Source organism: Engystomops pustulosus, chromosome 4 (genome assembly GCF_040894005.1).
Source record: "Engystomops pustulosus chromosome 4, aEngPut4.maternal, whole genome shotgun sequence".
Lineage (NCBI taxonomy): Eukaryota > Metazoa > Chordata > Amphibia > Anura > Leptodactylidae > Engystomops > Engystomops pustulosus.
The window spans coordinates 121,214,040-121,358,218 of NC_092414.1; the positions used below are offsets into that span (position 1 = coordinate 121,214,040).

Consider the following 144,179-nt stretch of genomic DNA (forward strand, 5'->3'; position numbering starts at 1 on the left):
GCAGCTGAATTTATTGATGTTTTCTCTTTCTCTCTCTAATCTATATTCATGCATCTATAAATCTATCTTTCATCTACCATATTTAATATTTATCTTTTATCATCGATTTACCTATCATCTTTCTATCTACTATAGAATTCTCCTACAGTCCCATATTACAGACTGCCTTACCATACTACTGGGTGTAACTGACATTCATCAATCTTACTGAATGTGCCTGTTTATAAAATGTTTTATTATGGGAACCCACTTTCAATTCAGTAAGTGAAAAGTGAAACATTCTTTCTACACATGTCTGTCACATGTGAGTTAGAACACATCTTAATTTATTGCTAAGGAATGGATAGTGTATATGTAAAGCCTTATTGCCACCTGCTGGTCAAATACTATATTTCAAGGAATTAAATTCTGCTCATGACAATCTTTTGAAATCTGTATAAATTTAGTTTAGATTTTTATTTAGTACAACAATTGGGGGAGAAATTTTATAAATACCAATCTTGACAATGTGTATAAAATCATAGCATGAATAATTAGGCAAAGTATGAGCACCAGAAGTTGTCCAAGCTGTGCAATCCCCAAAAAAGTTGAACAGTCCGACGAAAGTATGATCTGCGACTCTTAGCAAATGAGCCTCACTTGACACAGTGGGGCTCATTTGCTATGGGTAGAAAGGTGCACCTCCATGTGACCCTCTGCCTCGCTAACCTCTCCACGTTCCAGCAGCGTCTTGTCACAATGAAAGTTTGGCAGCTCGTAGGGATGACTGTCACAGTCACAGTGGGTACTAAGGAGTACCAGGAGGAAGAGTCTGTGGACCTCTGGACCACCGTGTGAGCTGATGGTACTAGCCTGCTCCCGGGACCAGAGTCTAAGTGGCACCTGGTCTTCACCAGAGCCTGTCGCAGGGCGGGATGGTCTTGCTGCAGTGAGGTGCCACTAGGTCATTCCACAGCCCGCAGTGGCAGCCAAGGTAGCAGGGATAGGAGGAAGTGCAGGACAAATATATATTTGAACTTATGCAGACATTAGAGCATGAGATTACTGGCAGATTCCTCTTCTCCTATAGCATGAGTTTAAGGCCATGCTCATGCTCCAATTGTGCTAGGTAAAAAAGATGATGGAACTCTATTTTTCTGTCTATCGGAAGTAAACAGAAGCTTTCTACAGCAGGACTGCAAGCTAAAATAATCATGAGGAATTGATACAGAAAATATATCGGAAAATGGCAAATTTTTCTTCGTACAAACGATAACATTAATTTGCAGAAACAGGAATACCCCTTTAAATTGGAGATGTCAAAGGAGATCAATGTAGGTACAGAGGCTTGTGGCTTGTGGCTCATGTGTCTATAGGCACCTGTAATCTCTGCAGCATCTGTAGTTACACCACTGCCTCTCTCACTTCTCACTTTTTTCCACTTTCATTAAAGGGGTTTGCTCATGGAAGAAATTTCTCAAATTCTTCTCAAATTACACACTAAAGATCATTTTAATCCCTCACTTTATGTCACAAGGGTGCTGGCACAGTTCATAGGGACAACTGTCACAGTCATGGAGGGTACTAGGGAGTACCAGGAGGAAGTCTGTGGACCCTCTGGACCACCGCAGGAGATGCTTATAAACATTCTTCTAGTATCTGACATATAGAAAAAGAGAGATGAGACAGATCAGATATGAGAGATGATTAGATCCATAAGATGGATATAACACACAATGACACACTCAGCTCTTCTAACTCACCTATAACACACACTCTCAGCTCTGCTATAAAGATCATATCTGTCTGTAGCTAGTAGAGTAAATCTCTGCATGTTACTTACTGGCAAGAAGTGCCTGTGTCTGAGCTGATCTTGTAATGCAGGGGGAAGATTTGCGGTCATATCCAGGGACAACCAAAATTGTGTACACCAGGACTGATATGAGACATGTTGTAATAATATATGTGAAATGCTGTATTTTTGTTAATAACAGTGAATTAGAGAATGTGTTATTTTGTTATCCTGAGTATATTTAACAATCTTGGATTTTTGGGAATATCCATTTAACTCACACAGGTTCTCATAAAAACATGTGCCATACCCATACCCAAAACTCTTATTTAACCATTATAGGTACTCTCGCACAACAAACTCTCTTCATCAATAACCCATTCCCAATGCGTGCTGTAATAATACGGCACAGCGGGAAGTGACTTACTAACTTGCACCATATTATTATGGCACAAGGTACGACACAGGTTCACAAGCATATTTGCTATCATTATGTCTGTAACAATCAGTACAATAAATCTGAAACATCCTTGGACTTACTTGGTGAATGCTACAAAAAAAAAAAAAAGATTTGCCAAAATGTTTTTCATCAAATCCCTGAACAAGAATTATTCTAAAAATTTATTAAAAAAATGATGTGCCTCAAAGAACTAAAAAGAACAACTCTTCATGCACAAAATAAGCTCTCAACCAATTCTGCCAACAAAAAAATACAGAAATAATACCTACCATACTAATTAAACCAAGGAAATCTAGAAAAAAAAAATTGTATATGAGGTAGCTGCATAACTGTAGTGACCCACTGGACAAAGATAGCATATTATTTTAACAGTAGGAAACCAAAAAAAGCTAGCTAAAAATCCAGAACAAGAATTGATTATTGTCTTTTCCTCCACCTGGGAAGAGTTAAGAAAATCTCATAAATCAAGCTAAAGATGCCCCAACAATGAAGTATCTATAAAATGCATCTCATGCCGCAAAACATAAGCCTCGTATGTACAAAGTGACAATACAAATCTGCTCTGATGGTGCTCCTACCTGATGTGTACCCATACAGCAGTTCACCACCATATATGGGGTATTGGCGTAGTCTGTACAGTTGGGTATACAACTTTCTAGTGAATTTGCCATTGTATCCATTGAATGTGTCATTTTATTAAAAAAATAAATTAATTTAGCCAAAAAATTAATTGCACCTCCATTTTGTTTAAACTCCTGTGAAACACTTAAAATGTTAACAGTAATACCTTTAAGTGTTAGTATTAAATGAAAACGTTTCAAAGTTCTGTTCTGTTCAGTTTTTAGAAATGGATTATGTGAATGCATCTACCATTTACAAAAAAGGAATCAATAATAAATAAGTGGGCAAATATTTGCAGTATAAGCTTTTTCAGACCTTGCTGTGTATTCAAAGTTACTAGGAGCAGCAAGCATTACAGTACTGTGTTTATTTCAATGTATTACTCACAGTTTGTGTGGCCTTTATAATGATTGCAACAGGGACGTAACTACAGTGGTAGCAGCCATAGCAGCTGCTATGGGGGGCGCTATCGTCCAACCTAACACTAAAGTATGGAGGATGTGCACCATTTTATATATGGATTTATATTCTGGATTTATATAGCATCCACTGACAGGCCCTATCCTGAGAAAGTCTGACTAGTAATGGGCCCTGCAGTAGGTCCTTTCTGGGTAGACCCTTCTAGTTCTCACTTGTAGGCCCTCCTACCCCCAACTGATGAAAGTAGAAGAAACCCCCACGTCTTCTGCCAGTTCCCACGGATCTGTCTCCTGGCCTCCCTCTGACCTGGCACCCACTTGATCAGAAGGGAGGAAGTTGGCGAGCCACTGAGGGGCTACAACACTCTGACTGCGTGTCCCAATGGTGATGGTTGCTGTGACCGCAGGTAGCGTCCACTTCCTTTCCACCTCTGACCCAGTCAACTAGGCAGATGGACAATCCCTGTCCTGAGACAGTCTGGCTGATGGTAAGCTCTACACGGAGTCCTTACCTGAATGCTTCCCTAGTCCAGGTATTTTCCTGTCCTCCCCTGCAAACCCATCCCCCGCAGTTGGTAGGCCCCTGCCTCTCGCTTCCCTCAGAGTCTCAGAGGACAACAGCGACAGACTGACTATTGCTGGCTGAGGGATCATTCCCACATAATTATGGGGTCACATACTGTGACACTAGTCGACCCAAGTCCATTCCTAGCAGGACACTCACAGGAATGTCAGATGACATGCCCACCTCCCTCACACCCCTCCCCATACCAAGGTCCAAATACACCTTGGCACTGGGTAGTGCCAATTCAGTCCCTCCAATTCCGGAAAAAGTGAGGGTTTTCCTGGGTATCATATCCTGTGGGGACACTAGTTCAGGCCATACAAGGAACAACCCAGCCCCCAGTGTCTTTCAGTTCCATGGACATGGCCTTTCCTTTGGTGACGGTTGCAAGTTATCATGGGACCTCCCACCACTTCCACCTGCAAAGAAAATAGGAGATGGTGTCGGGTCCTGGGCCTTTCTGGCGCTGTGGACACACTGGGGCAAATTTACTAACCCGGTCATGTCGCGATCCCCGATCTGGACGGTCCGATGAAGATGATGTCCGGCATGATTCACGTAGCTCATGCGCCCAATTTCGTGCATCCGTCGCTTCTACACCGAGGTCCGCCGGAGTTCACCTTCTTCTTCCCGGTGCTTGTAAGTGTGTGTCTTGCGACACAATTTCCGATGTTAAATCCTGCACGTTGTCCGAATCCGTCGGATCGTCCGGCGGCCCGCCCCCCGATTTGTGTTGCGTGAATGCCGGCGCAACTTGGAAATCGTCGGGAAACCGAGCGAAAATGCACTACGCAGACCCTTACTAAATGAGTCCCATTGACTTGACGTATCAAGGCTGTCTGCAAAGATGACACAAATGGGGTTCACCCACTGCTGTGGAGAGGGAGCATGGGCAGGTGTCCCCTTGGATGCCAGGGCAGGGGTAACAGTGATTGTGTTTGTCTTACTCCCCTCTCCAACCAGCACGTCTCCTGGCCTCCAGAGTCCAGTTGTTTCTGTACTCATCTGCCAGGCCAGCTGTTTCCAAAGCTCCATTTGGCTTCTGGTCACGAATGTGCCGTAATTCCTCCTGGCAATTCCACAAAAACTGCTTGATGACGATTTGTTCTTTTAGCTGCTGGAAGGTGGTCATTTCCAGTCCTGAGGTCCACTGGTCCACTGCTCTGAGTAGGGCCCTCATGTGGTCATCCAGCTGTCATCAGACACTTGCTGAAAACTCAGGAGCTTCTTCCGGTCGGGGTCAGGGGTCAAGTTGTACAGACGCACCAGAGCCTGCTTGATATCCTCAAGATGGTCTTGCTTGACAAATAGCTATTTCCAGGGCCTTCACTCTAAAAAGCGGGGTAAGGTACCGAACCCATTGTTCTGCAGGTACATGGTAATGTTGCCAAGTTTTTTCAAAAGCCAGCAAAAAAGTGGCTTTATCCAGCAGGGGAAATTCCTTAGTCCGCAGATTTGGGACATGGTTCTCTGGTAACACTGGACTAGCTCCCTCTGTTCTGTAGCCTCTGCTTCTGCTCACTCCCTCCTTTCCACAGCCCTGTCTTGGTCTCGCCACTCTGCAGCTGACATAAGGCTCTCGTATGCAGCATGGTAAACTGGTCAAGGCAGCTTGCAAGATGGCTGCCGAACCCATCAGATCATGTGCGTGGGTGGGCAGTGGGCAGTCCAATGTGGGATTGACCACTGGCAATTGGCTCCTTGGGGAGTCTGGGCAGAGCTTTCCCTCGCCTTGAACAATAGTGCTTCCCACCACCTTGTGGTTCAGCTGCAGTACTGCATCATCCTCTGTAATGCAGTAATGTCCACAACTGTGGCAATATGCTTTGTGCCTTTGTTTCTACCGGCCAATCTTACAGCTGTTGGTAAATAACAAAGAACTACAACTTGATATATCTCACACCTTTACTAGCCTCAGTGAAACAGACCCTTATCAACCCAATTTAAGCTGCCACCAGTTCTCCTTTAATATAAGCCCGGTCTGTAACAGGATTATATAGGGTGAGGAACCAACCGGGTAGCTTGTATATAACCTGGAAACATGGACGTGGGATTTGTGGATCAAGATAAAAGAGCAACACAGGTTAAATTTTAATTGGAATGCCTTAAAGGCACACTAGATAAAACAATATATACATATATATATATATATATATATATATATATATATATATATATATATATATACAGTTAAACAGAGTACGAAATACAAAGGTATCAAGTATCAGCAAATAGACATTCCAAATAGACATTTCGATATGATACTCTGGGAATACAGGATGCAAAAATGGATGAGATGGACCATAACTCCATAACTTTCCCTAATCAACGTATTGGTCTAAGAGTCTTTTGACTCTTTGTCTCCTGTTTCAAAATGGGGGGAAAATCCAAGGAGATGCTGTGGCTATGGAGATCTTTTGAAGCTCAGCCACCTGCCGTGTTAGGTAACACTCTAGCTAGCTCCATTAGGCTAATTACACTGAGGCTGGGGGAAGTGGGGGATTTGAGTAGTATAGGGACCCTTCCCCATTGCCCTATTTATCGCACAACCCCTCAGTAATTAATATATACAGCCCCCCAATAATTAATATATACAGCTCCCCAATAATAAATAACTATGCAGCACCCAATGTACAATATACCAGCCCCTCAGTAACTAATTTACTGTATACTAGGGGGCTGTATATTGTACACTGGGGGTTGTATACAGTATATAACCCCCAGTGTACAATATTTCAGCCCCCAGTAATGTATATACTGTATACTAGTTGCTAGGGGACTGTATATGGTACACTGGTGGTTGTATACTGTATACAACCCCATTGTACAATATAAAACCCCCTAGTAACTAATATAAAGCCCATGGTGTAAAATATAGAGCCCCCAGTAAAATAATGAATCTGCTCTCACCTTCCCCCAATGCGCGGCAACCTCTCCTCGTATTTCGGGATGTTAGCGTCCTGGTGCAGGCAGTACAGGGTATGACATCACCGCGCTGCCGTTGCCAGGATGCTGTCATCTGCTCTGTGCTCTTTGGCTATGCAATAAGCTCAAGTATACTGGATATTGCCCAGTTCGGAGGAGCGTTGCTCTTCTACATATTCGGCCAGTAGCATTTGGTAAGACCCCACATGCCATATGTTGCCTCTTTTGGTACACTGTATTTTACAAAGACTACTGACTACTACGTACTTTACATAGACTACTGATTTTAAAAATACTATACTTTTAAATTTAACAGAGTCTCCATATAGGCTTCTGTGTAATCCCTATCCTGGCATAGACAAGAAATCAGGCCGATTTAGGGAAGCTTTATATTGTTGGAAGAATTAGATTTTGTGTATGGAAAAAGCTAATACATAGCCCTACAAAGTTCTTACTGGTAGAATATGAAAACAGGTAGATATAGTTAGATAAGACATTCTTATACTGCTCTAGATATATCACATTGTCTGATTCTAATGATATATTGGTCCCACTATTAGTGAGTCTAGTCTAACTTTACACCTAAGATTTTGTTCCAAATTTGTCACACAACATTACAATTTAGGCCCTCTTTAACATTTTACCACCAATCCCTATCCCCTTTTTTTCAAAACTCCCATAAAACTGACTAAATTATTTTAAAAGACTTCACATAAAGCATGTTAGACGGTTAAGTAAAACCATCCTGGAATAGATGGGATTCAGGTCCGGGGACATCAACTCTATTGAATACAGTTGAATGCAGCGATAATGCAGAAAGATCACTGTGTTGCTGCTGTGTGTAACAGAGACAGCAAGTTGGATGATATGACATAATTCTGCCTGCTGGCGTCAGAGCGACACAGCAAAAGAAGAGAAAGAGAACTTCTGCGCAGAATGGGGAAAGGTAGACACCTGCAGTTTATACATTTTTATTAAACAACAACAATGGGGAACTGGAGGGTAAATATGAGGGGGCCATGTACGGTAGAGTTAGGGATCACAATTTGTGGGGGAGTTATTTTATTTATTATTTTCTCAATATAAATCATTTAACAAATACACATAAACAAATACAAGAAAAAAGTGCAACATAAAAATGGCTGTATAGTGTAACACAGATGGTGGTCTTTTACAGCCTGCCCTTAATATATACAAAAATGACAATATAGTAAAGCATGATCAGGAGTTGCAATAAATGACATTATGCAGATGAATCTCTGGATAGTCAGTATTTCCAAACGTCAGTTAACCCATTGTGTTTCTCCTGTGATACTGTTGAACAGGAAATGGTTTCCAGAAACTACACATAAAAAAGAAAAATTAGAAAATACTTTACATGATAAAGGGGTTGTAACATGAAAGAAAATTTTCCCCTGTCCACAAATTAGCAAACAAGTTTCTACTTTGTGGGGGATGTTCATGAAAAGAAGAGTCGAGAATAGTGATTGGCTACCTCCATCAGTGTTGTAAAGTTTACATGTGACCAGGGGCGTAACTCAAAGCATAGCAGCCATAGCAGCTTCCATGGGGCCCAGGGAGTCAGGGGCCTCAGCCAGCCGACCTGCCGCAGTAAAGAATGGACGATGTGCAACATCATGTACATATTATGCTGCAAGTTATACACCATAGTACGCAGCATAATAGTGCACATCTTTCACAGTGCACAGTTGAGCTGGCCACTCAGTTAAGAAATGCTGGTGGAGGAAACAGCAGACGGCAGATTTAGGAATCTCTTATAGATAGGTTCCATAGGTTTGTTCTTAAGCTGAATTTGTATGTAAGTCGAAACTATATACTTTATAATTGTAGATCCAGACAAAAAAAATGTTTGCCCCAGTGATAATTGGAGTTTCAAAATTTTTTGCTGTAATGGGACCAAGGATTATCAATAAATCTTCATTACCGACACCTTACAGCTGATCTTTGCAGCCTGGGACTAAAGTAAAACAACCAGAGAACTTCACCAGTGGTCACACGGGGCAAAGAGGTCCGTCTTTAAATAAGGGTCGTCTGTATGTCGGGTGTCCTTAAGTAGGGGACCACCTGTATATATTAGTGTGTATGAGTGTACAAATGTATTGATGTGTGTATGTGCTGTATGTGTGTGTATATGGTATATTGTGTGTACATACTGTGTTTTTTTATATGCTGTATGTCTGTATATGGTACTGTATGTACAGTATGTGTGCATATGATGTATGTATGAGTACCGTATATGCTGTATGTCTTTATATGGTACTCTATGTATATATATATGGTGTGTGTATATGCTGTATGTGTGTACAAATGGTGTAAGGTGTCTATATGATGCATGTGTATGTGTTTATATACTGTATGTTTATAGCATTCTATGTATGTATGTGTATGATATTGTGTGTATGTGTATATATGCTGTACGTAAGTATGTATGGCGAGTACATAAAATATGTATGTGTATTTATGCTGTCTGTGTGTATAAGGTGTGTTAATATTGTATATGTGTGTTAACATGTGTATATACTTTATGTATAATAATATTATGTATATATACTATATGTGTGTATTTGATGTGTATGTACTGTATGTATAAGTATACAAATGTATATATGATTGCATAAATGTGTGCACATGAGTGTATAAGTGTATGTATTTATGTAAGATTGTATAAATGTTTGTGTAGAACTTTATGTGGGTATGTAAGTATATTAATGTGTGTATATGAGTATATTTTGTGCGTTTGTATAAACATGTGTGTACAGATATGCATATTTTTTAAGGGCAAGGGGGACCCCATTCAGATCACTGCTATGGGACTCAACCTCTCCTAGTTACGCCACTGCATGTGACCATCTCCCTTTTAGTCAGAGGAAATTGGTACTCTATTTTCAACTATTATCTGAATTCATCATACAACCTTTTTAAGTACTGCATATTAAAGACCATAAGCTTATATAATTTTCCCCCGTCGAAGCTCAGGTGAACTCTGAGGTGTCAGAGTTTTATACCCCTTTCCTGGTGGGTAGTCATATTAATGCTCTATATCTCCCTGTTGTATTTTACTTTTTGGTGTGGCTTTTTTTCATAACTCTTCTACTGTTATAGCTACTATCTTAGTATATGATTAATGTGTGATAGTATTATATTGCTATTGGGTAGGTAGCAAGGATGGTGGGTGTTTTGATTTGGTTTTGCTGTTGTTCCATATGATTTATTGCATTATTATATTCATGAATTTAAAAAATGTATTACAAATTTTTTTAATTTTGTGGCACCCTATCTTTAAATTTTTGATCTGGATATAAGATTTTGGGGGATCTGAATTTGGTGATGCCCACCCCTACTTACATTTTTTGTGTTTCTAGAAACATACGATGCAAAGACTGTTACTTTATTTTTTTGACATATTGCAATGCTATGCTGTACCACCAGATGGCTGATTTTAAACCAAAATAAGTTTATTAGAAGTTCAGTAGTGTATACATTATACGTTGTCCAAATCAATGATAAGATTTGACCATTGAGTAAAGAGGAATATGTCATTGTAATGGATTGAAACAAATTGGCGGTCTGACTGGACCATACTGATTTATTGACAAATGGTTAAGTTAAAATATGCTGTCAGAACAAGATACTGAAAGAGAATTGAATATGGCTTAACCCATTTCTGACATAAATACAGAAAATCTGGACCTTCTGTCTAATTTATTATTACCGTGTGCCAAAAATATTTTTATTATTTTTGGTGCACATACAGTACTGCTGTGCATCAAATTATTTATGCTTGTACACCCCATTAATCTATTAGTGTAGAAGCAGACAACTAGTCAGAAACACCACTGTAATATCCTACAACACAGGTAATAGATCCTGATTTTCTTGCACTAGAAAAACTCGGGAAAACCTCAAAAATGTAAAAAGATGCAATATAAAAATCTATTGACAGTAAGACAGTAGTACAAACTCAAGGCTTCAAAAATAGGGCTCTGAATAGAGTCACCCTATATTAACAACAATACTACAAAGGTCATAGGACCACAATAGGAACATATTGGGGGTCATTTACTAAGGGCCCGATTCGCGTTTTCCCGACGTGTTACCCAAATATTTCCGATTTGCGCCGATTTTCCCTGAATTGCCCTGAGTTTTTGGCGCACGCGATCGGTTTGTGGCGCATCGGCGCTGGCATGCACGCGATGGAAGACGATGAACTCCGGGGCACCTTGGCGGACTTCGGCGCAGCAGCGCCACCTGGTGGACATCGGGCTCAGGACCTTCATGAATCGCCGGAAGACTCGAACGCTCGTCAAAGAAGTCGCCACTGGAACGCGAATGGACCGGGTAAGTAAATGTGCCCCATTGTGACTTCTGGTATCTAAACAATAGTGAGAAGATGGAGAACCCCTTACCGCTGAAGTCACTTTTCACCTTCCTGACACGGCCCATTTTTCAAATCTGCCCCGTGTCACTACAAGTGGTTATAACTTCGGAACGCTTTAACATATCCAAGTGATTTTGAAATAGTTTTCTCATGACACTTTGTACTTCATATTAGTTTAAACATTTTGGTGGTATGTTTTGCATCTATTTATGAAAGGAAACAGATATTTGGTGAACATTTGGTAAAATTCTAGATTTTCAAAATTCAAAATGTTTTACTTTTTCCACACAGTCATAATAGCAAAAAAAAAAAAATTGATTACTAACATTAACCAAATGTCTGCTTTATGTGGACATGGTTTTTATGCATCATCTCATTTTTGTAGGATGTTATGAGGCTTTGAACTTCAGGTGCGATTTTTCACATTTTCATAAAAAATGCAAAATCCTACTTTTGAGGGAACTGCTCAGATTCCAAATCTCTTTAAGTGCCCTAAATAAAAGTAAAACCTCATAAATTACCCCTTTATAGAAACTACACCCTTCAAAACAACGTTTGTGTAGTTTGTTTACCCTTTAATTGTTTGAACAAATTCAGATCCAATTATGAAATTTTAATTGTTTTGGCTAAATGAAGGTATTTTTCAAAAAAATTACATTCTCAGTGGATAAAATACCAAAATGCTCCACAAAGTTTAATATCCAATCCCTCCCACGTATAACAATACCCCATATGTGGTGGTAAACTGCTGTATGGGCACACTACAGAGCATCGAAGAGAAGCTGCACTATTCACTTTTTAATAGCTATATAATCTTTATTTTTTTGTCAATTTGGACATATAAGGGATTATTTTCTGTGAGATTAAATGCACCTTACAAATACTTTATTTTATACTTTATTGATGAGATCTTATTAACTTAAATGAATGGAGGAAAAGAAAATCGTCAATTTTGGTTTAATTTATTTAGTATTTTTTGGAAGCCGTATACCATACCATAAAAATAATATAATACCTATTATTACGGTGATACCTCATTTATATAGTTTTTATATATTTTTTAAAATTTACTGAAGAAAAACTAATATAGAGAAAATCTAATTTATTTTCGTATCGCCATCTTTTCAGAGACATAACTTTAATATTTCTTGGTTGACAGAGCTGGTTTAAGGCTTACTTTTTATGTGTTGAGTTTCAGTATGCCATTTTGGAATACATAACTTTTTTTGATCACTTTTTGAACCATTTTTGTAAAGGGATTTTATGAAAAATTTACATTTTTCTCAAAATTTTTGGGTTTTGTTTTTATGGCGTTCAACAAGTGGGTTCAATAATGTTTACAGATTGTTACAGATAAGGTGATTCTAAAGTGTTTAAAATTTTTTTTTTACAGGTTGGCTTGAACAAGCGATGCTCTGATCGCTTGTTCAAGGTGTTCTTCACCTAATATAATGTTATACAGATGTGTTACAGTGTGTTACAGCCGGGTCCTGCTAGAATGCAGCTCCTGGAAGAAGACCATGCAGCCCCGAGGCTGCCATCAAAGATATGGACCCCCTCCTTAAGTGCTGCAGGCAGGTCCGATCAAGCGCAGAAGCCCCTTACATGCAGCGGTCATGTGTGATAGGAGGAATCTACGATCGCGATGTGTTAGAGGTAGGTGTCTGCTGTAAAATACAGCTGACACATGCAGCTTCTGGCACTGGCTCCATTGGGTAGGCGGTGCCAGAAGCGTGATATACTACTATGTCAAACGTTGGGTAGGGGTTAATAGTTCATACCCTGACAAATGTGGTTGTTACTCACGTTTCTTGTTAAACCTCTATCGAGACACATTCATAATGACACTTAAGGACACATCAGAAATGCAAAAGGTCTCAAATTCATAGGGATTGATCTTGTTGATTCCCCCACTACAGGTGGTGATTGAGACTGTATTCTACTTCAAAAAGCGTCCCAGTGGATCTACCGTCTCGAAACGGTGGCTCCTCAGGGCCTCAATGAACAATTTAGTTTTGTCTGTTTTATGTAATCATCTAATTACATCACTCCTGTAATTGTCAGTGTTTCATTGTACATTCTTATTTTCTTCTGCTGTATGTATATTCTTTTCTTCTTTCTCAACTATCTGTGTTGTGCTTTAGTAATGTGTTATGGATTGTACAGACTTTATTGTAAATCCTTTATTTCTTTCCCCATTTGGGACTATACATTATCATATATTTATAATTTTCTTCCCTGTCAGACATATAGGCACATTATAGGGGTGGTACTCTAGGGCATAATATCCTCCCCCACTCCACCTCTAGGCAACCCACTCCCCTGACTGGTGAAGTATCCATCTTCCTTCCCCCAGCAGAAGTTGTGCGACCATGCCCCTTGATGGGTTACTGATGAGAAGTATTCACAATTGCGCTTATTGCGCATGCTCTATCTGCCTTCATCTTCCTTTGGGCTGAGTTGTTTAGCACAGCTTTCTATCACGCCACCATTTTCTTGGAGTCTGCATCGGCTCCTATTGCAGACACACCCCTGGGAGTGGTTTCTTTTGGATAGTGACTTGCTGCCACCCTTTGGAGATTTATTTCCGGTTTGGCACAGGTGCCATGTGTCCATTGACCCGGCGTATACCATGTGCCATTTCAGAAGTCTTTCTCAAGTCTGCAGTATCTGCTATCCTGTCAGCTCACATAACGCGTGAATGAGTTTCCTAAGTTGCTTGTGAGACCACTGCCTCCTGCAGCTCTTTAGGTAAGACATTGTTTTGCCCCATGCGGTGCTGCAGCAGTGCTAAATTGCACCTGTTTGATTTATATTTGGAAGATTTTCTTGTAAGTATTTTTTTGGAATGTTCAGGTTTTCTTTGAACTATCATTTTGCTATATTTTTAAGCAGCCATTTTAAGGCACATGGCGAACACCCATGCGAGCTGGAGTCACAAAGTCTGTGTCAATTAACATTTCTATTCATGGGGCAGGGAAAACACTTTAACTTATAAGCCAAAGGTGATTTCCTCTGGAAAAGAGAGTGCAGCATAACCCATAATTTATTACAGACCAAATTTTTGAATTAAATAGTAATGAGCCCATCAGAAAGGCTGCATGTGTCTGTCCGTGAATTATCCCTCAAGTAGACTGTCACAAATGTATAATGTTAATAATCCTAGAACACTTTCTCCTCACCAAATTTGGAAACTTCTAAATTGAAACAAATTTAATACATTGTTTAATTAAATAAAAATATCAGTTATGTACTCACCAGGGTCAACAGCACGCCCATCAAAAACATTTGGTGCCTACACAAAGTGAAAAAAATTAATCAGATTACCATTAAAGGTAGGTTCATCTAACTTTCACTTCACTTAAAGTACATCTACCAATACGAAGAAGGATTGTAAACCAACACACTTACATGCTGGTGTATGCCACTTCTGGTAGGATCTGATATTCTTTTAGCTTTTTATGCCCTATTTTTCTTTTAAAAAAAGGCTCCTAAAGTAATGCAAATGAGCCTGGAGGGCTCCGGGCTCTATAGATGATAATTGAGCCAGGAGCCTCTCAGGCTCATAAGCCTAATTTTTAGAGCCTTATTTTCTTAAAAAATGGTCATAAGAAGCTTAAAGAAGAGTAGATGCTGCCATAGGGGGCGCACACCAGTATGTAAGTGTGCTTGATTTACAATCCTTCATCCTGGTGGTAGATGTCCTTTAATGATTATAATTTAGTTATTTATCATATGCTTTACAATCTTCTAATCTTCTGTTATTTAATCACTCTCGTATTTTTGGATATGGACTGTACATGTCATATTATAAGTGAAATGGTTTAAATAATGGTAAAATGTTAACCTGAAAAAAATCTGTTTTAATAAAACTGATGCATTAACTATCTGCATGAGTTCATACACTGCTGCTTACAATTCTCACGTGGAGAAGCAAAGAGAGCTGTTCCAAAATAAGTCAGCTTAGTACATGTCAGATAATTTCTTCCCCCTTGTTTGATCAATTTCGGATCTCAGCACTCAGATATCACAGAACGCTGTAAGGATCAGTGGATCCTCTGGACCACCACGGAGATGGAACTAGCCGACACCTGGGACCGGAGCCCAAACGGCACCTGGTTTTCACCAAGCCCGCCGCAAAGTGGGTTGGACTTGCTGCGGCAGGATACCACCCGGTCGTTCCACAGGTGCGACCAGCCCGCGGTGGCAGCAGATGAAAATCTTGTAGTCAGGTCCAGGCACAGGGTCAGGGCAGGCGGCAGAGATGCAACGTCAAGTCCAAGTCCGGGGTCAGCAACGGGAGGTCCAGGCAGGTGGGAACGGGAACACAGGCACACGGAACACAGCAACACGGAGGAACTCGGGTAACACGGCAACACAGGACTCAGGAGCAAGAACACACAGGAATACACGGGAACACAGGAACGCAGGAATACACAGGAATACACAGCAACGCAGGAATACTCGCTTGGAAGATTTCTCTTAGGCTATGAGGCACAAAGATCCGGCAAGGCTTACAGGAAGAGGCAGGCTTATGTAGAATTGGGCAATACGGCCAGCGCCAATTAATGGCGCGCTGGGCCTTTAAATTTGGAGAAGGTGCTGCGCGCGTGCCCTAGCGGTCGGGGACGCGCACGCACAGCGGAGGGGAGCGAGCCAGGAGCCGGGATGGGTGAGATGCGCTGGCAGCATGGGACCACCCGTGACAAACGTCTTATGTGATTCAAACTTCTTAAATCAGGGCTGGGACAGCGCTTGCGCAAGAGTATGCAAAAATGAAACCGCAACTCTAAGAAATAATAGAAATAATCTGTTTCTGGATACATCCTAAAGCCTTAAAGTTATACTATGAAACTTGGCAACTTTACCATTTATTAAAGCTTTGCAGGAATGCATATTAAATAGCGTTCAATTCAATAACATATAGGGGCTTATTTACTAAGGGTCTGTGGACGCACTTTCATTTGACTTTCCGATGTTTTGCGAGGCTGTGAAAGATATTTAGCAGGGGATTATGGTGCACACGATCGGTTTTTGGTGCAGTTGGGGGCGTGCCATTGGACGATCCGACTGATTTGGACTGAGCGCGGGATTTAACTTTCAAATTGTGTCACACGATCAAGCGCTTACACGCACCAAGGCGAAGAAGGTGAACTCTGTTGGACCTGATCAGGGAAGCGACACATGCAGGATATAGGTGCACGATCTTAGTGAATTGCATGATCGTCCACTTTCTGTGAACTCCTCCGGACAGGTGAGTAAATGTGCCCCATATTGTAGTATAGTAGATACAGTACTTGTTATAGTACTTAGCAATCATTTAGTTAATGGTCATTGACTTATAAGTTCTAAATATTTTCCAATACACAATACTTAAATCTACAGTTTTACTCACAGTGGGATATTGTGGCAGAAAGTTTTGATTTTCATTTGACTGTGAATTGTTGTTACTTGAACTTTGATTGTTTGTGCTAGAGAAATAAATAGTTATGTTAATATCAGATAAAACCTGGTGTTCAAGGAGAGAAGGAGGACAGGAGCCACATTATTCAAAGGGGGTGGAGGAGGAGAAGAGGAAAATTATGCAAAAATGGAGAAGGAGAATAGGGATTACATTTTGTGAAGGGGAAGAAAGAGGCCACAATGTGAAGGGGAGGACCGTAGCTACAATGTGAGTGGTATTAGGGGAAATTATATTTATGGGTCCATAGGGAGCTGATCACAGAAAGGGAGCCTATACTGTGTCAGGCGCCATAAAGGTTGATTTTATCCTATGATAAGAAAGTGGGATCATGGGTGGGACTACGAGTGTGGCTTAGAGCTCACATTTTTTGTCCCTCTTTGCCTATTTCAAAAGTTGGGAGTTATGGCTAAATTTAACCAGTTGAACACTAGTCCATGATACTGGAACAGAGGACAACTATCTGCTGTAAAGTTACTCAACTGATTTCTCACATATCCACATCCATGTTCAGCTCATCAAAGTATGCATGTAATCTCAGTAGGACAAGGTGAGGAAGCTATAAAAGTCTTTCAAAAGACAAAAGAATTTAAAGCACTGCATATGGCTGGTATGTCTGAAATCAGCAATTTCAATACACTAAAAAATGAAATGCATCTGTCATACAATTATATTTTTCCATAGTTTTCATTAAATCCTGGGTTTGGCTGAAAAATTTAAAAATGCAGTAATTGTGTACTTACTTATAATTGAAACTTTTGTTAGGAAGGTTGGGAGGTTTAGGTTGTTGCTTTTGACATGTGGGAAAGAATCTTGAGTATTTAGGAACACTGTAAATATATTAAGAGAAATAAAGAGAAAAGTTCAGGTGAATTTTATTGAGTTTATCTTAAACCTTCTATATGATTATTTTATAAGTCAACACACAATAAAGTAACTCAGACAGGGAGTATGTCGTAATGTCTTGTTTTCCCCAAAGCCAAAACCCTATTTGGAAGCTCTTTTGTTTAACTAGTTGTACAAGTGTCTAAAACTGTCTAAAATACTAAAATATGGGCTTCAAGGCCTTTCTGTGCCCTTACCTACTAGCGATGGCTGTGATTGGCCAGGGATGTCTAGCCTGGCCAATCACAGCCATGAGTAGTAGGTAGGGGGTGTCATTTTGCTGCACAGCCGCCAATCAGGCAATATGATCTCACGGGACACACAAACCCAAACCTAAAAAACACTCTAGTTCATCTCTAGATGCAATACATTAACCCCTGCATTACTGCCATGTGGCTATAAGTGTCCTATTAGCACATGGCCCATGCAGAAACAATGTACAGCATATTGACGTAATGACAGTGGCCTTTTTCAAATGGTTATAATTTTCAGAACCATGGCAACTGAAAACATAGAGAATCTCCCCTTGAATATGGATATCTGCTTTTTGTTTCTAGCTGCTGCAGAACCAAAGATATCCACTGTTAAATTTGCTAAAAAAATTTATTTTATAAACAGCTTGTCATTCCCGACTTTAACTTAAACAATGGATATCTCTGCTTCTGTGACACCTAGAAACAAAATGCATATATCCATATTCCATAAGTATTTTACGGACATTATCACCAGGATGAAGGATTGTAAACCAAGTACACTTAAATGCTGGTGCTTGCCCCCCCTGGCAGGATCTGCTCTTTAGCTTCTTATGCTCTGTTTTTTTTTTAAAAAAAAGGCTTTTAAAATTATTCAAATGAGCCTGAGGGGCTCCAAGCTCCATTAACAACTATGTGGGCACACACCAGTATGTCAGTGTGCTTGGTTTACAATGCTTGATCCTGGTTGGAGATGTCCTTTAAAGTGTGCCCCCTCCAGCCTGTCAGCTGAAGGCAGAACAGAGAAGGAGTTGCGAGAGAGAGAGCTTATATCTTGAAACATGCACTCACTAAATGTTTTAACTTGGGGAAGGGCCAGGGTCGGACTGGGGTGTCAAGGGCCCACCAGAGAAATTATTTCTGGGGGCCCACCAGCTGCTTCATGGATACATGCGAGCCACCCCCTTGTATATTTTCATTGCGTTTCTGAACGTTCTGTAAATTCAAGGTGTGAATGCCGCCTGTGGCCATGTTCACACATTGCATTTTTTGTTGCATATTCAACGCTTTGGAAAGACGATCTGTTCATCTTCCATTTGAATGCATGTCTTTTTGCCATTCAGCAGACAAACTTTAAGTTTCTGCAACAAAAAAAACGTAATGTGTGAACGCAGCCTCAGGCTTTCTGCACACTACACTTGTGCAGTTCTTGGGATACAAACAATGGTCCCATGAAATGTTGTTTGAGGGTTGCTTGTCATCGGGATGTAAGTACATAATAATAGCCTGAACCACAAACATGGTTAGGACCTGCTCTGTCATTTGCAGCTCAGGCAGTCAGCTCATAAACAAGGCTGTATAATTCACAGCCCTGTGCAGGAGCCAATAGAAGTGAATAAGGACGTGTACAACAATCCTGCAGAAAACAAGCCTCACGCCGTGGTCACACATACTGCTAGGCGTCCGTTCATAACGCAATGCTAGCGCAGAGGGGGCGGTCTTCAGCCCGAACGCACATGCGTTTTGCAGAGAAACGCATGCAATCGGCTTATCAATCGCATGCATTTCCCTGGAAAAGCACATGCTTTTGGGCCTAGGACCTCCCCCTGTGCGCTAGCGTTGCGTTATGAACGGACGCCTAGCAGTACGTGTGACCACGGCCTCAGGCCCCATGCACACTTTTTGTTTTTTGATGAGTTTTAACTGCATTGGAAACCACAAAAGGCAGGGGCTTTGCCAGAACACATATGTCTTTCTACTGAAACACTTTTGTTCTGGAATGAGCCCCTCCCTGTTGCATTTTTAATTAAAACAGATCAAGAACTGCAACGTGTGAATGGGGCCTGAGGCTTGTTATCTGCCTGTGGATAGGGCCTAACTTGTCTTCGTGGGAAAACCCCTTTAAGACAATTTTTTTTGTACCAAAGATTTTCATTTTTTATATAAAAACTGAATAAAAGCTTTATGAATTTGGTGTCCTCGTGATCACACTTACCCAAGGAATTATTGGGATTTTTTTTTCCGCTTTCCAGTACACGATATAGAATATATATCCAAAATGTGGTATAAATGACAAAAAAAGTTACATTATTTTTATTACAGGCTCGGTTTTACAACTTTCACACACCTCTTACTTTTTGAAACTTTGATGTACGGAGCTGGAGAAGCTGACGTTTTTAGTGATATCAGTTTGTGAACTGAAGAAGCTTTTTCATCACTTTTTATTCAAATGTTTGTGCATTGAAATGGTGATGAATCTGCAATTTGGACACCATGACGGGTGGGGGGGTAATACTGAGGTTGCGGTCACACGTAACGCGGACTATGCTGGTAATACTGAGGCTGCGGTCACATGTAATGCGGGGTATGCTGGTAATACTGGGGCTGGGGTCACATGTAACGCGGGGTATGCTGGTAATACTGAGGCTACGGTCACACATAACGCAGGGTATGCTGGTAATACTGAGGCTGCGGTCACATGTAACGCGGGGTATGCTGGTAATACTGAGGCTGTGGTCACACATAACGCGGGGTATGCTGGTAATACTGAGGCTACGGTCACACATAACGCAGGGTATGGTGGTCATACTGAGGCTGCAGTCACACGTAACGCGGGGTATACTGGTAATACTGAGGCTGCGGTCACATGTAACTCGGGGTATGCTGGTAATACTGAGGCTGCAGTCACATGTAACGCGGGGTATGCTGGTAATACTGAGGCTACGGTCACACATAACGCAGGGTATGCTGGTAATACTGAGGCTGCGGTCACATGTAATGTGGGGTATGCTGGTAATACTGAGGCTGCAGTCACACGTAACGCGGGGTATGCTGGTAATACTGAGGCTACGGTCACACATAACGCGGGGTATGCTGGTAATACTGAGGCTGTGGTCACTCGTAACACAGGGTATGCTGGTAATACTGAGGCTGCAGTCACACGTAACGCGGGGTATGCTGGTAATACTGAGGCTACGGTCACACGTAACGCGGGGTATGCTGGTAATACTGAGGCTGCGGTCACACGTAACGCGGGGTATACTGGTAATACTGAGGCTGCGGTCACATGTAACGCGGGGTATGCTGGTAATACTGAGGCTACGGTCACACATAACGCAGGGTATGCTGGTAATACTGAGGCTGCGGTCACATGTAATGTGGGGTATGCTGGTAATACTGAGGCTGCAGTCACACGTAACGCGGGGTATGCTGGTAATACTGAGGCTGTGGTCACTCGTAACACAGGGTATGCTGGTAATACTGAGGCTGCAGTCACACGTAACGCGGGGTATGCTGGTAATACTGAGGCTGCAGTCACACGTAACACTTCCTCTAGCCCTGGCATTTGGACAATACAAGACACTGGGTGCGGGTGATCCATCACATGCGTTTACATAGAAGCCCACCCCCGTGCGCTTTGATTCCAATTCTAAACAGAGTCAGTGCGTTACGTGTGACATCCTTATTCTACAGCAACACTTAATACAGTCAATCAAAGTACTACAACTTTCAGCACCTCATTCAACTGCTGGGAGTTGTAGTTCTTGACTCCACTGTTATTCTATATGTATATACACATTGCAGGGATGTAATGAGGTGCACTGTGTGTGTGTAAATGTGATGCACTTTTATTTTGTACCTTTTTCTTGTGCTGGAAGCCATCAGCAGCTCCTCATCCATCCTGAGCTCCTGCACATGAGTGCAGCCTGTGCTGTGCCAGGGGGAGAACACTCCAGCAGCAGCTGCTAGCTGATTGGTGGCCCCTGATGTCTGTCATAACCAGGAGGAAGGGGGCCCACTGTGACAACTAGGGGGCCCACGTCCTCTGGTCGGTAATTAGTGACAGCTCACTGTCTGCTCCTCCAGTGAATCAGGGGCCATGTTCTCCTGCAGTGAGGCAGGGGCTGAGGTGCTCAGTGCAGGGAGGAGGAAATGTCTTACTCACTGCCCCAGCGCTGCTATGGGAAGAGCAGAGAACCTGTCTCTCCCTCCTGCAGGACGTCATAGTCCCCCCTGCTGCCCCCCTCCTCTAGCCTCAGCTGAATGTGTCTGCTCACAGACACAGATAAGAGATGTTGACTTATGATAAGGGCCCACCGGGGTTTTGACCAGTATCCCAGCAGGCCAGTCCGAGCCTGGGAAGGGCAACAGATTGATACTATATATATGTTTAACATTGTTTAACATTTTTTTAACATTGTTTGACAATGACATTTACTTTGAAAAACATTGATGGTAAAAATTACAAAAAATCCTTATTTCACATTTTTTCACATCAAACGTTAATTCCATGACAAAAAAAAATAATAAATCATCTATCCTATCAAATTAAAGCCACTCAAGCCATGTCAAGAACAAAACAAAGTAAAAAGAGTTCTGATATGTAAAGTTGTTCAAAAGATATTATTTAGAGAAAAGCAGAAAAGAACCACAGAAAGTTTGACCTGAACATTTAGGCACCGTTGACGAAAGGGTTAAATATTATAGGTGAAGAAAACAGTTATGAGAAGACATACTAATTAGTTCTTACTCTTTCAGAATACCCCATGCCACTGCATAAAGACACAACAGAAAGAGAGTGGCAGTAATTGTGATGACAGCTGGAAACCAGTTATCAGGATGCCAAAAATATGAAGTTCGGACAAGGACAGCTGTAGTCACCTAGAAGTAGAAAAATACATTTTATTATTTAATATGTTTTATATCTACTAGTCTATAGAGCATAAACAAATCCATTTAAAGTCTGTTCAGGGTGAGAAACATATAAGAGCTTTTTCTGCCCCTGCCAGTCACGATGGTGTTAAGTATTACAGTACATTTATTCAATTCAATGAAGCCGAGCTGCAACACAATTAGAAGCCTGAAACCTCAGGCAATACTTTTTTTTTAAGGCTAACAGAGTATAGTTGATAGTGGGCTTCCAACAATAGTAGTTCTCATCATCAGACATGATATAATTCATGAAACAGAAAATCTACAGAAGAGATTTACTCCTGACTATGGATTCAGCAGTGCTCATCAAGATATTTTTCCAATATATTTTCAGTTGCTTTAAGGGAAAGCACCGTAATGGATATTGTAATATTTTGTTGTATTTAAAGGACATCTACCACGAGGATTAAGGATTGTAAACCAAGCACACTTACATACATGTGTGGCGGTATCTGCTTTTCTTTTAGTTTTCTATGCCCTTGTTTAAAAAAAAAAGCTTAAAAAATTACAGAAATGAGCCTCAGGGGTTCCAGACTCCATAGCTGTTAATGGTGGCCGAAGCCCCTCAGGCTCATTTCCATAATGTTTTAAACTTAAAATCGTAAAAACAATGTCATAATAAGTTAAAAGAAGAGAGGATCTTGCTAGAGGAAGGATACACCAACATCTAACTGTGCTTGGTTTACAATCCCTGATCCTGGCGGTAAATTACTTTAAAACAGATACAATTATGAATGTAGCAGTTAGCATATTTCCCTAGGGATACCTAGACACTTTGTCCTAAAAATTTCTTGTTGGCTGTACCATACCTGCTATGAGCACTAGGTGGGGCTGCTGCACTGATTTAAGCAAGTTTTTCACTAGTTTTTAGCTGGCGTAGATCAGAATAGCACAAACGTTTAGTATTTTCTATTTATTGTTCAAAATGTACTTTAGAAATTAAATATGGCAAAAGCGCACAACATTCTAATTAAAATACAAACATATTTTTCACTGCACTGGCTTTTTGGGGAAAGCTTTTTTTTTGTCATACTAATCTTAGAGGTGTCTAAAAACTATCTAAAAACCTCAATAAATGTGGCGCAGACAGTTTTTTGGTTCAAATTCTGTTGTAAACAGATTGCAAGATTGCATAAGAAATAAACATCTTCTGAAATACAAGGAATATGTGCAAATAGATCAGAAATGCAGTAAAGAAGGGCAACCAATAAAAAAGAAAATTCAAAGCATAAATGTACATCATAACTGTGCCACTAGTAATAAATACTAAATTAAAATAAATCCCAAGTTAGCTTGGCCTGTGGGCTTGATTTCGAATTTTTTTTTCAAGTAATACATTAAACAGATATCTTATGCTATAAGCCAGGGAATCATTTTTAGAATTATTGAAATAAAAATGGCTTTGTAGATAAATAATAGTAAAGGATAATAGTTTTATTGTGCTTTACTGAAAACAAACCATAAATTGAAATATAAAAAGAGGTATACAATGGTAGGGATGCATCAAGTGTGGGCACCTGATGTGTCAGTGCATGATGTAAGCCTGGCCTCTTTCTTTTCACTGAATATATCTAGAGACTCTTATTCCTGATATATCTGACAGCTGTCTTGTGGCCAGTCATATCTACGCCAGGTATTGCCTGGTGCAGAATTGCACTATAACCTGCACCAGTTCCTGGTACAGGAGTGCCACATGCCGGCCCGATCCACGGCCGGGGGGAAGCCCCCTTCATACCCCTTCAAGTCCACTTGGAGTGTACAAGGAATTGTGACTATTTTAGGGCTTGTCCGACAGAAAAATAGTATACAAGCTTTGATAAATCCCACACAAAGATCATAAGTCATGTAAAACATACATTGTATAGTACAATGTATAGTATAGTATAGTACTTGACTCTTCTTGGCATTACAAGTAACTTGCAATGATATACGGTTCCAGCTGTTCCCTATAGAAACAAAGCACTCTTACTAAATGAATGCATGAGAATAAATACAAAATCTTACTTGCACTGTTGTGGGTTGCAGAGTTGTAGTTGGAATGGTAGTAGTCCATGGGACCACATGTATTATAACAGTGGCTGTTGTAGACAGCTGAAGAGCTTTGTTTCCTCCACGTTCATCAGTTACTTCAATCAGCATTTGGAAAACTGTTGGATCCTGTATACCCTCAAAAACATTATATTGAAAGTTTTGAGTTGGTATGACAAATGGAGGACCCTCATCATCCCTCTGAAGAGTGAAACGGTTAGCTTTGTTCTCTGGAAGTAGAAACAAGCAACAATCATTAGGGTATTGGGACAGAATTTCTTTATTAAAGAAGTTTGTTCCTGTGTCCTCCTTTTTTCCCTTGCAGTTTGTGTAAATCAGTGTTCTGTCTGGTAAACCACTGACAGCTAAGAGATAAATAAGCCTAATAAAGTGTCTAATGACTTATCTTTTTACAGACAGTCTCTATATAGTCTAATCTCCTAATCACCAATCATAGTCAATCTAATCATCAAGGGAAATATTCTGCAGATATGGAAAGAGTTAATCATTAGTCTTTGTATGAGTTGGAGAGAGCTCTCAATGCTTTCAGATCCACTGTCCACTACAGGAGAAACAGAAAAAATACACAAAGAAGCAGATTTCCTTAATAAGGTATACTATTATCACCTGTTGTATTCATTCTGAAATAAAAATCAATTTGCTTCAAAGATTTATTTACTCTTTGTTATTGCTACAATTCATGTAAATGCGTTTGTATACAAATGTATACATCAATATGTCAACTGATGGTTTACATCATTTTTTATTTATTTTAAAATCCCAAAGATGATGTGAACCTTACTTCACTTCTCTCAACTGTGCTTTGATAATTTTTAAATAGTCTACTGGGTAAAATATTTTAATGACCTATAAATGATAGTGGTACCTACAGTGACCTCCCTGATCACCTTACAGGATTTGTAAGCTTCTTGTTCAACTTGTTGGTCAGTGGGGGTACACAGTATTATGCGATGACTAATCTTCACCATATAGGTATATAATTAACACTTACATGCTGTGCCCCCTCTGTCAGGATCTTCCCTTCTTTTACCTTCTTAGGACCTTGTTTTCACAAAAATAAATGTTAAAACTTTTGCAAATGAGCCTGAGGGGCCCTGTGTTTAACATATGTTATGGGATTCCCCTTAAACAACCTTAAAACTTTTTTTCATAAAAACAAGGGTTTAAGAAGCTAAACAAAGAGCAGATCCCGCCAGAGGGAGCACACACGAATATGCCAGCGTGCTTGGCTTACAAACCTTCATCCTGGTGGTAGATGTCCTTTAATATATTTATGTGGAAAACTCTTTTAAACTAAACCGTGTATCAAAATTAACATATGAACATAAACAGGTCTGCAATTGATGATTGTGGAAGTTGAAACTTGAAACAGTGATCAATTGGTTAATTAGCAAGTGATTTAGATAGTATTCCAAAGCATTGCTGCACATTATCGCTACACTCCTGATAAGATGTTTGTAATTACTTAATAATATGTAACTAACAGCACCACCACTCATAACACTTAAAAATATTACAACATTTGTCATACCTGAAACTACAGCATAGTTAAGTTGATGATCAGGCGAGTCCATATCTGAACATTGTAGTTTCAGTACAGGCGTCTTCTGTGTAGAGTAAATTATTTTCTCATAATAAGCAGGAGAGCAAACAGGAGGTTCATCATTCACGTTCTGCAGAACAATTACCAAGATCATTTTTCAGAGTAAACAATTCTTAAAAACCATATTATTTTACCTGGCACCATCTGTGAAAATCCTCATGTAAACACAAACCACTTTACTTGAGTTTACATTGATAACTGATACAAGATGAATTATGTATCATATGTTGTTTTTAATGTTGTGAAAAAACACTATACGCTCAGCTAAGGATGGGCATGTTTACATTGTGAAATGGATTAATTTTTATTTACTATTTTTGTGACATTGGCAGCCTCAACCTGCCTCTTTAACAGATAACAAACACTTCAACACTTGTCAGTTTAAAAACAGTAAACCTGATTGTATATATGTATATTAATTCTGGAAAGATTGAATCATTTACACCATTACTATTTGGACTACAATATGTGTCATCAAGGTGTGTAAGTGAAATTAATTTTTCCCATCAATTAAGCATTAAAGGACAATTGATGGCATATTGTTTCTTTTTGGCTTTCCACAGTAAAGAAAGTCAGCAATTTCCCTGTCTATGAGCACTTGCATAACAACTTGAGGTCTGAAAGTCTGAAAGTGTTTCTTGAAAATATAAGACTTGTTAGTAGCCAGGCTTTGAGTTTCTATTCACTTCACAGAAGCAGACATCCGATTTTATCACCTTTTCTTTTCCATGCTGCTGTATGTACTGTGTATCCTTACATACACTCACAATATCTAAATCAGATATCTATATCTGTAAATTCTTATTGAAATTAGTAGTCGTGGTATAATGGCATCAAGTTCTAAGAATGTTTCATACTGACAAAAGAGAGTCCTTGTAACTAAAGGAATGTTGGTTACGATGTATGGGGGATAAAAGGTTAGTAATGAACGAAAAGCTGAAAAGTACCATTTTTGAACAGTGACAAATGGAAGCTATTAAAGTGTTGGTTACTGCAGCTACAAAACATTGTTTGTAACCTGGCTTCAATTTAAAAGAAAGTACTCACGTAAGTGGCCAATTTGTCTCTTGTCATAATTACATGTACAATGGCAATGTTGACTACTTAGTTTTGTTATATGATAATTAGACAGTTGCTGGGAAATATATTAATACATTGCATTGTGAGTGAGAATCAAGCATTCTGGAATCTATAATTACAAGACTATTAGGAATGATTGCTAAACATAATCACAATAAATATTGGCAGTTAATGGGACAACTCAACTTAGGTCAAACTAATATTTATGGATTGTCTTCAAGCCTGTTAATGACCAAGTCTATTTGGTTGTTAATAATAAACCCTTTGTCTGTTCCTTCATTTTTGCTTCTCTCCATTTCAACGGCAACTTTTTAATTTTTTTTATTGTATTATGACTCTAGTAGACCTTGTTTAAAGGGAACCTATCACCAGGAGACCCATTTTTAGCACTCCCCCAGTCCCCACAGAGCAGTCCCCACAGAGCATAGTACATACACTGCCAAAGTGTTTTTGTATAAAAATAGGTTTTACAGAAAAAAAGATATGTTATATTGTACCTTTCATTAGCATCTGCTGTGTGACTAGGCAGTTGCCTTTTGGGAGGGGCTGGAAAGGAGCAGTTACCCCCCACCCTTGGGAAACATGTTTTCAAATATATGAATAACTCCCCTCACTCAGGATTGGCTGTAGAGGAGCAGGGGGCGTCGCTAAGCCCAGTGATGGGTGTTTTCATATATTTGAAAAGGTCACATGGAGAAGCTGTTCCCCAAGGGGGGGGGGGACTGCTCCTTTCCAGCTCCTCCCAAAAGACAACTGCCTAGTCACACAGCAGGTGCTAATGAAAGGTACAATATAACATCTTTTTTTCTGTAAAACCTATTTTTAATAAAAAACCACTTTGGCAGTGTATGTACTATGCTCTGTGGGGACTGGGGGAGTGCTAAAAATGGGTCTCCCGGTGACAGGTTCCCTTTAATGGTGGCATAAGTGAATTGCACATTGTCATTTTTTACATATTTTTTAAAAGACTAAATAAAGACAAAGCACTTCCATTAATTTCTCACACACAAAAATGTTCTTCAAGCTGATACAAGCAATTTAATAAGAAATAGATGTTTATTTCACAATCTCAATTCTATCCCAACAGACTGATGTACATTGGCAGTTGGCCCCTCTCTACAAATAGTGAGTTCCTTTTATGTTATAATGGTCACACTCAGCGCCATGTCCATTAGACGCCATAGATGCCATAATCAAAGATAATTGTACCACTTAAAAGACTGGTGTACTGGCCCCGATCAACGATCACCACTACCTTAGATATCTTGATCTGATAAAATTTACAAGAATTCATCTCGACAAAGACTAGCTCAAAATATCACAAATACCATATTTTTGACAGAAACTCCCATTGATGAATGATCATTTTCTGCTACAACTTTTCTTAGTCAAGAAAGTTTGTTTGGGATAAAAGATCTGCCCAGACCTGCCCAGCAGATGCAGACCTGGATTAATACTTCACATTTTTCATAGTCCTGCTGCACACATTTTTTGGAAGAATGTCAAGTGTTACAAGTGGGTATTTAAAAATGTAAAGATATTGTAAAAATACAGTTTGGTATGCTATGTGAATTACATCTATGAAAGGCATTTTGGTACTCAAGGGAGGCAAGGTAAATTGCAACCTCTCCTAAACCCGACACACACTCTACAAAACAATTCCTAATAATCTTGGTAATTTAGAAGAGGTTTAATGAATAAACGTTCGATGGTGCTACGAGCATGTGTACAGTGAAATAAAAATGAGCTACTCATTATAACTATACATAATTCTGAGATGTTGCCCTGTATCAAAGTAAAAATAGATTTTCAACAGCTGGACAAATACAGAAGAGGCTCCCTCCCGGGACCAGCACCATTGAAAGTTGTCTTATTATACACAAATAGGTTAATGGGTTTTATCATTGATCCAGTACCTGGTCTCTCGTGGTTACTCACCTTTTCAGCATTCAGCGTTATCAAGACAAACAGGTCCACAAGTAGCTAGCAGGAGTCAAGGTAGGAGAACCTCTTTATAAACAGTAAGAGCTGTCAGTAATTCTCTATATTTACGGTTACAGATGTGGGCCTTCAGCACCTGACTCCCTTTTTATCATACCAAATGTACCTCCATATCCTTCTCACATATTTCTCCTAAAGCCTGCACCCCCATGACCGATTATACACATTATTATAATATCCTTTTTACAGTAAGCAACCCAAGTATACCTCTTTGTATAGACTTCATCCATATAACCCTTCTTTCTCACAGCCTGCAACCAGATTCTCCCTTCTTTCTCATGCTCCAACTCTTCTCAAGGATCCTCCACCTCATTATCTAACCTGCACCTAGATATATTCTTTTTAACCAGTCTGCACCACTGTCTTTAGCTTTCACCTCTACCTCCCCTCTTTCTCCAGCCTGCATCCCCATATCCTGCTGTATAACCAAAACACATCTCTATTTCCCCCTCTAGCTCCATCCTACACGTCTAAACCGTCTTCCTTTTTCATTATGTATACCATATTTTCTATTATAACCAGCCTGCACTTCTATATTCCCCTATATCTCCAGCCTACAACTCTATACTGCCTCTTAATACAGCCTGCACCCCAAAATGATCCTCAATAACTCGTCTGCATCTCTAATATCCCCACTCTAGTTTGCACTCTCAGATCCTCCTTTGTATCCAGCCTGCACCTCTATTGCCTTCTTTACCCCATGTCTTTCATCAGACAGTCTACTACATGTAAATGTCATTTTCTAAAAGACCTGTTATGATGTGGTCCTGACATCATGCCAGGTTCTCAAGCCAATAAATTGCATATATGTCTTTCCTCCTAGGCTAAATGGCTTTAATAAGAATGTAATGTCAGGTCCTTCTACCAGGAATAAAAAAGAATTATACTGTTTTTGCTGTGAATCACTAAAAATGTTTTGATATTGCAACTTCCCAGCTTGGTCATGGAACATGGATGTTCAAGAAGCTCATGAGCGATGATGTCTGAGCCAAGATTTCTCTAAAGAGATTTCTTTTTCTCTTACTTCATTGTGCGGACCGAATTATCATTAGTAGTGTATATGTTGTCTAGAGTTGTCTAGCCAGTATCTGTGTTTTTGTATGTTTGTATTTGAGTCAATTGACCATGTTTTCTTATTATAGATCATAGTATCATAGTATATAAGGCCGGAAAAAGACGCAAGTCCAACCTTTAAGAATTAAATAAATGTTTTATCCCCATAACCTGTGATATTTTTTCTCTCCAGAAAGGTATCCAGGCCTCTCTTGAACATGTACATAGAGTCCGCCATAACAACCTCCTGTGGCAGAGAGTTCCATAGTCTCACTGCTCTTACAGTAAAGAACCTTTGTCTATGGTGATGGTTAAACCGCCTCTCCTCTAGGCGTAGAGGATGCCCCCTTGTCCTGGTGACAGGCCTAGGTATAAAAAGATCTTTGGAGAGATCCTTGTACTGTCCGTTCAGGTATTTGTACATTGTAATGAGGTTTCCCGTCAGTCATCTTTTTTCTAAATTTAATAATGCCAAATTTTGTAATCTGTCATTGTATTCTATTCCCCCCCATTTCCCTAATAATCTTGGTTGCTCTCCTCTGCACCCGTTCCAGTTCTACTATGTCTTTTTTATACACCGTTGCCCAAAACTGTACACAATATTCCATGTCTGGTCTGACCAGTGATTTGTATAAGGGCAAAACTATGTCTTTATCATGAGAATCAATTCCTCCCTTGATATATCCCATGATTTTATTTGCTTTAGAAGCAGCCGCCTGGCTCTGGTCACTAAAATTAAGTTTACCATACACCAATACCCCCAAGTCCTTTTCAGCTCCATTTTTACCAAGTAATTAACTGTTTAGGATATAATTATACTTTTTGTTTTCATGGCCCGAGTGCATATCTTTACATTTGTCTACATTAAACCTCATTAAGCTTTTCTCTGCCCACTCCTCAATCTTCCACAAATCCCTGCTAAACTATCGACCTCAGTATTAATCACTTTACACAGCTTAGTATCATCTGCAAATATTGAAACTTGACTGGGTAAACCCACAACAAGGTCATTAATAAAAATGTTAAAAAGAAGTGGCCCCAATACTGACCCCTGTGGCACTCCACTGGTAACATCAACCCAATCTGAGAATGTGCCATTAATGACCACCCTCTGTTTTCTATCATAAAACCAATTACTTACCTGAATACACAGATTTTCACCTAGTCCCAGCAGTCTCATTTTATGTACCAACCTTTTATGCGGCATGGTGTCAAACGCCTTTGAAAAGTCCAAATATACAACATTCACAGTGTCCCTTTCATTAAGTTTTTTTTAAAGTTTTACTACATTAAGATAATTTTAATGGCGATTACTGCAGAATCAGCCGAACTGATGCATTGAGAAGTAGGACACGTTGAACTAGAAATGGATCACAGACATGCAGATGTTTTACAGAATTCAACACAGCTAAACTCAACTTTAGGTTAAGCAATTAAATTATGTAAATAAAATAGAAACACATTCATATATGGTGTATATCATATTTACACTTGGTTTCTTTAGAATACTTACAATGATATTAATGATGACAGTGTCCAAACTACTCCTCTGTCGCAGGGGATCCGCTTCTACATCATTGTTTAGGTCTGTGGCCTGTACTGTTATTGAATATTTATTTTTCTTCTCAAAATCTAGTGTATCTCGGACTTTGATAATACCTGTTGCAAAAAATTTAATGTATAAGTCTATCTTCACATAACGGTGATAACCCTCATACCAAAATATTTTGGTATGGTATCGATACTGCATCCTTTACATCCTTTTAATCCTTCTTAATCTCTCCAGTGTTTTATAAGAAGGGTATGTTGGCTTTCTACATCTTGTAATATCATACTAAAAACTAATACCCCTGGCATTTGAATTTTATCAGATAGGTCAACTTTAGGTTCGCTTCTTGAACATGATGCCATGTATAAATAATTGAAATGTGTTGTTGAAACTAAAAAAATGAAAACGTAAGTCTATATGACATAGACCTCATATACTAGTGATATACCAGCTAAAAGTTGCATTGAAAAGTTGGAATTCTGCGACTACAATTCTCACCAATTATTGACATGCTTACTGAAAGTTAAACATTCTCCCAATCTACTATTGATGGCCTATCCTGAATATGCCTTTTACCTTAAATATGATTGCTTTAGCACTGAGATGTAATTGATAATAACTAGTAATAAAATAATCATACAGGAAATGCGGAGCCTGACCGCGAAGCAAGCTGGAAGCTTAAGCGACAGCTCCGGCCTAGCAGACCCTGCACCACGGATATATAGCGTCTCACTACCCTCCAAAATGGGAAAATCCAGTATGGAGAAGGACACTGACCGCTTCGAGACCCCGAGGGGTAAGAAAAAACAAGGGGATTTCGAGAAATATCTCCGGAAAAAGCTAAACACGCCACCGGCGAGGACTCGCAAGATGGCGCCGGAACTCCCCCCAGAATCCGATTACCAGGATGTTTCAGACAGTGCAGCCGAAACGGAATCTATTACCGCTGCACCAGATGCTGAATTATTATCCAAAACCATCTTACAAAAAGTGCTAAGTAAGGCACTAGCTCCGTTGAAGAAGGAACTTACCACGATCAAAGAAGAAGTAAGATCTGTGGTTAGAAGGGTGGAAACTCTAGAGCACAACCAAGCCACCATAGTGGATTTCAGTGCGGTGCTCGCACACAGCTTCTCTACACAGGACGATGGTTTAAACATGGCTATCCTCCAGATCGAGGACCAAGAAAATAGAAGCTGGCGTAAAAATGTACGAATTAAAGGCCTGCAAGACACAGCTAAAAGAATATTTGCCTCACTCCTAACGGAGGACAATAGTAATTGAAAGAATACATTGGTCCTTGCGACCACCGCCAAAGCCCGAAGAGCCGCCTAGGGATGTTGTATGCGGCCTACTAAACTACAAGAATACGGCAGATATTTTGAGAGCAGCCAGAGAGGCCAAAGACACAGAATTCGAAGGCACTAAAATTGCCCTCTTCCAGGACTTAGCGCCCTCAACTCTATACAAAAGGCGATTAATGCACCCACTAACGGATCATCTGTGGAACCATAAGATTTTATTCAGATGGCTGTTTCCCTTTGGCTTGAGCTTTGCTATACACGGCAAAAGATGCACCATTAAAGTCCCGGCCGACTTGCAGAAAGCCTGGGACCTCGTAGATATCCCACCTATGGACATTTCTTCATGGATGCCAGTTACGGAGCAACACTTGGACTTATCACCACTACCGGTGATTGAAAAATGGGAAACGGTGTCGAAAACAAAGTCTCCAAAAAATAAGCCTGGAAAATGACATGGGACTTATTCCACTCCTAGAAGTAACCACTGTTAGAAGCACGTAAGCAGAAACCTATTGTCAGGCTTGCGGGATGTGGATCCGCTGGACCACTGCAGACGATGACTCAAGCCACTACCTGGGACCGGAGTCTAAGTGGTACCCGGTTTTCACCAGAGCCCGCCGCAAAGCGGGTTAGACAAGCTGCGGCGTGGTACCACCTGGTCGTTCCTCAGGCGTGACTTGTCTGCAGTGGCGGCCAAGGTTGAGGTACAGAAACAGCAGTCAAGCTCGGGGTCACAGTCCAGGCACAGGGTCAGGGCAGGCGGCAGAGATGCAACGTCAGAATCCAAACCGGGGTCAGCAACAGGAGATCCAAGCAGAAGGGTACGGGAACACAGAACTCACGACAGCAATACGGAGGGACACTGGAACACGGGAACACGGAGGTAGACAGGCAACGCAGGAACACGGAGGGAGTCAGGCACGCAGGAGACACTAGAACGCAGGAGACACTGGAACGCAGGCAAATCGCAACAGAGCTTTCTCTAAGGCTGTGGGGCAGAAAGATCCGGAAGGGCTTGCAGGAAGAAGCAGGCTTATATGGATTTTGGGCAATGTGGCCAGCGCCAATTAATGGCGTGCTGGCCCTTTAAATTTCCTGAAAGTGTTGCGCGCGCGCCCTGAGGCGCGGGACCGCGTGCACACAGAGCGAGGCCGGGACTCGGGAGCGGGGAGAGGTGAGACGCGCTGGCGCGGCGCCTGCGGGGAGCGAGAGGCACGGGTGAGCCCGCGACCCGCGATGTGGGTCGCGGGTCCACTCGTGACAGTACCCCCCCCCCTTCGGCCTCCCTCTCTTCTTGGGTTGAATAAATCTCTGCAGAAGATCACGGTCCAGAATATTGTCCTCCGGCTCCCAAGACCTCTCTTCTGGACCGAACCCCTTCCAGTCGACTAAGAAGAATCGCTTCCCCCTTACTGTCTTCATATCGAGGATGTCTTTTACCTCATAGGTGTCGGTGGAGTCAGCCACAGGGGTAGGAGGAGGTACTTGCCGGGAGAAGCAGTTCAGGATGACAGGCTTGAGCAGGGAGACATGGAAGGAGTTCGGGATGCGCATGGTGGGAGGAAGGCGCAACTTGTAGGATACAGGATTGATACGGATCAGGACCTCGAAAGGACCCAAGAAACGAGGACCGAGCTTCTAACCAGGTATCTTCAGCCGGATATACCTGGAAGATAACCAGACCTTGTCCCCAGGAGAGAAGACGGGAGGAGGTCTGCGTTTCTTGTCGGCCTGGATTTTAGTGCGAGCAGACGCCCGAAGTAGAGATAGACGAGTCTGTCTCCATACAGAGCTGAGGTCCTGCACCAATTCTTCCACCGCAGGAACATCCGAGGGAACTGAGAGAGGGAGTGGAGGGCGTGGAATTCTTCCATAGACAACAAAGAATGGAGCAGCACCAGCAGACTCAGAATCCAGAGAGTTGTAGGAGAACTCTGCCCAGGGCAACAAAGTGGACCAGTCGTCCTGACGGGCAGAGACAAAATGACGCAGATAGCAGCCCAGACTCTGGTTGACTCTCTCCACTTGACCATTGGACTGAGGGTGGTAGGCTGAAGAAAAGTCCAACTTCACCTGCAATTGGCCGCAGAGTGAGCGCCAGAAGCGGGAGACAAATTGAACTCTACGATCAGAGACAATGTGCAGAGGAAGCCCATGTAGCCGGAATATATGTTGGAAGAAGAGACTGGCAAGACGTGGAGCAGACTGTAGACCTGGAAGAGGAACGAAATGAGACATCTTCGAAAACCGGTCTGTTACCACCCAGATGACAGTATTGCCCGAAGAAGATGCAAGATTTGTGACAAAGTCCATAGCCATGTGAGACCACGGGCGACTGGGTATCGGCAACGGAAGCAAGAGACCAGCCGGTTTTAGACGAGAAGGCTTATTTCGAGCACAGGAGGTGCAGGATCCCACAAAGTCCCGAACATCTTTGACCAAGTCAGGCCACCAGTAGTAGCGGGAGATGAGGGCCACGGAGCGTTGCACCCCAGGGTGCCCAGCCAGGCGGGAAGAATGTCCCCAAAACAAAATCCTCTTCCGCAGAGCAGGTCGGACATACGTCTTGCCAGGGGGAAGCTGCCGAAGATCCACAGGAGCGGCTGCAACCAACTGATCCGGAGAGATGATATACTGAGGAACCGGCTCTTCTCCAACAACATCTGAGGCACGGGAAAGGGCATCTGCCTTGATATTCTTCTCTGCTGGTCGGAAGTGGATCATCAAATTGAAGCGGGAGAAGAATAGTGACCAACGGGTTTGCCTGGGATTAAGACGTTGGGCAGTCTGGAGGTACGAAAGGTTCTTATGATCCGTATAAACACAGACTGGATAGTGAGCACCCTCCAAAAGATAACGCCATTCTTCCAGGGCAAGTTTGATTGCCAAAAGTTCCTTGTCACCAATAGAGTAATTCTTCTCTGCAGGAGAAAAAGTTTTAGAAAAGAAACCGCACGTAAGAGTTCGGCCCCTGGGTCCTTTCTGGGTAAGCACAGCACCTGCACCGACAGAAGATGCGTCCACCTCCAAGATAAAAGGCTTCTCAGTATCAGGTCTAGAAAGGATCGGAGCTTCAGCAAAGGCGGACTTTAACTTTGCAAAGGCCTCTTCAGCCATTGGAGGCCAAAGGCGTGGATTAGCGCCCTTCCTGGTGAGTGCCACGATGGGGGCAACAAGAGTAGAGAAAGGAGGAATGAACTGACAGTAGTAGTTTGCGAAGCCCAGGAATCTCTGAATGGCGCGAAGACCCTCTGGACGAGGCCACTGAAGAACGGCAGACAGCTTGGTAGGATCCATCTGGAGACCCCTGTCGGAGATGATGATGTAACCAAGAAAAGGTAGACTCCGTTGATGGAAGAGACATTTCTCGAGCTTAGCGTAGAGACAATTGGCTCAAAGGCGGCCTAGGACTTGCTGTACGTGAGATTGATGAGTCTTGAGATCTGGAGAGAACACCAAGATGTCATCCAGGTAGACCACTACACACGTATACAGAAGGTCCCTGAAGATGTCATTGACAAACTCCTGGAAGACAGCTGGAGCATTGCATAATCCAAAAGGCATCACAAGGTATTCGAAGTGACCATCTCGGGTGTTAAATGCTGTCTTCCATTCGTCGCCCTTGCGGATACGAATAAGGTTGTAGGCCCTGCGAAGATCCAACTCTTGGAACCGCGCAGGCGATCAAACAGTTCTGTGATCAGTGGCAGAGGGTAGCGGTTTTTAACCGTGATCTTATTAAGTCCACGATAATCAATACAAGGACGCAAGGAGCCGTCCTTCTTAGTAACAAAGAAGAATCCTGCACCCGCAGGAGAGGAGGACTTCCGTATGAAACCTCTTTGCAAGTTCTCCTGGATATACTCTGACATAGCTGTGGTCTCAGGAACGGAGAGTGGATACACTCGGCCTCTGGGAGGAGAAGTGCCCGGCAATAACTCAATAGGGCAATAGTAGGGTCGATGCGGTGGCAAAGTCTCAGTCTGCTTTTTAGAGAAGACGTCAGAGAAGTCCTGGTAGCACGTGGGTAAACCCTCCAAAGGCTTCTTAGAGAGGAGGCCAATACAGGTACAGGCAGGGAAGCTCCCATACAGCGGGACCGGCACTCAGGACCCCAATGAAGGATCTCCCCTGTCATCCAATTGAGAACAGGAGCATGGAGCTGCAGCCACGGAAGACCCAACAGGATAGAGGACGTGGAGCGAGGTAGCACGTAAAAGGACAGTCTCTCTTTGTGTAACACTCCGACTTGCAAGGACAGAGGCTTGGTGCGGTACAAGACCGGGTCAGAGAGGATCTGGCCACTTACGGATGAGATGACCAATAGCTTCTCAAGGCGAACCACTGGGATGTGATGCCGAGAGACCAGATCGGCATACACGAAATTCCCTGCAGAGCCGGAGTCCAGGAACGCAGAGACTTGGATCTGTGGACTGGCGCCAACGCTGAGAAGCACCGGAATCAACAGACGTGGAGAAGCTTGGCAGACACCTAGCGACGCTTCTCCCAAGAACCCTAGGTGCTGGCGCTTCCTGGACGCTGAGGACGGATAGGACAGGACCCGATGAAGTGCTCCGGACTAGCACAATAAAGACAAAGGTTACCCTGGCGCCTTCTGATGCGTTCCTGGGAGGAGAGTCTAGCTCTGTCCACCTCCATAGGCTCCTCTGCGGATAGTAAGACCTGAGGCTGGAGTGGTCTTTGGAAGACCGGGGCCAAGCGGTGAAGGCGTCGAGGACGGACTTGAGGTTGCTCGAAGCGTGATTCCTCCGCACGCTCTCTAAATCGCACGTCTATCCGAGTGGCCAAGGTGATGAGACCACTCAGAGTAGACGGAAGATCACGAGCGGCCAGAGCGTCCTCCACATGAGAGGCGAGACCCTTCTTGAAAGCGGCAGACAAGGCGGCGTCATTCCAGGCAAGTTCTGACGCCAAAGTACGGAACTGGACCGCATACTCTCCCACGGAGGAATTTCCCTGGCGCAAGTTCAATAAGGCAGACTCGGCGGAGGAGGCCCGAGCTGGTTCCTCAAACACGGCCCTAAATTCGGACACAAAGGCTGAGAGAGAAGCCGTAACCGGGTCGCTTCTGTCCCACAGGGGTGTAGCCCAGGCCAGGGCTTTCCCAGAGAGTAGGCTTATTAAAAACGCCACCTTTGATCGCTCCGAAAAAAACTGGGTCGGCATAAGTTCAATATGCAGGGAGCACTGAGTTAAAAAACTTCTGCACATCTTAGGATCACCATCATATTTGCTGGGCATGGACAAGCGCATCCTGGGTTCAACAGCAGGGAGAGGTGTCGGAGCTGTAGAAGTCACTAGAGCAGCTTCCGGAACCTGTTGCGGTTGTTGGTTGGCCAATAGTTGCTGCAACATGGCAGTGACCTGCTCCAGCTGATCACACTGCGCAGCAATCTGCCGGGATTGGTGGATCCCAATAGTAGCGAGGTCAGGCTTGCTAGGAGACAGAACCTCGACGGGATCCATGGCCGGATCTTACTGTCAGGCTTGCGGGATGTGGATCCGCTGGACCACTGCAGACGATGACTCAAGCCACTACCTGGGACCGGAGTCTAAGTGGTACCCGGTTTTCACCAGAGCCCGCCGCAAAGCGGGTTAGACAAGCTGGGGCGTGGTACCACCAGGTCGTTCCTCAGGCGTGACTTGTCTGCAGTGGCGGCCAAGGTTGAGGTACAGAAACAGCAGTCAAGCTCGGGGTCACAGTCCAGGCACAGGGTCAGGGCAGGTGGCAGAGATGCAACGTCAGAATCCAAACCGGGGTCAGCTACAGGAGATCCAAGCAGCAGGGTACGGGAACACAGAACTCACGACAGCAATACGGAGGGACACTGGAACACGGGAACACGGAGGTAGACAGGCAACGCAGGAACACGGAGGGAGTCAGGCACGCAGGAGACACTAGAACGCAGGAGACACTGGAACGCAGGCAAATCGCAACAGAGCTTTCTCTAAGGCTGTGGGGCACAAAGATCCGGCAGGGCTTGCAGGAAGAGGCAGGCTTATATAGATTTTGGGCAATGTGGCCAGCGCCAATTAATGACGCGCTGGCCCTTTAAATTTCCTGGAAGTGTCGCGCGCGTGCCCTGAGGCGCGGGACCGCGCGCACACGGAGCGAGGCCGGGACTCGGGAGCGGGGAGAGGTGAGACGCGCTGGCGCGGCGCCTGCGGGGAGCGAGAGGCACGGGTGACACCTATATGCATATAGAGCGCGTCCACCCGTGACACCTATATGCATATAGGTACAGTGCTACAATTGATATGCTAATTATCTGTTCCCCTTTTTTATTGAATTATATTCCTCCAACGATACATTAGGTATTCCAGATATTACCTATACATCTGAAGTATTCTGCCAACTCATTTTCCTCTCCAGTTACCCAGCATTAGATTTGTCTTAAGTCTGAAGTTTTTTTTTGTTTATTTTAAATCATGTTTTTCTGTTTTAAACGTTTTTCAGTTATTGTTACAGTGCACAAGTTGGTAATGTATGATATACGGTCAGTCGGTCGTGTATGATATACGCCCCGGAAAAGAGCTCAAATTTTATCATTATTAAGAAATGACCACTCTGACATCTGCCTTATCCAGGAAACGCACTTTAAGCATGGGCTAACCCCATCATTTCCAAAATATAAATTCAGCCACCGCTTTCACAGTGCTCATGAGAAAGCAGCAAGAGGCACTAGCATTCTTATCTCCAAATCTATACCCTTTACACACATTCTGACATGGGCTGATACAGATGGAAGATGTGTATTAGTAAAAGGTAAAATCGGCACAACTGTAATAACCTTGGTGTCCATCTACACGCCAAATAAAAAACAAGCAAGCTGGCTCAGAGAAACGCTGACCAAGATACAAGAACTGTCAGAGGGAGTTAAGATCATTGGGGGCGATCTGAATCTAGCTCTACAACCTACATTAGATTGCTCCTCTGGAATATCGTCACAATCACAGAAATCGCTTAGCCTAGCTTTCAGATCACTGAAGGGAGCAGATTTAGTGGATACCTGGAGACTGTTAAACCCCACAAGTAGGGATTACACACATTTCTCAGCTGTACATCATGCCTATCAGCGAATAGATTATATCTTCTGCTAATCCTCCCATATCGATAGCATTAAATAAGCAGATATAGGCACAATGACGGTATCGGATCATGCGCCAATACACGTCAGGCTATCTATCGCAAACCTCCCCAAAAAGAAAAATGCATGGCGTCTCAATGAGACACTATTAGACTCACCAGACACTGTTAATCTCTTTTCTAAAAGAATCCAGACTTTCTTTGAAGAAAACAAACCAACAGACACCACACATACTATTACCTGGGAAACACACAAAGGGGTCATAGGAGGAGAATTAAGAGAACTTGGCTGCAGATTAAAGAAACAAAGAACAGCCACACTAAACGATCTTTTACAACAGATTTCAGAAATTGAAATACTAAATAAACGCTCCACATGTATAACAAGACAAAATAAATTAAATAGCTTACGAAATGAACTCCTAAACCAGATCAACATCAGGGAAGCGAGAAGGGTCCAATATGCCAAATTTAACTACTACGCTCATGGGGGATAGAGGGAACAAACAGATGTCATACTTGCTAAAAAAGGAAAGAGATAGTGGGGGTCATTTACTAAGGGCCCGATTCGCGTTTTCCCGACGTGTTACCCGAATATTTCCGATTTGCGCCGATTGTACCTGAATTGCCCCGGGTTTTTGGCGCACGCGATCGGAATTTGGCGCATCGGCGCCGGTATGCACGCGACGGAAATCGGGGGGCGTGGCCGAACAAAAACCCGACGTATTCGGAAAAACCGCCGCATTTAAAAAAAAATTTGTGTCGCGAAAATTTCACTCACCTTCATCTTGGATAGGCCGGTGTATTTCGAGGCATTCCAGCGGACTTCAGCGCAGCAGCGCCACCTGGTGGACGTCAGAGGAACTGCTTTGATGAATCCCGGCCGGACCCGAATCCAGTGCAGAGAACGCGCCGCTGGATCGCGAACGGACCGGGTAAGTAAATGTGCCCCAGTATGTTTGTATCTGCCATAATCTCTACTAATAAAGGGACCTATACAATCTAAACAGTAAACATAGAGATCAGGACTTGGACCTTACGGACCGCACTAAAGCATTCTTAAACAAATTATCGCTCCCATCCCTGATCAGGGGAAAATCCTTGCCCCTATCACTGATAATGAATTGCTTCAAATTATCAACTCACTCCCCTTAGGTAAAAGCCCAGGCCCTGACGGCCTCCCTGTAGGCTATTACAAAAAATTTTCCAAAGTACTAGTACCTCACATGACAGACTGGTGTAATTCTTTGCTTGTTGGAGGCAGCCTACCACCACAAGCATTGTGGTGACAGTCCTACCCAAGCCTGGGAAGAACCCTGAACTTTGTGGCAGCTACAGACCCATATCACTTTTGAATGTGGACGTTAAAATTTGGGCAAAGCTTCTGGCTAGAAGATTGAGTCCATATCTCCCCTCATTAATACATCCAGACCAAGCTGGATTTGTCCCTGGCAGGGAAGGGAACCATAACACCACTAGGGTTATACACGCCATCTTCCATGCTCGCTTTAAAAATTTATTGGGTACAGATGCGGAAAAAGCATTTGACTGAGTTAAAATGCCAAAGGATTCTACTCTAGAATCCTTTGGCATTCCAATGCAATTTATCACAGCCATTATGACACTATATAATAACCCAAGCGCGTGTATAAAGGTAAATGGTACCCTGTCACCTTCCTTTAAAATATGCGACGGCACACGCCAAGGATACCCCTTGTCTTCCACTCTATTCTTATTAGTGATGGAAACTTTACTCCAAGCTATTAGATCTCACCCACACGGGCATTAAAGTAGGGAAAGATATGCACCTGAGCGCAGCTTTTGCCGACAATCTATTATTATTACTGTCAGACCCTTTAAAATCCTTCCCACATATAACAGACATTCTTAATGAGTTTGGGCGGTGTGAGAAAGTAAGAGGTATTGTGTGGGAAAACCGCTATCTGTCCTACAGGCAGATGCAATGCATGTGGTAAAAGCCCTGGGTTTGTCTGCAGTAACCCAAGGGTTAATGCAGACATGATAAGCAGGAATAGTCTGTTTTGTCTGTGTTGGCCTAGCTAACACAGACACATTTGTAATGTCCGTACTGGGCCTGCTTATTATGGAGTAGGGGTAGGCTGGTAGTGGGACTCCTACTCCACCCGGGCTTCGGTCCTGGGTTTGTGAATTGCCCACAGGTGCGGGTCACAGGCCTCATTAGGGCCTGATTTAGTCTGCAGGCCAGAAGCAGTAGGAGAGGCCCTACCTGGAGAGCTGAAAGCGAGATTGCATTCTCACAGCAAAGGTAACTGAGGGTCTCCTGTCTTGCTGCTGGCCAAGAGCAGGTGCCAGGCAGCCTGGTACCCGGATAGCTAGGGTTCGTCAAATGTATTAGACAGCGCCTAGCCGGGCAGGAATTACTTTTGTAATGTTTTTTTGCATGTGCCTAAGCCAAGGCTGAAGTTGTGTTCTGTTTTGCAAGTGTGAATAAACACTTAAATTGGACTTTAAACCTGCGTGTGTCACTGCTTCCTGCACTGCTACCAGTCAACTACCAGAGCAAATCCCCACACATGGTGGATTGGAGCTGGCATAGTGCAGTGAAGTATACACTAGTGCATGTCCTGGACAGCACTAAAGCTGCAAGCCACAGCCATGGAGGAGTTAATCAAGCAGCTTGTCCAGTCCAACGTGCAGCAGCAAGAGACAAACAGATTGCTTCTCCAGCAGGTAACAGCCCTGACCGCTGCTCAGCAAAGGACTGTCCCAGCAATGACGGTGAAGGACGCCAGGAAAGAGGTCCGCAAAGCTATGACCAAGATGACCGCCGAGGATGATGTGGAGGCCTATCTGACAGGCTTTGAGAGGGTGGCCACCCGAGAGAGGTTGCCACAGCAGCACTGGGCAGAGGTGTTGGCCCCCTTCCTCGTCGCTGATCCCCAGCAGGCATACTACGACCTGAGCGAGGAGTATGCCCGGGACTACTCCAAGGTAAAGGCAGAGATCTTGGCCCGACTAGGAGTGGATCAGCATCTACGCGCTCAAAGAGTGAATAGCTGGAGATACAAGGAGGCGCTACCACCGAGGGGGCAGATGCACCAACTTGTTCACTTGGTCCGCAAGTGGCTTCAGCCGGAGACATCAACCCCAGCCCAGATGGTCGAGAAGGTTGTTTTGGACCGTTTCCTGAGGGCCTTGCCGGGTGAGATCCAACAATGGGTGGGACACGGGGACCCGTCTGATGCCGATGCACTGGTGGGGTTGGTGGAGAGGTTTTGTGCCACTCAGGCCCTAACAAAGAAAGCCCCTAATACCAAGACAGGCCTTAAGGCACGGAAGGTCTTGTCACCCACAAATTCCCGGGGCAGGACAACTCCCAATGTCCGGGAAGTACCCCAGGGGAGGAAGAGGGGGGAGGCTCCCACCTGTTGGACCTGCCATGAGCCAGGTCATATTGCAGCCCATTGCCCCAATTCCTCAGAGCCCATGGACTGCAGTTCCGCCAGAAGGGTTTCTCTCTATGCTGCCCCTGTCTACACAGCTACTAGCCCCGACTCTGCTGATGAGCGCCACCTGTGCCGGGTGACTGTGGCAGGGCATCCAGCGTTGGCCCTGCTGGACTCAGGCAGTCGGGTGACCTTGATTAATGGGTCCCTCACAGACCCCAAGGTGGTCACAGGGCGCACAGTTGGAGTCCTGTGCATCCATGGGGACGTAAAGGACCACCCCACCACAGTTATTAACTTCCAAACCTCTTGTGGAGAGACGCTACATGAGGCAGCGGTTGTCATGAACTTGCCCCATGATCTTATTTTGGGACGGGACTTCCCCATGTTCTGGACTCTATGGCGGGGAAACCAAGAGTTGTCTGGTCAGATCTCTGAACCCGAGCCTGATGACCCAGATTCTGAAGTTCCTGCCGCAGGGGTGACCGCCACAGAAGATGGAAGTGTAATGTTTCCCCTAGATGTTATGGCAGGCGAAACTGAGGAGGTAGTGACAGGACCGCAGTTGTCGGATTTGGAGGTATCCCGTGACAACTTTGGTACTGCCCAACTCCAGGACCCCACTCTGGTCCGCGCCAGAGAAAATGTGGTAGAGATTAATGGTGTGCCTCAGCACCCAGGTGCGGATAAGTTGTTCCCTCGAGTGGTGGTAAATCAGGAGTTATTGTACCGCATTGATAAGGTCCACGGTGAAACCCGGGAGCAGTTAATGGTACCTCAGCCATATCGTCAGATGGTGTTAGACCTTGCACATAAGCATGTGATGGGAGGGCACCTAGGTACCACAAAAACTCTGGAACGCATCTTGCAGCGTTTTTATTGGCCCGGAGTGTACGATAGGGTAAAAAGGTATTGTGAAACTTGCCCTGATTGTCAATTGCATGCTCCCATGGTACACTTTCGAAGTCCGTTGGTACCTCTGCCCATTATATAGGTACCTTTTTAAAGGGTCGCCATGGATTTGGTCGGTCCTTTGGTTAAATCTGCTCGGTGGCATCAGCATATCCTGGTAGTCATGGACTATGCTACCCGATATCCTGAGGCCATCCCACTACGGCACACCTCGGCGAAACTAATTGCTAAAGAGTTGTTTGCCATGTTCTGCCGGGTGGGACTTCTCAAGGAGATCCTCACAGATCAGGGGACTCCTTTTATGTCAAAAGTCACCAAGGAGCTATGTCGGCTCTTTAATATTAAACAGTTACGCACCTCTGTGTACCATCCTCAGACGGATGGATTGGTAGAACGGTTTAACAAAACTTTAAAGAGTATGCTAAAAAAGGTGGTAAACAAGGATGGGAAGGACTGGGATGTACTGTTGCCATATTTAGTGTTCGCCATCCGAGAGGTTCCACAAGCCTCTACTGGGTTCTCGCCGTTTGAGTTAGTGTATGGCAGACATCCCAGGGGTCTCCTGGACATAGCCAAAGAGACATGGGAACAAGAGCCCACCCCCCACAAAAGTGTAATAGACCATATCTAAGATATGCAGGACAGGGTGGCGGCCGCCATGCCCATTGTCAAGGAGCATATGGAGGAGGCACAAAGAACTCAAAGCCGGGTTTATAACAGGTCAGCAAAAGTAAGGACCTTTAATCCCGGTGATCGTGTGTTGGTACTAGTCCCCACTGTAGAAAGTAAGTTTCTCGCTAAATGGCAAGAAATACAGATGTGTTCTCAGAGTTGCCAGGCTACACATCTGTAATTAAACATGATATTGTCACTTAGCCAGGGGTAAAGGTAAGATTAAGGCCGTACCGAGTCCCTGAAGCTCGTAGACAAGCCATATCAGAAGAAGTTCAGAAGATGCTGAAACTAGGGGTTATTGAGGAGTCCAAAAGTGAGTGGGCCAGTCCAATTGTTCTAATTCCCAAACCGGATGGGACGTTGCGATTTTGCAACGATTTTAGAAAATTGAATGAGGTGTCTAAGTTTGAAGTCACTTGGCCAAGGTACAGGCCGTAGTAAACTCTCTAAGGGCAGCGGGCCTGACTGCAAACCCCAAGAAGTGTGCGCTGGGAATGGAGGAGACACACTATTTGGGGTATGTGATTGGTCGAGGTATAATTAAACCTCAGGTCAACAAGATTGACGCTATACAGGGTTGGCCTCAACCAGTGAGCATAAAACAAGTCAGGGCATTCCTGGGCATTGTCGTGTACTACAGACGGTTTATACCAAACTTTGCCACCGTGTCCGCTCCCCTGACAGACTTGCTGAAGGGTAAAAGGCCGGTCATGGTGCGATGGAATGAACAAGCAGAAGGTGCTTTTCAGGCCTTGAAGTCTGCGTTGTGTGGATCTCCCGTCCTCATTATGCCAAACTTCAAGAGAGAGTTTATTGTACAGACGGATGCGTCAGATGTAGGGCTGGGAGCGGTCCTGTCTCAGGAGGTGAATGGAGAAGAACACCCCATTACCTACCTGAGCAGGAAGCTCACGCCAGCAGAGAAAAATTACAGTATCGTAGAGAAGGAATGTCTGGCGATAAAATGGGCATTAGAGTCCCTACGGTACTACTTGCTGGGACGACGGTTCCGTCTAATAACTGACCACTCTCCTCTCACGTGGATGAGTAGAACTAAGGAGAAGAATGCCAGGGTCACTAGGTGGTTCTTGTCCCTCCAAAATTTCAGCTTTACAGTGGAGCACAGAGCCGGGAAACTACAGGGCAATGCGGATGCCTTGTCCCGAACGCATTGCTTAATGTCAGGAGTTCGCCCCGGTGGGTCTGAACTGAGGGGGAGGGTATGTGAGAAAGTAAGAGGTATTGTGTAGGAAAACCGCTATCTGTCCTACAGGCAGATGAAATGCATGTGGTAAAAGCCCTGGGTTTGTCTGCAGTAACCCAAGGGTTAATGCAGACATGATAAGCAGGAATAGTCTGTTTTGTCTGTGTTGGCCTAGATAACACAGACACATTTGTAATGTCCGTACTGGGCCTGCTTATTATGGAGTAGGGGTAGGCTGGTAGTGGGACTCCTGCTCCACCCGGGCTTCGGTCCTGGGTTTGTGAATTGCCCACAGGTGCGGGTCACAGGCCTCGTTAGGGCCTGATTTAGTCTGCAGGCCAGAAGCAGTAGGAGAGGCCCTACCTGGAGAGCTGAAAGCGAGATTGCATTCTCACAGCAAAGGTAACTGAGAGTCTCCTGTCTTGCTGCTGGCCAAGAGCAGGTGCCAGGCAGCCTGGTACCCGGATAGCTAGGGTTCGTGAAATGTATTAGACAGCGCCTAGCCGGGCAGGAATTACTTTTGTAATGTTTTTTTGCATGTGCCTAAGCCAAGGCTGAAGTTGTGTTCTATTTTGCAAGTGTGAATAAACACTTAAATTGGACTTTAAACCTGCATGTGTCACTGCTTCCTGCACTGCTACCAATCAACTACCAGAGCAATTCCCCACAGCAGATATCAAACTTCAAAATAAATCTTTCAAAATCTGAAGCTTTAGACATCACGGTTCCACAAAAGATCATAACAAACCTTCAGAAAGAATACCCCTTTGTATGGCAACCCAAGAAACTAAAATATCTCGATATATATGTGACTAAGAAATGCTCTTGGCTATACAAGGAAAACTACCTCCCTTTATTAGCACAAATTTCTACATTACTAGATTCTTTAGCATTATCCTATGTGTCTTGGATAGGCAGGAAGAAACTTTGCCAATAACGGTCCCTAAAATATTTTTTGCAAAACTTAAAAGACTATTCACAACCTTTCTATGGAAGGACAAGAATGCAAGAGCCTCTTATGACAGGTTAATACTTAAGAAATCCCAGGGAGATATTGGCCTACGACAGTGATGGCGAACCTATGGCACGGGTGCCAGAGGCGGCACTCAGAGCCCTTTCTGTGGGCACTCAGGCCATCACCCCAGCACACCAGAGAGGACTCAAAGAATCTTCCTGCAGTTCCAAGCAACTTAATAGATGCTGCTTTCAGTCATATTTTGATACTTCCTTTGCTACTTGGGACTGTAGGAAGAGGGAGAATGAGTAGACAGGGCTGAATTATTTTGGGAGGACCTCCTGCTGGCCCCACGATTCTCTGTGTACAGAGGGAAACTGGAAAGAAGTGATGTAAATTTTCCATCTTTCTACTGTGTTGCTGTCCTCAGGAGGCCAATATGATTGAAAGTTGTTGAACAGGGAGCGATAAGTTACTGCTTTAATTTGTGGTTGGCACCTCGCGATAAATAAGGGAGGTTTTGGGTTGCAATTTTGGCACTCGGCTGTTAAAAGGATCGCCATCACTGGCCTACGAGATATAATAACATACTACAGAGCAAATCATCTTAAAAGATGGATCACTTTACATAATAAAAATCTTAGCAACCGTAGCACATCTTTGGAGCTTGCTTTAATGACCCAGAGCCAAAAAACACAACTGTGGGATATCATTCAATTAAACACATGCGAAAATCCGATCACTAAAGGCACTACTCAGACGATACTATCCTCGTCCAAAAACTTACGCATATTAGGACATCCCTCACCACTACTTCCTAGCAGCTTAATACCTTTCTTAGAAAACCCTGATAATAAAAATGACCCCTCACATTTCTGGAAGAACTTAGATAAGAAGCCGCTTAAAATCTTTCATAAACAATTTATTAATTTGAAGGGATCCTTAAAGAGGACATACCATCGTTAAACTTTCTCCAACTAGAAGAGCTTAGATTTCACCAGACACAACTTATCAAAAATCACCCTATTCTCCATGATCCGACCTGGCTCGAAAAATGGTTACAAAATGGAACGTTACCAAAGTGGGGCGATAGCAACACTTTATGATTATATACTAAACCAGAGACAACACACTGTTCCTGCCTATATAAGAAGCTGGCAAACAGATCTCAACATAAACATTAGCCAAGCCCAAATCCAAAAAATCCATAAGAGGTCGCATGGCTTTTCAAGGTGCGTCAAAATCCAAGAAAACTCATATAAACTTATGACAAGGTGGTACAATACTCCAGACATTCTAAAGAAAAAGCATCTTACCACGAACGACACTTGTTGGAGATGTCGAAACAGGGGAGCCACACTGGGACACATCTTCTGGAAATGCCCTTAACTATTCCGTTTCTGGGAGGAAGTCCAAAGCTACATTGCTTAAATTACAGGCAAAAAGATTACATTAAATCCAGGGTCGGTCCTAATGAAACATGGAGCCCACATGGTCGAGGTCTAGCCACTCATCTAGTTCAAGCGCCTAAACTAGCCATTCCCCCTAAATGGTTACAAAAAGAGCCTCCCTCTATTGACGAATGGCTGATCCGACTAGACAATATCTGTAGGATGGAGGAAATAGCTAGCTGGGAAAGCAGATCTCATGAGCAATTCACGCAATTATGGACACCATGGAAATTATTCAGGAACCCCACCACATTCAACATTGCAACACAAGAGAGTAATCCTGGTTAGATGATATCCGGGACCAAAAAACAATCACTACTTAAAATGCCACCAAAAACACCTCACTGTCGCTTAACAAATATTATATTTTATGATAACACTGACTTGAACAACAACACAGCTAAAATTCATACAAACGATTGTGCACTGAAATTCTTTTTTCTAAAGTTTTTCAAAAGTTTATTGTTCAATAAAATGCAAATAACCAACTTGTATCTCACTATGTAGCTAGGTTACAGAACTGATTTGCCCTATGCCCATTCAATAGGGCGAAGTTATATATTAAGAAAAAGTATTGTGTTATAAATACATCTGTAACAAATGTGACGTACAAGAAACTGTTTAAACCTTGTTGAATTTACCTGCAATATGTAATTCTTCTTGTATAACAAAATAATAAAAAGAGTTATACAAATAAAATATTCATACAGTAATACCACCTGTGTCTGGCTCTATGTAGAACTTTGGTGGACTGCCATAATCGCCACCAGCAAAAGTGAACTTGATGTTATCAAATGGCCAGTCAATGTCTGTAAATTTGGTTGTTCCCACCAGTGAGCCCACTGGACTGTTTTCAAACACTGCAAACACATTTATTGATGGGTCTGGATCAAATTCATTTACACGTGTTACCCTTACAATCACTGTGACTGTGCCTAGAAGAATTGAAATATAGTTAGAATTACATGTCAGTAATATTTATGCTCATATGAGGCAAACGAACCATATTTTTAAAAATTGTAGTTGAATTCTATATTAAATACTCTACATACATGTTATCCCTGGGTTATGTGCAACATAGGTTCTTTAGGTTTGTTCTTGAGTTGAATTTGTATGTAAGTCGGATCAGATATATTTTATAATTGTAACTCTGGTCAAATTTCTTTTGTCCCAGTGACAATTAGATTTAGATTTTTAGCTTGGGGCTAAAGTAAAGCATCCAGAGAGCTTCACCAGAGGTCACAGATTATTTTTGTGTTGATGTCGAATTAGATATTAGTAAAATACAACAATGGAGACTTACTTGTTAGAGAAGGTGTCCCAGAGTCAGAGACATCAATGAGCAGTATATGCCTGAACTGCATGCCAGAAAATTCCATATGATCATAATCTAAAGATTCTGGTCCAGACTGTTCAGAAAATAAATAAAATTAGAGTAAAAATCATGAAAAACACTTGTCTCCCTACAATGCAGCCTCGTGTCTGAAGACACCATCACTACTGTTACTATATTTTTTAATAATGAAGATTGAGGGGAATTTATTATCACAGGATAGTTTTGCACGTTACACAATGCCTCTTTTGTTGGCTCAACGCAGGCTCTAGCCTCTTTGCAGATACAAGTTATATCTCTTAGGGCAGACCTATTAAGACCAAGACCTAACCGAGATTCCAGCTACAGTCTTTACCAGTTTTCCAGAAGAAGCTATAGTAAAAGTGATGAGCCATGGTATTTACATCCTTGCCTACTGCCCACCCCACTCCCCCCTGCTCTCCAACCTGTAATGCCCAAAATGGTGTATGGGGCACAAAGCCATAAAACTGGTGGTTATGGTGATTTTTACATGCCTTCTGCACCATAAAATTTATATTGTTTTTCATATACAGTATTCAATAGTTAACTCACAATGATTGTATTGCCTTTGAGGGTAAATTTTTTTGCTGAAAACTCATCGAGAGGATTCAAACTATAATTGAGAACATTATTTGGTTCTTCTAAGTCTTTATCCACACATATAATTTGCAGCAAAGTGCTGTTAATGGCAGTTGTTTCAGCAACTTGGATCCTAATAGAAATAAAAAATAAAGTACATATTATAGGTATGACTTTGATACAGTAGCATGGTTATAGAATTTCTCATCACAGTAACCTGAACCACCTGGCTTTTTTTTTCTTTTCCTTACAGATTATAGAACCCTGAGGTTGGGTGTTTTGCTGTTCTGTTGTCACTCGAATTTATTGTACAGCATTGCCTTGTTTGCATTATTAATTTGTGTGAATTAATAAAATCTCTTTATTTTCTATTTTATTTTATACCTTATACTAAAATAATCTTTGTGAGTATATGGAAATAAACCTGGATTTTTATACCTTTGCTTTTGTGGTTTATCTCTGCCTTAATCGTGGCTTGACCTATGGCAGCAGCAGTGTGCTTCTCATTATTATTGGGACTGTATAACTAAAGTATTATACCAGATACATTTCTTTAAAATGATAGGAGGGGAGTAGATTATACATCAATACTTTGCATTGGCCTTTTAGTCATGAGTAATGATGAGCAGATCAATTGAAATTTGTATTTGGGAAGGTTCTGTACAAACCTGAACTTTGCGATTCTAGTTCACTCAACAATATGTTTTGATTCAGTACTATATATAGCATATTTAATTTGCTGTGATTGTGTCAGTGGAGAAATCAAGTAGATTGTAACTTAAACTTTGGTTATAGAAAAAGTTGTCCATGTGCCATATCTTTATTACAGCTAAATGGTACCTTAACGGACATCTACCATAAGACTCAAGTATTGTATACCAAGCACAACATACTGTATATGCCCCTCTGGCAGGATCTTCTCATCTTAAAGCTTTGTATGCCCTTATTTTAAGACAAAAAGGCCTTACAAAATTATGCATATTAGCCTGAGGGTCTCGAGTCTCCATTAACAACTATGTAGGTCAGAGCCCCCTCAGGCTCATTTACATAATTTTACAATTCTTTTAAAAAATCAGCAGATAAAAAGCTAAAAAAAGAGCAGAACCTGCCAGAGGGGGCACGTACCAGTATATCAGTGTTCTTGGTTTACAATCCTTGATCCTGGTAGTAGATGTCTTAAAATTGAACATGCATGAAGTCAAGAAAACAACATACAAGAAATCAAAAAGCTTTGTTCAAGCAGAGATACTTCAATTAGGTAGCCCAGGTTTTAACCTATGAAATAATTTTTGAATGACTTAAAGATGGGATTATATTTTGCCCAGCAACTGCAACATGTTCTAGGTCTGAAAAGTATTTAATAAATTGAATAAACATCATATGTCATATCTGCTAAATGAAAACAGAAATAAAAACAATAAATCTGGTGATCATTCAGTGCTTAATGGTGCTGTATATTTACAAGCAGCAGAGTTTTTTGTGAAAATCACTTCTCATCTGAAGGATTTCAGGAATCACAAGAATTTGCCAGTAGATGTTATATTTTCAGTCTAACTAAAGGATACATGTTACTTACATGTTAGGGTATCCTTCACATTGAGGATAGTTATCATTGACATCTATGAGTTTCACTGATAATTCTGCTGCTGTTACATGAACTCTGTCATTATCAAATGCATGGATAACTAGTCGCTGTTCATGAACTATATTCGGGTCTTCATAGTCCAATAAATAGGCAATTTTTATTTCCCCAGTATCTTCCATATGTAAAACAAATAAATAGCATAAAAGATGAGTTGTGAATTCAGTAGAGCTGTATCAGTCTAGTTGCCATGTCAGAAGTAACATTAGGTGGAGTGCTTATTTACTACTCCATCATGCTGAATTGTCTATGTTGACACCATGTTTTTGCATCATTTTTCAAAGGTTAGTTTTTTTTTTGTTTTTGCTAGGAAAAATTTGCATTTAGACACCAGTTCTTACTCCCTGTTGTGATTGACATCTATAGTAGGTATTCTGTTCTTCAACAGGACCTACATCTTGATGATGTACTGAACTGAGGAAGGCGTCTTCTAGCCAATAAAGAAACCATAAAATTACAAGAAAGGTTTCATTAATCTGAGGATCTGGCACCGCAAGATATCACCGGGATATACACTACCTATCTATCATTACGCTACCTAGACGACTCCGCGTCTCAGATACCAGGAAGGCAGCCGGACCAATACAGCAATTACAACCCAAGCCCTTTAACGCATTGTACCGGTTGTAGGTGAGGATAACTAAAAAATATACCTATCAAGCTCTCTAAAACAGATTTGATACAGTTGGCGCCTGTTTTTGTTCCCCTTTTTAATACCTTTCTTACTAGTTCTTCAACAGGATAGACATTTGAGCCTGCTTCATTTTCTGTCCTGTTACATACACTTAATGATGAGTCCCACATGGTATTTGATTTGTTGACTTTACATCTGAACTGCAAAATCTGCCCCCAAAATGGAATGCTTTTGTGGTTAAATTCCTGAGGTTTACTTGGTGCTGTCACTTTTTCAATGCAAAGGATGAAATAACGGTCAAAACCTGCAGCATTATGTGACATGCTGTGGGGAGAGCTTACTATTATGCAGCATGTGGATGACATTAAGTTATATTTCATTGACTACTGCTGTTTATTGAAACAGGCTATCTGCCACAAATCTAGTCTTATATGCTGCGAGTGTACCCTGTGGTACCCCAACCTAAGACTGGATGAACAGAAACCTTTACAGTCCATGGATGTTGGTCCAATCCCACCGACAATACTAGCCCTGTAGTTCAGCTGGCATACAGGGAATTTTTGCATATGATGAAAGGCCTCCCTTCCTGAACGATGTGTTTAGTCTGTGGGATGGAGCCAAAATGCAGGTCTGTTTCCACAAATTCATGTGCAGCTAGCCTTATAATTATATTTCCTTGACAATACAGTATGACTATGTGTTATCAACAAACATGTTGTTCCTGTATAAGTATAGTGAGGAGCTTTTAGTAGACTGTTCCATAAAATATAATCTGAAGTACACTTGCATTATATGTATGTATTATGCCATTTATTATTTGACTTACCCTCATCTATAAAAAGCCCAGGGTAAGTTGTAAAAAATTCATAGTGTACACTGTCTCCTATATCACGATCTGTTGCCTGGACTTTAAGTACAACTGTTCCAGGAGGAAGATTTTCAGGGATGTCAATAGTTTGATTTGGGAAATTTCTACGATAAAGAATACATAAATGCATTTTTTATTTTAATAATAATACCATTAGAATATGCACATTTGGATTTCTGATCTACAGTATCTAGAGCTGAATTCTCCCTTCTGTTTTTGGAAGTATAAATGTTTTTCTTCTAAAACTGATTTGTTGTGATTTGCCCTGGCCCGATCCACTCCTTGGCCCTTTTCAGACCACTCTTTGGCCCTCCCCAGGCGACTCCTTGCCCTGTCCCTGGCATACAAGCCATGCTAAATTCCTTTCTTTATTTTTTAATAAAACAGCTCAACAGCCTGGGACCCCCAAATGTTCTTAATTGAGGAATTGTATTAAAGTTAGTTTTAAAGTTACTAGACTTCATGCCTCATGCATTTTGTATATATAAATGTAACAAAGTTGAACTGATATTTAACATGTTAATGTTGTGGCATAGAATGTTACTTTTCTAATGGATTATGTTGTCTTTTGTAATAAAATGTAATGCTAAGGATTGCTGAACACAGCAAAATTTATCATTTTAAATGCCAATGACAGGCCTTTTATTTTTTATTCATCCCCTGAATGATTAAATAAAACAAAGAGAAATGTATACCTCAAAAATATAGATGCAACAACTCTTCCTTCAAAAACACATGCAATATGACCTGTTAATGCTAAAAAAAAAATGTGTTGGCATTGCTTTTACAAATGCAATGCAAACACCTGGAGACGGGGCTCTTCCCAATCTCATATGTTTTCCATTGACACACATGCATTTGGTAACCAGCGCCCCATGTTTTCCATGGTTTAAATGCAAGACACAGGTGCTGGTTACTGAACACATATGTGATCAGGCAGAGCCCCACCCACTGGACGTTTGTATTGCATAAACAAATACAATGCAAACAACATCATTTCTGTTGCTCTGGATTCTGAGAGCAATTTTCCACCTTTGCATTAACCCTCAAATACACACAGGCACAGCAAAATCACTAATTAAAATAGTGACAGAAGCAAGCTTCTATTATTATTATTATTATTATTATCAACTGCCACATTTATTAAAGCTCCTGCACCAGTTTTTTGTCTGACTGCACATTCTCTTCAGTGTAAACTGCTTGCACATGTATTTATAGAATGTTCAAAACACATTTGTGTGGCGGCTTCAGTATACCCGACGTGACACAAAAATTCTGCAAGGGGCAGAATCTCATGGTCGTAAAGGAGGTGCTTGTCTACAGTGTAAAAGCCTGTGAGGCTGCACTGCACTTCAATAGCATAATTTTGAAAGCTGATTTTATAAAAATGAGGCAATGGATAACACATATAAGAAGACTACCATAGTAATCTTTCTTTCTTTTACTGCACATAAAGTATATCTGCACTGTAATATTGTCAAGAGGTATCTTTGATCAGAGGTAGGTAAATTGAGTGTCACAGACCAGCATATGAAATCTCCAATAAAATATGTGTAAAATAATACATGCATAGAAAGTAGAATTTGAGTATTGTTATACAAAAACTAGGGTTTGTGCTTACTACTAGTGTTCTTACACCAAAACATTATGATGACTTTCTGAATAAATAAATCCTCAAATTTTTATTGTGTACACATTACAAAAAGTGTTCCTTTTGTGACAGTAACAGATAAGGAAATAACACAAAATTATAATAACCATTCAAAAATTGTTTGATCTGAACTATATATCTCCTAAATCCCCCCTCCCCTAGGCTACCCATACATTTTCTTTGAGCACAAATGTATTATGTATCTTCTTGGAATCCTTCAACAATTTAATGTGCCATCCAGACTGTCCCCAAAAGGCAAATGATAAAGTATGTAAAAGTTAACATGTCTTTGTTCTGCAGGGAAATAAGTTGCTGCCAAGCCTGTAGAATGTAGTCACTTAGGCTGTGCTATAACATGTCTTCTGTTGCTTTGACATCTTTATAATAGGCCACTTGAGTTTAGTCCAAGAGAGAATTATTTTGCTCCTTCAGCCAAGGATGCAGTGGCACCAAGCCAAGAGAGTCATTCTCATTTATGCCATTTGTACTGCAAGGAAATGTGAAGGAGAAAAGCTCAACTCCACTCATGTTGGCCAAAGGAACCCATGGCAGTCGGAAGTCAAATCTGGGGGTTCCTTTACAATGGTTCTGCCTAAAACAAGCACTGATTGACAAATATAAAAATCAGCACTTAGTTAAAGGCAATCAGCCTTTACATCAACAGTATTATGTAATGTCCTACTATAGATGTTCCTGCTTCTATTTCTACTACTCCTCTCCTTCTGTCTGTGGTGTATGAGAGAAGTCATAAAAAGAAAATGGCTAGATCATAAGATAAAACCTTAATAGTGTTATTCCTCATGTATATTCACTATACTTGTCATTTAAGTTATTAATATATTAATTTTTTAAAAGGTTAAAATGCTATTTATGTAGTTCTGTAGATAACTTCTATATGTATGTTTTAAGTAACCACAAGTAAAGAAGGCTTTTTCAAACTGTGTGTAGACTTGCCTCTATGACATTAACAGGTGATTAGCAAACTGAAAATTCAATTATATTACTTAATTTATTTTTAGAATAACTGTTATAATGCATAGTGTACTCACTGAAAAACAGGCGTTTCATCATTTTCATTCTGGAGGCTGATTGTGATTAATCCTGTGCAGAACATTGGATTTGGCTTTATATTTCTAACCTTGATTGAGATCACAAATTTCTTTAAAAAGAAATAGATGCAAGAGTAACATATATTATAAATATCCTCAATTGCAGTTATACTTATAGGCAACAAGGACATTGTGAAGCAATAGAGTAATCTATTATTATCTTGTTAGATTCTCAAAATATCTGACAAAAACATATTTTTAAAGAAAAAAATCACTTGGAATTCTTAGGCTCCTACAACCTTTATATAACATTTATGTCATAGAACAGAACATATCTGTAATACAGAAATATGTATGAGGCCTTAAAGCATACCATCAGGTTTTTTATTGTGTACAGGGGGATGTAGAGAACATTTTTTCTAATATACAGTGGGTATGGAAAGTGTACAGACTCCTTTACATTTTCTCTCTTTGTCTCAAAATAGTTCTTTTTTACTCATTAATGTACACTCTGCATCCCACCTTGACAGGAAGAAAAAGAAATATAGATTTTTTTGCTAATTTATTAAACAAGAAAAACAGAAATATCATATGGTTATAAGTATTCAGACTCTTTTCTTTCAGATACTCAATGAGATGGCTTTACACCTTCATAGTCCAGCTGTGTTGAATTAAACTGATTGGACTTGATTATGAAAGGCAAACATCTGTCTATACAAAACCTCACAGTGTACCATGCACTGCGCAAGGTGAGAGCTGTGGTAAGGCACAGATTTGGCAAAAGAATTTCTGCAGCACTCAAGGTTCCTAAGAGCACAGTGGCCTCCAAAATCCTTAAACGGAAGAGGTTTGGGATGACAACAACTCTTCCTCGACTTGGCAGTCCAGCCAAACTAAGCAATCATGGAAGAAGAGCCTTGGTAAGAGAAGTAAAGAAGAACTTCAAGATCACTGTGGCTGAGCTCCAGAGATGCAGCAGGGAGATGGGGAAAGTTCCACAAAGTCAACTATTACTGCAGCCCTCTAGCAGTTGGGGCTTTATGGCAGAGTGTACTGAGGAAAGCCTCTCCTCAGTGAATTACATATGAGAGCCTGATTACAGTTTGCAAAAAGACACATAAAAGACTATGAGATAAGAGATAAGATAAGATTCTCTAGTCTGATAAGATGTACCAAACAAAACTTTTGGGGCGAGCACAGATCTAGTATGAATGGGTCCACACACCAGCAATTGAGCAAACTGAACATTCGAAAGAGAAAGAAGTGTGCTATCATGGACCAAAAATATAATATAAAGTAATCTTTATTAGAACATCAACTTACAACTACACAAGGGTTAAAATTAGAGATGAGCGAGCACTAAAATGCTCGGGTGCTCGTTATTCGAGACGAACTTTTCCAGATGCTCGAGTGCTCGTCTCGAATAACGAGCCCCATTGAAGTCAATGGGAGACTCGAGCATTTTTCAAAGGGACCATGGTTCGGGAATAAAATGTGTTATTTAATTGAAAAAGAATGTCTTCTGATAAGTTATCAGATGTATGCAAACATCTGCAATCTATTCTTCACTGTTCCGCACGTATATTATCTCCCGACAAGTTATCAGATGTGAAGAACAGTGAAGAATAGAATAAAAACAGTGAACACAGGATCATTTAAGTGAAAAACACAGTGAAGAATAGATTACAGATGTTCGGCACATCTGCTTACTTGTCGGGAGAGGAGATACGCTGTCCCGGGATCCGCTCCTCTTCTTCCACTGAAGTCTCCCCGATGTCTGCCTGCTGCCCGATGTCTGCCTGCTGCCCGATGTCTGCCTGCTGCCCGATGTCTCCCTGGTGCCCACGATGTCTCCCTGGTGCCCGCGATGTCTCCCTGCTGCGCGCGATGTCTCCCTGCTGCGCGCGATGTCTCCCTGCTGCGCACGATGTGTCTCTGCTGCGCCAGATGTGGCTCTGCTGCGCCAGATGTGTCTCTGCTGCGCCAGATGTGTCTCTGCTGCGCCAGATGTCTCCCTGCTGTGCGATGTCTCCCTGCTGCCGTTCCGCGTGTATCTTCCGACAAGTAAGCAGATGTGCCGAACATCTGTAATCTATTCTTCACTGTGTTCTTCACTTAAATGATCCTGTGTTCACTGTTTTTATTCTATTCTTCATTGTTCTTCACTGTGTTTGTTTAATTAAATGCTCGATCTCGAGCAGGGGAAATACTCATCCGAGCAACGAGCCGTTTCGAGTACCTTAATACTCGAACGAGCATCAAGCTCGGACGAGTATACTCGCTCATCTCTAGTTAAAATCAATTAAAAGTACAGAAGTACACAAAAAGCACACTGGATGGACAAAGCACAATGGCTCCAATCCACCCACCACCCCTAACAATAGGTGTAGAAATGTATACAAAATGCCAGGAATAAATGTCCAATTGTAAACCAGTATTGTTAACCACGAAACACAATAAATATAAATTCATATGCCCACATGATGTAAGTACCTGTCTGCCAAAAGACCCCCACAGCTGCCAATATGATGAAAAAATGTGTAAACAACAACCAATAAAGTGCAAGTGCAAAAAAAGGTGCTGATTAGAGATGAGCGAGCACTAAAATGCTCGGGTACTCGTTATTCGAGACGAACTTTTCCCGATGCTCGAGTGCTCGTTTCGAGTAACGAGCCCCATTGAAGTCAATGGGAGACTCGAGCATTTTTCAAGGGGACCAAGGCTCTGCACAGGGAAGCTTGGCCAAACACCTGGGAACCTCAGAAAAGGATGAAAACACCACGGAAATGGACAGGAAACAGCAGGGGCAGCATGCATGGATGCCTCTGAGGCTGCTTAATCGCACCATTATGCCAAAATTATGGGCAACAGCATGGCCATGACAGAGTGACAGAATGAAGCTAGATAGCATCTAAAATATCCAATAATTGACCCTGACACTATAGGGGACGGCATGCAGAGGCAGCGGCAGCAGCGGCAGGCTAGAGAGTGGCATGGCGACATACCCTAAATGGACTCAGGCTTCAAACCAATGGGTGGCAGAGAGGAACCAAAGGAGGTGAGCAAGAAGCGCTCAAATAATATCGGTACATGAAAAAAGTTTGCCAGTATATTTTGTGGATTACACAGCAGGGTGGCGACAAAGTTAACATGGAAGCCATGAAAACAACCCAAAATTCTGCCTGACACAGCTCGTTTGATAAGGGGACCATGTATGGAGGCAGTGAACTAGTAGTAGATTAAAGGTGCTGCAGTTCAAACTATGTTAGTTGGATCTTGGCATGGAGCTGGCGCTCCGCTGCCAGGCGAGCTTTCGCCAATCCAAGCCCCTGTCTCTAGGCTACTCCCCAAACAGCACTTCTAAGAACCTTTTGTATAAGATCAAGTGTAGTAGCGTTCTTATAAGTTTGGGATATGGCGGGTGAGGGGAATGTAAACATCTGCGCAAGAAGCGCTGAAATAATATCCGTAAATGAAAAAAGTTTTCCAGTATATTTTGTGGCTTACACAGCACGGTGGCGACAAAGTTAACAAGTTTGATGTGGAATGCCCTGTAATAGCTCTTGGGCGGTGTGCCTTTTATCACCTAGGCTCAGCAGTTTGAGCACCGCCTGCTGTCGCTTAGCGACGGCACTGCTGCTGTGCCTAGAGCTACCGACTGATGGCGCCATGCCCACGGATGGTAATTCGGAGGAGGAGGAGGTGGAGGAGGGGTGGCAGGAGGAGGAGGCATAGTAGGCCTGAAACACCTGGACCGAGGTAGGCCCCGCAATCCTCTGCGTCGGCAGTATATGACCAGCCCCAGGGTCAGACTCGGTCCCAGCCTGCACCAAGTTAAGTGTAGTAGCGTTCTTATAAGTTTGGAATATGGCGGGTGAGGGGAATGTAAACAGATGCGCAAGAAGCGCTGAAATAATATCCGTAAATGGTAAAAGTTTGCCAGTATATTTTGAGGATTACACAGCAGGGTGGCGACAAAGTTAACAAGTTTGTTGTGGAAGCCATGAAAACAACCCAAAATTCTGCCTGACACAGCACGTTTGATAAGGCGGCCATGTATGGAGGCAGTGAACTAGTAGTAGATTAAAGGTGCTGCAGTTAAAACTATGTTAGTTGGTTCTTGGCATGGAGCTGGCGCTCCGCTGCCAGGCGAGCTTTCGCCAATCCAAGCCCCTGTCTCTAGGCTACTCCCCAAACAGCACTTCTAAGAACCTTTTGTATAAGATCAAGTGTAGTAGCGTTCTTATAAGTTTAGGATATGGCGGGTGAGGGGAATGTAAACATCTGCGCAAGAAGCGCTGAAATAATATCCGTAAATGGTAAAAGTTTGCCAGTGTATTTTGTGGATAACACAGCAGGGTGGCGACAAAGTTAACAACTTTGATGTGGAATCCATGAAAACAACCCAAATTTCGGCCTGACACACCTCGTTTGATAAAGGGACGATGTATGGAGGCAGCTATATGGACGACTTTTGGAGGTAGCAATGGAGACAACGTGTGGAGGCTGCTATGGAGACAATTCAATTTGGATAGTGCCTGTATGTGGCAGTCCAAAAAAGTTTTCAAACCAGAGGAGCAGGTAGGTGGCCCTCCATAAAAATGGAATAGATTGAGTGCCTGTATGTGGCAGTCCAAAAAAGTTTTCAAACCAGAGGAGCAGGTAGGTGGCCCTCCAGAAAAATGGAATAGATTGAGTGCCTGTATGTGGCAGTCCAAAAAAGTTTTCAAACCAGAGGAGCAGGTAGGTGGCCCTCCAGAAAAATGGAATAGATTGAGTGCCTGTATGTGGCAGTCCAAAAAAGTTTTCAAACCAGAGGAGCAGGTAGGTGGCCCTCCAGAAAAATTGAATAGATTGAGTGCCTGTATGTGGCACTCCCAAAAATTGTTTAAAACAGAGGACCGGGTCGGTGGCCCTCCAGAAAAATTAAATGCATAAAGTACTATAGCTAGAGCCAGTGGGCCCTGTCAAAAAATAGCCAGTTTCCTCTGCTTTACTGTACAAAGAGGAGGAGAAGGAGGAAAATGAGGAGGAGGAGGAGTGGATAAATTATTCAGGTTGAGCTTCCTTCACCTGGTGGAGATTGGAAATTAGGAGAATGCCAGGCTTTATTCATCTTGATAAGCGTCAGCCTGTCAGCGCTGTCAGTCGACAGGCGTGTACGCTTATCGGTGATGATGCCACCAGCTGCACTGAAAACCCACTCGGACAAGACGCTAGCGGCAGGGCAGGCAAGAACCTCCAAGGCGTACAGCGCCAGTTCGTGCCACATGTCCAGCTTTGAAACCCAGTAGTTGTAGGGAGCTGTGTGATCATTTAGGACGATGGTATGGTCAGCTACGTACTCCCTCACCATCTTTCTGTAAAGATCAGCCCTACTCTGCCGAGACTGGGGACAGGTGACAGTGTCTTGCTGGGGTGACATAAAGCTGGCAAAAGCCTTGTAAAGCGTACCCTTGCCAGTGCTGGACAAGCTGCCTGCTCGCCTACTCTCCCTCGCTACTTGTCCCGCAGAACTACGCACTCTGCCGCTAGCGCTGTCAGAAGGGAAATACTGTTTCAGCTTGTGCACCAGGGCCTGCTGGTATTCATGCATTCTCACACTCCTTTCCTCTCCAGGGATGAGAGTGGAAAGATTTTGCTTGTACCGTGGGTCCAGGAGAGTGAATACCCAGTAATCGGTGCTGGAATAAATTCTTTGAACGCGAGGGTCACGGGATAGGCAGCCTAGCATGAAATCTGCCATATGCGCCAGAGTACCAACGCGTAAGAATTCACTCCCCTCACTGGCCTGACTGTCCATTTCCTCCTCCTCCAACTCCTCCAACTCCTCTTCTTCTGCCCATACACGCTCAACAGTGAAGGACTCAACAATGGTCCCCTCTTGTGTCTCGCCAACATTCTCCTCCTCTTCCTCCTCATCCTCCTCCACCTCCTCCGATATGCGCTGAGAAACAGACCTAAGGGTGCTTTGGCTATCAACAAGGGAATCTTCTTCCCCCGTCTCTTGTGAGGAGCGCAAAGCTTCCGACTTCATGCTGACCAGAGAGTTTTTCAACAGGCCAAGCAGCGGGATGGTGAGGCTGATGATGGCGGCATCGCCACTGACCATCTGTGTTGACTCCTCAAAGTTACTCAGCACTAGAGATGAGCGAGCACTAAAATGCTCGGGTACTCGTTATTCGAGACGAACTTTTCCCGATGCTCGAGTGCTCGTTTCGAGTAACGAGCCCCATTGAAGTCAATGGGAGACTCGAGCATTTTTCAAGGGGACCAAGGCTCTGCACAGGGAAGCTTGGCCAAACACCTGGGAACCTCAGAAAAGGATGGAAACACCACGGAAATGGACAGGAAACAGCAGGGGCAGCATGCATGGATGCCTCTGAGGCTGCTTAATCGCACCATTATGCCAAAATTATGGGCAACAGCATGGCCATGACAGAGTGACAGAATGAAGCTAGATAGCATCTAAAACATCCAATAATTGACCCTGACACTATAGGGGACGGCATGCAGAGGCAGCGGCAGCAGCGGAAGGCTAGAGAGTGGCATGGCGACATACCCTAAATGGACTCAGGCTTCAAACCAATGGGTAGCAGAGAGGAACCAAAGAAGGTGAGCAAGAAGCGCTCAAATAATATTGGTACATGATAAAAGTTTGCCAGTATATTTTGTGGATTACACAGCAGGGTGGCGACAAAGTTAACATGGAAGCCATGAAAACAATCCAAAATTCTGCCTGACACAGCTCGTTTGATAAGGGGACGATGTATGGAGGCAGTGAACTAGTAGTAGATTAAAGGTACTGCAGTTAAAACTATGTTAGTTGGTTCTTGGCATGGAGCTGGCGCTCCGCTGCCAGGCGAGCTTTCGCCAATCCAAGCCCCTGTCTCTAGGCTACTCCCCAAACAGCACTTCTAAGAACCTTTCGGATAAGATCAAGTGTAGTAGCGTTCTTATAAGTTTGGGATATGGCGGGTGAGGGGAATGTAAACATCTGCGCAAGAAGCGCTGAAATAATATCCGTAAATGAAAAAAGTTTTCCAGTATATTTTGTGGCTTACACAGCAGGGTGGCGACAAAGTTAACAAGTTTGATGTGGAATGCCCTGCAATAGCTCTTGGGCGGTGTGCCTTTTATCACCTAGGCTCAGCAGTTTGAGCACCGCCTGCTGTCGCTTAGCAACGGCACTGCTGCTGTGCCTAGAGCTACCGACTGATGGCGCCATGCCCACGGATGGTAATTCGGAGGAGGAGGAGGTGGAGGAGGGGTGGGAGGATTTGGAGGTATAGTAGGCCTTTGAGACCTGGACCGAGGTAGGCCCCGCAATCCTCTGCGTCGGCAGTATATGACCAGCCCCAGGGTCAGACTCGGTCCCAGCCTGCACCAAGTTAAGTGTAGTAGCGTTCTTATAAGTTTGGAATATGGCGGGTGAGGGGAATGTAAACAGATGCGCAAGAAGAGCATGATGCGCATGGAGCTGGCGCTCCGCTGCTAGGCGAGCTTTCGCCAATCCAAGCCCCTGTCTCTAGGCTACTCCCCAAACAGCACTTCTAAGAACCTTTTGTATAAGATCAAGTGTAGTAGCGTTCTTATAAGTTTAGGATATGGCGGGTGAGGGGAATGTAAACAGATGCGCAAGAAGCGCATGATGCGCATGGAGCTGGCGCTCCGCTGCTAGGCGAGCTTTCGCCAATCCAAGCCCCTGTCTCTAGGCTACTCCCCAAACAGCACTTCTAAGAACCTTTTGTATAAGATCAAGTGTAGTAGCGTTCTTATAAGTTTAGGATATGGCGGGTGAGGGGAATGTAAACAGATGCGCAAGAAGCGCATGATGCGCATGGAGCTGGCGCTCCGCTGCTAGGCGAGCTTTCGCCAATCCAAGCCCCTGTCTCTAGGCTACTCCCCAAACAGCACTTCTAAGAACCTTTTGTATAAGATCAAGTGTAGTAGCGTTCTTATAAGTTTAGGATATGGCGGGTGAGGGGAATGTAAACAGATGCGCAAGAAGCGCTGAAATAATATCCGTAAATGGTAAAAGTTTGCCAGTGTATTTTGTGGATAACACAGCAGGGTGGCGACAAAGTTAACAACTTTGATGTGGAATCCATGAAAACAACCCAAATTTCGGCCTGACAAACCTCGTTTGATAAAGGGACGATGTATGGAGGCAGCTATATGGACGACTTTTGGAGGTAGCAATGGAGACAACGTGTGGAGGCTGCTATGGAGACAATTCAATTTGGATAGTGCCTGTATGTGGCAGTCCAAAAAATTTTTCAAACCAGAGGAGCAGGTAGGTGGCCCTCCAGAAAAATGGAATAGATTGAGTGCCTGTATGTGGCAGTCCAAAAAATGTTTCAAACCAGAGGAGCAGGTAGGTGGCCCTCCAGAAAAATGGAATAGATTGAGTGCCTGTATGTGGCAGTCCAAAAAAGTTTTCAAACCAGAGGAGCAGGTAGGTGGCCCTCCAGAAAAATGGAATAGATTGAGTGCCTGTATGTGGCAGTCCAAAAAAGTTTTTAAACCAGAGGAGCAGGTAGGTGGCCCTCCAGAAAAATGGAATAGATTGAGTGCCTGTATGTGGCAGTCCAAAAAAGTTTTTAAACCAGAGGAGCAGGTAGGTGGCCCTCCAGAAAAATGGAATAGATTGAGTGCCTGTATGTGGCAGTCCAAAAAAGTTTTTAAACCAGAGGAGCAGGTAGGTGGCCCTCCAGAAAAATGGAATAGATTGAGTGCCTGTATGTGGCAGTCCCAAAAAATTGTTTAAAACAGAGGACCGGAAAGGTGGCCCTCCAGAAAAATTGAATAGATTGAGTGCCTGTATGTGGCACTCCCAAAAATTGTTTAAAACAGAGGACCGTGTCGGTGGCCCTCCAGAAAAATTAAATGCATAAAGTACTATACCTAGAGCCAGTGGGCCCTGTCAAAAAACAGCCAGTTTCCTCTGCTTTACTGTAGAAAGAGGAGGAGAAGGAGGAAAATGAGGAGGAGGAGGAGTGGATAAATTATTCAGGTTGAGCTTCCTTCACCTGCTGGAGATTTGAAATTAGGAGAAATCCATGCTTTATTCATCTTGATAAGCGTCAGCCTGTCAGCGCTGTCAGTCGACAGGCGTGTACGCTTATCGGTGATGATGCCACCAGCTGCACTGAAAACCCGCTCTGACAAGACGCTAGCGGCAGGGAAGGCAAGAACCTCCAAGGCGTAGAGCGCCAGTTCGTGCCACATGTCCAGCTTTGAAACCCAGTAGTTGTAGGGAGCTGTGTGATCATTTAGGACGATGGTATGGTCAGCTACGTACTCCCTCACCATCTTTCTGTAAAGATCAGCCCTACTCTGCCGAGACTGGGGACAGGTGACAGTGTCTTGCTGGGGTGACATAAAGCTGGCAAAAGCCTTGTAAAGCGTACCCTTGCCAGTGCTGGACAAGCTGCCTGCTCGCCTACTCTCCCTCGCTACTTGTCCCGCAGAACTACGCACTCTGCCGCTAGCGCTGTCAGAAGGGAAATACTGTTTCAGCTTGTGCACCAGGGCCTGCTGGTATTCATGCATTCTCACACTCCTTTCCTCTCCAGGGATGAGAGTGGAAAGATTTTGCTTGTACCGTGGGTCCAGGAGAGTGAACACCCAGTAATCGGTGCTGGAATAAATTCTTTGAACGCGAGGGTCACGGGATAGGCAGCCTAGCATGAAATCTGCCATATGCGCCAGAGTACCAACGCGTAAGAATTCACTCCCCTCACTGGCCTGACTGTCCATTTCCTCCTCCTCCAACTCCTCCAACTCCTCTTCTTCTGCCCATACACGCTCAACAGTGTAGGACTCAACAATGGTCCCCTCTTGTGTCTCGCCAACATTCTCCTCCTCTTCCTCCTCATCCTCCTCCACCTCCACCTCCTCCGATATGCGCTGAGAAACAGACCTAAGGGTGCTTTGGCTATCAACAAGGGAATCTTCTTCCCCTGTCTCTTGTGAGGAGCGCAAAGCTTCCGACTTCATGCTGACCAGAGAGTTTTTCAACAGGCCAAGCAGCGGGATGGTGAGGCTGATGATGGCGGCATCGCCACTGACCATCTGTGTTGACTCCTCAAAGTTACTCAGCACCTGACAGATATCAGACATCCACGTCCACTCCTCATTGTAGACTTGAGGAAGCTGACTGACCTGACTACCAGTTCTGGTGGAAGTTGACATCTGGCAGTCTACAATCGCTCGGCGCTGCTGGTAAACTCTGGATAACATGGTCAGTGTTGAATTCCACCTCGTGGGCACGTCGCACAACAGTCGGTGAGCGGGCAGTTGGAGGCGGCGCTGCGCTGCCCTGAGAGTGGCAGCATCTGTGCTGGACTTCCTGAAATGCGCACAGATGCGGCGCACCTTCGTGAGCAAATCAGACAGATTGGGGTATGTCTTGAGGAAACGCTGAACTATCAGATTTAACACATGGGCCAGGCATGGCACATGTGTCAGTCTGCCGAGTTGCAGAGCCGCCACCAGGTTACGGCCGTTGTCACACACAACCATGCCTGGCTTCAGGTTCAGCGGTGCCAGCCACAGATCAGTCTGCGCCGTGATGCCCTGTAATAGTTCTTGGGCGGTGTGCCTTTTATCGCCTAGGCTCAGCAGTTTGAGCACCGCCTGCTGTCGCTTAGCGACGGCACTGCTGCTGTGCCTAGAGCTACCGACTGATGGCGCCATGCCCACGGATGGTCGTTCGGAGGAGGAGGTGGAGGAGGGGTGGGAGGAGGAGGAGGCATAGTAGGCCTCAAACACCTGGACCGAGGTAGGCCCCGCAATCCTCGGCGTCGGCAGTATATGACCAGCCGCAGGGTCACACTCGGTCCCAGCCTCCACCAAGTTAACCCAATGTGCCGTCAGAGATATATAGTGGCCCTGCCCGGCAGCACTCGTCCACGTGTCCGTGGTCAGGTGGACCTTGTCAGAAACGGCGTTGGTCAGGGCACGGATTATGTTGTCTGACACGTGCTGGTGCAGTGCTGGGACGGCACATCGGGAAAAGTAGTGGCGGCTGGGGACCGAATACCGAGGGGCGGCCGCCGCCATGAGGCTGCGAAAGGCCTCGGTCTCTACTAGCCTATAGGGCAGCATCTCCAGGCTTAGCAATCTGGAAATGTGCACATTAAGGGCTTGGTCGTGCGGGTGGGTTGCACTATATTTGCGTTTCCGCTCCAGCGTCTGGGGTATGGAGAGCTGAACGCTGGTGGATGCTGTGGAGGATCGTGGAGGTGACGATGGGGTTTTTGTGGCAGGGTCCTGGGCAGGGGGCTGACTATCAGCTGACACAGGGGAAGGAGCAGTGGTGTGCACGGCCGGAGGTGAACGCGCTTGTTGCCACTGAGTGGGGTGTTTAGCATTCATATGCCTGCGCATACTGGTGGTAGTTAAGCTAGTAGTGGTGGAACCCCTGCTGATCCTGGTTTGGCAAATGTGGCACACCACAGTCCGTCGGTCATCCGGTGTTTCCTTAAAGAACCTCCAGACTTCTGAAAATCTAGCCCTCGCCGCAGGAGCCCTCGCCACGGGAGCTTCACTAGTTGACACATTTGGCGCTGATGCACCAGCTCTGGCCCTGCCTCTCCGTCTGGCCCCACCACTGCCTCTTCCAACCTGTTCTGGTCGAGGACTCTCCTCCGTCTCAGAAGCACTGTGTTCACCCGGCCTCTCAACCCAGCTTGGGTCTGTCACCTCATCATCCTCCGATCCCTCAGTCTGCTCCCCCCCCGGACTTCCTGCCCTGACAACAACTTCCCCACTGTCTGACAACCGTGTCTCCTCATCGTCGGACACCTCTTTACACACTTCTTCCACTACGTCAACAAGGTCATCATCACCCACAGACTGCGACTGGTGGAAAACCTGGGCATCAGAAAATTGCTCATCAGCAACCGGACAAGTGGTTTGTGACTGTGGGAAGGGTCCAGAAAACAGTTCCTCAGAGTATGCCGGTTCAAATGGCAAATTTTGCTGGGAGGGGGCAGACTGGGGGGGAGGAGGCTGAGGTGCAGGAGCTGGAGGAGTGCCGATTTCGGTGACATGGGTGGACTGCGTGGAAGACTGACTGGTGGACAAATTGCTCGAAGCATTGTCGGCAATCCACGACATCACCTGTTCGCACTGTTCTGGCCTCAACAGTGCTCTACCACGAGTCCCAGTAACTTCAGACATGAACCTAGGGAGTGTAGCTCTGCGGCGTTCCCCTGCTCCCTCATAAGCAGGTGGTGTCTCACCCCGCCCAGGACCACGGCCTCTGACCCCTGCAGTAGTTGGACGCCCACGTCCCCGCCCTCGTCCTCTACCCCTAGCCCTCGGGTTAAACATTTTGAAAATGAAAGTTATAACTTTAATTTTTTTTTAACTTTTTTTTGTTGTTTTGTGGGTTTTTTTTTTTTTTGTGTTTTTTAGTTTTTAAAACCAAACGATGCTATCCTATTGCTATGGCTATTTTCTAGTCAAGTATTACAGCACACTACTATGCCAGATGAGATGACGCTGAGTTATGAAAAAAATAAACGTAAAATAAAAAAGGAAATGGCAGACTGTGCCTAGTTGAAATACAACCCCGGGCCCTAATAAATTTTCCCACTTCGGTCTTTGCGATGGATATGTGCGTCACTAAAACACAGTGGTCGCAAGTCTGACTCCAAATTGCTCCCAATTTGATAGTAGATGCACTGCAGCAAGTACAGCCACCAGCAGATCAACCAGAAATCAAATATATATAACGCTACTGTAGGCGTAATTAAGACGTTTGTATTCTCCTATGGCTATTTTCTAGCCAAGTATTACAGCACACTACTATGCCAGATGAGATGACGCTGAGTTATGAAAAAAATAAACGTAAAATAAAAAGAAACTGGCAGACTGTGCCTAATTGAAATACAACCCCGGACCCTAATAAAATTTCCCACTTCGGTCTTTGCGATGGATATGTGCGTCACTAAAACACAGTGGTCGCAAGTCTGACTCCAAATTGCTCCCAATTTGACAGTAGATGCACTGCAGCAAGTACAGCCACCAGCAGATCAACCAGAAATCAAATATATATAACGCTACTGTAGGCGTAATTAAGACGTTTGTATTCTCCTATGGCTATTTTCTAGCCAAGTATTACAGCACACTACTATGCCAGATGAGATGACGCTGAGTTATGAAAAAAATAAACGTAAAATAAAAAAGGAAATGGCAGACTGTGCCTAGTTGAAATACAACCCCGGGCCCTAATAAATTTTCCCACTTCGGTCTTTGCGATGGATATGTGCGTCACTAAAACACAGTGGTCGCAAGTCTGACTCCAAATTGCTCCCAATTTGATAGTAGATGCACTGCAGCAAGTACAGCCACCAGCAGATCAACCAGAAATCAAATATATATAACGCTACTGTAGGCGTAATTAAGACGTTTGTATTCTCCTATGGCTATTTTCTAGCCAAGTATTACAGCACACTACTATGCCAGATGAGATGACGCTGAGTTATGAAAAAAATAAACGTAAAATAAAAAGAAACTGGCAGACTGTGCCTAATTGAAATACAACCCCGGGCCCTAATAAAATTTCCCACTTCGGTCTTTGCGATGGATATGTGCGTCACTAAAACACAGTGGTCGCAAGTCTGACTCCAAATTGCTCCCAATTTGATAGTAGATGCACTGCAGCAAGTACAGCCACCAGCAGATCAACCAGAAATCAAATATATATAACGCTACTGTAGGCGTAATTAAGACGTTTGTATTCTCCTATGGCTATTTTCTAGCCAAGTATTACAGCACACTACTATGCCAGATGAGATGACGCTGAGTTATGAAAAAAATAAACGTAAAATAAAAAAGGAAATGGCAGACTGTGCCTAGTTGAAATACAACCCCGGGCCCTAATAAATTTTCCCACTTCGGTCTTTGCGATGGATATGTGCGTCACTAAAACACAGTGGTCGCAAGTCTGACTCCAAATTGCTCCCAATTTGATAGTAGATGCACTGCAGCAAGTACAGCCACCAGCAGATCAACCAGAAATCAAATATATATAACGCTACTGCAGGCGTAATTAAGACGTTTGTATTCTCCTATGGCTATTTTCTAGCCAAGTATTACAGCACACTATTATGCCAGATGAGATGACGCTGAGTTATGAAAAAAATAAACGTAAAATAAAAAGAAACTGGCAGACTGTGCCTAATTCTACTCAAACCCCTAATAAATTTTCCCACTTTGGTGTTTGAGGTGGATATGTGTGTCACTAAGAGCTAAACACAACGGTAGCAAGTCCCCCTGCTAATTCCTCACAATATGGTACTAGCTGCAAATAAAAAAAAAAAAAAATTATAACGTTATTGTAGCCCTAAGAAGGGCTGTTGGGTTCTTTAAGAATCACTCCTGCCTAACAGTAAGCTAATAGAACACCCTAACGCTTTCCCTGAGCAGCAGCAGCTCTCTCCCTAGCGGCATCCAGACAGAGAATGATCCGAGCAGCGCGGGCAGCGGCTAGTCTATCCCAGGGTCACCTGATCTGGCCAGCCAACCACTGCTATCTACGTGTAAGGGTACCACGTCATGCTGGGTGGAGTGCAGAGTCTCCTGGCTTGTGATTGGCTCTGTTTCTGGCCGCCAAAAAGCAAAACGGCGGGAGCTGCCATTTTCTCGAGCGGGCGAAATACTCGTCCGAGCAACGAGCAGTTACGAGTACGCTAATGCTCGATCGAGCATCAAGCTCGGACGAGTATGTTCGCTCATCTCTACTCAGCACCTGACAGATATCAGACATCCACGTCCACTCCTCATTGTAGACTTGAGGAAGCTGACTGACCTGACTACCAGTTCTGGTGGAAGTTGACATCTGGCAGTCTACAATCGCTCGGCGCTGCTGGTAAACTCTGGATAACATGGTCAGTGTTGAATTCCACCTCGTGGGCACGTCGCACAACAGTTGGAGAGCGGGCAGTTGGAGGCGGCGCTGCGCTGCCCTGAGAGTGGCAGCATCTGTGCTGGACTTCCTGAAATGCGCACAGATGCGGCGCACCTTCGTGAGCAAATCAGACAGATTGCGGTATGTCTTGAGGAAACGCTGAACTATCAGATTTAACACATGGGCCAGGCATGGCACATGTGTCAGTCTGCCGAGTTGCAGAGCCGCCACCAGGTTACGGCCGTTGTCACACACAACCATGCCTGGCTTTAGGTTCAGCGGTGCCAGCCACAGATCAGTCTGCGCCGTGATGCCCTGTAATAGTTCTTGGGCGGTGTGCCTTTTATCGCCTAGGCTCAGCAGTTTGAGCACCGCCTGCTGTCGCTTAGCGACGGCACTGCTGCTGTGCCTAGAGCTACCGACTGATGGCGCCATGCCCACGGATGGTCGTTCGGAGGAGGAGGTGGAGGAGGGGTGGGAGGAGGAGGAGGCATAGTAGGCCTCAAACACCTGGACCGAGGTAGGCCCCGCAATCCTCGGCGTCGGCAGTATATGACCAGCCGCAGGGTCAGACTCGGTCCCAGCCTCCACCAAGTTAACCCAATGTGCCATCAGCGATATATAGTGGCCCTGCCCGGCAGCACTCGTCCACGTGTCCGTGGTCAGGTGGACCTTGTCAGAAACGGCGTTGGTCAGGGCACGGATGATGTTGTCTGACACGTGCTGGTGCAGGGCTGGGACGGCACATCGGGAAAAGTAGTGGCGGCTGGGGACCGAATACCGAGGGGCGGCCGCCGCCATGAGGCTGCGAAAGGCCTCGGTCTCTACTAGCCTATAGGGCAGCATCTCCAGGCTTAGCAATCTGGAGATGTGCACATTAAGGGCTTGGGCGTGCGGGTGGGTTGCACTATATTTGCGTTTCCGCTCCAGCGTCTGGGGTATGGAGAGCTGAACGCTGGTGGATGCTGTGGAGGATCGTGGAGGCGACGATGGGGTTTTTGTGGCAGGGTCCTGGGCAGGGGGCTGACTATCAGCTGACACAGGGGAAGGAGCAGTGGTGTGCACGGCCGGAGGTGAACGCGCTTGTTGCCACTGAGTGGGGTGTTTAGCATTCATATGCCTGCGCATACTGGTGGTAGTTAAGCTATTAGTGGTGGAACCCCTGCTGATCCTGGTTTGGCAAATGTGGCACACCACAGTCCGTCGGTCATCCGGTGTTTCCTTAAAGAACCTCCAGACTTCTGAAAATCTAGCCCTCGCCGCAGGAGCCCTCGCCACGGGAGCTTCACTAGTTGACACATTTGGCGCTGATGCACCAGCTCTGGCCCTGCCTCTCCATCTGGCCCCACCACTGCCTCTTCCAACCTGTTCTGGTCGAGGACTCTCCTCCGTCTCAGAAGCACTGTGTTCACCCGGCCTCTCAACCCAGCTTGGGTCTGTCACCTCATCATCCTCCGATCCCTCAGTCTGCTCCCCCCTCGGACTTCCTGCCCTGACAACAACTTCCCCACTGTCTGACAACCGTGTCTCCTCATCGTCGGACACCTCTTTACACACTTCTTCCAGTACGTCAACAAGGTCATCATCACCCACAGACTGCGACTGGTGGAAAACCTGGGCATCGGAAAATTGCTCATCAGCAACCGGACAAGTGGTTTGTGACTGTGGGAAGGGTCCAGAAAACAGTTCCTCAGAGTATGCCGGTTCTAATGGCAAATTTTGCTGGGAGGGGGCAGACTGGGGGGGGAGGAGGCTGAGGTGCAGGAGCTGGAGGAGTGCCGATTTCGGTGACATGGGTGGACTGCGTGGAAGACTGACTGGTGGACAAATTGCTCGAAGCATTGTCGGCAATCCTAGACATCACCTGTTCGCACTGTTCTGGCCTCAACAGTGCTCTACCACGAGTCCCAGTAACTTCAGACATGAACCTAGGGAGTGTAGCTCTGCGGCGTTCCCCTGCTCCCTCATCAGCAGGTGGTGTCTCACCCCGCCCAGGACCACGGCCTCTGACCCCTGCAGTAGTTGGACGCCCACGTCCCCGCCCTCGTCCTCTACCCCTAGCCCTCGGGTTAAACATTTTGAAAATGAGAGTTATAACTTTAATTTTTTTTTTAACTTTTTTTTGTGTTTTTTTTTTTTTGTGTGTTTTTTAGTTTTTAAAACCAAACGATGCTATCCTATTGCTATGGCTATTTTCTAGCCAAGTATGAAAGCACACTGCTATGCCAGATGAGATGACACTGAGTTATTAAAAAAATAAACGTAAAATAAAAAAGGAAATGGCAGACTGTGCCTAATTGAAATCCAACCCCGGGCCCTAATAAATTTTCCCACTTCGGTCTTTGCGATGGATATGTGCGTCACTAAGCGCAAAACACAGTGGTCGCAAGTCTCACTCCAAATTGCTCACAGTTTGCTAGTAGATGCACTGCAGCAACTACAGCCACCAGCAGATCAACCAGAAATCAAATATATATAACGCTACTGTAGGCGTAAGTAAGCCGTTTGGATTCTCCTATGGCTATTTTCTAGCCAAGTATTAAAGCACACTACTATGCCAGATGAGATGACGCTGAGTTATGAAAAAAATAAACGTAAAATAAAAAAGGAAATGGCAGACTGTGCCTAATTGAAATCCAACCCCGGGCTCTAATAAATTTTCCCACTTCGGTCTTTGCGATGGATATGTGCGTCACTAAGCGCAAAACACAGTGGTCGCAAGTCTCACTCCAAATTGCTCACAATTTGCTAGTAGATGCACTGCAGCAACTACAGCCACCAGCAGATCAACCAGAAATCAAATATATATAACGCTACTGTAGGCGTAAGTAAGCCGTTTGGATTCTCCTATGGCTATTTTCTAGCCAAATATTAAAGCACACTACTATGCCAGATGAGATGACGCTGAGTTATGAAAAAAATAAACGTAAAATAAAAAAGGAAATGGCAGACTGTGCCTAATTGAAATACAACCCCGGGCCCTAATAAATTTTCCCACTTCGGTCTTTGCGATGGATATGTGCGTCACTAAGCGCAAAACACAGTGGTCGCAAGTCTCACTCCAAATTGCTCACAATTTGCTAGTAGATGCACTGCAGCAACTACAGCCACCAGCAGATCAACCAGAAATCAAATATATATAACGCTACTGTAGGCGTAAGTAAGCCGTTTGGATTCTCCTATGGCTATTTTCTAGCCAAGTATTAAAGCACACTACTATGCAAGATGAGATGACACTGAGTTATTAAAAAAATAAACGTAAAATAAAAAGAAACTGGCAGACTGTGCCTAATTGAAATCAAACCCCTAATAAATTTTCCCACTTTGGTGTTTGAGGTGGATATGTGTGTCACTAAGAGCTAAACACAACGGTAGCAAGTCCCCCTGCAAATTCCTCACAATATGGTACTAGCTGCACTACTAGTGGCAGCAAGCCCAGCCACAAGCAAATAAAAAAAAAAAGTATAACGTTATTGTAGCCCTAAGAAGGGCTGTTGGGTTGTTGTAGAATCACTCCTGCCTAACAGTAAGCTAATAGAACACCCTAACGCTTTCCCTGACCAGCAGCAGCTCTCTCCCTAGCGGCATCCAGACAGAGAATGATCCGAGCAGCGCGGGCAGCGGCTAGTCTATCCCAGGGTCACCTGATCTGGCCAGCCAACCACTGCTATCGACGTGTAAGGGTACCACGTCATGCTGGGTGGAGTGCAGAGTCTCCTGGCTTGTGATTGGCTCTGTTTCTGGCCGCCAAAAAGCAAAACGGCGGGAGCTGCCATTTTCTCGAGCGGGCGAAATACTCGTCCGAGCAACGAGCAGTTACGAGTACGCTAATGCTCGATCGAGCATCAAGCTCGGACGAGTATGTTCGCTCATCTCTAGTGCTGATTATCAACAGAACATCTAAGGCAAGCTGGGCTGAGCCCCAACACGGCCCAGCACCCAGGTGATCAGTGGTCAAACAATGGTAACAATACCCATACAAACACCTAAAAATTGGTAGGGGTGGGAGGTTCCCCACGCGTATCGTCGCTATCCGTGACTTCCTCAAGGGTCTGTAACCTCTAAGAGCGAAAGCTCACCTTATATGCACTGAGAAGACATTTCAGGACTTTTAGTTGATTTTAACCCTTGTGAAGTTGTAAGTTGATGTACTAATAAAGATTATTTATTATATTATATTTTTGGTCCATGATAGCACACTTCTTTCTCTTTCGAATGTTTAGTCTGATAAGTTGAAGATTAATCTTTGTGGTATTAATTTTAAGCAGTATGTGTGGAGAAAACCAGACACTGCTCATCACCTGCTAAATACAATCCCAACAGTGAAACGTGATGGCAGGGTGTTTTTCCGAAGTTTACGGTGATTCATGGGAACAAATTTTTTTCCCCTTTATTAGGAAAATGGCCGCGAGCACAACGTGTTACATGGGGCTCTGGGAAGAAGAAAGGAACACCCTCGATCACATATGCAGACATGTAGGTTTTTGGGGTTCTGTATTCACCAAATTTCAATTCTTTTTTGTTGCTAAAGTAGATATCAAGAAATCCATGTCAAATCAACATAGTTGGTGGAGTGATTTTTGCTCAAAGTCCAGGGTGTCAGTTTTGGGGGTTCTGTATTTCCCAAATTGTAATTCTTTTTTGTTGCTAAGATAGATATCAAGAAATCTGTGTCAAATCCACATAGTTGCTGGAGTGATATTTTCTCAAAGTCCAGGGTGTCAGTTTTTGGGGTTCTGTATTCCCCAAATTTCAATTCTTTTTTGTTTCTAATGTTGATATCAAGAAATCCATGTCAAATCAACAATTAACCAATATGTCAGATAGAGGTCTCACAGGTCGCAGCACACTAAGGAGTCATTGCAGCAGGGGTTACTCTGTGAGGCCAGAACTGCCGGTGTCATCTTGCGGCAGTGTGTTGATGAACAACCCAAAGGTTCTCAATTGGTTGACTAGATCATCCACTTCTTCCCAAATGACATCTGACAACCCCAGCAAAGAGTGAGTGGGTTCGTCAGATACAATCGTTAGTTGGCATGGCCCAGGAGCAGGTCAGCGGCACTGACCTGTCCTTAACCAGCCTCTGTCCTGTTCATTTCCCTCAGCAAGAGATCTACTAGGTGGTCTGGACTCAGCGCCACTATACAGTGAGGACGAACTCTTTGAGGAGAGTAAGCAAATCTACAAAGGTTACAGGAGAGGAGAAGCAGGAGCATCCGGAGGAGGTAGAAGATGACCCAGAAGCACCGTGGCAGTATACAGTAGAGATGGAGGTGGGGGGTCCCTCAGAGTCACTTTCGCAGATGGCCCACAGCATGCTGCTTTGCCCAACTAGTGACAGCCGAATAGTCAACATCCAGCATAGGGATGACTTTTGGCTCTCCACCCTCTTAGACCCTCGATACCTATATAGGAAATACTATAGAGAAATACTATACAGACAGGTGGCCGCTGCCTATGTGCACCATTGTCCATCCTCTGTCTGGTTGGACCAAGGGATTCCTGGCACTCATCGCTCACGTACTGCCACAGCTGCTGTGGGGAGATAGGTTGGTGGAAGGAGCAGTAGCATCTCCATCAGCAGCAGCTTAAGTCCTTAAGTCCAGCTTCTTTCACCCGTCCAGTGAGGAGGGTAGCTGCCACCAGCAGCAGTACAACATGGAGCAGACCATGCACCAGCAGTTGGTGGCCTACTTGGACAGCACTCTACCAGCCCAGGTAGACAATCTCCTGGACTACTGGGCAGCCAAACTTGATGTGTGGCTGCAACTTGCAGAGTTTGCAGTAGAGAAGCTGTCCTGCCATCGTTACTCCAAGGAGAATCCACTTGTCCACCCGTAATGTGGAGAGACTGACCTTTGTCAAGATGAATCAGGTGTGGATTGGCCAGGATTTCAACACACCAATGCCTTATGCATCAGATTAGATCAGCCATGATGCCTCCCCCAAACGATGAGAAATGAGTCACCTCCACACTTTGTTATTGTGCCACTCTGTGGCCTACCATGTTGCTGCCACCTCCAGAATTGTCATTGTGCCATTCTCTGACCTCATGATGCTGCTGCCGCCACCTCCACACTGTGTCATTCTGCCACACTGTGGCCTACCTTGTTGCTGCCAGTTCCAGAACTTGTCATTGTGCCACTCTCTGACCTCATGATGCTGCTGCCGCCACCTCCACACTGTGTCATTCTGCCACTCTTTGGCCCACGACGTTGCTACCACCTCCATAATTTGTCATTGTGCCAATCTGCAGCCTTCTCATGCTGCTGCCAACTAACCGCTGTCTCCCTGGAACACCCTGCGATTTCCATAATGCTGTTTCCACCCTCCACCACTCTATGACGTTGCCAATATATGTGGCATACTCCTGTTTGTTTTAGGCTTTAGCAATCCTGATTATTGACTGATTAATGCAAAGTTTCTGCCAACACCCTCTGCACTCTTTTGGTGGGTTTCTACAAGTATCAGAATTTAACAGAACAGGTTCTGTCATAATCTATGGAATCATCTGATGTCACTGTAAAAAGAGTGCACTCTTTGATGTTATAGTAGGATCTTGGCCCTCAGCTCAGTCCTTTCATGTTGGCACAGACATTACCTTGTGAGGCTATGTTCTCGCTTCACTTATTTGGTCAAGTTAGCCCCTGTAAGTGCCCATGGAACTGAAGAGTGAAGCGATACTAAGAGCGGTGGCTGTCATGTGCGTGTCAAAACACAGCATTGTTTGAAGACCAAACCACGCTCCCTATGCATATTTGAGCATGGCACAACGTTCTACACCCTACTGGCTCTCTGCAGCCAGGATATACCTGTTTTTTAACATGATTAGTAATAATCATCCAATTGAGAGACATGAAAATGGCTGTCTACCAATGTTTATCAAACAACCTGAGGGGACTGTAGAGGATCTGCAAGAAAGACTGGCAGAGGATCCCCAAATCTAGGTGGGGAAAATGTATTTACATCATTCCCAAAAAGACTCATGGCTTTACTCGCTCAAAAGGTGCTTCTACTCATTACAGAACAAAGGGTTTGAATACTAAGGACCGTGTGATATCTCAGGTTTTTTCTGTCAAGATGGTGTGCAGAGTGTGTATTAATGAGCTCAGATCTTATCTCCCTGCTCTAAAATTGGAGGATTAAGCCCTTAGCTTTTAGCTTGATCTGTGAAAACACTGCTCATACCTTACTGCAGCCAGGGAGATAGCATAAAGGGTTAACACTCACATCTGTGTAGTAAATAGTAGAGGAGAGAGAGACCTGTCTTGAATCTGGTGGGCAGATTTGCTATAGCAATGTAAAAGTAACATTGTAACTAAAGGGGCACTTAGCACCCTGTTTCTTTAAAGACTAAGCAGAATTTGTTAATAAAGGATTTAAAAAATAATTTGTACAACACCCCCCCACAACATCAAAAATCATCTGCAATGACAGTTATGCTTTAAGATTAATGGGGCAGGTACCATGCATTACACTCTAATGTTTTGGGGTACAAACCATGCAGTGTGCCAGCAATTGTAACTTTTTCTCACCTTGTATCCAAAAAACTTTTTTTCCAATCTCTCCAAACTCATGCCATATTTTGGAAAAATGGGCAAGGCAAAGAGTGGACAAAGGCCATGAAACTGAATGTTCTATAACCTGCAGCAGGATCATGGCATTGATTTGCGTGTGTGACCTATTAGAAATCCCAGCAAGTCATACATCGATGTGTATTTTAAGGCTGGGACACAATAAACCAAACTTAATAAATTCCCCTCATTCTTTCTTAAGCTTAATTATTAAAGAGGATTTACCATCATGATGCAAACTTTGTTGTACAAGAAAGTGTTGAAAGAGGCAGTCCATTGTGCCATTTTATTCTAGCATTGGAAATGGACTCCTATTATGATGTATCATATATATAACATTTTTGGAAAACCCCTAAAACATTCAGCACAAATATATATTCACAACGAAACACAGTACCTTTGGTTCCGATTCATAGTCAAGATGCTTATCGGTTGTCGAAATAATGCCAGTATCAGAATTCAATGTAAAGAAGACATCAGATGCAAGAGAAAAATTTGTCATTTCAAACTAAAAAAAAATAAATATACTATTAGGATTAATTCAATCACTGGCAGAAATATTGCATTACTCTACACATATTTTAAGATAAAATAGCATGGTACATGGTCATGTAATGCCTTGTTATAATTACAAAGGGTAATCAGAGCTGTGTTATAAGGAGATGTGTGACATCACATGACCATGGACCTGTATTTATACACAGGAAATAAACAATGAAAACTTCTGTCGATCATGTTGAACATGATAAATTAATAAAGAAATATATTTATTTCAACCCCTTAAAGTTATAATATTCCCATGCTTGTCATTCAGAAGACCCTATTACTTTCTGGCAAAAGATAGAAACACACAAACAAAAAAAAATGTGACATTTAAAGGTTAAAAAAGGGAAAAAAAATACAAAATAAACAAAACATACTGTAACATCATCTTCTTCATCTGGATCTTCAGCAAGAATTGTGTAAAGTTTGGTCAATGTAGGGAATGTTTCAGGAACTGTTAAAGTGATTCCTGGTGGTGAAAAATTATTTATTATTTTACAATACAAAATGTAACATTTTAATTCTTGATAAGTATTAGCAATCTTTATAAATGCAGTGTACATTAATGCCACCCGGCTGTGCAGGAAATTACTGCAAGCCCTGTTTACTTTAGCGGAGATGTAATGCAAATTCCCTGCACACTGGATGGAAACTCTGATTCATTACTGCTACATCTTTATCCTTAATATCAGTTGGGCTCTAGGAATTGCTAGACCCCAATCATAGGTAATGCATTACTTTCTGACTAAAATTTAATATAAAATTAAATTTTAGTGTTTCGGTAGAAACATTATATTTTTAGTTATAAACATTAGAATCCAATAATTGCTCTATCTGGGCAACTGGTGTCTAACAACCCCTTTAAAAGGGACACCCCAACAAATTGACATGTTTTATTTATGCATTTTGTAAAAGATTCCATAACAATGTAAAAATGTTTATGTGGCAAAAAGGCATAACCAGACAACCAGTTAAAAGATAATCAAAACATAACTAAATCACAGCATTGTTACAGAGGTTTGTATGTCAACCCAAAAGTCATAACTTGATGCAGAAAACAGTAAAATATCAAGACCCACTATCACTCTACAAACACCCACACACATACACCCTTGCCCCTATACTTCCCACCCCTCGTCCTGCCCAAGATGATACTCAGAACAAATTACAGTAACACAAATCAGATTTTGCCATATGCATGAGGATTAATTCCTAATAATATAAAGTATTTTATGAAGATAGTTTTATAGTAGGTACAGAAAGTATTCAGACCCTTTAACATTTGCACTCTTTGTTTCATTGCAGCCAATTGGTAAGAATTGGTAAAAAAAAGCAGCACCTTCAGAACAATTTGGTGACCATTCTTGACTGGCCCAGCCAGAACCCAGGCCTGATCCAAATTGAGCATTTCTGGAGAGACTTAAAAAGCACTGCACACCAATGTTCAACATCCACCTTGAGGGAACTGGAGAAGATCTGCATCTGCAAGAAGACACTTGGCTGTACTAGATCAATACCTCAATACTTCAATAGATCAATACTTCATAATGAGCAAAGGGGCTGAATACCATGTGATTTTTCAGTTTTTCTGTGTGATAAATTAGAAAAAATATCTACATTTCAGTTTTTCTTTCAAGATGGGGTGCAGAGTGTACATTAATGAGCAAAAATTTTGATCTTATCAATTGGCTGCATTGAAACAAAGAGTGACAAATTTAAAGGGGTCTGAATACTTTCTGGACCCACTGTATTTCCTAAACTGAATCCTGTGCTACATAGTTTGTTTTTCAGCATCTTTCCATGATATTATAATTACCTTAAAATTTAACATTTCCTCCAGAAAAAAATCCAAACAGCACAACAAGGGTAAGAAGGAAGCCCAGGCTGGGATCATCAGCTAATATAGCTCATTATTATCCACATAAAGGCAAACCTTCTGAATCAGAAATGATTTTAGTGACAGTTGGGTGCGGACTAGAGATGAGCGAGCACTAAAATGCTCGGGTACTCGTTATTCGAGACAAACTTTTCCCGATGCTCGAGTGCTCGTCTCGAATAACGAGCCCCATTGAAGTCAATGGGAGACTCGAGCATTTTTCAAGGGGATGAAGGATCTGCACAGGGAAGCTTGGCCAAGCACCTGGGAACCTCAGAAAAGGATGGAAACACCACGGAAATGGACAGGAAACAGCAGGGGCAGCATGCATGGATGCCTCTGAGGCTGCTTAATCGCACCATTATGCCAAAACTATGGGCAACAGCATGGCAATGACAGAGTGACCGAATGAGGCTAGATAGCATCTAAAACATCCAATAATTGACCCTGACACTATAGGGGACGGCATGCAGAGGCAGCGGCAGCAGCGGCAGGCTAGAGAGTGTCTTGGCAACATACCCCAAATGGACTCAGGCTTAAAACCAATGGGTGGCAGAGAGGAACCAAAGGAGGTGAGCAAGAAGCGCTCAAATAATATCGGTAAATGATAAAAGTTTGCCAGTATATTTTGTGGATTACACAGCAGGGTGGCGACAAAGTTAACAAGTTTGATGAGGAAGCCATGAAAACAACCCAAAATTCTGCCTGACACAGCTCGTTTGATAAGGGGACCATGTATGGAGGCAGTGAACTAGTAATAGATTAAAGGTGCTGCAGTTAAAACTATGTTAGTTGGATCTTGGGATGGAGCTGGTGCTCCGCTGCCAGGCGAGCTTTCGCCAATCCAAGCCCCTGTCTCTAGGCTACTCCCCAAACAGCACTTTTAAGAACCTTTTGTATAAGATCAAGTGTAGTAGCGTTCTTATAAGTTTAGGATATGGCGGGTGAGGGGAATGTAAACAGATGCGCAAGAAGCGCTGAAATAATATTGGTAAATGATAAAAGTTTGCCAGCATATTTTGTGGATTACACAGCAGGGTGGCGACAAAGTTAACAAGTTTGATGTGGAAGCCATGAAAACAACCCAAAATTCTGCCTGACACAGCTCGTTTGATAAGGGGACCATGTATGGAGGCAGCTATATGGACTACTTTTGGAGGCAGCTATGGCGATGACATGTGGAGGTAGCAATGGAGACAACGTGTGAAGGCAGCTAAAAAGACGACGTGTGGAGGCTGCTATAGAGACAATGTAATTTGGATAGTGCCTGTATGTGGCAGTCCAAAAAAGTTTTCAAACCAGAGGAGCAGGTAGCTGGTCCTCCAGAAAAATTACATAGATTGAGTGCCTGTATGTGGCAGTCCAAAAAAGTTTTCAAACCAGAGGAGCAGGTAGGTGGTCCTCCAAAAAGATTAAATAAATTGAGTGCCTGTATGTGGCAGTCCAAAAAAGTTTTCAAACCAGAGGAGCAGGTAGGTGGCCCTCCAGAAAAATTACATAGATTGAGTGCCTGTATGTGGCACTCCCAAAATTGTTTAAAACAGAGGACAGGGTAGTTGGCCCTCCAGAAAAATTAAATACATAGAGTACTATGGCCAGAGCCAGTTGGCCCTGGCAAAAAAATTGCCAGTTTCCTCTGCTTTAGTGTACAAAGAGGAGGAGAAGGAGGAGAATGAGGGGGAGGAGTGCATACATTATTCAGGTTCAGCTTCTTTCACCTGGTGGAGAATGGAAATGCAGAGAAATCCAGGCTTTATTCATCTTGATAAGCGTCAGCCTGTCAGCGCTGTCAGTCGACAGGCGTGTACGCTTATCGGTGATGATGCCACCAGCTGCACTGAAAACCCGCTCGGACAACACGCTAGCGGCAGGGCAGGCAAGAACCTCCAAGGCGTACAGCGCCAGTTCGTGCCACATGTCCAGCTTTGAAACCCAGTAGTTGTAGGGAGCTGTGTGGTCATTTAGGACGATGGTATGGTCAGCTACGTACTCCCTCACCATCTTTCTGTAAAGATCAGCCCTACTCTGCCCAGACTGGGGACAGGTGACAGTGTCTTACTGGGGTGACATAAAACTGGCAAAGGCCTTGTAAAGCGTACCCCTGCCAGTGCTGGACAAGCTGCCTGGTTGCCTATTCTCCCTCGCTACTTGTCCCGCAGAAGTACGCCCTCTGCCGCTAGCGCTGTCAGAAGGGAAATACTGTTTCAGCTTGTGCACCAGGGCCTGCTGGTATTCATGCATTCTCACACTCCTTTCCTCTCCAGGGATGAGAGTGGAAAGCTTTTGCTTGTACCATGGGTCCAGGAGAGTGAATACCCAGTAATCGGTGCTGGAATAAATTCTTTGAACGCGAGGGTCATGGGATAGGCAGCTTAGCATGAAATCTGCCATATGCGCCAGAGTCCCAACGCGCAAGAATTCACTCCCCTCACTGGCCTGACTGTCCATTTCCTCCTCCTCCAACTCCTCCAACTCCTCTTCTTCTGCCCATACACGCTCAACAGTGAAGGACTGAAAAATGGTCCCCTCTTCTGTCTCGCCAACATTCTCCTCCTCTTCCTCCTCATCCTCCTCCACCTCCACCTCCTCCGATATGCGCTGAGAAACAGACCTAAGGGTGCTTTGGCTATCAACAAGGGAATCTTCTTCCCCCGTCTCTTGTGACGAGCGCAAAGCTTCCGACTTCATGCTGACCAGAGAGTTTTTCAACAGGCCAAGCAGCGGGATGGTGAGGCTGATGATGGCAGCATCGCCACTGACCATCTGTGTTGACTCCTCAAAGTTACTCAGCACCTGACAGATATCAGACATCCACGTCCACTCCTCATTGTAGACTTGAGGAAGCTGACTGACCTGACTACCAGTTCTGGTGGAAGTTGACACCTGGCAGTCTACAATCGCTCTGCGCTGCTGGTAAACTCTGGATAACATGGTCAGTGTTGAATTCCACCTCGTGGGCACGTCGCACAACAGTCAGTGAGCGGGCAGTTGGAGGCGGCGCTGCGCTGCCCTGAGAGTGGCAGCATCTGTGCTGGACTTCCTGAAATGCGCACAGATGCGGCGCACCTTCGTGAGCAAATCAGACAGATTGGGGTATGTCTTGAGGAAACGCTGAACTATGAGATTTAACACATGGGCCAGGCATGGCACATGTGTCAGTCTGCCGAGTTGTAGAGCTGCCACCAGGTTACGGCCGTTGTCACACACAACCATGCCTGGCTTCAGGTTCAGCGGTGCCAGCCACAGATCAGTCTGCACCGTGATGCCGTGTAATAACTCTTGGGCGGTGTGCCTTTTATCGCCTAGGCTCAGCAGTTTGAGCACCGCCTGCTGTCGCTTAGCGATGGCACTGCTGCTGTGCCTAGAGCTACCGACTGATGGCGCCATGCCCACGGATGGTAATTCAGAGGAGGAGGTGGAGGAGGGGTGGGAGGAGGAGGAGGCATAGAAGGCCTTTGAGACCTGGACCGAGGTAGGCCCCGCAATCCTCGGCGTCGGCAGTATATGACCAGCCCCAGGGTCAGACTCGGTCCCAGCCTCCACCAAGTTAACCCAATGTGCCGTCAGCAATATATAGTGGCCCTGCCCGGCAGCACTCGTCCACGTGTTCGTGGTCAGGTGGACCTTGTCAGAAACGGCGTTGGTCAGGGCACGGAGGATGTTCTCTGACACGTGCTTGTGCAGGGCTGGGACGACACATCGGGAAAAGTAGTGGCGGCTGGGGACCGAATACCGAGGGGCGGCCGCCGCCATGAGGTTTCGAAAGGCCTCGGTCTCTACCAGCCTATAGGGCAGCATCTCGAGGCTAAGCAACTTGGAGATGTGGACGTTGAGGGCTTGGGCGTGTGGGTGGGTTGCGCTATACCTCCTTTTGCGCTCCCGCGTCTGGGGTATGGAGAGCTGAACGCTGGTGGATGCTGTGGAGGATCGTGGAGGCGAAGATGGGGTTTTCGCACGGGAAGTGTTTGGGCCGGGGTCCTGGGCAGGGGGCTGACTAGCAGATGACACAGGGGAAGGAGCAGTGGTGTGCCCGGCCGGAGGTGAACGGGCTTGGTGCCATTGAGTGGGGTGTTTAGCATTCAGATGCCTGCGCATACTGGTGGTAGTTAAGCTAGTAGTGGTGGAACCCCTGCTGATCCTGGTTTGGCAAAGGTTGCACACCACAGTCCGTCGGTCATCCGGTGTTTCTTTAAAGAAGCTCCAGACTTCTGAAAATCTAGCCCTCGCCACGGGAGCTTGACTACGGGCAACATTTGGCGCTGATGCACCAGCTCTGGCCCTGCCTCTCCGTCTGGCCCCACCACTGCCTCTTCCAACCTGTTCTGCTATAGGACCCGCCTCCGTCTCAGAAGCACTGTGTTCACCCGGCCTATCAACCCAGCTTGGGTCTGTCACCTCATCATCCTCCGATCCCTCAGTCTGCTCCCCCCTCGGACTTCCTGCCCTGACAACAACTTCACCACTGTCTGACAACTGTGTCTCCTCATCGTCCGACACCTCTTTACACACTTCTTCCACTACGTGAATAATGTCATCATCACCCACAGACTGCGACTGGTGGAAAACCTGGGCATCGGAAAATAGCTCAGCAGCAGGACAAGTGGTTTGTGACTGTGGGAAGGGTCCAGAAAACAGTTCCTCAGAGTATGCCGGTTCAAATGCCAAATTTTGGTGGGAGGGGGCAGACTGGGGGGAAGGAGGCTGAGGTGGAGGAGCCGGAGGAGTGCCGATTTCGGTGACATGGGTGGACTGCGTGGAAGACTGACTGGTGGACAAATGGCTAGAAGCATTGTCCGCAATCCACGACATCACCTCTTCGCACTGTTCTGGCCTCAACAGTGCTCTACCACGAGTCCCAGTAACTTGAGACATGATGAACCTAGGGAGTGTACCTCTGCGGCGTTCCCCTGCTCCCCCATCAGCAGGTGGTGTCTCACCCCGCCCAGGACAACGGCCTCTGACCCCTGCAGTAGTTGGACGCCCACGTCCACGCCCTCGTCCTCTACCCCTAGCCCTCGGGTTAAACATTTTCCAAATTAAAGTGTAAACTTGAAAAAAAAAATTTTTTGTGTTTATTTTTTTTTGTTTTTTTATTTTTTTTAACAAAACGATGCTATCCTATTGCTATGGCTAGTTTCTAACCTACACTGACAGCACACAACTGGATTTTGTGCTTTGCAAGAGGAGTTTGAGCTATAAAATGAAATACAGCTGAAAAAAAAAAAAAATCAGCAGACTCTGCCTAATTCTACTCAAACCCCTAATAAATTGTCCCACTTCGGTGTTGGAGGTGGATATGCGTGTCACTAAGAGCTAAACACAACGGTCGCAGGTCTCCCAGCAAATTCCTCACAGTATGGTACTAGCTGCACTACTAGTGCCAGCAAGGCCAGCCACAAGCAAACAAAAAAAAGGAAAATATAACGCTATTGTAGGCCTAAGTAAGCCGTTGGGGTTCTCCTATGGCTATTTTGTAGCCTACAATGAGAGCACACTGCTTTGCAAGAGGAGTTTGAGCTATAAAATGAAATACAGCTAAAAAAAAAAAAAAATCAGCAGCCTCTGCCTAATTCTACTCAAACCCCTAATAAATTGTCCCACTTTGGTGTTTGAGGTGGATATGCGTGTCACTAAGAGCTAAACACAACGGTCGCAGGTCTCCCAGCAAATTCCTCACAGTATGGTACTAGCTGCACTACTAGTGCCAGCAAGGCCAGCCACAAGCAAACAAAAAAAGGAAAATATAACGCTATTGTAGGCCTAAGTAAGCCGTTGGGGTTCTCCTATGGCTATTTTGTAGCCTACAATGAGAGCACACTGCTTTGCAAGAGGAGTTTGAGCTATAAAATGAAATACAGCTAAAAAAAAAAATAAATCAGCAGACTGCCTAATTCTACTCAAACCCCTAATAAATTGTCCCACTTCGGTGTTGGAGGTGGATATGCGTGTCACTAAGAGCTAAACACAACGGTCGCAGGTCTCCCAGCAAATTCCTCACAGTATGGTACTAGCTGCACTACTAGTGCCAGCAAGCCCAGCCACAAGCAAACAAAAAAAAGGAAAATATAACGCTATTGTAGGCCTAAGTAAGCCGTTGGGGTTCTCCTATGGCTATTTTGTAGCCTACAATGAGAGCACACTGCTTTGCAAGAGGAGTTTGAGCTATAAAATGAAATACAGCTAAAAAAAAAAAAAAAATCAGCAGACTCTGCCTAATTCTACTCAAACCCCTAATAAATTGTCCCACTTTGGTGTTTGAGGTGGATATGTGTGTTACTAAGAGCTAAACACAACGGTAGCAAGTCCCCCTGCAAATTCCTCACAATATGGTACTAGCTGCACTACTAGTGCCAGCAAGCCCAGCCACAAGCAAATAATAAAAAAAAAAGTATAACGTTATTGTAGCCCTAAGAAGGGCTGTTGGGTTCTTGTAGAATCACTCCTGCCTAACACTATTCTAATAGAACACCCTAACGCTTTCCCTGACCAGCAGCAGCTCTCTCCCTAGCGGCATCCAGACACAGAATGATCCGAGCAGCGCAGGCAGGGGCTAGTCTATTCCAGGGTCACCTGATCTGGCCAGCCAACCACTGCTATCGACGTGTAAGGGTACCACGTCATGCTGGGTGGAGTGCAGAGTCTCTTGGCTTGTGATTGGCTCTGTTTCTGGCCGCCAAAAAGCAAAACGGCGGGAGATGCCATTTTCTCGAGCGGGCGAAGTATTCGTCCGAGCAACGAGCAGTTTCGAGTACGCTAATGCTCGAACGAGCATCAAGCTCGGACGAGTATGTACGCTCATCTCTAGTGCGGACATATAACTTACGGTAGAGACTCATTTGCCAGGTCAAATATTAATGCAGAAAGGGATGGCCCTGCTGGGTTCAGAAGGAAGGGCTCTTAACATTTAAGTTGGTCCACACACTGGCTCTACGGTATGTAGATTGTAACTAAACTAACGCTTAGCTTAAAAAGCAGACTTGTAGTAGCATTCCCTTGCAGCTATTCCGGTCTGTGTGGCCACACCAGAATAATGAAAGATGGAGGGCCAGACCAGAAGTGGGCAAAATAATTGCAGTCAATCAGCCCCCCAATGGAAGTTCACAATATCTTTTAATCTAACAGGACACTGAGCGACTTCCTAGGACCAGACTGCAGTAAGAGGGTAGACATGCCTATTGCACAGTTTGAAGCAGGGCCACATCTGCCATAAGGCGAGATGAGAATCTCGCCTCAGACGGCAGATGCTAGAGCTCTGTGGGGAGCACCATTTTGGGTGTGTACAGCTGCCCGAATCGCCAATCAAAAAAATTAATTGCATCTGTGCCTTTAAGACACAGATGCAATTAATGGACGTAGCGACGCAACTTGCCTCCATCGCTCTGTATGCAGTGGAGGACACAGGCAGTGCGCGCTGATGTCATGCCACCTGCGTCCCTCCACAGATGCCGCTGCCAGAGGAACACCCAGGAGAAGATTGACTGCACTGACAAGCCGCCGGCATAGCATCACTGCAGGTATGTATTAAATGTATTATTTTAAAATTGGTCACATAGTATATTAGGGGGGTACTGAATGAAGGACACTTTATTAATGATTTTTGATGGATTGCTTATGCTTAAGGTGCTGTGCTTACTTTTATAATGGAGTAGTTGTATATACCTGGGGACTGTGTATGATGTTCCTGGGGAGGGTATCTAGATGTAGGGGCTGCTTTGTCATATGAGACAATAATATGATATAGTATAGATCATAATAATAATAATAATATTCCTGGCAAGCATCTGTATATGGGGATGGATTTTATTATTAGAGGGGACTATACATAATATACTTGGGGAGGGGACATTTGTATATGGGGCTGGATTGTAATATGAAGGGGGACAATACATATTATTCCTGGGGAAGGGGCATCTGTATATAGGGTTGGATTGTAATATGAGAGGGGACTATGCATAATATACCTGGGGAGGGGGCATCTGTATATAGGGTTGGATTGTAATATGAGAGGGGACTATACATAATATACCTGGGGAGGGGGCATCTGTATATAGGGCTGGATTGTAATTTGAGAGGGGACTATACATAATATACCTGGGGAGGGGGCATCTGTATATGGGGCTGGATTTTATTATCAGAGGAGACTATATATAATATACCTGGGAAGGGGCATCTGTATATAGGGCTGTATTTTAAGATAAGAGGGGACTATACATGATATAACTGGGGAGGGGGGATCTGTATATGGAGCTGGATTGAAATATGAGAGGAGACTATACATGTTATACCTGGGGAGGGGGTATCTGTATATAGGGCTGGATTGTAATATGAGAGGGGACTCTACATATTATACCTGCGGAGGGGGCATCTGTGTATAGGGCTGAATTGTAATATGAGTGGGGTCTGTATATAAAATACCTAGATAATATGGAGGGATGGAAGGGGCTATTTGTAACATAACTGGGGCTGAATCTGTACAATGGAGATTGATATTAATATCTGTATATAATATAACTGGGGGGAATATATATTTATGGGGAACTGTATATAATATAATTTAGGGGCTGTTTATAATATTCCTAGGGGGCATCTGTACAAGGGAGTTGGATGCTGATATGAAGGAAGGCTATATATTATGTAACTAGTGGATCGTGTATTGGGGCTGGATACTAATATGGGGGGCAGTATATAATATACCTTGTGGATGATCTGCAGATGTGACTGTATTTAACTGGGTGGCACCTGTATATGTTGGCTGCATATGGACTACTATAGGTAATTTAACTAGGGGTGTCTATTTATGGTAATATATAATTAGACTTGGGGTGGTGGTTTTATAGGGACAGGATTTTTATGAATCTCTGGGCACTGTATATAATTTATATGGAGAGCTGTATACTGAGGCCTTTAAATAAATTACAGGGGGTCTGTATATAAATAAATTAGAGGGTTATATATATATTCATTGGCCGGGAGAAATCATAATAAAATTATTTTCCTTTTCATGGGGCAGCTCATCTCCTGTAAGATACTAGATGCCACTAATGATACTAGTGTGAGACTGCTCTGAGCAGTAGGATGTAGATGGAAAGGATACTTTTACCCTCAAAGTACAAAAAATAGCTGGTTCTGTTGTTCAGTGGTCATTTAATGCTTACATAGCATCATAGGATGGATAGCAAACAAAAGGGGTAAAAGAAAGTAAGGAAAGTCTACTGCAAAAAGGTAAGTTTGATAAACAGTTAGGTGGGGGGAAAGATGTGTTTGCACTGAAGGAATTCTTTGAGAGCCAGAGCAGATGGTCTTTGTAATCTCTTGCATTGGAGAACTCTATACATAATCGGAGGTTATTTTATCACAAAAACAACCAGTTTCTTACCTGTCCCGGTAGAAAAGGCAGGGTCACATTCTGGTGGCTCATCCACATTCTCTATAAAAACATGGATGAGATAATTAGTGGTATGAACACGATCAGTAGCAGTTATAACTAAGGCATATGCTTTGTGTTCATCAGGGTTGTCATAATCCAGTGGTTGAAGCAAAGTCAATGCGCCAGTCACTGCAATAGGAAAATAAATTTCAATCAGTTGTGCTGGAAATGGAGTTTTTAAAATCAAATTTGAAGTTACAAAGATCAGAAAAGATTAATAAAAAATGTGATACAAGCTTTCTATGTACCACATTTTTTTCTGTTTAACAACATAATACAATTTCACAACTTTTACATATAGAACTTAAGTTTTACATATAAAAGTACCTGGATTTATATTAAACATGGATGTTTGTCCTGGAAAACCATACACAATTGTACTTCCAGCATCTCTGTCTGTTGCCTCAAAAACCTCCAAGATGGAGCCAATGAGTGTATTTTCTGGTACATAAATAGTATCATTTTCAATTTTACTGTAGAGTAAAGAGAAGGATGACAATAATTTATCAGTACTATGCTGGGATGCTTTTTTTTTTACCAACTTTAATATACAAAGATATACAGCAGTAACAGGTTTATTTACATGGCGAGAACATAACACTTTGCATATACCCTTCTATGGGCTAATGTCCTTTACAACAACATTATAGTAGTAATCCAAGACGCAGATTTGCTGAAATTTGTTATTGCAAGTCCATATATGCCTTGTTATTCTAAGTAGTATCAAGAGATTTATTTAACCAAACAAACAAACAAAACAAACAAAACACTCAGTGCACCTTTGTCCTATTGGCCTATCTTAAACCTATGTTATTTACTTGATATGTATGCAATTAATGGTAGATAGCAGTACCTAGTCTAATATAGCAAGATTTAGATAACTTGATCCTCCTAGGTGGTTCCCTAATGAAATGTAGATTTTGGGAACTAGGTAACGTCTATGGATGTGGTATTAAATGACACAGAATTTCTGAATGTTTTCCAGGGTAACCATAGCTTTGTGTATTTATCGTGTGATCTTGATTCCCAGCTGGCCAGTTCTTCCATCCTACATATATTGTCAAGGCGAGACATCCATTCCTCAATTGAGGGGGGTTCTGTTTGCAACCATTTTGGAGGTATTGACAATTTGGCTGCTTGCACCAGATGAGTGAGTATATCCCTGTTATTGGGATTCCATGAATTTTTTGGGAGCCACAATAACACTGATTCTGGGCTTAAAGTGATGTTTTTACCTATTATCTTGGCGAATTATAATTGTACATCCTTCCAAAATTGTTGTAGCATGGGACTACAAAAGATATGACCTAGTGAGCCTCTGTTTTTACCACACGTCCAACAAGTGTCTTTTGGTAAAAATAGTTTTTTCACTTATGCCTCTGGGGTGTTGTATCACCTCGTCATGAGCTTATATGAATTTCCTGCATCTTGACGCACCTTGAAAAACCATGGGATCTAAGGTGGATTAATTTGACTTTTGCGGGGGTAATAATAATGTTTAGGTCCTTCTCCCAGCCTCTTATATATGCAGGGGTTGCGTGGTTGCCTTGTGATAGGATGTAGTCATATAGTAGAGAGATGGTGCCTTTTGGTAAAGATTCTTTCTGTAACCATTTTTCTATCAGCTTGGGTCAAGGAGAGCAGGGTGTTTTTTTAATAAGTTGCTCTTAGTTGAATCTGAATTCTTCCTTTTGCAGGAAGTTCAGAGTGGGTACGCACTCTAATGAGTTGTCTTTGGTGTCTGAGATGATTTTCCTATGGAAGTGTTTAAGTGGAATCTCCTCTATATGTCACTCATATCTTTTCATCCTGTATTTTTTTGTGGACAGAATGTTTAGTAGTCAGACGGAGGTAACAACTCTGCCTCTGTCTGCCACTATCTGTCAATGTATACATTGGGTACTTTTCCGACATATATGCTTAGCAAAAACTTAATGTAAACCCAGCCTTAGTGTTATCTGTTCACATTCATCTGTCATTGGTTCTAAATACATGTGCAATTGACCAATATATAGTGAGACTTTGTATTGTTACTTTACAGAAGCTTAGGCAATAGTTAATATCACGTTGACTGCTCTGTCTATGTAAATCTTGATATATGTCTTGCTTTTGGTATCTTGAAGATGTTTCCACTGTTTTTATCTGCTGCCTGACAAAGTGCATTATCCAAAAAAATCTCTTCACCCTTATAGTACTCCTATTTCCATTCTTTCTTTTTTTTTACTCTCCTGGCTTCAAAAAGCCATGGCCTGTTCATTTCTTTTTCAAATGCAGAGGGCTATTATTCTTTGTAACAAAACAAATTATACTTCCGAGTGTCAATATATACTATAATATCCCATGTAGTGTACTGAAAATTTGGGGAAAAATTCCAAATGCGGTGAAATTGACAAATAAATGCATGTGTGCCTTTTTTGTGGGATCTGTTTAATACTCAGTGCTCCTCCCCTTTATTCTTTTGGTCGGTACGCTTATGGATATACTACATTTATGAAGGTTTCTTATGTTTTAGTAGATTTCAAAAATGTAAATCTTTTGTACAAAATAGAATTTATGCAGCTGCTTTGCCATATTCTGATGCCCAAACCTTTTTTACACTCATACAGTCATAATCATTTTTGAAGGGCAATGTTTTCATTGATTACCTTTTGAAAGGCTTTTTATGAAATATTTTATAAGTGATAAAATATATTATATATTAAATATAAATATAATACTATTACTTCAGATCCCCTCGGGTACTTTAACAGTACAACTATTGCAGTACATTGTACACTTACTAATAATCTATAACAGTCTGCCATCTGCACTGTTATAAATGGGGTTCATGACAGGCATGTGGGATGCTGTCATGACAACTCAGATGACATGGGGGAACAGGGTGTGATTGGCATTACAAGATGGCAGCACTTTTATTTGTAGTGGTTGGGTTTGAATGCGGCACTTAACAGGTTTACAGCTGCCAACAACTGCTGCGAAAACTGATTGTGGCAGTTAAAGTATCTCTCCAAATTGCCGCTACAGTCCAATTTCAGTAAATACATTTAATTGTTTTTAAAATAAAAGGTTATACAAATTACCAGAATACTTGCTGTATCAGTTTATCTTGTTTTTCTCTGCTTGCTGGCTTTTTATAGGTAGGTACATTGTTTACTTCCAGTATGTTTTAATGAGCCATGTACCTGTGTGACATCATATGACACAGATTTCTATCATCTGGAAGTAAATACTTCCGATATAGAAAGAATTGGAAAAGTATATATTAACTTTTCAATATATATAAAATAACATGTATTTGCAAAAACTGGACAAATACTTTAATTCGATATAATGATCCACAGCAGCTCTTTGTGCTGCCAGTAAAGATTTATTGTGAAGCAGTGCTGCCTTTCTCTTTCATGAATTTCAATAGGGTTTTCCATATAAATAAATATTCCTATAATATCTGAACATGAGGCACTCAACATAACAATAAATATTCTCTATTATTCTCACAATCAGTTACTGGCTGAGTGGTCATCAGAAGGCACTCGGAACGCAGATATTCTGGCAGCTGCTGGGAAGATGCAGTGAGAAATCAGTGATAGGTGAGGTTTTTACTTGCTAGGGTCCCCATGCTTAGCTCTTATAGGTATATTTATATTACTAATGGCAAAACCCCTTAAATTATTACTAGAGATGAGCGAGCACTAAAATGCTGGAGTGCTTGTTACTCTAGTCGAACTTTTACCAATGCTCGAGTGCTCGTATTGAATAACGAACCCCATTGAAGTCAATGGGAGACTCGAGCATTTTTCACTGAAAGAACACACTGAAAGAACACTGAAGAACACATTGCAGATGTTTGCAGATGTTTTCACTGAAAGAACACATTGAAAGAACACAGAAGAACACATTGCAGATGTTTCCGTACATCTGCTAACTTATCGGAAGACACGCGTGCAGAATGGTGTTCTTCACAATAGTATGTGAAGAACAAAATGGGGCAGATTTATCAAGCAGTCTGAAAGTCAGAATATTTCTAGTTGCCCATTGCAACCAATCACAGCTCCTGTTTAAAATATTTATGAGCACTGGTGAAATGAAAGCTGAGCTGGGATTGGTTGACATGGGAAACTAGAAATATTCTGACTTTCAGACAGCTTGATAAATCTGCCCCTATGTGTGCAGAACTCATTGCAGATGTTTCCATACATCTGCAATGTGTTCTTCACACATATTGTGGCCGGGGTTTTTTCCAGCCACATCGCTCCAGTAATAGTGCTCGAACGGTCGTTTCCCAGCACTATACAGTGACGGGCAGGAGCTTCCTGTCCGGACGGAGGCTCCTGCCCGACTGTCGCAGGCCGCGAGGGCCCGGCGCTGGCGCGCAAAGTGTCGGGGGCCGGGTCGAAACGGTCCGCGGGCCGTAGTTTGGGGAACCCTGGACTAGATAGTGCCCATGCATTTTTATTGATGGTACTACTCCAGATGATGTTCCCACTCTCACTCATTCAAATTTTTTATGTTTATTACTAATTGCTTAGACATATTTTTTAAAGGCATGGTGGTCCTTTTAATCCAAGATAGTAGCTATAGTCAATAAGTAATGGTATTTACATTTATTGCTATGAAATTTATAATAGTGCCAAGGAGTTTCCTCATTGTACCAGTTTATATCTCACTTCTGAATAAAGTAAACTTACACAAATACTGGAGGCTCGTCATTTAAGTCTCTAATGTAGATAACAAGCCCTCCATCACAGGAAAGACCATCTGGATCTGTTGCTGTAAGTAAGAGCCTAAACTCCTTAAGAAAAAAGAAAAATAGAAAGAACAATTAAAACAATTCAATAAGCCATTCCGTATTTCTAAAATATGGCACCGACCAAGGCCGAGAGCTGAAATGTGTATTGGGGCTGACATCATCCCAACAACTGGAGGAGTAACTACATCTCATTTTCAATTATGAGCACTGTCAAAGTTCTATTACTGTCATTAGACCTGCTTCTTCTATTTCCTAGTATTATACTAGAAAGACTATACTGGTACATGAAAACCACAGGCTGCACTAGTTGTAATTACTCCGTGTTATATGTGTTGTTCTCTACATCTATATGTACATACCATATATTCATACTCCATATACTGGCCTTTTTTGTGTCCCATCTTTGTGGGTTGTACCCCATTATAAACCTTGTGTATATTGTCTGGTATACAACATTAAATATGCAATAAAAGTCTTTATTTGTGTGATACATTGTAGTATGTGTATTGTCTTATAATTTCTTCAAAGTACGGTAGAATAAAAAGGCAAATATCCTTATTTCAAAGTCTATTTAGAAAATGTAAGATTAACATTTTAAAGGCGATGTTTTGTTATCCACCTGTTATCCAGTTTTGTTATCCACCCAGATTACATGAACTAATCTTACATAATGATGAGAGAATACATCAATAACAAAATATCACCTCATATCCTGCATCAAAATCCAAAGGTTCAGATGCATTTCGAAACACAAATCCAATTGTTTTATCTACATCAAAAAATAATCCATTTGGAGTTGGTCCTGATTTTTGGGACTGAAGAGAAAACTACAATTGAGGATAAAAAAGTTATTTCGATAAGTTTTTTCATACAAAGGAGCACATTAGCTTTATTTATAATTTATTAATGCAACTTATTTGGTTTCCATTAGTTTTGCTTCATTAAAAATTGAAATTGCTAAAATTTCCAAAAAAAAAAAAATCATGAAGGGCAGTATGAACTTATAAGGGATTTCCTATCTCAAAGGGGTTTTCTGACATATCACAGACATAAAGAAAGACAGACCAGAATAATCATGTACAGGGTGTAGTGAGCAGTGGATTCATATAGCACAATAATTACTGTAAACATAGCAGGTACAGTTCATGTATTACTCCATGTGGGAAACACAGGGCTGATTAAGGATAGAAGAAACAACTTTGAGTGGCAAAATAATTAAAGGTGTTGAACCAAGTTTGATTATTATTCCCAACCTGCAGTATAGAGCATAACACTCTGGTTTTATCAGAATCCATCCAACAATCAAAAGAACGGAACCTTGCCACTCATGACAATGAGGGTCCCTCTCTCGCTAATTGAAAGGAGCAGTCAAGCATGCTTCCCGGTCAATACTAAGGAAGTGTTGGTAATTGCCAAGCATAATTATTGGCTTTCACTAGAACTCTTGAACAATGTCAATTAGTGAGAACAGGACCACTTTACTATAGATTGGTGGGGATCTGTTCTTATTGTTGAGTTGCTATTCGGCTCTTAAACAAAGTGTAGATTTAGATTATTTGGTTTTTGAGGTGCCATTAAAGTGAAATGTATCAACGAACTTATTTATTGATGTTAATGGTACTTTAGATCACAAATGTGGAAGTACCATATATACCCGAGTATAAGCCTAGTTTTTCAGCACAAAATTTGTGCTCAAAAACCCTAACTCGGCTTATACTCGAGTCAACTAAAAAAATAAAGTCAAAACTCACCTTTCTGACATCACCCGTAGGTCCTCTTCTGTCACTGATGCACCAGTGCCACCTCGGTTCCTTCACATCCTCTTCGGGTTCTTCCGCTACTCTTTGGCTCTTCTGGCTGGGCAGGCTGTATACTACAGGGGCTGGGCAGGCTGTATACTACAGGGGCTGGGCAGGCTGTATACTACAAGGGCTGGGCAGGCTGTATACTACAAGGGCTGTGCTGGCTGTATACTACAAGGGCTGGGCAGGCTGTTTACTACAGAGTCTGGGCAGGCTGTATACTACAGGGGCTGGGCAGGCTGTATACTACAGGGGCTGTGCAGGATATATTCTACAGGGGCTGGCAGACTATATATTGGGAGGCTGTGACCAATGCATTTCCAACCCTCAGCTTATACTCAAGTCAATAGGTTTTCCCATTTTTTGTGTTGAAATTAGGGGTCTCGGCTTATACACGGGTCGGCTTATACTCGAGTATATACGGTAATTATTTTTTCAGAAACAAAGGCAGTGAAATAACTTGAATAACTTGCTCAGAGTTCATTGGGTACACCAAATCCTGCCCTTTTTGGACATCCAATTCTGTAGATTGGGGGAGATGTACTCCACTAAACCATGGGTTTATCCCAGTCCATTGTTTCTTTTTTATAATTTGTTCATGTTAGGACTAATTTTTTGCAATGTTTTCATGTTTTTTGTTAATGTGTTTTTTTAAAATCACTATTTTGATTGGCTACAACTTACTGATTGAAATATCTGCCAACAGTTCAAAGATAAACTACACAGTTGGTACCACCTACAACTTTAAAGGGGACCTTTCACCACTTCACTTATATGGAGATTATCATACCACTCTGTAGGGGCTATTACATAGATTCACAGGCACTTTGAATTTTCTTTCTAGCCCTCGCGGTTGCAGAGTTATTAGTCACGAGATCTGACCATTACAATCTGTGTTTGGTCAGAGAGGAGGAGCTGGGGCAGGAGCTGGGGGCGTGTGTTATGCTAATCTTCTCTCATACTGTTAGTGGTGAGATGTAATTTCTCTATCTGTATCCAAAGGCTTTGTTCACACACTTTCTAATATTCTGTTGACATTGCATTTACACAATGTTTACAAAAATGCAGTGTTATATGCATTGGTAAACACGCATGCAATGTAAATGGGAACGCAAACGCTGTGTAAACGTAAGTGCAAATGAGACATCAATGCATACACCACATAAGTGTAAACATGATGCTAACCAGACTTAAATGCAAATGGCATATAAATGTAAGTGTGAATGTGCTGTAAACCCAAGCGCCGTTTACATAAGCAAAAAAAAGCACAAATCACACTCGACATAAAGGCGAATACTATGTATGCTTAAACATGGCGCAAATTCAACATAAACAGAAAATCTGTAAACGCACCTCAAACACTGCATGCACATAAAAATGCGCCACAAATGGTGCGTACGCATAAACGCAAACATAAATGTGAGACAAGCAGCCCGTAGGCGAAAGTGTGCTGCAAATGCAGCGAATCGCAACTTTGGCGCAAATGAAAGCTTAAGAATAACCATAACACAAACACTGTGTAAGCGTAATGCAAATGCAGCGTAAGCGTAAATGTGACATGATTGCCGCGGAAACTTAATTGCACCGTAAATGTAAACATTACGCAAACGGCGCGTAAGCATAAACATGGCGCAACTGTTGCGTAAGTGTTAATGTGCCGCAAATGCTCATAAGCACAAATGTGACGCAAATGTCAGGTAAGCGTAAATGGGACGCAAACACAGAGTAAGCGTAAATGGGACGCAAATACCACGTAAGCATAACCCTGTCACAAATACGGAATAATGGTACGTAATCGCAACCTGTGCAAGTGCAGCGTAATCGCGACCGTCGCAAACGCCGCGTAATCGCGACCGGCGCAAACATCACGTAATCGCGAATGCCATGTAATTGCGACTGGTGCAAATGCCGCATAATTGCAACCGGCGCAAACGCTGTGTAATTGTTACTGGCGCAAACACTGTGTAATTGTTACTGGCGCAAACACTGTGTAATCGTAACTGGCGCAAACGCAGCGTAATCGGAACTGGCGTAAACGCCGCATAAATGCAACCACTAGCAAAACTGCCGAAACATTGTAAACATAATGCCATTAGCAGAATTAGCATTATATTAGCAGAATGTTTGTTAACACAACCGTTAGATGAACATAGAAAAAAATCACAGCTCAATATTCATAATAACTTCTCTGACATTGCCTGTCACTGATTGACAGTATGAGAGAAGATTAGCATAACACACGCCCCCAGCCCCAGCCCCAGCCCCAGCTCCTCCTCTCTGACCAAACACAGATTGTAATGGTCAGATCTCGTGACTAATAACTCTGCAACCACGAGGGCTAGAAAGAAAATTCAAAGTGCCTGTGAATCTATGTAGCAGCCCCTACAGAATGGTATGATAATCTCCATATAAGTGAGGTGGTGAAAGGTCCTCTTTAAAGTTGTAGGTGGTACCAACTGTATAGTTTATCTTTGAACTGTTGGCAGATATTTCAATCAGTAAGTTGTAGCCAATCGAAATAGTGATTTAAAAAAAAAAAAACACTAACAAAACACATTACAAAAAATTAGTCCTACCATGAACAAATTATAAAAAAGAAACAATGGTTTAGTGTTTATGAGGAAAAAGACAACATAATTTACCACATAGAGTACATCTCCCCCAATCTACAGACTTGGATGTCCAAAAGGGGCAGTATTTGGTGTACCCAATGAACTCTGAGCAAGTTATACAAGTTATTTCACTGCCTTTGCTTCTGAAAAAATAATTACTTCCACATGTGTGATCTAAAGTGCCATTAACATCAATTAATAAGCAAACACTGCGTAATCGTAACTGGCGCAAACGCTGCGTAATCGTAACTGGCATAAACGCCGCATAAAGGCAACCACAAGCAAAACTGCCGAAACATTGTAAACATAATGCCATTGCCTGACGTTGCCTGCCACTGATTGACAGTATGAGAGAAGATTAGCATAACACATGCCTCCAGCCCCAGCCCCAGCTCCTCCTCTCAGACCAAACACAGATTACAATGGCCAGAACCTCGGAATGATTTCTCCGCAACCAATGCTGGCTAGAAGGAAAGTTCACCTGAATCTGTGTAGCAGCCCCTATAGGACGGTATGATAATCTTCACATGTGTGAGGTGGTGAAAGGTCGTCTTTAACCCCATAGCGCAATAAGACGTACCCTTACGTCTTACTGCGCATGGGGGAGTATGAAGAGGGCTCACAGGCTGAGCCCTCTTCATACTCACCGGGCATTTGCTTCATAATGAAGCAAACGCCCGTCGCTAACACCCGCGATCGGTGTTAACCCTTTGATTGCCGGCGGCAAAGCTGCCGGCGGCATTAAAGAGCCGGCGGCGCGTGGGCGCCGCCATCTTGGCTCCGATCGTCACTCCCCGTGACGTCACCGGGGAGCGGCGATCCGTTGCCATGACAGCCTGGGATCACACAAAGATCCCAGGCTGTCATGATCGAGGCTATCTATTATAATGTGCGATCTGCACATTATAATAGATGGTATGCAAAATCCCCATATACTGCCATACTGTAGTATGGCAGTATATGGTAGGATCAATCAGACAACCTAGGGTTAAAGTACCCTAGGGAGTCTGTAAAATAGTAAAAAAAATAAATAAAAAAAAGTAAAAAAAAAAAAATTATATTAAAAAAACTTAAAAATGCAAATCACCCCCCTTTCCCTAGAACTGATATAAATATAAATAAACAGTAAAAATCATAAACACAATAGGTATCGCCGTGTCCGAAAATGCCCGATCTATCAAAATATAATAACCGTTTTTCACTGCGTTAAACCCCGTAGCGGAAAATAGCGCCCGAAGTCGCAAATGGCATTTTTTTGCCATTTTGAAAAATAGAAAAAATTCTATAAAAAGTGATCAAAATGTCAAACAGTCCTAAAAATAGAAGCATTGAAAACGTCATCAGAAGTCGCAAAAAATGACACCACCCACAGCTCCATACACCAAAGTATGAAAAAGTTATTAGCGCAAGAACACGGCAAAATGAAGAATTTTTTTTCTGTACAGGAGGTTTTAATTTTTGTAAATGTATGAAAGCATTATAAAACCTATACAAATTTGGTATCCCCGTGATCGTATTGACCCAATGAATGAAATAGACATGTCATTTGGGGTGCACAGTGAAAGCTGTAAAAACCAAGCCCACAAGAAATGGCGCAAATGTGTTTTTTCATCATTTTCACTGCAATACCATCACTACGAAGTGCAATTTGTTACGCAGAAAATAAGCCATCACACAGCTCTGTACATGGAAAAATAGAAAAGTTATAGATTTTTGAAGATGGGGAGTGAAAAATAAAAATGCAAAAACGAAAAAGGGCCTGGTCCTTAAGGGGTTAAGGGAGCTACAGGACACCTTACATGGTCTAAAAAAATCATAAATAGAACCAAAGAAGCATGTGAGTGCAGAATACAAGCTGTATTGTGTATTTTATTATATAGGTCCAGTGCCTGTTTAAAGTTGGTGGTGATCCCTGGGCACAAAATCTGGTGGAGACCCCCACTGAATGTAGCCCAGATAGGGTGTACATTCAATAATAGGCAGAGTCCACCCTTAGTAAGTTAAAGGCTGGGACCCGGCACTGATGCAACAAAAGCATCAATGATGATCTGGCCCTTGCTACCGCCACTGCGTTGCTCCCAGAGATGTGATGTGCAGTGTTGGTTCTTCTTAGTTAATAAGTAAAGTAATCAATTTGGCGCTCACTAGGTAATTTGCCCTAGGCAATAAAAAAATTAAATGTACTCACCTCCGGCATCCTTCCACATTTTTTCCTCTCAATTTGATGTAGATGACGCAGGAGCATGATTTCATGACTGGCAGAGGGGTATTGTACACACCTCGGATGTGCGGCCTCTTTAAGACAGCAAAATCACTTGCATACATGTCCTATAGATGTATATGCATGTTATTACATACAGAAAGCGCCTCTTGGAGCTCCAGACTGGGGCACGGTGCTGGTTCTCCAAGAGCGCCAATAATCATCCAGTCCTCTGGGAGCGATGTACAGCTTCGGTGACGCTCTGCCACATATGACCCGTCTGCTGCTAGTGGGGGACCCCATAGGAACAAGTTGGTTGGGGCCCCAGGGCATACACCCTGGAAAATTTCCTAATAATCCGGCCCTGTACAGGTCATTATTCTCACATCATCCAAAATGGAGGAAGAAATTACGTAAATTGGATGGCCTTAAAGGAAACCTACCATTTCAAATGGTAGGTGTAAGCTGTAAACACCGAGCACCAGCTCAGGGTGAGCTGGTGCCGGTGCTTAGTTTCGTTAGTGTTAAAACCGCGGTACCGCGGTTTTAACACTTTTTAAACTTTATAGCAGAAACTGCTTCGGCGCTGCGTGCGCCTACATAGGAAATGCCGCAGGCGTTGCGCGCGCACGGTCGCGCGCAGCGCCGAAGCAGCTTCTGCTATAAAGTTTAAAAAGTGTTGAAACCGCGATACCGCGGTTTTAACACTAACGAATCTAAGCACCGGCACCAGCTCACCCTGAGCTGGTGCTCGGTGTTTACAGCTTACACCTTACATTTGAAATGGTAGGTTTCCTTTAATAAAGGTCTTCAAATACTGCTCTGACAATTGTTGCATTAAAAAGTTCATGATCAGAGTTCTCTCCAATGTGGGTTACAGATAGAACATTTGGTTTCAGTTTTTTAAAATCAGTTCTAGTAGAATAGCGTTTGCAAATCTTACACAAAAAAGTAGTGTGCAATATGGATATCAATAACAATTTATACTCCATGGGCCACATTTATCACTTTTGTGCGCCTAAGTGTAGTAGTTGCGCCTAAATTCGGGCACACTGTTTTGCCAGAATTATCACAAGCTACAACCATCTGTGATAAGTATATTTTCTGCCTCTTATTAATCACTTTTAGAGATGAGCGAACACTAAAATGCTCGGGTACTCGTTATTCGAGACGAACTTTTCCCGATGCTCGAGTGCTCGTCTCGAATAACGAACCCCATTGAAGTCAATGGGAGACTCGAGCATTTTTCAAGGGGACCAAGACTCTGCACAGGGAAGCTTGGCCAAACACCTGGGAACCTCAGAAAAGGATGGAAACACCACGGAAATGGACAGGAAACAGCAGGGGCAGCATGCATGGATGCCTCTGAGGCTGCCTAATCGCACCATTATGCCAAAATTATGGGCAACAGCATGGCCATGACAGAGTGACAGAATGAAGCTAGATAGCATCTAAAACATCCAATAATTGACCCTGACACTATAGGGGACGGCATGCAGAGGCAGCGGCAGCAGGCTAGAGAGTGTCATGGCGACATACCCTAAATGGACTCAGGCTTCAAACCAATGGGTGGCAGAGAGGAACCAAAGGAGGTGAGCAAGAAGCGCTCAAATAATATCGGTACATGATAAAAGTTTGCCAGTATATTTTGTGGATTACACAGCAGGGTGGCGACAAAGTTAACATGGAAGCCATGAAAACAACCCAAAATTCTGCCTGACACAGCTCGTTTGATAAGGGGACCATGTATGGAGGCAGTGAACTAGTAGTAGATTAAAGGTGCTGCAGTTAAAACTATGTTAGTTGGATCTTGGCATGGAGCTGGCGCTCCGCTGCCAGGCGAGCTTTCGCCAATCCAAGCCCCTGTCTATAGGCTACTCCCCAAACAGCACTTCTAAGAACCTTTTGTATAAGATCAAGTGTAGTAGCGTTCTTATAAGTTTAGGATATGGCGGGTGAGGGGAATGTAAACAGATGCGCAAGAAGCGCTGAAATAATATCCCTAAATGGTAAAAGTTTGCAAGTATATTTTGTGGATTACACAGCAGGGTGGCGACAAAGTTAACAACTTTGATGTGGAATGCCCTGTAATAGCTCTTGGGCGGTGTGCCTTTTATCGCCTAGGCTCAGCAGTTTCAGCACCGCCTGCTGTCGCTTAGCGACGGCACTGCTGCTGTGCCTAGAGCTACCGACTGATGGCGCCATGCCCACGGATGGTAATTCGGAGGAGGAGGAGGTGGAGGAGGGGTGGGAGGAGGTATAGTAGGCCTTTGAGACCTGGACCGAGGTAGGCCCCGCAATTCTCTGCGTCGGCAGTATATGACCAGCCCCAGGGTCAGACTCGGTCCCAGCCTGCACCAAGTTAAGTGTAGTAGCGTTCTTATAAGTTTGGGATATGGCGGGTGAGGGGAATGTAAACAGATGCGCAAGAAGCGCATGATGCGCATGGAGCTGGCGTTCCGCTGCCAGGCGAGCTTTCGCCAATCCAAGCCCCTGTCTCTAGGCTACTCCCCAAACAGCACTTCTAAGAACCTTTTGTATAAGATCAAGTGTAGTAGCGTTCTTATAAGTTTAGGATATGCCGGGTGAGGGGAATGTAAACAGATGCGCAAGAAGCGCTGAAATAATATCCCTAAATGGTAAAAGTTTGCCAGTATATTTTGTGGATAACACAGCAGGGTGGCGACAAAGTTAACAACTTTGATGTGGAATCCATGAAAACAACCCAAATTTCTGCCTGACACACCTCGTTTGATAAAGGGACGATGTATGGAGGCAGCTATATGGACGACTTTTGGAGGTAGCAATGGAGACAACGTGTGGAGGCTGCTATGGAGACAATTTAATTTGGATAGTGCCTGTATGTGGCAGTCCCAAACATTTTTCAAACCAGAGGAGCAGGTAGGTGGCCCTCCAGTAAAATGGGATAGATTGAGTGCCTGTATGTGGCAGTCCCAAAAATGTTTCAAACCAGAGGAGCAGGTAGGTGGCCCTCCAGTAAAATGGAATAGATTGAGTGCCTGTATGTGGCAGTCCCAAAAATGTTTCAAACCAGAGGAGCAGGTAGGTGGCCCTCCAGTAAAATGGAATAGATTGAGTGCCTGTATGTGGCAGTCCCAAAAATTGTTCAAACCAGAGGAGCAGGTAGGTGGCCCTGCAGTAAAATGGAATAGATTGAGTGCCTGTATGTGGCAGTCCCAAAAATGTTTCAAACCAGAGGAGCAGGTAGGTGGCCCTCCAGTAAAATGGAATAGATTGAGTGCCTGTATGTGGCAGTCCCAAAAATTTTTTAAAACAGAGGACCGGGTAGGTGGCCCTCCAGAAAAATGGAATAGATTGAGTGCCTGTATGTGGCACTCACAAAAATTGTTTCAAACAGAGGACCGGGTAGGTGGCCCTCCAGAAAAATTAAATGCATGAAGTACTATAGCAAGAGCCAGTGGGCCCTGTCAAAAAATAGCCATTTTCCTCTGCTTTACTGTACAAAGAGGAGGAGAAGGAGGAAAATGAGGAGGAGGAGGAGGAGTGGATCAATTATTCAGGTTGAGCTTCCTTCACCTGGTGGAGATTGGAAATTCTGAGAAATCCAGCCTTTATTCATTTTAATAAGCGTCAGCCTGTCAGCGCTGTCAGTCGACAGGCGTGTACGCTTATCGGTGATGATGCCACCAGCTGCACTGAAAACCCGCTCGGACAAGACGCTAGCGGCAGGGCAGGCAAGAACCTCCAAGGCGTACAGCGCCAGTTCGTGCCACATGTCCAGCTTTGAAACCCAGTAGTTGTAGGGAGCTGTGTGATCATTTAGGACGATGGTATGGTCAGCTACGTACTCCCTCACCATCTTTCTGTAAAGATCAGCCCTACTCTGCCGAGACTGGGGACAGGTGACAGTGTCTTGCTGGGGTGACATAAAGCTGGCAAAAGCCTTGTAAAGCGTACCCTTGCCAGTGCTGGACAAGCTGCCTGCTCGCCTACTCTCCCTCGCTACTTGTCCCGCAGAACTACGCACTCTGCCGCTAGCGCTGTCAGAAGGGAAATACTGTTTCAGCTTGTGCACCAGGGCCTGCTGGTATTCATGCATTCTCACACTCCTTTCCTCTCCAGGGATGAGAGTGGGAAGATTTTGCTTGTACCGTGGGTCCAGGAGAGTGAACACCCAGTAATCGGTGCTGGAATAAATTCTTTGAACGCGAGGGTCACGGGATAGGCAGCCTAGCATGAAATCTGCCATATGCGCCAGAGTACCAACGCGTAAGAATTCACTCCCCTCACTGGCCTGACTGTCCATTTCCTCCTCCTCCAACTCCTCCAACTCCTCTTCTTCTGCCCATACACGCTGAACAGTGAAGGACTCAACAATGGTCCCCTCTTGTGTCTCGCCAACATTCTCCTCCTCTTCCTCCTCATCCTCCTCCACCTCCACCTCCTCCGATATGCGCTGAGAAACAGACCTCAGGGTGCTTTGGCTATCAACAAGGGAATATTCTTCCCCCGTCTCTTGTGACGAGCGCAAAGCTTCCGACTTCATGCTGACCAGAGAGTTTTTCAACAGGCCAAGCAGCGGGATGGTGAGGCTGATGATGGCGGCATCGCCACTGACCATCTGTGTTGACTCCTCAAAGTTACTCAGCACCTGACAGATATCAGACATCCACGTCCACTCCTCATTGTAGACTTGAGGAAGCTGACTGACCTGACTACCAGTTCTGGTGGAAGTTGACATCTGGCAGTCTACAATCGCTCTGCGCTGCTGGTAAACTCTGGATAACATGGTCAGTGTTGAATTCCACCTCGTGGGCACGTCGCACAACAGTCGGTGAGCGGGCAGTTGGAGGCGGCGCTGCGCTGCCCTGAGAGTGGCAGCATCTGGGCTGGACTTCCTGAAATGCGCACAGATGCGGCGCACCTTCGTGAGCAAATCAGACAGATTGGGGTATGTCTTGAGGAAACGCTGCACTATCAGATTTAACACATGGGCCAGGCATGGCACATGTGTCAGTCTGCCGAGTTGCAGAGCCGCCACCAGGTTACGGCCGTTGTCACACACAACCATTCCCGGCTTGAGGTTCAGCGGTGCCAGCCACAGATCAGTCTGCGCCGTGATGCCCTGTAATAGCTCTTGGGCGGTGTGCCTTTTGTCGCCTAGGCTCAGCAGTTTGAGCACCGCCTGCTGTCGCTTAGCGACGGCACTGCTGCTGTGCCTAGAGCTACCGACTGATGGCGCCGTGCCCACGGATGGTAGTTCGGAGGAGGAGGTGGAGGAGGGGTGGGAGGAGGAGGAGGCATAGTAGGCCTGAAACACCTGGACCGAGGTAGGCCCCGCAATCCTCGGCGTCGGCAGTATATGAGCAGCCCCAGGGTCAGACTCGGTCCCAGCCTCCACCAAGTTAACCCAATGTGCCGTCAGCGATATATAGTGGCCCTGCCCGGCAGCACTCGTCCACGTGTCCGTGGTCAGGTGGACCTTGTCAGAAACGGCGTTGGTCAGGGCACGGATGATGTTGTCTGACACGTGCTGGTGCAGGGCTGGGACGGCACATCGGGAAAAGTAGTGGCGGCTGGGGACCGAATACCGAGGGGCGGCCGCCGCCATGAGGTTGCGAAAGGCCTCGGTCTCTACTAGCCTATAGGGCAGCATCTCCAGGCTAAGCAATCTGGAGATGTGCACATTAAGGGCTTGGGCGTGCGGGTGGGTTGCACTATATTTGCGTTTCCGCTCCAGCGTCTGGGGTATGGAGAGCTGAACGCTGGTGGATGCTGTGGAGGATCGTGGAGGCGACGATGGGGTTTTTGTGCCAGGGTCCTGGGCAGGGGGCTGACTAGCAGCTGACACAGGGGAAGGAGCAGTGGTGTGCACGGCCGGAGGTGAACGGGCTTGTTGCCACTGAGTGGGGTGCTTAGCATTCATATGCCTGCGCATACTGGTGGTAGTTAAGCTAGTAGTGGTGGAACCCCTGCTGAGCCTGGTTTGGCAAATGTTGCACACCACAGTCCGTCGGTCATCCGGTGTTTCCTTAAAGAACCTCCACACTTCTGAAGATCTAGCCCTCGCCGCAAGAGCCCTCACCACGGGAGCTTCACTAGTTGACAGTGGCGCTGATGCACCAGCTCTGGCCCTGCCTCTCCGTCTGGCCCCACCACTGCCTCTTCCAACCTGTTCAGGTCGAGGACTCTCCTCCGTCTCAGAAGCACTGTGTTCACCCGGCCTCTCAACCCAGCTTGGGTCTGTCACCTCATCATCCTCCGATCCCTCAGTCTGCTCCCCCCTCGGACTTCCTGCCCTGACAACAACTTCCCCACTGTCTGACAACCGTGTCTCCTCATCGTCGGACACCTCTTTACACACTTCCACTACGTCAAGAAGGTCATCATCACCCACAGACTGTGACTGGTGGAAAACCTGGGCATCGGAAAATTGCTCAGCAGCAACCGGACAAGTGGTTTGTGACTGTGGGAAGGGTCCAGAAAACAGTTCCTCAGAGTATGCCGGTTCAAATGCCAAATTTTCCTGGGAGGGGGCAGACTGGGGGGGAGGAGGCTGAGGTGCAGGAGCTGGAGGAGTGGGGATTTCGGTGACATGGGTGGACTGCGTGGAAGACTGACTGGTGGTGGACAAATTGCTCGAAGCATTGTCAGCAATCCACGACATCACCTGTTCGCACTGTTCTGGCCTCAACAGTGCTCTACCACGAGTCCCAGTAACTTCAGACATGAACCTAGGGAGTGTAGCTCTGCGGCGTTCCCCTGCTCCCTCATCAGCAGGTGGTGTCTCACCCCGCCCAGGACCACGGCCTCTGACCCCTGCAGTAGTTGGACGCCCACGTCCCCGCCCTCGTCCTCTACCCCTAGCCCTCGGGTTAAACATTTTTAAAATGAGAGTTATAACTTTTTTTTTTTTTTACTTCTTTTTGTTTTTTTTTTGTGTTTTTTTGTGTTTTTTTTTTTTTTTGTGTTTTTTGTTTTTTTTTGAGTTTTTAAAACCAAACAATCCTATCCTATTGCTATGGCTATTTTCTAGCCAAGTATCAAAGGAAGCACACTACTATGCCAGATGAGATGACACTGAGTTAGTGCCTAATAGAAATCCAACCCCTACTGAATTTTGCCACTTCGGCCTTTGCTATGGATATGTGCGCCACTAAGCGCAGAACACAGCGGTCGCAAGTCTCACTACAAATTGCTCAGAATTGGCAAGTACATGCACTGCAGAAACTACAGCCACCAGCAGATCAACCAGAAATCAAATATATAGAACGCTACTGTAGGCTTCAAGAAGCTGTTTGTATTCTCCTATGGCTATTTTCTAGCCAAGTATCAAAGGAAGCACACTACTATGCCAGATGAGATGACACTGAGTTATTGCCTAATAGAAATCCAACCCCTACTGAATTTTGCCACTTCGGCCTTTGCTATGGATATGTGCGCCACTAAGCGCAGAACACAGCGGTCGCAAGTCTCACTACAAATTGCTCAGAATTGGCAAGTACATGCACTGCAGAAACTACAGCCACCAGCAGATCAACCAGAAATCAAATATATAGAACGCTACTGTAGGCTTCAAGAAGCTGTTTGTATTCTCCTATGGCTATTTTCTAGCCAAGTATCAAAGGAAGCACACTACTATGCCAGATGAGATGACACTGAGTTATTGCCTAATAGAAATCCAACCCCTACTGAATTTTGCCACTTCGGCCTTTGCTATGGATATGTGCGCCACTAAGCGCAGAACACAGCGGTCGCAAGTCTCACTACAAATTGCTCAGAATTGGCAAGTACATGCACTGCAGAAACTACAGCCACCAGCAGATCAACCAGAAATCAAATATATAGAACGCTACTGTAGGCTTCAAGAAGCTGTTTGTATTCTCCTATGGCTATTTTCTAGCCAAGTATCAAAGGAAGCACACTACTATGCCAGATGAGATGACACTGAGTTATTGCCTAATAGAAATCCAACCCCTACTGAATTTTGCCACTTCGGCCTTTGCTATGGATATGTGCGCCACTAAGCGCAGAACACAGCGGTCGCAAGTCTCACTACAAATTGCTCAGAATTGGCAAGTACATGCACTGCAGAAACTACAGCCACCAGCAGATCAACCAGAAATCAAATATATAGAACGCTACTGTAGGCTTCAAGAAGCTGTTTGTATTCTCCTATGGCTATTTTCTAGCCAAGTATCAAAGGAAGCACACTACTATGCCAGATGAGATGACACTGAGTTATTGCCTAATAGAAATCCAACCCCTACTGAATTTTGCCACTTCGGCCTTTGCTATGGATATGTGCGCCACTAAGCGCAGAACACAGCGGTCGCAAGTCTCACTACAAATTGCTCAGAATTGGCAAGTACATGCACTGCAGAAACTACAGCCACCAGCAGATCAACCAGAAATCAAATATATAGAACGCTACTGTAGGCTTCAAGAAGCTGTTTGTATTCTCCTATGGCTATTTTCTAGCCAAGTATCAAAGGAAGCACACTACTATGCCAGATGAGATGACACTGAGTTATTGCCTAATAGAAATCCAACCCCTACTGAATTTTGCCACTTCGGCCTTTGCTATGGATATGTGCGCCACTAAGCGCAGAACACAGCGGTCGCAAGTCTCACTACAAATTGCTCAGAATTGGCAAGTACATGCACTGCAGAAACTACAGCCACCAGCAGATCAACCAGAAATCAAATATATAGAACGCTACTGTAGGCTTCAAGAAGCTGTTTGTATTCTCCTATGGCTATTTTCTAGCCAAGTATCAAAGGAAGCACACTACTATGCCAGATGAGATGACACTGAGTTATTGCCTAATAGAAATCCAACCCCTACTGAATTTTGCCACTTCGGCCTTTGCTATGGATATGTGCGCCACTAAGCGCAGAACACAGCGGTCGCAAGTCTCACTACAAATTGCTCAGAATTGGCAAGTACATGCACTGCAGAAACTACAGCCACCAGCAGATCAACCAGAAATCAAATATATAGAACGCTACTGTAGGCTTCAAGAAGCTGTTTGTATTCTCCTATGGCTATTTTCTAGCCAAGTATCAAAGGAAGCACACTACTATGCCAGATGAGATGACACTGAGTTATTGCCTAATAGAAATCCAACCCCTACTGAATTTTGCCACTTCGGCCTTTGCTATGGATATGTGCGCCACTAAGCGCAGAACACAGCGGTCGCAAGTCTCACTACAAATTGCTCAGAATTGGCAAGTACATGCACTGCAGAAACTACAGCCACCAGCAGATCAACCAGAAATCAAATAAATAGAACGCTACTGTAGGCTTCAAGAAGCTGTTTGTATTCTCCTATGGCTATTTTCTAGCCAAGTATCAAAGGAAGCACACTACTATGCCAGATGAGATGACACTGAGTTATTGCCTAATAGAAATCCAACCCCTACTGAATTTTGCCACTTCGGCCTTTGCTATGGATATGTGCGCCACTAAGCGCAGAACACAGCGGTCGCAAGTCTCACTACAAATTGCTCAGAATTGGCAAGTACATGCACTGCAGAAACTACAGCCACCAGCAGATCAACCAGAAATCAAATATATAGAACGCTACTGTAGGCTTCAAGAAGCTGTTTGTATTCTCCTATGGCTATTTTCTAGCCAAGTATCAAAGGAAGCACACTACTATGCCAGATGAGATGACACTGAGTTATTGCCTAATAGAAATCCAACCCCTACTGAATTTTGCCACTTCGGTCTTTGCTATGGATATGTGTGCCACTAAGAGCTAAACACAACGGTAGCAAGTCCCCCTGCTAATTCCTCACAAAATGGTAAAAGATGCAAATTAAAATAAAAAAAGTAGAACGTTATTGTAGCCCTAAGAAGGGCTGTTGGGTTCTTTGAGAATCACTCCTGCCTAACAGTAAGCTAATAGAACACCCTAACGCTTTCCCTGACCAGCAGCAGCTCTCTCCCTAGCGGCATCCAGAGACAGAATGATCCGAGCAGCGCGGCCAGCGGCTAGTCTATCCCAGGGTCACCTGATCTGGCCAGCCAACCACTGCTATCGACGTGTAAGGGTACCACGTCATGCTGGGTGGAGTGCAGAGTCTCCTGGCTTGTGATTGGCTCTGTTTCTGGCCGCCAAAAAGCAAAACGGCGGGAGCTGCCATTTTCTCGAGCGGGCGAAGTATTCGTCCGAGTAACGAGCAGTTTCGAGTACCCTAATGCTCGACCGAGCATCAAGCTCGGACGAGCATGTTCGCTCATCTCTAATCACTTTCCTTTAACACAGTTTAGGCGCAGTTTAGGCGCAGTTTAGGCGCAATGTTAGATTCGGGCACTTACATGTCATCCTACTACAAGCTCCTCTCTGCTTCTCCCACAGCCCAGAATGAGAATGACCCTCACAGCAGCACCCAGGTGTGTGACACCCAGCACCCAGTGACCTCCTCAGCAGGGGCTTCTCCTGGTGGGGATCCCCCAGTGCTGGTCTCCTGCTGCACCCCTGTAATTCTGCACAGTATCCCCCTCAGACACTGTGCAGAATTACATGGGGGACACTTGTTTGTAGTATCTGCAAGCTTCTGCAAACTTGTGCAAACTTCTCTTCTCTCTTGCTGTGAGCTCAGGTTTTGCAGAATATTTTGTAAATAGAAGGTCATGAACTGTAAATAGAGTCTGCAGCTCCTGTCTGCAGTGAATCTAATGTGTCTATTATATGTTCCAGTGTCTGGCTGATCTCTGCTTCTAGAAATGAGCTCTTCTGCAAAGGGGCTCAGTGCTTTCTTCTCAGATAACGCCACCTTCGAGCTGGAGTGTTTTTGCGCCCGTTTTTGCGCCTAAATGCAAAAGTCGCACGTGATGAATATAATTAGGCGCAGCAAAACATCTGGAATTGAACGATAGATGAGGGAAAGGTGGTTATTTTTGCTGCGCGGCTAATTTGACGTTTAATCGCAAAAATGGCGCAAAAACGGTGCGCCTAAACGAAAAGGCGCAAAAACAACAGAAAAAACAAGTGATAAATGTGGCCCCATATGAACAAATATATGTGCATGACAAGAATTTTTTTTTACATGTCAGTAAATACATAAATCAAATCTCAAAATCCTACCGTCAGAATATCACCATCCTCATCAATTGCAGGCACTCTGTAAATAGACGTATACATTGGGAAATTCTCATTGATTGTTCTATTTGCTAGAGGAGGAAAAATAGTAAATAATTTATTTAATGTTTTCACTTAAAAATAGAAAGCACACAATTTTTTTTTCAAACAGAGATGATATTAAACTGAAGAATTTTATGGGTTAATTATGGGTAAATTTTATGGGTGAATTACAGGAGTATTTTTATTTAAAATTTATGACACCTCCAAAGGAAATACATCCTATCCCTAAAACCAGTCTCTATCTCAAGAACAGTGATCCATTGACCCACCTCTCACAACTGGGCTGAACCGAAAGTTTACAGCACATGAGCAGCCACTTTCTATTCAAGTCTATGCAGAAAATTTCTGATTAAAATTGCTTGGCTTTTTGTATTGCTACCATAGACTTGAATGGAAAGAACTGAAAACTGCATTGTGTACTGCCCTACCAGACCAAATTGTACTATATAGTCATTGTTCAGAGACGGGTTAGTTTCAAGATTAGCAGTAGGTCAATAAATAGTCAAGTTGCATCTTCACAGGTTACAGCATTGTCATTAAACTCCATTTACACTACATCCAGAGTAGTGGAACTAGATGTAAATAGAAGGAAATAGTGCCAAAACGCCACTTTATCCACAGTTGGTTGAATAGGTGGCATTAATTTGTTTCTGTGTTTCTTGTGTGTGAACTGTGGCTTAGTGTTCTGTGTTTGTATCAATTGAGCCACACCCTGCTCTTTTCTGTCCAGCAAGGGTTACTAGACTGATGGACAGTTCCCCCAGTGTGCTGGTGGAGTCACGTTCTGCAACTGCCTTATATACCTGCGTAGTCCCATCAGACCTTGCTGGTTATTCCGTCTCCTGTGTTCTCTAGTGCTCTTGCTATTGAGTCTTTTGCTATTCTGTGTATTTGACTTCTGTTTTGCCTACCGACCATTCTATTTGCCATATGATTCTGTACCTTTGCCGCCACCTTGGTTTTGACTCGGTTTGTCTGTTTTTACTTCTCTGTCTGTATCTGTTGTTTGTCCCTTGGGGTGGTGTATTTCCCAGTGTGACCCCGGTTTCCTTGTCTCAGACTTATATTGGTTTTCAGTGTGTCTATCAGGTACCCTTTGTTAGCGGGTACGCCCTTGTCAGGGCAGTTTATCTGCTGCAGGCAGGGCCTTAGCCTGCAGAGACATTGCAGGGTGAGTTCGCCACCACTTACCTAGTCTGACAGCTAGTGCCAAGCCTGGTTGTGGTTGCGCTGTTGCTGGACTGGTTTATTACAATAATCACTTCTCACTTTATACAACTGGTATCTACACAATATAGTAAAGGCATCTATGAAACATTAGAGTTAGACTATTTTCTCTTTGCTACTTTGTTAGAAAAGACACATTTATTAATATTCTGTTTCCAAAATAGATATAGATTTATGGTATCAGAGGGAAAAATATATTTGACCTGTGCATCTAATTATATGTTTGATCTGTACCCCTAATTTATCAAGACCCTGGTAATGAATCTGACAACAGTCCTGTATTGATGGATAATATAAGATGCTGAAAGACACTAATGTTAATCAGGGGACCTGAGCTAAACTGTTGTCCTAGGACTACTGTATCCTTAATTACACCCGTGATTAGTATGTCAACAAAAAAGCAAGTAACAAGAAGAAATATATTGAACAGTCACCTCTTTTTGCTTGGAAATCAGAATCACACTTTGGAGGTTCATTAACATTTTCAATGATCACAGTAAAGTCAGCACTCTCTCTATTTAATAGTCCATTTGAGGCTATGACTGTGATATCATAAATGCGAGGTGTGCCATCTTCAAAATCAAAATCTTTTGTAGCCGTAATAATCCCAGAATCTAAAAAAACAAAAGAGAAAATACAGATATCACAGAAATCTGCATGCAGGTTGAAAGGTGTGTATATGAACTTAGAATATGATTTATTTTTAAATATTGTTTGTGAATATTGTGTCTAAATGCCATTGCATCAAGCCATACGTAAAAAAAAGTATACAAATTCTGTAAATAAGAGATTTAAATATTTCCCCAAATATGTTGGATCTGATTCTTAATTCAGCCCAAATAATCAATGTTTAGCTTACCTTGAAAATTCTCCCTGCAGTGTATTTAATCCCTTTCCAGTTTTGAAAGTAAATTTGTCACCAGCAGAAGGAGTTGAACACAATGAAATATCTTTTACTATTTTGGGTGAGAATGTAGTATAATTGTATTACAAGCAAGAGATGGCCCGCTTTCAGCAAATAATTGATATTGTTTGTGGAATAATAAGTTATATAATTTTCTATTATATTTTCTCTATCAATTCCTCACTGTTTTCTTGATCTCTGCTGGCTGCCCTTCTATAGGAAGCTTCATTGTTTACTTCCTGGGGTTAAAAACTGGCCCATGGTCGTTCTTCATAATAATGCAAACCACTACATACAACATGATAAAAATAAGTAAACATTACTCTTACTTGGGTCAATTCTAAAAGGGACAGAGTTGCCTATTTGGAATGTAGAACGGCTTCTAATGGCTCTAGCAATTTCTTGATTTTCTGTTCTTCCTTCAGGTAATCGAAGAGGAGATTCTTTATCAAAATTCAATGCAATTATATGAGTTATCACTGTAAATAAAAAAAACATTGACATTTCTACTGTATGTGACATGACTATTGTAATTACATCAAGGATAACAAGGTTGAAAATTAATAATGGAAATGAAATTAGTATTGAAAAACAGAAATATTTTCAGCAATTTGGGATTTTGGGCTCCTAAACCATCAACACGTTTAAAATGAAGGTTCCCAATCCTTACAAGATCAGTTTGTGGTTTAATGACCTTTAACTTGTCAAAAATGTATACTAGCTTACCTACAGTGGTATCCCTTTGCTATCAGCCATCCTAGTGTCAGTTCTCAGAAAGTAATAATTTTTTGCTGTGAACCCATTAAATGGTGGTCATCAATGGTCAAAAATTAGTGAGTCATAACCCAAAAAAGGAGCTTGTAAAATCTATATCGTAAAAATAATACTTTGTTAGAAACTGACTTACCTTCAAATATGAAAAAAGCTGTAGTAATTTGTTTTGAAACCATCATTTCACATGGAAAAGAAATGGCACTCATAAGACATGTAAACCTTAGTCTTGATGGGTATGCTTGTTTCTTCCTCTCTTTGTGTAACACACTGCTGCTCTTTTCACACTGATCTAGAGTAAACATATAAGTGTGCTATGTACATGATTATTAATGGAGCCCAATAAGAAGATGTGTACACTTGGCTCATTCTTGTTTACTCTGACGTTGCTATGTTTCTCTAGGTGCGGTGTTCTCCTTATGTTAAGAAGATTGAAATTTACTTCAACAATACATTGGCAGAAGTATAAAAGCTGCTTCTGAAAATAAAGAAAAGTTAGAGCATAATTGTCTTAGGTGATAAAAGAAATAAACTCTAGCTGTCTTAAGGTAAGAAAGAAAAATGTCTATGGTGCATGCATAATCTGCAATAATGTATGCATTCTAAATATATTAGTTCACATAAAGTAGAGAAAAAAAGATCTGTGAATTTCAAAGCATGCAGTGGCATTGTTTCTGAATTCCTTCCACCTTTTACAATGCTGTAGATTTGCAGAAAAATATGATGCAACAAAAAAAGCCCTTTTTTATTTGCACATGCAGTTTTCTTCTATTTACATTTCTTGTTGCCCTTTTGCTCACTGGTCAGCCTTAGAATCTTCTCATTTCAGAATTTTGTTTCCCAATTTTGACCTCACCTGGTTTCTTTTACATGCACCATTTTCACATTTTATTGTGTCATTCCGCTAATATATTTTAAATGCTTCATGCAGTTAATAATACCCCGGAAGAAGCTGTGTAGGCGAAACCCAGGGTCGGGTGGACATGTGTGACTGGCGTCCTGCTTATGTCTAGATAGGCGCGTTTTACAAATATTTTTGAAATTGTCTTAAAGAGAGATGTCAATGAAGGAGGATTAGGAAACGCGATGGAGTTGGTCTGAATGGTGACCTATTCTTGTCAGAAACCTGTGGAGATGTGCCATACTCATTGAAAAGGATCGATGCCTCAAGCAATATACTGTGTTGGATTCATAAAGAATTTATAAAGGATTGTCGGAGCTCCGGTCAGAGTAATTTCTCTCTTTCTTTTGTTTTAATTGTGGGACTGTTTGTGGACCGGTCCTGAGCCGTTGTTAGCTCCTAGGAGCCAAGTGTGCAACAAATTAAGATAGTTAATATGGTAGTTATAAATATAAATATATATCATTGTTTGTGGAGATGAAAACCATATAAACTGGCTCCAAACACATAATCGACTTTCTATGGGATTCAATCCTGCCATTTATTTCCTTTCATGTGACTTGGTAGACTCTGGCATTTCGAAAAAGTGTCTGTTGCACTGGGCAAGCACCCAATTATTTTTATCACTGCTGCTTACCATAGGTAGCTTGCTGTAAAACTGAAAATGAGATTTTGCCTCAAAAGACACAGAAAAAAACTCCCATTTTTATATCCTGAACTCATTATGATGGTGTCCCTAACCCCACCATTATCTGGACTGTTTGTGCATTCATCTCCTACGAGATCTTCCTGAGTCTTTATAGATGCAATTATTTTATGTGTATTATATTATTTCATAGGATTTTTCTGTAGCTATTAGATTCGTTGTTTGGTGATGTGTACAAATGTTTTAACAATTTGGTTAGTTCTGATGGGGATATTTAAGTACTGTCTAAATAAACTTAAATAAAAAAACTTTCCTACAAAGTTTGGTATAAATGATTCCTAATGGAGTTCATCTCTAGCTCTAAAATAGTTCATTTTATCAGGTGTGATATGGAATTATTTTTGCGTCTATTTTAAAACTACAAGACTCAGCCTTACTGGGATCTATGATGTTGGTGCTCAGTGTCATCACTCAGTGAGCAGGCCAGGATTGCATCAAAATATAAATGAATAAAAAGAACGCATCATGGTAATATGAAACTGGTCTTACACACAATTTCTCTTTTGGCAGATGTGAATTCTTTTTACACAGATATAGATGTACAAATGTATGCTAACATATTACAATCTATTTAATAATCCAGACATGATTTTGAGATTATGGTTGCTAACCAGCTCACCCGTCATATATGGTGTAAGTGCTGTTGGTTAGTAGAAGCAGTATAGTGGACAGGATTTACACATGCCATATACATGATGAAAAAAAAATAACATTGTGGATGCTAGGTGAAGAATTTAACCTTTCTAATATAAAGGTTGGGTTCCACCCCAGACTTCAGAAAAGAACATGGCTTAAAGCATAATTCTTATGTCATTTTGATTTTTACCAAATTGCTATATGTGATTCCCATATTGTGTTTTTTTGCCATTTTTCCTTCCATTTTCTGGCATTTTCTGTTCAGGAGCTGCTTTTAAATTTGGCAAAAATCTTCTTCAGCAGCAGTAAAGTGGGGGGAGATTAACCTCTTCCTGTAACTGACGTGAAGCTAAATCAAATTTAGACTGTCTACAGTTCCCATGATACATTGTTCACTCCAACTAAGTAGTTTTGCAGTAAATCCAGTGTATTTCCTACAAGTAAATTCATTGAACACTGCATAGTGTACATACAAGATATATAGTATATAGTATAGTAATATACAAAGCATTGAAAATATAATAAATAGTATAAATCTGCAGTTAAATATAACTGAAGATTATATTCTGTGCTGTGTGAGAACGAAGGATAAATAAGTTCTCCGTTGTGAAGAAAATGTGTACAGAGAAAAAGGTGGTGAAGGGAAGCTGCAGAGGTGTGTGTGACAGGGATGTAGGGACTGATTAGTAACAGGGGAGCACTGTTACATAAATTCCCCTCCTCCCTCTGGAGTGAGCAGGAAGCATAAGCCGCGACCAGCTGCTCCGCTCATCTTGGGCAGTAATGAGGGCTCCGAAGAGGATACATCGGACCCCCCATAAAACCCCTTTAAAGATTAATTTTTTGCTCTTTCCTCTAAGTTAACTGAGGAGTGTAAGTAAATAGGTTGAACTTAGACATTTTTAAACCCTGTATGCAACAATGTATTTTTATATAATAAAACTGATGAAATTGTGGAAAGTATGTGAAAATAAACATAGAATGGAAGCAGTCAAGCATGCCCCAGATCGGTATTTGTTTCTCTGACACTCATTTCACAACTAATACATGTAATGTGTAATGGATTACCATTGATAAATAAACCTTTAGCATCTAATGAAGTAGTCAACAAAGCTGTATAACAGTGTGTTTACTGAGATTATTCAGTGATGTTTAGAAATATTCTGACTAAGACAACTCATACATTTTTGAGGTTACCTATTGGCATTTTATCATATCCAAAGTTTGGTTGCTATGATGCCTAATGGATTATGTTTACTGAAAAAAGATTACTGGCATTTACGTTTGTATACAATGAAATGATGATCATGAGCAATACTGTTGGTTGTAAAGCTTAGTATGATACTACTATGCATCCATAATATTGGGTATTCCCAATAGGTTTTTTAATTGTGGATTTTTTACTAAACAGACTTTTCTTTTAAAAACAGAAAAATAAGGTACAAATCCCTGTCCACCTTTGTTCCACCCCCTCCGTCTCAAGCCAAACTATTCCAGGATACATGGGTGAAAGAAGAAACGGAAGTCACATAAATACATAATGTAGGGATTGCAGTAGTGGTTCCAGGATCTTTATTATATCTGCCATCATCCAAATATCTCAGATCACAACTATCCGATATCAAAGCAGGTCTCTGGAGGCCAGACTCATGGAGTTTTAGCCAGTAATGGCTATATGGTGGAGAAGGAGATGGAGGGGATATTAGTGGCAGTACTTAAAGGGGAGTGAGAGTAAGGAGCCAGGTGGGAGAGGGAAGGGGATGGGAAAGGAAGGGAGGGAGGGAGGGGAGGTAAGGAAATACGAGGCAGGGGAAGGAGGGAGGGGCAGGAGATGAGCAAATGGGTAACTCAGCAATAATGGAGGAGGGCGAGGGGAAGAAAAAGAGAGAAGCGGTCAGAAAAACATGAGGGGTCGCTCAGTTTGACCTTGTGGTATTTTCACCAGTCTTACTTTAGAGTACACTGGATTAAAAATAATGGGCATAAACCTCCTCATCCCTAATCTCTGGCTTTGAGAAGTCAGAGATTATTTTAATTAATACTGTATATGTGCACATGTGTATTATACTGTATGGCAGTATGTCTATGTCTATGTGAGTTTATCAGTTTAACATTGTACTACTGTACAGTATATATACACTTATATCATTGTATACTATTTGTGAATGTGAGTGTACTGATACCTCCGCATGTGCATATATTTAAATAAATTATAATACCTGATTATGTCACATTTGGGCACTAGATCTGACCCTGAATGAGCTGATCATTGTTCAGGAAAGGGAAGGGAACATAGGAGGGAAATGAGCAGTTAGGCAACATCAATAATAGGGGGAGGGCAAAGGGAGAGGAGTAGTCAGTTATAGTCAGAAAATGTGTGGTAGTCACTCCATTTGAGCTAGTGCTATTTACACCAGTCTTACACTAGAGTATGCTGGACCAAAATTTAAAGAGCACAAAGCTCCTTATCCGTAATTGTCAGCTTTGAGAAGTCACAGATTATGACATTACTGTATATGTTTGTATATGATAGTGTACATGTTTATTGTTGTATGACAGTATACACTCACCGGCCACTTTATTAGGTACACCTGTCCAACTGCTTGTTAACACTTAATTTCTAATCAGCCAATCACATGGCGGCAACTCAGTGCATTTAGGCATGTAGACATGGTCAAGACAATCTCCTGCAGTTCAAACCGAGCATCAGTATGGGGAAGAAAGGTGATTTGAGTGCCTTTGAACGTGGCATGGTTGTTGGTGCCAGAAGGGCTGGTCTGAGTATTTCAGAAACTGCTGATCTACTGGGATTTTCACGCACAACCATCTCTAGGGTTTACAGAGAATGGTCCGAGCTGATAGAAAGGCAACAGTGACTCAAATCGCCACCCATTACAACCAAGGTAGGCAGAAGAGCATCACCTTTGAGGCAGATGGGCTACAGCAGCAGAAGACCACAACGGGTGCCACTCCTTTCAGCTATGAACAGGAAACTGAGGCTACAATTTGCACAAGCTCATCGAAATTGGACAGTAGAAGATTGGAAAAACGTTGCCTGGTCTGATGAGTCTCGATTTCTGCTGCGACATTCGGATGGTAGGGTCAGAATTTGGCGTCAACAACATGAAAGCATTTATCCATCCTGCCTTGTATCAACGGTTCAGGCTGGTGGTGGTGGTGTCATGGTGTGGGGAATATTTTCTTGGCACTCTTTGGGCCCCTTGGTACCAATTGAGCATCGTTGCAATGCCACAGCCTACTTGAGTATTGTTGCTGACCATGTCCATCCCTTTATGACCACAATGTACCCAACATCTGATGACTACTTTCAGCAGAATAATGCGCCATGTCATAAAGCTGGAATCATCTCAGACTGGTTTCTTGAACATGACAATGAGTTCACTGTACTCAAATGGCCTCCACAGTCACCAGATCTCAATCCAATACAGCATCTTTGGGATGTGGTGGAACGGGAGATTCGCATCATGGATGTGCAGCCGACAAATCTGCGGCAACTGTGTGATGCCATAATGTCAATATGGACCAAAATCTCTGAGGAATGCTTCCAGCACCTTGTTGAATCTATGCCACGAAGAATTGAGGCAGTTCTGAAGGCAAAAGGGGGTCCAACCCGTTACTAGCATGGAGTACCTAATAAAGTGGCCGGTGAGTGTATATCTGTATGTTTGTTTGCAAACTACATGTGTATTGGAGTGTGTACTGATAATTACTCCACAGGTGCATATAGTGAAATATATTATGATACCTAATGAGATTGCATTGGGGCACTGCTGTACATAGAGGGAGGTGAAGGAAAGAGACCTATGGTGAAGTAGCCTTCCACTCTGATGTAATCCTGTTATTTTTTTATGATTTTTGAATACAAAATATGTTTGATCTAAAAAGAGAACACTGGAATTTCTTTCATTTTTATCTTGCTTTTTGACTTGTGATCAACTAGTCTTTCCGTTTGGCCCACTAAAGCTGTTAAAAAGAAGAGGATCCAAGGTAAGCAATCCCCATTTTTTATTTATATGCTATCTTGTCTTTAGATTAAGAGGGAGGGAGGGAAGGAAAGGGGAGAGGAAGGGAAGGAAAGGGGAGGGGGAGGGAAAGGAGAAAGAAAGAAAAAGGAAAGAAGGGGCAGGAAAGGAGAGCAAGGTAGGGAGCTGAAAGGGAGGGGGAAGAAGGTAGATGGGAAGTAAAGGGAAGGTATGTAGGTGAAGGAGGGGGAGGGTATGGGAAGGGGCAGGAAGGGTGAGGGGGATGGGAAGTGGAAAGTAGGAGAGAAAAGAGGGAGCTTAAGGGAGGGATATGTAGGGGAAGGAAGAGGAGGGAAAAGGAGAGGTATGGAATCAGAGGAAAGAAAATGGAAATGGAGAGAAACAGAGGGAGGGTGAAAGGGAAAGAAAAAAATGGAATGAGAAGAGGGAAGGTTGGGTGATGAGTTGATGGGTAACTCTGCAATAATGGCGGGGTAGGGGGGAAAGAGGAGGATTAAGTCAGATTAAAGGTGAGTGGGGTCACTCAGTTTGACCTGCTGGAATTTAAACAAGTCTTACTTTAGAGTAAACTGGATTGAAAATAAGGCAAACAGACCTCCTCATCCCTAGTCTCCAGCTATGAAAAGTTAAAGATTATACCTGAGGAAGTCACCCAAGAGTGATAATATGATTGGAGTCTGCTTGCCTCCCCCCTAGCCTGCACATGCTTATTCCTTGTCCACTACCAGCGGCATTTGGTATTGCATTAACTGCATTCATTTGCCATGTCTATTTATTTATGGGTACTTATTCTTACATATTCTCTCATTAGTTTGTTAGTTAAGTCTGAAAAAAGTGAGCATGTCACTTTTTCACCTGGTTATATAAGTCTTACTTTAGATTACAATTGATTAAACAATAAATGGCACAAGCTTTCTTATTCCTAGTGTCCAATGATATATTATATGACATATTACAGACAAGATAAGGTCTTGATCCAAGGGGAGGAGAAGGCACAGCAGAGCTGATTGTGTATGATATCCATCTCATAGCTCTGATCTGTCTCATCTATCTTTTTCTAAGCTGCATTAAAGTATACATTAACCTGTTCCCTGATGATCTATTTATAATTACAGCAGCTCATAGCACAGAAAAATCATGAAGTTGTCTGCTCTGCTAGTGCCTGTCCACACTTTGGAATTTTATACTGACCATCACTGAATGATATTAGCAATTACAGCAATACAACTGAGTAAAATTCGTAAATGTATCATTAAAAATGATGATCTTTATTGTGTAAACATCACAAGGGGATTAAAAAAAACTTTATTTCATGGGCAAAACCCTTTAAGATTTAATCTTTGCCAACATACTAATAATGTGTATTGGAATAAAGACATTAGATATTTAATGTTGAATGTTTAGATATAGATATATATTCCCTATACACATAAAAATCCTTACATCGTGTGACTCCCTACTGCACTTTGCTTTTAATGTATTAAAATTCAAGCAGTCATTAGAAACACAATCTGGGAAGACAAATATAAACAAATGTGACTTTATGCACTTGCACTACAATTACTATGTAATTAAGGTTTGGTTATAACAAGATTTTATACAGGGTAAGCTAAATTATAGCTAAGTTCCCTTTAAGGTAAAGCAATGGGGATCTCAATTCTGAGAATTTTGTAAAAAAAAATAGTGTGCTGCATTCAAGTGCACTGAGTCATTTCAAGTATAATAGTTGTATAGAAAAAGAACAAACACACCCTAATAATAAGCCTTCCTTATTAGTAAACTTCTGCTCTATGGCTGGCTGCACTTGTAACAACACATATAACTGATGATTTGCAACATTTTCAAGTGGCTGAGCACTTCTTTTATTACCTGCCACAATGATAATCCTCATTAGAAAACAAAACCTAATGTTAAGGACATAACAAAAGATGAAACCCTAGAGAACATGCAGCTGGTGTAAGAGCAAATAGTCCCATAATGTGACCTCTAACGTCATAAAAAGAGTTTCCCAACATTATTAATAATAACTAATAATAATAATCTTTATTACTTTAGTGCCATCAAATTCCGTAGCGCTTACAAATCATAGGGGACATATACAAATATAACATTACATTGCAGAGTACAAACAGACATATGGAAAGAGAGTTTAGCGAGTGGAAGACCAATTAGTAGGGAGTTACAGCAGTCTATTTGAGAGTGAATCAGAGCAACAATTAGAATTTTAGAAGTTTCAGTTGTCAGAAATGGTCAGATTCTAGAGATGTTTCTGAGATGCATGCTGCAAGAGCTAGCAAGAGAATGAATATATAGTGCAAAGAGGTCGGAGTCAACCACAACCACTAGACAGTGGGCCTGCTGCCTCGGTGCTATACCGATTCCACAGACCTAGATGGATAAGTCATGGTTGGGTTAGTAGACGGTGGGAAGATAAGGAGTTCATTCTTAGAAAGATTTAGTTTCAAGAAGAGAGAGGACATGGTGTTAGAGACGTTCTCTAGTGTTCTGGACTAAGGCAGGGTGATTTTACATGCAGAAGTATACAGCTGGGTATCATCAGCATAGAGATGATACTGGAAAAGAAATCTGCTGATGGTTTGTCTGATGGGGACAGTATAGAATGAAAAGAGAAGAGGACCTATAACTGAGCCCTGAGGAACCCCAACACTGAGAGGAAGATTAGAAGTGAAAGATCCAGAAAAGGAGACACTGAAACTGCGTTCAGATAAATAGAAAAAAAAACCGAGTACAGTGTCCATTCAGCCAATTGAGTGAAGCCTCTTAAGAAGAAGCTGGTGGTCCACAGTATCGAACGCTGCTGATAGATCCAGAACAATGAGGAGCAAATAGTCACCTTAGGATTTAGCAGTGAGGAGATCATTGGAGACTTTAGAACTGTTTCAGCGGGATAACGGGTTAGTCGAGAATAAACCAGGCGTTCCAGGAGTTTTAAACTGGTCTGTAGTTAGTAGAACTTGAAGTGTCCAGGGAAGGTTTCTTTAGTAATGGGGTAACAAGTGCATGCTTGAAAGAAGAAGGGACAACACCAGAAGAGAGAGAGAGGTTGAATATTGTAGTGAGGTGAGAAGTGGACAAACAGACCTCTGGATATTGGTAATTTATTGTACTTTAGTCCTAGGCTACAATGATCAACTGTAACAGTTATCACGGGTGTCTGTAATGAAGCTTTACCGTTAATCCTGGTTCTTATGACAACCCAACATTGTTAAAAATCAATTGTCACAGACACCAAAAAAAATTTGGCTGGGGTTACAATTAAAAAATATACAGTTCCAACTTACAGTACATACAAATTCAACTGAAGAACAAACCTACAGAACCTATCTTGTACGTATAGTTTTACTTATGGGCTCATCAGTTGTCTCAACTACATTCCCTTATGAACGTGCCTATATAGCACTCATATGCAGTTATATCTCGACTCATCATCTTTTCCTTCTGCGCTTGCGTTCACATCCTAGTCAGCAGGTGTGCTCCCTGACACTCAGTGCACATGTGCCGGTGTTTGCGTTGGCGATCACGTCTCTCTCCATTCTGCGCACAAGCGTGTCTTTTCCCTATTCTGCACAGGCGCCAACATTCGTGATGGCTAACCCCTAGTATGCTGCTTTAACCTGGCTGCTTGGTTCTTTAACTGTAAGTATATGATTATACATTTAGCTTTGTATATCATTAGGCACTGGTCTCTTATTGGTTCATTGCAATCTCCAGCCACTTTTCCTAATTTATCGGTCTCTATATATTGAACTCATCCAGGCTGTACACCACTTGTGCTGGATAAGTCTGATGAGGAGTGTAACTCGAAATGCATCACGTATTGTATCATACTGGACAATATCATGTATGTTTTTTTTATTTTATTTTTACTATTGTCAATAAACTATTTATGGTTTGAGTAGAACCAGTTTTGTCATTTCTGGTGTAAACATTCTGCCATAGTAGTTTTTAGCCGCCCTTAATAGCCCCAATTTTTATCCTTTTCAATCCCTATTACACCGGAACCCCTGTTGGATTACTAGATTTGGAGCTTTGGGAGCTGCTGGGACTACCATCTACAGAGGATACTTTGTCCCAGATTGGGTACATTCTGCATCATGGATACCAGTGGATACCAGGTGCCCCGCTCCACCCTAATACCACTGTGTTTTGACGTTATCACACAAGGTGCCCAATACTTTGCCCCAGGATGGGTCACTTTGAAATTTGACAAGTGGATACCAGATGAGCAGTTCTTCATACTCACCTCAATACCACTGTGTTTTGGTGATATTATACAAGGCGCCATCTTCTGTTGTCCCTTTTTCTCTTGATTTCTTCTGGAAGATGATATGACATAATTAGTAAATATGTTCCCAACTTGAACCGGATGTAGCCACACCCCTCTCACATAACAAAGGGGATAGATTAGTTGATTATTCAAAAAAAAGCATGTCAACATAAATTCATTGTTGGTTTCAAGGAGAAGCAACCAGTTCTGTAGAGCTGTCCAGGATCTCAATAGTAAGAGTGTGTTTATCGTTATTTTACCCCTTTTATTTTACTGTTTTTCTTTTATGTATGTCTGTTTATTTCACTATTTTTTGTACCATTTGACCATTGTGCCTTGCATTTTAAATTATCCTTTAATAAGTTTTTCCTTGTGGCTTAATACTGTATGTGTGCACAACTCTGGAGAGGTAAATTACTGCTAAGCTGTGTTACTCCGTTAGTGTCTGTGTGCTAACAGTTAGCTATAAGCAGTGTCTTTAGGTGAACTGTACGGCACCTAGAAGACTGTGTATCTGGGTGTATGTGTGCAGTCCTGGTGTATGCATCTTGTAAGCTGTAATTATGATTGGTGGTAGCTGTATGTAATGAGTGTGTGATTGTATAGTGTGCATAGCGGTACAATGTGTGGTTGTGCTCCCCCTGGGATGGGCATGTGTGAAGTGTAGTGTCAGGGATACTGATGAGTGTGGTTTCCCTGACAGAATTGGGTCTAGGGTGCTAGGGTAGTAGAATTTAGCATAAAGGCAGCACATTGGGGCAGATTTATCAAGCAGTCTGAAAGTCAGAATATTTCCAGTTGCCCATGGCAACCTATCACAGCTCAGCTTTCATTTCACCAGTGCTCATGAATATTTTAAAGGGGAGCTGTGATTGGTTGCCATGGGCAATTGGAAATATTCTGACTTTCAGACTGCTTGATAAATCTGCCCCATTGTGTAGGTGGGTGTGGGTTTATGTGCTAAATGTGAGGCTATCTAGTGCAGGTGCACCCTGTGATGTAACTTAAGAGTGGAAGTTTCATCACAGAAACACAAATACACTCTCCCAAAACATTAAAATAACATTTTATATTCATGACAAATTTGGATCAAATCAAATTTTTGCAAAGATACTCTAGAATCTATGTCTGCCCGCTTTTATTTTGTATTTTCTGTCTGTGTTTGTCTGTGTGAAGCCTTTGTGACTACTTTCCTGCTTTTGACATTCCTCCTCGTTTTCCTCCTCCTATCCTTTATTATCCAGGCATAGCACAATACTACTCCTCCTAAACTACATAAATGGGCACAGTGCTATTAATCCTATCCAGGATGTATGCATAGGTCACTGCTCAATGTTACTACCCTCAGTTAGTATATCTATAGAGGTGGGCTCATATGAGGTGGTAGGAGGGAAGGTCAAAGTTCCTCTGCAGTGCAGATAGGAGAGCAGCAGAATAGTGTAAATACCGAAAATGCACACACAGTATACTTTTTATGCAACGGTTCAGGCATGTCTGCGAAAGTGGTCAGAAAATTGAGCACCACCTATCGAGAACATGCACCAGACAAGGGATTGTCATCAACCTGGCTTGGACAAAGGCTGTTACAAGGCAGAAGAGGAGGAGGTGGAGTAGGAGGAGGCAAATTGAGGTAAGGAGTGATGTCCGGCAATTCTGGTGGAAGTAAATGGGCCAAGTATATTCCTGCCTTGGGCCCAGCTGCCACTACATTAAGACATTGCACAGTTAAATAGATTAAATATCCCTACCCATAGTTACTTTTCCACGTGCCAGTTGTGATGTGCACCTCGCGACTAATGGCATTGCGCCATGCACAACTCATTTTCTTTACAATCTTTTGATGCAGGGTGGAGTTGGCCTGTTGTGAAAGGTAGTGGTAGCTGTAATGACATATTGTGGGACCACTACCGCTGCCATAAGATTTGTAAAGGTCTCAGATTCTCCAGCCTGAATGGAAGCATTTTATAGGCAGACCAGATCTTGTGAGTCAGATGGGCCAAACTTCTGCTTTCGCAACATTATATGGGGAACAAAAACCTGAATGCTTCCCTAGCTTAATGGTCGAGGTGCTGGGGAGACAGTTGGCTTTGTCACTTGGAAGGTTGTGGTAGAGATGAGAAAACTGAAGTAGCAGAGGGAGCCACAAGTGTTTCCAGGCTTTTTTTGGTGTCTCATTCAGAGCAGCACCTGTTTATTTGCAGGTGCCTGGTTATATACACCAGATCTTCACCAGAACCCGCTGCAAGGGAATGCAGTACGCTTATCCTGTAGGAAAGCGGCAGGTGGTGAAAAGCTGGATGGTTATTGAATGCTTGAAGCCGAGGACAGAACTACTAAGAGATGTCAGAGCAGAGTCTGGAGTCAGAGACTGGATCACATACAGATAACTGAGTTTCCTCCTTAAACATGACAATCCCAAGATGAAGGTTCCTTTAGAAGTAATTATGGACACCATAAGTGTGAACTGATTTACGTCTTTCTTCAAAGGAGAGAAACAAAGTGGACCTAGGACAACCTCTCCTGCTTTGCCTAGGTCCTGAAGTTTTCTGCCTTTTTAGAGCAAGTTCTCACTTGGTGTCCAAAACCTGTACAATACAGACAATACAGGGGATTTTTCGTGGGTTTTTCTCTATCTTATTGCTAGAGTTTGGCTTTTCTATTGCCTTATTCAAATAAACTATAACTTCTGCTACTACATTCTTGCTATCCCACTTCTAAATGCTATAAGTACTCCATGCACCTACTCCTATAAATTGACAACCCTGTACCCTCATTGCCTAGTACCCACCAGTGAAATTTATTATAGAAGCCCATCAATTACCTATATTGAAGTAGTTCAGAATAAATGAATTTGCTGGGAAGCAGCAAAATAGAAAATAAAGCAATACCTTTATCTGTCCCTCTAACATTGGCTGTTAGTAGGGTTGCCACTATAAATTTCAATGCCCATGACTGCCCCCCCCCTCCTCATTGTGACAATCTCTGGCCCCCGAATTATAATAACTTTCCTTTATTTCTATAGCACCATTATATTCTGCACCACTGAACAGATCGTTGGGCACATATATAATCAGATGAAACAATAGGATTGAAGGTCCTGCAGGCAAGAGCTTGCAGTCTATGAGGGTGAATGGGTGACACACAAGGTGAAAGTTCTTGAATAATGGTCCAGCTATTCTTTAAGTGATCAAATTATTAAATAAATAAATGAATAAATAAATAAATAGATAATGCTGAATGAACAGTCACCAGTGGTTTTTGATATTTACAAAGAACATAAAAAGAGAAGCAAAACAAGAGGACGGCACATCATGTATTATTGTATGATAAATATGGGGAAAAAAAGATATAGAATAGACTATATCCCCGTGGAATTACGCTCACCTTGCGTAGTTTAAAGGGGTATTCTCATCTGGGCATTCACATTCAGTTTCATTAATCTGCCATATATAAACATTTCTTCAATTAGATGTTAATTTAAAAAATGTACCCATGTGAAGATAATTTCCCATAAATGTAATGATATGGTCCCTTAGAAACAAGATAGCTTCCTCGGATACGGCCACCTCTGCTGGAGGGATTACACAAAGACACAAAGGGTGTTTGTGTATGAAAAATCCAGGAGTTATTCTATATCCCACATCCATCCTGTGGTAATGAACCCTGAATCCAGGTGGTCAGGCAGGGCTCAGTAGTGCATGTCTGGCCACCTCTGGCAAAATGTGAGGTCGTCGTATGAAAGAAAGCTATCTCGTTTCTAAGGGACAACATGGCTACATTTATGAGAAATTATCTTCACACAGGAACATTTTTTTTAATAACATCCAATTCAAGAAATGTTTACATGTTGCAAATGCCGAGATGGGAATACCCCTTTAAATTAAGCATGTATGTCCTCCCAAGCTGGAGCTAAACCAGTATTCGAATGCATGCAGTGGGGTTAAAAAAACAGGAAAGGAGCTGGCATGGCGCTATTATGGGGAGGGTCTTCAAATAGAGTTTAAAATATTTTATTATTCCAAAACAGTAAACATGTTTCAGGCGGATTGCCCTTCTCCAAGTACAGATGGAAAAAATCTAAATATTATAGAAAAAATACAGAAAAAAGTATAAAATCCTTTTTTCCTACTTTTAAGGGATCCTTTAAATGCGGGCATGCTTTAGGCAAATGCTGTAATTTCATCCTAACCTGCAGCTCATCTTTTGTTATATACCTTTTGGAATATACTTGTGGGTTGAAGTATATTGGGAGAACTACCCAATCACTCAAAAGCAGATTGAATGGCAACAGGGCAGCATCCAAAAAGGGTTTCTTAAACACAGGCTCATTTACTAAGGGTCCGAGGAGCACATTTTCATCAGGCTTCCCGACGATTTCTGTTTTGTGCCGCATTTAACAGGGGATTTTGGCGCATCGCCACTGGCTTGCACGCGACACAAATGGGGGGGGATTCGGCAGATTCGGACTACGCACGGGATTTAACATTTTGAATTGTGTCGCAAGACACGCACTTACAAGCACTGGGAAGAGGATGGTGAACTCCGGCGGACCTCGGTGGGGAAGCGATGCATGCAAGAACTTTGTGAATCGCGCCGGACTTCATCTTCGTCGGACCGTCCGATTCAGGGATCGTGCAAGGCCAGGTAAGTAAATTTGTCCCAGTGTGTCTAGACATGCGGCCACCGAGCATGACTGTAGCATGGAAGATTTTAGTGTCACAAGTGTGTCAACACTTGCTACCACAGATTTAACAAGTTGAGACAAATTTAAATGTTTTGGATATTTAAGTTTTGGATTATAACTGCTCACACTTATGTTTGTCTATACAATTGGATTTGCCTCATTGCTGAAATTTTAAATTTTCACTCTATTCTGCCCTATGTTGCCATCTAGGTGTTGTATTTTACTTACCGTTTTTGCCGTTGGCTCCCCTTTGGGCTCTGTGTGGCTGGCGCCCTCGGGTCAAGGTGGACGTGTATTCTGGGTGTTATGGTGCCTTCCTACATAAATGAACTACAAAGTATTAATTATAACATCCCACTAATTAATCATTGCCTTCTAATATTATAACTTACATTAATTTGTAGGTGGTGTATAATCTCCAAAATGCCTCAACGCTGATGTTTAAACTTTTATGCATCCCTTACTATTGTTAATTCCAGGTTACATTTTAACTAGAGATGAGCGAACATACTCGTCCGAGCTTGATGCTCGTTCGAGCATTAGCGTACTCGAAACTGCTCGTTGCTCGGACGAATACTTCGCCCGCTCGAGAAAATGGCAGCTCCCGCCGTTTTGCTTTTTAGCGGCCAGAAACAGAGCCAATCACAAGCCAGGAGACTCTGCACTCCACCCAGCATGACGTGGTACCCTTACACATCGATAGCAGTAGTTGGCTGGCCAGATCAGGTGACCCTGGGATAGACTAGCCGCTGCCCGCGCTGCTCGGATCATTCTGTGTCTGGATGCCGCTAGGGAGAGAGCTGCTGCTGGTCAGGGAAAGCGTTAGGGTGTTCTATTAGAATAGTGTTAGGCAGGAGTGATTCAACAAGAACCCAACAGCCCTTCTTAGGGCTACAATAACGTTATACTTTTTTTTTTTTTGTTTGCTTGTGGCTGGGCTTGCTGGCACTAGTAGTGCAGCTAGTACCATATTGTGAGGAATTTGCAGGGGGACTTGCTACCGTTGTGTTTAGCTCTTAGTGACACACATATCCACCTCAAACACCAAAGTGGGAAAATTTATTAGGGGTTTGATTTCAATTAGGCACAGTCTGGCAGTTTCTTTTTATTTTACGTTTATTTTTTCATAACTCAGCGTCATCTCATCAGTGTGCTTTCATACTTGGCTAGAAAATAGCCAAAGGAGAATCCAAACGGCTTACTTACGCCTACAATAGCGCTATATATATTTTATTTCTGGTTGATCTGCTGGTGGCTATCCTTGCTGCAGTGCATATACTAGCCAATTGTGAGGAATTTGGAGTGAGACTTGCGACCGCTGTGTTTAGCGCTTAGTGACGCACATATCCATCGCAAAGACCGAAGTGGGAAAATTTATTAGGGGTTTGATTTCAATTAGGCACAGTCTGGCAGTTTCTTTTTATTTTACGTTTATTTTTTCATAACTCAGCGTCATCTCATCAGTGTGCTTTCATACTTGGCTAGAAAATAGCCAAAGGAGAATCCAAACGGCTTACTTACGCCTACAATAGCGTTATATATATTTTATTTCTGGTTGATCTGCTGGTGGCTGTCCTTGCTGCAGTGCATATACTAGCCAATTGTGAGGAATTTGGAGTGAGACTTGCGACCGCTGTGTTTAGCGCTTAGTGACGCACATATCCATCGCAAAGACCGAAGTGGGAAAATTTATTAGGGGTTTGATTTCAATTAGGCACAGTCTGGCAGTTTCTTTTTATTTTACGTTTATTTTTTCATAACTCAGCGTCATCTCATCAGTGTGCTTTCATACTTGGCTAGAAAATAGCCAAAGGAGAATCCAAACGGCTTACTTACGCCTACAATAGCGTTATATATATTTTATTTCTGGTTGATCTGCTGGTGGCTGTCCTTGCTGCAGTGCATATACTAGCCAATTGTGAGGAATTTGGAGTGAGACTTGCGACCGCTGTGTTTAGCGCTTAGTGACGCACATATCCATCGCAAAGACCGAAGTGGGAAAATTTATTAGGGGTTGGATTTCAATTAGGCACAGTCTGCCATTTCCTTTTTATTTTACGTTTATTTTTTCATAACTCAGCGTCATCTCATCTGGCATAGCAGTGTGCTTTCATACTTGGCTAGAAAATAGCCATAGCAATAGGATAGCATTGTTTGGTTTTATAAACTAAAAAACACAAAAAAAAACTAAAAAACACAAAAAAACACAAAAAAAAGTTAAAAAAAATTAAAGTTATATAACTTTCATTTTCAAAATGTTTAACCCGAGGGCTAGGGGTAGAGGACGAGGGCGGGGACGTGGGCGTCCAACTACTGCAGGGGTCAGAGGCCGTGGTCCTGGGCGGGGTGAGACACCACCTGCTGATGAGGGAGCAGGGCTACACTCCCTAGGTTCATGTCTGAAGTTACTGGGACTCGTGGTAGAGCACTGTTGAGGCCAGAACAGTGCGAACAGGTGATGTCGTGGATTGCCGACAATGCTTCGAGCAATTTGTCCACCAGTCAGTCTTCCACGCAGTCCACCCATGTCACCGAAATCGGCACTCCTCCAGCTCCTGCACCTCAGCCTCCTCCCCCCCAGTCTGCCCCCTCCCATGAAAATTTGGCATTTGAACCGGCATACTCTGAGGAACTTTTTTCTGGACCCTTCCCACAGTCACAAACCACTTGTCCGGTTGCTGCTGAGCAATTTTCCGATGCCCAGGTTTTCCACCAGTCGCAGTCTGTGGGTGATGATGACCTTCTTGACGTAGTGGAAGAAGTGTGTAAAGAGGTGTCCGACGATGAGGAGACACGGTTGTCAGACAGTGGTGAAGTTGTTGTCAGGGCAGGAAGTCCGAGGGGGGAGCAGACTGAGGGATCGGAGGATGATGAGGTGACAGACCCAAGCTGGGTTGAGAGGCCGGGTGAACACAGTGCTTCTGAGACGGAGGAGAGTCCTCGACCAGAACAGGTTGGAAGAGGCAGTGGTGGGGCCAGACGGAGAGGCAGGGCCAGAGCTGGTGCATCAGCGCCAAATGTGTCACGTAGTGAAGCTCCCGTGGCGAGGGCTCCCGCGGCGAGGGCTAGATTTTCAGAAGTCTGGAGGTTCTTTAAGGAAACACCGGATGACCGACGGACTGTGGTGTGCAACCTTTGCCAAACCAGGATCAGCAGGGGTTCCACCACTACTAGCTTAACTACCACCAGTATGCGCAGGCATATGAATGCTAAACACCCCACTCAGTGGCACCAAGCCCGTTCACCTCCGGCCGTGCACACCACTGCTCCTTCCCCTGTGTCAGCTGATAGTCAGCCCCCTGCCCAGGACCCTGGCACAAAAACCCCATCGTCGCCTCCACGATCCTCCACAGCATCCACCAGCGTTCAGCTCTCCATACCCCAGACGCTGGAGCGGAAAAGGAAATATAGTGCAACCCACCCGCACGCCCAAGCCCTTAATGTCCACATCTCCAGATTGCTTAGCCTGGAGATGCTGCCCTATAGGCTAGTAGAGACCGAGGCCTTTCGCAACCTCATGGCGGCGGCCGCCCCTCGGTATTCGGTCTCCAGCCGCCACTACTTTTCCCGATGTGCCGTCCCAGCCCTGCACCAGCATGTGTCAGACAACATTATCCGTGCCCTGACCAACGCCGTTTCTGACAAGGTCCACCTGACCACGGACACGTGGACGAGTGCTGCCGGGCAGGGCCACTATATATCGCTGACGGCACATTGGGTTAACTTGGTGGAGGCTGGGACGAGTCTGACCCTGCGGCTGGTCATATACTGCCGACGCCGAGGATTGCGGGGCCTACCTCGGTCCAGGTCTTTCAGGCCTACTATGCCTCCTCCTCCTCCCACCCCTCCTCCACCTCCTCCTCCGAACTACCATCCGTGGGCATGGCGCCATCAGTCGCTAGCTCTAGGCACAGCAGCAGTGCCGTCGCTAAGCGACAGCAGGCGGTGCTCAAACTGCTGAGCCTAGGCGACAAAAGGCACACCGCCCAAGAGCTATTACAGGGCATCATGGCGCAGACTGATCTGTGGCTGGCACCGCTGAACCTGAAGGCATGGTTGTGTGTGACAACGGCCGTAACCTGGTGGCGGCTCTGCAACTCGGCAGACTGACACATGTGCCATGCCTGGCCCATGTGTTAAATCTGATAGTTCAGCGTTTCCTCAAGACATACCCCAATCTGTCTGATTTGCTCACGAAGGTGCGCCGCATCTGTGCGCATTTCAGGAAGTCCAGCACAGATGCTGCCACTCTCAGGGCAGCGCAGCGCCGCCTCCAACTGCCCGCTCACCGACTGTTGTGCGACGTGCCCACGAGGTGGAATTCAACATTAACCATGTTATCCAGAGTTTACCAGCAGCGCAGAGCGATTGTAGACTGCCAGATGTCAACTTCCACCAGAACTGGTAGTCAGGTCAGTCAGCTTCCTCAAGTCTACAATGAGGAGTGGACGTGGATGTCTGATATCTGTCAGGTGCTGAGTAACTTTGAGGAGTCAACACAGATGGTCAGTGGCGATGCCGCCATCATCAGCCTCACCATCCCGCTGCTTGGCCTGTTGAAAAACTCTCTGATCAGCATGAAGTCGGAAACTTTGCGCTCGTCACAAGAGACAGGGGAAGAAGATTCCCTTGTTGATAGCCAAAGCACCCTTAGGTCTGTTTCTCAGCGCATATCGGAGGAGGTGGAGGAGGATGAAGAGGAGGAGAATGTTGGCGAGACACAAGAGGGGACCATGTTGAGTCCTTCACTGTTCAGCGTGTATGGGCAGAAGAAGAGGAGTTGGAGGAGTTGGAGGAGGAGAAAATGGACAGTCAGGCCAGTGAGGGGAGTGAATTCTTACGCGTTGGTACTCTGGCGCATATGGCAGATTTCATGCTAGGCTGCCTATCCCGTGACCCTCGCGTTCAAAGAATTTATTCCAGCACCGATTACTGGGTATTCACTCTCCTGTACCCACAGTACAAGCAAAATCTTTCCACTCTCATCCCTGGAGAGGAAAGGAGTGTGAGAATGCATGAATACCAGCAGGCCCTGGTGCACAAGCTGAAACACTATTTCCCTTCTGACAGCGCTAGCGGCAGAGTGCGTAGTTCTGCGGGACAAGTAGCGAGGGAGAGTAGGCGAGCAGGCAGCTTGTCCAGCACTGGCAAGGGTACGCTTTACAAGGCTTTTGCCAGCTTTATGTCACCCCAGCAAGACACTGTCACCTGTCCCCAGTCTCGGCAGAGTAGGGCTGATCTTTACAGAAAGATGGTGAGGGAGTACGTAGCTGACCATACCATCGTCCTAAATGATCACACAGCTCCCTACAACTACTGGGTTTCAAAGCTGGACATGTGGCACGAACTGGCGCTGTACGCCTTGGAGGTTCTTGCCTGCCCTGCCGCTAGCGTGTTGTCCGAGCGGGTTTTCAGTGCAGCTGGTGGCATCATCACCGATAAGCGTACACGCCTGTCGACTGACAGCACTGACAGGCTGACGCTTATTAAGATGAATAAAGCCTGGATTTCTCATAATTTCCAATCTCCACCAGGTGAAGGAAGCTCAACCTGAATAATTTATCCACTCCTCCTCCTCCCCATTTTCCTCCTTCTCCTCCTCTTTGTACACTAAAGCAGAGGAAACTGGCTATTTTTTGACAGGGCCCACTGGCTCTAGCTATAGTACTTTATGCATTTAATATTTCTGGAGGGCCACCTACCCGGTCCTCTGTTTTAAACAATTTTTGGGAGTGCCACATACAGGCACTCAATCTATTCAATTTTTCTGGAGGGCCACCTACCTGCTCCTCTGGTTTGAAAACTTTTTTGGACTGCCACATACAGGCACTCAATCTATTTCATTTTTCTGGAGGGCCACCTACCTGCTCCTCTGGTTTGAAAACTTTTTTGGACTGCCACATACAGGCACTCAATCTATTTCATTTTTCTGGAGGGCCACCTACCTGCTCCTCTGGTTTGAAAACTTTTTTGGACTGCCACATACAGGCACTCAATCTATTTCATTTTTCTGGAGGGCCACCTACCTGCTCCTCTGGTTTGAAAACTTTTTTGGACTGCCACATACAGGCACTCAATTTATTTAGTTTTTCTGGAGGACCACCTACCTGCTCCTCTGGTTTGAAAACTTTTTTGGACTGCCACATACAGTCACTCAATCTATTTAATTTTTCTGGAGGACCACCTTCCTGCTCCTATGGTTTGAAAATTTTTTCAAACTGCCACATACAGGCACTATCCAAATTAAATTGTCTCCATAGCAGCCTCCACACGACGTCTTTTTAGCTGCCTCCACACGTTTTCTCCATTGCTACCTCCACACGTCATCACCATAGCTGCATTCAAAAGTCGTCCATATAGCTGCCTCCATACATGGTCCCCTTATCAAACGAGCTGTGTCAGGCAGAATTTTGGGTTGTTTTCATGGCTTCCACATCAAACTTGTTAACTTTGTCGCCACCCTGCTGTGTAATCCACAAAATATACTGGCAAACTTTTATCATTTACCGATATTATTTCAGCGCTTCTTGCCCATCTGTTTACATTCCCCTCACCCGCCATAACCCAAACTTATAAGAACACTACTACACTTGATCTTATACAAAAGGTTCTTAGAAGTGCTGTTTGGGGAATAGCCGAAAGACAGGGGCTTGGATTGGCGAAAGCTCGCCTGGCAGCGGAGTGCCAGCTCCATCCCAAGATCCAACTAACATAGTTTTAACTGCAGCACCTTTAATCTACTACTAGTTCACTGCCTCCATACATGGTCCCCTTATCAAACGAGCTGTGTCAGGCAGAATTTTGGGTTGTTTTCATGGCTTCCACATCAAACTTGTTAACTTTGTCGCCACCCTGCTGTGTAATCCATAAAATATACTGGCAAACTTTTATCATTTACCGATATTATTTCAGCGCTTCTTGCCCATCTGTTTACATTCCCCTCACCCGCCATAACCCAAACTTATAAGAACACTACTACACTTGATCTTATACAAAAGGTTCTTAGAAGTGCTTTTTGGGGAATAGCGGAAAGACAGGGGCTTGGATTGGCGAAAGCTCGCCTGGCAGCGGAGCGCCAGATCCATCCCAAGATCCAACTAACATAGTTTTAACTGCAGAACCTTTAATCTACTACTAGTTCACTGCCTCCATACATGGTCTCCTTATCAAACGAGCTGTGTCAGGCAGAATTTTGGGTTGTTTTCATGGCTTCCACATCAAACTTGTTAACTTTGTCGCCACCCTGCTGTGTAATCCACAAAATATACTGGCAAACTTTTATCATTTACCGATATTATTTCAGCGCTTCTTGCGCATCTGTTTACATTTCCCTCACCCGCCATAACCCAAACTTATAAGAACACTACTACACTTGATATTATACAAAAGGTTCTTAGAAGTGCTGTTTGGGGAATAGCCGAAAGACAGGGGCTTGGATTGGCGAAAGCTCGCCTGGCAGCGGAGCGCCAGCTCCATCCCAAGATCCAACTAACATAGTTTTAACTGCAGCACCTTTAATCTACTACTAGTTCACTGCCTCCATACATGGTCCCCTTATCAAACGAGCTGTGTCAGGAAGAATTTTGGGTTGTTTTCATGGCTTCCACATCAAACTTGTTAACTTTGTCGCCACCCTGCTGTGTAATCCATAAAATATACTGGCAAACTTTTATCATTTACCGATATTATTTCAGCGCTTCTTGTCCATCTGTTTACATTCCCCTCACCCGCCATAACCCAAACTTATAAGAACACTACTACACTTGATCTTATACAAAAGGTTCTTAGAAGTGCTGTTTGGGGAGTAACCGAGAGACAGGGGCTTGGATTGGCAATAGCTCGCCTGGCAGCGGAGCGCCAGCTCCATCCCAAGATCCAACTAACATAGTTTTAACTGCAGCACCTTTAATCTACTACTAGTTCACTGCCTCCATACATGGTCCCCTTATCAAACAAGCTGTGATAGGCAGAATTTTGGGTTGTTTTCATGGCTTCCACATCAAACTTGTTAACTTTGTCGCCACCCTGCTGTGTAATCCACAAAATATACTGGCAAACTTTTATCATTTACCGATATTATTTCAGCGCTTCTTGCGCATCTGTTTACATTCCCCTCACCCGCCATAACCCAAACTTATAAGAACACTACTACACTTGATCTTATACAAAAGGTTCTTAGAAGTGCTGTTTGGGGAGTAACCGAGAGACAGGGGCTTGGATTGGCAATAGCTCGCCTGGCAGCGGAGCGCCAGCTCCATCCCAAGATCCAACTAACATAGTTTTAACTGCAGCACCTTTAATCTACTACTAGTTCACTGCCTCCATACATGGTCCCCTTATCAAACAAGCTGTGATAGGCAGAATTTTGGGTTGTTTTCATGGCTTCCACATCAAACTTGTTAACTTTGTCGCCACCCTGCTGTGTAATCCACAAAATATACTGGCAAACTTTTATCATTTACCGATATTATTTCAGCGCTTCTTGCGCATCTGTTTACATTCCCCTCACCCGCCATAACCCAAACTTATAAGAACACTACTACACTTGATCTTATACAAAAGGTTCTTAGAAGTGCTGTTTGGGGAGTAGCCGAGAGACAGGGGCTTGGATAGGCGAAAGCTCGCCTGGCAGCAGAGCGCCAGCTCCATCCCAAGATCCAACTAACATAGTTTTAACTGCAGCACCTTTAATCTACTACTACTTCGCTGCCTCCATACATCGTCCCCTTATCAAAAGAGCTGTGTCAGGCAGAATTTTCAGGTGTTTCACCAGATACATAGTGGAACTCGGCCCATCTGTCGCCGCCATGCTGGAGACCTGAAGTTGCAATCATAGCAGCGCAATATGGATGCCCCATACTGTCGCTCTTAATCATGGAACCATTTCTGAAAAAACTATTAAAAATAGAACCACTATGCTATTTCATTATTCCTAGGTGAAATATTCAAACGACCCGGCCTGCTTTGAAAATTATAATTTTTTCAAAGTAAACGCTTCTGGCCCCCAGGCCCATTTTGGGTGGGGAGGAGCCGAGAGACAGGGGCTTGGACAGGCGAAATCTCGCCTGGCAGCGGACCGCCAGCTCCATCCCAAGATTAGGCAGCCTCAGAGGCATCCATGCATGCTGCCCCTGCTGTTTCCTGTCCATTTTGCCTCCACGATCCTCCACAGCATCCACCAATGTCTCCATGCGCCACTTTCAACTCTCTATACCCCATATGCTGGAGCACGAGAGGATATGCAGCACATCATCCCCTTATCAAACGAGCTGTGTCAGGCAGAATTTTCAGGTGTTTCACCAGATACATAGTGGAACTCGGCCCATCTGTCACCGCCATGCTGGAGACCTGAAGTTGCAATAATAGCAGTGCAATATGAATGCCCCATACTGTCGCTCTTAATCATGGAAGTCGTCTCCATGGCTGCCTCCACATGTCGTCCCCTTATCAAAAGAGCTGTGTCAGGCTCATTTTTCGGGTGTTTCACCAGATACGTTATGGAACTTGGTCACTATGTCGCCACCATGCTGTGTTATCGACTAAATATACCGTCAACCTTTTGTTCACATAGGAAATCATTTCAGCGCTTCTTGCTCACCTCCTTTGGTGAAGCCTGAGTCCATTTAGAGTATGTCGCCATGACACTCTCTAGCCTGCCACTGCTGCCTCTGCATTGCGTCCCCTATAGTGTCAGAATGCTCGAGTCTCCCATTGACTTCAATGGGGCTCGTTATTCGAGACGAGCACTCGAGCATCGGGAAAAGTTTGTCTCGAATAACGAGTACCCGATCATTTTAGTGCTCGCTCATCTCTATATGGAAGGTGATGGACAGCTTGTGCAGTGACTGACATAGAGTGGAAGGATTTGTGTGGCATCAAGATTGATAGACCTTTCTAGATGCTGCATTAGGAATAGATTATAGAGGAGAGAGTTTAGTTAGAAGAAGATCAGTGCAACAATTAGGGTTTTATAGGTTTCCATGGGAAAGACAGGACAGATTCTAGAGTGATTTACAGTTACAAGACTAGAACCGAAAAAGAGTTACATAAAATACCTGATACTGCACCAAATTTACATTCACAGTCTGTGATGCTGGAAGATAAATATATAGAGAGTCACCGCACAGGGTAGATGCAACATAATTGTAAGCTTATTGGTAATACCAGCATTTACTGTATCAAGGCCCCCAAAGTAGCCAATATTATTTCAACATGAGTCAACGTTGTGATAGTGCCCTAACAATAGGCAGTAGTTACAGTTCTTCACAGTGACAGTAACCCCCAAAGGCTCATAGTCACAGTGCCCAGTAGCCCATAGTTATAGTGCCCTTCTATATCAATGGACAATGGGACCCCCCCATATATTCTGAACCCCACTCTAAGCTTTTACCTTAAATGTGGGCAGTCACATTCAGTTTCATTAATCTGCCATATATAAGCATTTCTTCAATTAGATGTTATTAAAAAAAATGTTCCCGTGTGAAGATAATTTCTCATAAATGTGGTGATATGGTCCCTTAGAAACAAGACTGTTTCCCTGGATACGGCCAACTCTGCTGGAGGGATTGTACAAGGAAACAAAAAGTTTCTGAATATTAAATGTATGGAAGTTACTGCAGGTCCCACAGTCGTCCTGTGGTAATGAACGCTGAAGCCAGATGGTCAGGCAGGGCTCAATAGCCCATGTCTGGCCACCACTGCCAGAATGTGAAGTGGCCGTATCCTAGGAAGTGATCTTGTTTCTAAGGGTCAACATAGCTACTGTACATTTATGAGAAATTATCTTCACGCAGGAATTTTTTTTAATAACATCCAACTGAAGAAATGTTTAAATATGGCAAATTAATTTAATCAAATGTGAATGCCCAGATGGGTAAACCCCTTTAACCCCTTCACGCTCTACGGTGGATATATCCGCCACAGAGCTATGAAGGGTTTATGAAGAGGCAGAGCCCTCTTCATACAGGGATGAGCATTGCTGCATATTGTGGCAAAGACCCATCGCCATCGCGGGGGTAGTAAAATGTAGTAAAAAGTGATAAAAATGTCGCACAGTCCTCAAAATGGTAGCAATGAAAACGTTGTCTCATTTCGGAAAAAATGATACCTCACACAGCTCCGCACACCAAAGTTTGAAAAAGTTATTAGCATCAGAAGATGGCAATTTTTTTTTTCATACACATTCGTTTAATTTTTGAAAATGTATTAAAACGCAATAAAACCTGTATAAATTTGGTATCACCGCGATTGCACCAAACCAAAGAATAAAGTATATGGCATGGAATAATAAATAACATCATGGGAAAGTAAAATTTGTTATGCACAAAATAAACCCTCACACAGCTCTGTACATGGAAAAATGAAAAAGTTATGGATTTTTCAATGTGGAGAGCGAGAAATAAGCGAAAAAACCCTGCGTCCTTAAGGGGTTAATGAATTGGGTCCAGACTATTGCTGCCTGTGGCAATTAGACTGCTGTAAAGTTTGTCACTAAGTTAGATGCTTAATCCATAATCATGGACAGAAGAAAATCTACAATCTGATTTTCAAAAAGTTCAACATTTTTGCTATCTACATTTTTAAAGTTGTTGCAAAGTAAAAACCTCCTGTACAATTTCCATGGTTCTAAAGCCTTAACAGATAATTGTATCAATTTGGCATCACATATATAGTAAATAGTTGCTTGTGTGCAACATTTTGTTTGGACACTAGGTGGTACACAAAGTCACAGAATATCTTTTGAATGAATCTTTAAGGCATATTTGACCCATATTAAAAGTGTATATTTAATGACAAAACCCGGCTAGGATAAATACTGTGCTAGTTGTCAAAAACACTTTTTGAAGCAGTACACAAATGACACAAGAAATTATTATTTAAATATGTTAATTTTGAAAGTTACATATACATTTTATTGGTAGAGCTAGGATAAGTGTTTTGAGTAAATTATATGGAAAACAGGCACATATATTTCCCCTGTGTTTTTGGAAATATACTATTTTGAGATACAAATACTGAGTTGTGACCCACACTGGGGTATGAAAGGTGGTACTGTGCAGTGCTACAGAACATGCATAATTCTCTAATGGCTAGTCCAAAAGAAACTGCTCAATGTCTTTGTGGTATAGTATATGATGTTCTAATAGAAAATTTCCACTGACGATACAATGAGCCCTGTTTTCAAGGTTATATGCTAATATGGTACATTTTTCAGCTTATAATTTTTTATCCATACAATCTTTTTAAATGAATGGTATACATTTTTTCACTGGATGTCTCTTTATGTAGTAGCACAGTTAAAGGAAATCTACCATAAAATACATCATGATAAACCACTTACTCATAGATCCAGGCTCCGTAACTGTGGTAATCTTTATTACTAATTGGGATCCAGTCTGTGTTCGGGGAAAAAGCACCAAGATGCAGAATAAGAGCGAGATCACATGTCCAGACGCCATTAAACATAGCAGATGGCATTAGGGAGAGCATACTCCTCATCATAGTCAGTCAGTGTGGCAGGGACCTCTCAAAAATTAGCGATTGTTCATTTCAGAGCACTTAGATGTATAAGGAAGGCTGCTGTTATTAGGGACAATTGGAAATCTGAAATGATTGCCATTATTTGTGTACTCTGAAGATCTGTATTAGGCGGCTATAGAG

General features: G+C 43.3%; 1 protein-coding gene across 1 annotated transcript; it reads right to left on the reverse strand.

Annotated features, from left to right (window-relative positions):
- Positions 1 to 7,762: 7,762 nt before the first annotated feature.
- Positions 7,763 to 116,605, reverse strand: LOC140127061 (cadherin-related family member 3-like). Its single transcript, XM_072147276.1, has 24 exons — positions 116,437 to 116,605; positions 115,859 to 116,008; positions 115,060 to 115,239; positions 113,342 to 113,427; positions 96,354 to 96,476; positions 95,588 to 95,691; positions 91,230 to 91,375; positions 90,852 to 91,031; positions 79,977 to 80,068; positions 79,454 to 79,564; positions 56,560 to 56,669; positions 53,818 to 53,963; positions 52,292 to 52,472; positions 50,689 to 50,848; positions 50,086 to 50,191; positions 49,502 to 49,717; positions 31,710 to 31,855; positions 25,991 to 26,132; positions 24,415 to 24,668; positions 22,229 to 22,359; positions 17,365 to 17,451; positions 16,556 to 16,631; positions 14,419 to 14,455; positions 7,763 to 8,103 (listed from the first exon to the last, which is right to left on the reverse strand). The coding sequence occupies exons 1-24, from the start codon at positions 116,603 to 116,605 to the stop codon at positions 8,045 to 8,047; spliced, it is 3,192 nt and encodes a 1,063-aa protein (XP_072003377.1). The 3' UTR covers positions 7,763 to 8,044.
- Positions 116,606 to 144,179: the final 27,574 nt, after the last annotated feature.

What these genes read in the sequence shown, in the direction of transcription:
- LOC140127061 (XM_072147276.1), bottom strand. Translation starts at nt 116,605, where the DNA reads ATGTTTACTCTAGATCAGTGTGAAAAGAGCAGCAGTGTGTTACACAAA. An exon ending in TAACTATGCTGTAGTTTCAG is followed by an intron (nt 24,669 to 25,990) that starts GTATGACAAATG and finishes TTCTACTTCCAG; the next exon opens with AGAACAAAGCTAACCGTTTC. An exon ending in TGCAACCCACAACAGTGCAA is followed by an intron (nt 22,360 to 24,414) that starts GTAAGATTTTGT and finishes TTCTACTTCTAG; the next exon opens with GTGACTACAGCTGTCCTTGT.